The following is a 118,743-nucleotide window of genomic DNA, read 5'->3' as shown; positions in this document are numbered from 1 at the left end:
TGTAGTTTGAAACAATATGTCTTGATAAGTTGTGTGAACTTGGTGACGAAGCATGATTAAGGAGTGTATAACAACCCTTAAAAAAAAAAAAAAAAATTGTTTCTCTTAAGCTAGTCCTAAATTTGGGTTTAAGCAAATAGGAAAAAGACCTTTGAATAAAACTGGTGTGTGATTCAATTGCTGATAGATCATGCCTATCCTAAGGGTGTAGTTGAGGATATTCTAGTACAAGTTAATGACTTAGTTTTCCCTACTGATTTTTATGTGCTTGATATGGAAAATGGTGATCAAACTGCTTTATTTTGTTAGGAAGACCTTTCTTAAAAACATCCAAGACTAAGATAGATGTTCATAGCAGCATACTTACCATGGAATTTGATGGTCAAATCGTTAGTTTAAATTTATGATGCCATGAAATATCCTGATGATGATGATAATCCTGTTATGATATGATGTGATTGATTTTTAGCACAGAAGTTTTTGAACTTGATGGAGAAGATGGATTGGAAATGCCATTAGTAGCATCTTGAGAAGAGAATGAGGAGTTTGCCTTGAGTATTGATTTGTAGGAAAATGTTGCAGCATTGAATGATTCTCTAAAGTTAAACAGCAGTCATCGTTCTTTATATGGCATTACCAATTTCTAACGAGAGGCTTTTACCCTTTGTTTTACAGGCTTCCATTCCAGATTTGAAGCCTCTCCCTAATTACCTCAAGTATGTGTTCCTGGAGATAAAGGAACGTACCAGTGATCCATCCAGCAAACTTAGAGCATCACAAGAAGAAAAGTTGTGCAGGTCTTTAAGGAACAAAGAAGGCATAGGTAGGAAAATTGCAGATATTAAAGGAATTAGCCCGTCTACATGCATGCATCGTATCCTGCTTGAAGAAGCAGCAAAACCTTTCCGTCAACCACAAAGAAGATTGAACCCACCCATGATGGATGTTGTCAAAATGGAGATTCTCAAACTTCTTGAAGTTGGAGTGATTTATCCTATTTCAGATAGCAATTGGGTTGCCCTGTTCAAGTGGTTCCTAAAAGACCGGAATAACTGTTGTGAAAAAACAAAATGATGAGTTAGTTCCTACCCGTGTTCAGAATGGGCGACGGGTTTGTATAGATTATAGAAAATTAATGCTGTAACCGCAAGGACCCTTTCTTTTACCTTTTATTGATCAAATGCTTGAAAGGTTAGCGGTCATTCTTACTATGTTTCCTTGATGGTTATTCAGGTTATTTTAGATTGCGACTGCTCCGAAGGATCAAGAGAAGACGACTTTACATGCCCATTCGGAACTTTTGCATATCGCCGCATGCCCTTTGGCCTTTGCAATGCCCCAGCCACTTTCCAAAGGTGTATGGTTAGCATATTTTCAGATTATGTTGAGCATATCATAGAAGTTTTTATGGATGATTTCATAGTTTATGGAAACCTCTTTGATAATTGTTTGTTCTTCAAAGATGCATAGAAACAACCTTGTGTTAAATTTTGAACAATGTCATTTTATGGTTGACCAAGGTCTAGTTTTGGGTCATGTTGTTTCATCTAGGGGAATTGAGGTAGATAAAGCCAAAGTTGACAGGAGTATTACCACATGGAACGAGATGAAGATGTTGTTTTTGGAAAAATATTTCCTAGCTTCGAGGGCGGCCAACATTCAAAAAGAAATTTGTGGTATAGGGCAGCACAGCGGAGAGTCCTTACATGAATACTGGGAATGTTTTAAGAAATTATGTGCAAGCTGCCCCCATCATCAAATTAGTGAGCAGCTACTTATCCAGTATTTCTATGATGGCCTTTTATACACTGACAGGAGCATGATTGATGCTGCTAGTGGAGGAGCTTTGGTGCATAAAACTCCCGAGGCCGCGAGAAACTTGATTGCAAATATGGCAGCCAATTCTCAACAATTTGGCACTAGGCTTGACTTTCCATCTAAGCGTGATAACGAGGTAAATATTTCCTCCCTTGAACAAAAAATCTCGAGTCTAACTTCTCTTGTTCGTGAAATGGCTGTAGGTAATATGCAAACGATGAAGGCTTGCGGGATTTGTTTGGGCATCCAACTAATATATCCCCAACTCTTCAAGAGGAGCCTATTGAGCAAGTGAATGCAGCAGGTGGTTTGCTTGGACAACCGCAAAGGAAGTACGATCCCTATTCGAGCACATATAACTCGGGATGGAGGGATCACCCCAATCTTAGCTATGGGAATCCACAAGTGAATCAGCCTGTAACTCAAAACCACCCAAGTTACCAGCAATATAAGTAGCCATACCCTCCTAGACAACAACCGGGCCAAACTTCTAATTCTGGTATGTCTTTAGAAGATATTGTTAAGTCTCTTGCCACTAATACTTTGCAATTTCAATAGGAGACGAGGGCTAGTGTTAAAAGTTTGGAAAATCAGATGGGCCAGATGGCAACCACAATAAGTAAGTTGGAGGCGTAAAGTTCGGGGAAATTACCCTCTCAAATGGTGGTGATTCCAAGAGAAAATGTAAGTGCGATCGCCTTGAGGAGTGGTAAAGAGGTTAAGATTCCAATAAAGGCAGCCCTTGCATCGTCAAAGGAAGAAAAGGAGAAAAATGTCATTGTAGACAGGAACGTTCCCAATGACAATGGTGTTCCTAAGCGTAAGTTTTTGCCTCTATCCGATTATAAACCAATACCTTCTTTTCCTCAAGTTTTGGCAGAATCTAGAAAAGATGAGCAAAACAGAGATTTTTATGAGACTTTTCGTAGATGCGAGGTATATATCCCACTTTTAGTTGCTATTAAACAAGTACCTAGTTATGCTAAATTCTTGAAAGAACTATGTACAACTAAGAGGAAACAAAAACTTAAGCGGTGTGAAAAGGAGAGTAAGAGAGAATGTTTCTGCAGTGATTCAGAGAAAACTTCCAACGAAGTGCAAAGATTCATGTATGTTTACTATCCCTTGTAAGATAGGTAACACTATGTTTGAGAAGGCCATGATAGATTTAGGAGCTTCTATAAATGTCATGCCATATTCTATATATGCTTCTTTGAAACTTGAACTTATAAACTGGGTTTTGTGTTCACTTGGCTGATAGACAAATGCCTATCCAAGGTTGTAGTTGAGGAATTCTAGCGACAAGTTAATGTACTTATTTTCCCTATTTGATTTCTATGTGCTTGATATGGGAAAATGGTGATACAACTTGCCACCATCTTGTTAGGGACCCTTCCTAAAACATCCATAGACTAAGATCGATTCATATTGGCATACTTCCCATGGGATTTTTGATGTCAAATTGTTAAGTTTAATATTTATGATGCCATGAAATATCTTGATGATGATGATAATCTTGTTTATTTCATATTGATATGGATGTTGCTTTAGGCACAGGAATTTTTTAAACTTGATGAGAAATGGATTTGATGTGCCATTATAAGCATCTTGAGAAAAGAGAATGAGGAGTTTGCCTTGAGTACTGATTTATAGAGAATTGTTGCGCGTTTGACATGAAATTTTTCCAAAGTTACACCAGTCAGTAACGTTTTTATATGACATTACCAATTTTCTAATGAGGCCTTTACCCTCTGTTTTGTAGGCTCCCATCCAGATTTGAAGCCTCTCCCTGTTACCTTAGTACGCGTTCCTTGGAGACGAATAAACGAACCGATGATCATCTATAGCAAACTTAGTGCATTCACAAGAGAAACTTCTGCACAGTCCTTAAGTAGCTAAGAACGGCTATTGGTTGGAAAATTGCAACATTAAAGGAATTAGCCCGTCTACATGCATGCATCATATCTTGCTTGAAGAAGGAGCAAAACTTTTCCGTCAACCGCAAAAAAGATTGAACTCGGCCCATGAGTGTGTTTGAAAAAGGAGATCCTCAAACTTCGTGAAGTTGGAGTGATTTATCCTATTTTAGATAGCATTTGGGTTAGCCATGTTCAAGTGGTTCCTAAAAGACCAGAATAACCATTGTGAAAATCAGAATGAGTTAGTTTTCCTACTTGTGTTCAGAATGGTGGTGCGGGTTTGTATAGATTATAGAAAATTAAATGCTGTAACCTGCAAGACCACTTTCCTTTACCTTTTATTGATCAATGCTTGAAAGGTTAGCTGTCCATTCTTACTATTGTTTCCTGATGTTATTCAGGTTTTTCCAGATTGCAATTGCTCGAAGGATCAAGAGAAGACACTTTTACATGCCCATTCAGAACTTTTGCATATCGCCGCATGCCCTTTGGCCTTTGCATCAACGCCCCAGCTACTTTCCAAAGGTGTATATTAACATATTTTCAGATTATGGATCATATATTAGAAGTTTTTATGAATGATTTCACATTTTATGAAACTCTTTTGATAATGCTTGCATAACCTTACACTTGTTCTTAAAGATGCATATACACAACCTTGTGTTAAATTCGTGAAATGTCATTTGGTTGACCCAAGTTCTAGTTTTGGGTCATGTTTTTTCGCTAGGGGATTGAGGTAGATAACAGCCAAATTATGTTTATTCAATCTTTACCTTACCCCACTATGTGTCGGGAAGTTCGTTCTTTCTTGGACATGTAGGTTTTTACCACAGATCATCAAGGACTTCTCCAAAATGCATTACCCCTAGTAGTTACTGCAACGATATGGCTTTCGAGCTTGAATGAGCTTGTAAGACGTTTGAATAAGCTGAAGGAACTTTGACTTCTACCCACAATTTCTAGCCCTTGCCTGAACTCCTTCGAGATAATGTGCGACGCAAGTGAGTATGCAGTCGGTGCTGTTTTGGGTCAAAGGATTGGAAAAGCATCTCATGCCATTTATATGCTTCCAGATTTTGAATGATGCCCAGAGAATTATTCCATTTGAGAAAGAACTTTTAGCTGTTGTTTTTGCTTTAGAAAAGTTTCGATCTTATTTCCTTGGTACTAAAATCATTGTTTTTTCTGATCATGCAGCTTTGCATTATTTGATGACAAAGAAAGAGATAAAAACGAGATTAATAAATAGACTTCTCTTGAGTGAATTCGATTTGGAGATCAAGAGACAAGAGGATAGAAAATCATGTCGCAGATCATTTGAGTCTCTAGTTCATGTGGAGGATAAACTTCATTGCAAGAAATGTTCCCTGACGAGCATTGTTTTCCAATATTGACATTACCGTGGTATGCCAATCTTGTAAATTATTTGGTTACTAATATCTTACCTCCTGTTTGTCTGGCTCAAGAGATTAATCAGAGTGATGCCAAATACTATGTGTGGGATGACCCCTACTTGTGGAAGCATATGATCAAGTATAATAGGTGTGTTCATGAAAATATTATTTATATTCTCACCTTTTTTCATTCTTATGCAGGTGGAAGTCACTTTGGAGCTAAGAGGACACGAGAAAGTGCGAGAATTGTTTTTTCTATTGGCCTTCTTTATTTCAATATTCATATTCTTTTGTAAGTCATGCGATTGTCAAAGACAGTAATATATCCCAAAGGATAAGATGCCACAAACCCCCATACTAGTTTGCGAAATTTTTTATGTTTGGGGGCATCGATTTCATGGGACCGTTTCCTGTGTCTTTTGGTTATGTACCAGTATTTTGCTTGCTGTTATTATGTCTCGAATGGGGAAGCTAAAGCTACTATGACCGTGATTTCAAGTTGTTGCAGATTTTATCAAGTCCCAACATTTTTGCAGGTTTTGAATTCCAGAGCTCTAATAAGTGATCGAGGCACTCACTTTTGCAATCGACTATGGAGGCTTTGCTGAGAAAGTATCATTTGACCCACAAGGTGTCTATTGCCTATCTCCACAAACTATGGACAAGCGGAAGTTTCAAATCGAGAGATCAGTCCATCATTGAGAAGACGGTCATCCAAGTAGAAAATATTGAGTTTGCTTTGAATGAATGCCTTGTGGGCGTATAGGACTACATATAAGACACGAATTGGTATCACCTTTTCGGTTGGTGTTTGGAAACCATGCCATCTTCTAGTTGAGTTAGAACAAGCTTATTGGGCATCAGAGTTTCAACATGAAGATGGAAAGTGGAGAACACAGGAAGTTTGCAACTACAAAGTGTAGAGGAAATTCGCAATTGTAGAGTAATGCCCTCGAGCCAATCTTTGTAATATGACTCTTTGTAATAATTTCCATTAATCAATAATAAAAGGCTTTTAATCTATATCCGTAATCTTAATGCAATATTGTATTGTATATTGTCCTTAGATGGTAGAACCGTGACGGGGTATCAAGTGTTTCAAATCTTGATAGTAGAACCCTATGGAGCACATATGGTGGCCATTCTAAAACGTCCGTAGCCCATATTATTCTGAAGTAAGGCACAGATAATACGTAAGGCTATCATAGTGTTGAACGACCCTGTCGAAAGGCAGTGACTGATCTCACTTGTCAAGTTTTTTTGGTGACAACCTGGTGCGACTATGGGTGCTTGTTGTAGGCGGATACCCGCAGCAAGTTCACTGGACTGACCCACCAGAGGATCCATATGATGGTACCCCAGGGTCTATTAATAAATCCTCTAACAGATGGTGGGTGCATGTGATCCTTAGACTTGAGATCACGATGTCCTTGTGCACCGATTGGTACATTTGATACTAGCCTAACGTATTCTATTCAGAGCTGCAGTACGTGGTGATTGGCTATATCAAGAGTGTATCAAGACTATGTGGATTGACAAAGGATTCCTCACCCCGGTGCGGGAGAAGTTTCTCATGGCGCAATTCAGTATATGGCAATGACACTAAAACTGTGGCCACAGTGGGATAGTTGTTGCTCTATCCAGATTATAATACGGTCATTGTCAACGAATAATATAATATCGAGAGTAACCGAAGGTTGACACTATTTCTATGCCTTCGTCTCGTACGAGATAATGAATTGATGAAGGATTCGTTGTAGGTAACCATATCGTTGATAGGTAGCTACTCTTGGCTGAATCCAATCTATCGGGTGGCCATGAGTGCCTTGCTAGGGCAAATCTTTGGTCTGTGTTTTAGGTGAGACGATTATTGGTGGTTAATCGCGATACTGTACACTACCGGATGATGAGACCTATGGGTCCACACACATGAGATAATTTAGAGCCAAGAGAAAGAAGGCGTTTTCGTCTTTTTAGGCAAAGGGTATTTTGGTATTTCACAGTGCAATTAATTTGCTGAGGTCGTGCTTTTTATTTAATTGTTAAATAAATAAGTGAAATTACGGTTAAATGTGTGGTTCTCACATTTCAAATAATTATCATTATTGTTACATGTTAGATATATATATATAATATATATTAATGATTTTTAATTGAATATATGATAAATAAAATATCTATTTGGGAGTTTTTGGCACATGGGGTGGTTTTGTGTTGAGCCCAAGCCCATTCCATGTGGGGATAGGGCAACTTGGTTTGCCTATAAAAGATAGTGGTTGTTTTTTTTATATTAAAAAAATTGATTTTGCCTTTGATAAACAACACACACCCTGTAAACCCCGCGTTATTATTCCAATGCCTTAAGGTATGAAATTTACTTTTCAAGTAATTTTCTTTTTTTGAATGGAAGGGTAAAATGGTCAATTTACATGTATTTCGAGATGTGGCCGTTTAATTGTAAAAATGATGTCATTGAAGAGAAATGAGGGTAGAATGTTATAAGTTGATTGATAGTTAATGGCATAAACGGTAACCAGGGTATAATGGTCTTTCATAAAACCATATGATTCGTGTCCATAAAAGTGCACCAGGGTAAATTAGTCATTCACCTAATGGATTGCTTAATGTTTAAGTTTTTAAAGAAGTCAATGCATTAAATGAGTACTTATCTTTATGTTGAGGTAAAATGCACCAAAACGCCCTTATATAATTTTATGCCAAGTGACCTTTATATCTAACTTTTATTGACCAATCATATTTAGTATCAATGGAATGAATATTTACAAGTTTAAAAAAGAGAGTAGTCGGCTTGGGACCCCCAAATATATCATCTTCTTCTTCATCTCTCAAATCCACCATAAAAGCCCCTAATCCAAGCTTTTATTCTCAATTTTTCTTAGGATTCAATTTATTTTCAAGGAATCACCATCCACCCTTAAAGAACTTCATTCAGGTTTAAAGGTGAGTTTCAAAACCCAGTTTTTCTGAATTTTTTGGTTAAAAGAGAAATTCATAGGTGGTTATTGTGTAAGGTAAAGGTGAAACTTTGGAGCCAGAGTACCTTTGTGCTTTGAACTAAGGTAAGGAAAAAAATCTCCCTTATGACTATAATTATAACCACCTAGGTTTATGAAACTACATTTATTTATGTTAATATTGTGATGCTAGTTTTGGTTATTGGTTGGTTTAAATGGTGTGTTGATTGGTGTATGTGTGCAGGTGGAGGATGATTAGCCAATTGAGAATTTGTAGTTGGACGATGCTTTGGCATTTTTTTGGTTCTGTAAAAAGTAAGGTTTTTATGCCTTTTATACTAAGAAGATATGGCAAATGATATGAATGGCAAATGAAGGTGACTGGTTAAAATATAAATTCGGATTTGGCTGTTTTAAGACTATAACTGTACATGCTTCACTGAATCAGTCAACTGAAGTTATAGAAGTCCGAATGAGTTGATTCTTGAAGTGTTAAAAGTTGAGAATAGACCTAAAACTTTTGTGTTTTAGGCAAGAACCAGTTCGAATTGTAAGATAAGTAAAAATTGCTTGAAAAGTACGAACTGTATGGCATCCACCTTCTTAATGGAAATTCCCTTTTGTTTCTAATTCTAATAACCCCTGAATAATCTTACTACTGAATTCTTTGTATTGTTGAGAAATTGAATGAATTAAGTTAAGAAGTTAGTAGGAATATAGTTGATGAGCATGGAAATGTTAGTCCTATGTTTTCATTCATATTGAATGCATATAGCTTATTTAGTTGTCTTATGAAAAATTTATGAAATGTTAATGAATGAATCCATGAGTCTCTTGAGGTATAAACCAAGATCAGAGGAATGGAATCTTATGGAAACCATAGTCCTTTGAGTTGACGACCAAGAACAAGGTAATGGTTCAAATGATCCGATCGGATAACAAGACTAATGAAACCGTCAAGTATAAAGACAAAAAAATACATGCCATGTACATGAATTTCATAAGTCATATAGTTCTATGTTATATTATGTAGATTATGTTATGACTTATTTTTTAGAGAAAGTCCAAGTGTATGATATTTTTATGAACTTGTTATGTTAAAGAATGAGGTCATATTTTTGGTAGGTAAGGTCCTAAGTAATATACTTGTAAAAGATGTTTAAGGACCTATAGTTTAAAATGGCCATATCCTTACTGAGCGATTAGCTGCTCACCCTACGAAATGTTTTAAAATGTTTTGCATTACGGATAGGCATGAAGCTGGGAGAGAATTCCAGGGACGCTATGAGCATGAGGGATGCTTTAATGATGACTATTGAATGGTTTTGCTAATATTTAGTATAGTATTATGTTATATCTCATAATGTAGTAATTATGTCCATGTTCTATAATGGAGTAAATATGTTGTTTAAACAAGGAAATCAAATTCTAGTATTTTTAAAAGTGTGTATGTTCTAGTAGTATACTATGGATTTCATAATTCCTCCAAGAAGGAAATTATTTTTTGATTATACAATGAACTTATTATAGTATAAGAAAAAAATAAACACATATACTATATTATGTTTTAACCTACAATTTTTTCTTTAAATAGGATTTTAAAATAAACTTCTTTCCTAGGCGTGCGTTTTCTAGGTTCAATGGCCAAGGATACTTAGGAAATACCCGGCTAGGGAAGGGTTTTACATTTGTAGCAGAGCGTGATTTTGGGCGTTTGAAATGATGTTTTGATTAAAGTGTTATAGGATTTTATATTTAATTGATGCTGGAAATGGTGTTTAAGTAATGGAATCTTTTCCTCATGCGTCCCCAAGATACTCTCTCCAGCCGATTCTGTAAGTATTTTTTCTTTACTGTTTAGTGAATGACTTAGCTAATGTTATTGAAATTTTGTTGAGTAAGGGTATGGCACGAGGCGTCCACGAAGTATTAATAGGAGGGGCGAGGAGAATATTAATGGCAGGCACTAGTAGCCAGTGCACCGACTACCGTGTGCCCCTAATAGTGGACCACTACGTCTGCCCAAATGCTTCTTTGGATGAGGCTGCATCAACAGGATGTTCAGACAGCCATTACTGAGCCTTTAGGAGGGTGATGCTTGGAGGTATAAGTCAACCAAGTGAACACAAATCCTCACTCCAGTAGTTCAGCCACCTCCAAATACCAGTTCCCCTCCAGTAACTGGACCAGTTATGCCGATGGTTGCTACACCTTCTGGACAAGTGGAACCAATCTATAATCTTTCTCAAAGCACCAACCTCCAGAGTTTCATTGTTCAAACTGCCGGCGGTAACAGAGGAGTGGCTAGAGACTGTCAACGGGCATGGCCTTGTTTCCCATGATATCATCGAAAGTCTCCGCTATCTTCCTATTTGTTGAGAGAATGCTCGGGTATGGTGGACTACTATGGAGCATACCTATGTGACGAGTATCTTTCCTGGATGAATTAAAGGCTATTTGAAGCAGAATATCGGTCGGCAGACATGTTAATCCGTGAAGACTCAGGTTCACGGAATTGAAGCAGGGTAATAGACGTTAGAGAGTAGCTACATGTTCAATTCCTTAGCCCGTTTTGCTCCTACTATGGTGAGTACTCACCGTGCCGGTTAGAGAGTTTATTAATGGACTACACCCAAAAATGCCCAGAGTTGTGCGGTGTCGACCCACTCGACTTATAGTGAGGCCTTGAACGGGCATTGAGGGCAGAGATTTTGTGACAAGGAGAGGCGATGAGAAACCCCAAGTGGTGTGGGTAGTTCTAGTTCAGGCCAACAGCATTTCAAAAGTTGGTGAAGTGGAATTCCACTCAGGCCTTAAGGACAGTTAAAGAAGTTTCAACAAGGATTTCAAAAGAGGGTAGCAAGAATAGAGGACTCCTCAGCAACAACAGAGAGAGGATAATCTCCCCTTTGTCAAAATGTGGAGGCAGCATAAAGGAATTGTCTTTAGGAACCATGTGTGTTTTCAAATGTAAACACCGGACACATGGCAAAGGACTGTAAAGTTACTCAAGCTACTTCCTTCAAACTGTTGGAGGTTTCGACTGCCAGAGTTTACTCAGTAGCTCAGAAGAGCTGAGCCAATCCATCTGCAGTTACTGGTCAGTTACAATTCCACTCTACCTCTTATATGTACTGATTGATTCTGGGGCTACCATTCTTTTATCTCATATGGTATATAAAAGATTAGGTTAGAGCCTGTAACGTGGAACATGCTGTTAAAATTGAGATGCCTAATGGGAGATTATTTGCTGATAGTTGTTGATGGGGGAACTATATTGATTGATGAGCATGAGTTGAATGTTGATTTGATTGTTTTTGAAGGCCTGATTTGATATGATTTGGGAATGGACTTCATGAGCAAATATGAGTATTGATAGATTGTCGGAAGAAGAAGGCTAGGTTTTAACTTAGTGCTGGAGATAGTTTCACCTTTGGCAGATCTCTACACAGCCTGAGTATAGTGCAGTGAAGGCAATGAAGATGATAAGGAAGGGTTGTGCAGGTACATAGCTAATGTGGTGAATAAGAAAGTTTCCGACTTCAGTGTCGGTAGTACCATAGTATGAGAATTCGAAGAGGTTTTTCCAGAAGATTTGCCAGGACTTCCTCCAGAAAGGAAGTGGAATTTTGTATAGAATAGCTCCTGTTACGGCACAACATATCTATATGCCCCGTATAGAATGGCTCCAGCAAGTTACAAGAGTTGAAGACGCAGCTTCAGAGTTGTTAGATAAGGTTTCATTCGACCTAGTCATTCTCCATGGGACTTCTTATTTATTGTGAAGAAAAAGATGGTTTCGATAGAAATGTGATTGATTACAGGAGATCCTCAATAAGGTGACGGTGAAAACAAGTACCATTACCAAGAATGATGATTTGTTTGATCTTTAAAGGGAGCTTCGGTGTTTTCCAAGATTGATCTTCGTCACGAGGCTACCACAAGTGAGGGTCGCTGACAAAGATATTCCCAAGACTGCATTTCGAACCAGATATGGGCATTATGAATTTATAGTGATGCCATTTGGATTGACTATGCACCACCGATTCAGGATTTGACGAATAGGATTTCCATGATTGTCTAGATAAATTCTAGTAATTTTTAATAGATATATCCTGGTCTATTCCAAAACAAGGAAGATCATGAGAGCATTTGAGATTTGTGTTACAAAGACTAAGGAGAAAAAGTTATATGCTAAGTTCGCCCAATGTGAGTTTTGGTTGGATCAAGTAACATTCTTGGTGACTGTTGTTTCACAAAAGGGTATTTCAGTGGACCCTAGTAAGATTGAAGCATTGATTGATGGCCAGACCAAAGACTGTAAAGAAGTTAGAAGTTTTCTTGGTTTAGCAGGATATTACAGAAATTTGTGGAAGGTTTCCTAAATAGCTTCTCCACTCACACTCTGACCAAAAAGACTCCCCGTTCAGATGGACTGAAACCTGTGAGAAGAGTTTCCAAGAATTGAAAAGAGATTACTACGTGCTCCTATTTTAACACTTCCAGAGGATGGAGTAGTTAAATATTTATACTGATGCTTCTCAAACGTTTGGGGGCAGTATTGTGCAAAAGGCAAGTGATTGCTTATGCCTCTCGTCATTTAAAGACTATGAAACGAGGTATCCCACTCATGATCTTGAATTAGCGCGGTCTTTTTGCTTTGAAGATTTGGAGACATTATCTCTTTGGGGTGAAATTGATTATTACACAGATCACAAAGTCTAAAATACTTTTTCACCCAAAAGATGAATATGAGGCAGAGAAGATGGCTTGAGTTGGTGAAGACTATGAATGTGATATTTGTATCAGCACAGGGAAGCTAACGTAGTTGCAATCCCCTCAGCAGGAAAGTCTCCTTAGCTCAATTAACTTTTCAGAAGCACCTGAAAGGATAATGAAGGAGGGAGGAGTTGGAGTTTGGGAAATTGTCCAAAATTGAAGTTCGGTCTAGTTGTTAGGGAAATTAGAGAAAAACCAGCGATGACGGGTTTGTAAAGGAATTGAGCAGCAGTTGAAGAATGGTGAGAAATCAGAATTCAAAGGGTGATGGATCTTGAAATTTAGAGATAGAGTGTATGTTCCTCAGGATATTGAATTAAGAAAGAAGATTTAGAGGAAGCACATAGTACTCTTTACGCTGCTCATCCAGGGAGTGTAAAGATGTTCAAGATTTAGGAAGAGCTTTGTGGCCAAGGTTAGAAAAGATGTAGCTGAGTATGTTGCCAGATGCTTGGTGTGCCAACGGTTAAAGCAGAACATCAACGCCCTCGGTTGTTGCAGCCCCTTAGTATTCCTTCGTGAAATGGGAAGATATTTCTATGGATCATTTTAGGTCTTCCTAAGTGCAAAAGGGTTATAATGCCATTTGTGTATTGTAGATATTGACTAAATCTGCTCATTCATTCCAGTTACAGACAAGATCTCCTCATCAGCTAGGCCGATTATATGTTAAAGAATATGATTACATGGGTACCCATAGTATTTCTCGCAGACAGGATGGGAAATTTATGTCAATATTCTGGAGTAGCTGCGAAGGCATTGGGTACTACTTAATTTCAGCAGTAGCCTATCATCCTCAGACAGTGGACAGACAGAAAGACCGAATCAATATTGGAGGTATGTTACGGCCATCTGTATGATCATAAGTTGAATTGGTGTGACTTCTCCCTCTAGTTGAATTTGCTTATAACAATAGTTATCAAGCACCATTAAAATGCACCAATGAAGCGTTGTATGGAAGGAAATGTAGATCTCTATTACATTGGGACGAGATAGGAGAAAAGATGCATTGACTCAGCTCTTGGTCCAGAAATGACACAAAAAGATTAGAGAAGATGTAAAGTTAATTCGAGAGAGAATGAAGCAGCCCAAGACGACAGAGAGCTATGCAGACCCAAAAGAAAGGATAGAATTCCAAATAGGAACAAGGTGTTTGTGAAAATCTCTCCTTATAAAGGGTGATGAGGTTTGGAAGAAAGGGAAGCTCGCCCCTAGATATATCGTCCATATGAGGTATTAGAGAAAGTGGGCAAAGTAGCTTACAGACTTGCCTAACCAGCTAGTATGGACCGATATCATAATGTTTTCCATGTTCCCTATTGCGAAAGTATGTTAGTGATCCTTCGCATATATTACAAGCAAATGAGTGGAGTTAAAAGATGAACTAATTTATGAAGAACGTCCAGTTCAGATTCTGTAGACGAATAAAAGAGCTCCGAAATAAGAAAGTACCGCTTGTTAAAATACTGTGAGAATCATTGTAGAAGAAGCGACATGGGAGGTTGAGCAAGATTGAAGGAGAAGATCCAGACCTCTTCAACTGAATTTCGAGGACGAAATTCTTCTAAGGGGGGATGATTGTAAACCCCGCGTTATTATTCCAATGCCTTAGGTAGAAATTTCACTTTTCAAGTAATTTTCTTTTTTTGAATGGAAGGGTAAATTTCAATTTTACATGTATTTCGGTGTGGCCGTTATAAAGTGTAAAGGATGATGTCATTGAAGAGAATGAGGGTAGAATGGTTATAAGTTTATTTAGGTTAAATGGCATAACGGTAACCAAGGGTTATATGGTCTTTTCATACAAAACCATATGATTAAGTGTCCTAAAAGTGCACCAAGGGTAAATTATCATTCACCAATGGGATTGCTTAATGGTTAAGTGTTTTAAAGAAGTCAAATGGCATTAAATAATTTATCTTTATGTTGAGTAGAAATGACCAAACGCCCTTATATGAAAATTTTATGCCAAATGACCTTTATATCTAACTTTTATTGACCATCTATTTGAGTACAAGGAATGAATATTTACAAGGTTTAAAAGAGAGTAGTCGGCCTTGAGACCCCAAATATATCACTTCTTCTTCATCTCTCAAACCACCATAAAAGCCCCTAATCCAAGCTTTTATTCTCAAATTTTCTTAGGATTTCAGTTGTTTTCAAAGGAGATCACCATCCACCCTTAAAGAACTTCAATTCAGGGTTAAAGGTGAGTTTCAAAACCCTAGTTTTTCTGAATTTTTGGTTAAAAGAGAAATTCATAGGTGGTTGGTGTGTAAGGTAGAAAGGTGAAACTTTGGAGCCAAGGAGGAGTACCTTTGTGCTTTGAATACTAAGGTAAGGAAAAAAAACTCCCTTATGACTATAATGATAACACCTAGGGTTTATGAAACTACATTATTATGGTTAATATGATTGTGATGCTATGTTTGGTTATGGATTGTTTAAATGGGTGTGTTTATTGGTGTATGTGTGCATGTGGAGATGATTATGCCAATTAAGAGATTTGTAGTTGACGTGCTTTGGCCACTTTTTGGTTCTGTAAAGGGAGGTTTTTATGGCCTTTTTAACTAAGAATGATGGCAAATGATATGAATTGCAAATGAGTGACATGGTTAAATGAATAGAATTCGGATTTGGCTGTTTTAAGACTTATACTGTACATGCTTCACTGAATCAGTCATAACTGAAGTTAGAGAAGTCCGATGAGTTGATTCGAAGTGTTAAAAATAGAAATAGACCTAAAACTTTGTGTTTAGGCAAGAACCAGTTCGAATTGTAAGATAAGGTAAAAATTGCTTGAAAAGTAAAACTGTATGGCATCCACCTTCTTAATGGAAATTCCCCTTTTGTTTCTAATTCTTAAACCCCTGAATAATCTACTACTGAAATTCTTTGTATTGTAAGAATGAATATTAAGTTAGAAGTTTGTAGGGAATATAGTATGATTGAGCATGGAATATGTTGTCCATATGTTTCATTCATAATGGTAATGCATATAGCTTATTTAGTTGTCTTATGAAAAATTTATGAAATGTTATGAATGAATTCCTGAGTCTCTTGAGGTAAAACCAAGATCAGAGGAATGGAATTCTTATGGAACCATGAGTCCTTTGAGGTGACGACCAAGACAAGGTAATGGTTCAAATGAATCCGATCGGATAACAAAGACTAATGAAACCGTCAAGTATAAAGACAAAAGAAATAAGCATGCCATGTACATGAATATTTCATAAGTCATATATGTTCTATGTTATATTATGTATGATTATGTATGACTTATGTTTGAGAAAAGTCCAAAGTGTATGATATGTTTTATGAACTTGTTATGTTAAAGAATGAAGTCATATTTTGTAGGTAAGGTAAGGTCCTAAGTAATATACTTGTAAAGATGTTTAATGAACCTTAATTTTATAAATGGCCATATTCCTTACTGAGCGATTAGCGCTCACCCTACGAAATGTTTTAAATGTTTTGCAGGTTACGGATTAGGCATGAACTGGGAGAGAATTCCAGGGACGCTATGAGCATGAGGGGAGTGCTTTAATGATGACTATTGAATGGTTTTGCTAATATTTAGTATAGTAATTATGTTCATATCTCTAATGTAGTAATTATGTCCATGTTCTATAATGGAGTAAATATGTTGTATTAACAAAGGAAATCAAATTGCTAGTATTTTATAAAAGTGTGTAGTTCTAGTAAGTATACTATGGATTTCATAATTTACTCCAGAAAGGAAATTATATTTTTGATTATACAATGAACTTATTATAGTTAAAAAATAAACACATATATCTTATATATGTTTTAAACTACAAGTTTATTCTTTAAATAGGATTTTAAAATAAACTTCTTTCCTAGGCGTGCGTTTCTAGGTTCTCAATGGCCAGGGATACTTAGGAAAACCCGGCTAGGGAGGGGTTTTACAACCCTTTTACACTCACTCCACGCCACTTTCATCTTTTGATTGAAAAATCAAATTGATTTTTTCTCTTGATTCTTAAGGCCAAGGAGGATCTAGCAAATCCCTCCTTGGTTCTTGTGTTATTGTCTTCGTGTGGACCTCTACGGTTCGATCCTACACTTGGATCGGTAGCAAACACATTCAGGGACACATTGGTGGACCTCCAAACGTGGGTATGAATCTAAACATTTGGATTTATTTTTCTGCAGATTCTTATTAGCTAAACTGTAAAATCTGTGCCTTGATTTGGGTTCTAAGGAGCGATCCGTGGTTGTAAAATTTTTGTTTTCCGCTGCGCAACCGGTCGTTTACTAACAGTGGTATCAGAGCCTAGGGTACTAGATTTACAGTTATGAATGGTTGATACATGTATTTGTTGATAACATGCGCTTGATGAATCTGCCATGAAAAACTCAGATTTTGTTAAAACTGAAAATCTGTAAATCATGATTGAATGAATGATTCAAGTGATAAACAGGTTTAATAATGTGTTGATGAATGTTATAATGGTTGGTTATATCCTGGTTAAACGTATGTACGTTTGATTTGATTTGGATATTGTGTATACACAAAAAAAAAAAACTGCAAAAACGCGAATGTACGAATTGGGGATTTCAGGTTTCGCCGCGGCGAAGCTAGGAGCCTCTAGAAATTTCGCCGCGGCGAAGTCTGTGGCGGCTAGACCTAATTTAAATCCTCGCCGCGGCGAAGATAAAACCTTCGCCGCGCGAAGTATGCAGCAGGACTTGCATACTGTAAGTCCTCGCCGCGGCGAAGATGTATTTTTTCAATTCTGTATTTTGCAAGGGACTAATCTGCAGTTTTTAAATACCTATAAAGCCAATGTACATTCTGCACATTTAAGAGGTAATTAATTAATTACCCCACCCAATTCAAAAAAATTGATTTGTTTTTGAAATGTATGCTTTGTACTTGTTTGTATATTGCATGGTGCCGGGTACATGAGCCTTAAACCTAAGGGTGAATGTTTTAAATTATTTTGGGTATGTATGGCTGTAATATTTTAAATAGGGCCTGCGTGTCCTGCCTTCTCTCTCTTCTTCTTAATGCATTCTTTTCTCATCTCATTCCCTCGAATGTAAATCGAGGTTTCTAAATTTGTTGATGTAAAATTAGTTTAATATTAATTTTATTGTAAATTTAGAATGATCTTTTTGTATGGTACCTGGAGACGAACAAAGGTCGAGGCAACCATCTTGAAGACTCAAGATATTTGTTACAGGATCCCTAGGTGACCCACCGATCCCTAGGCTCGAGGAGATCGGTTTTAGTTAGGCCATGTACCGGCACGTTTAATATTGTTTAGAATGCATGCTAAGGTTGAATGTTGAATAACATGCCAAACAATGTCATTCTAACAAAGATAATAATCTGATGAGACCTAAATCAAACCCCTCAACAAAGAATATTAAGTCATGAATGCCTTCCATCACCATGGTTTTAATCAAACCACTGTTCGTCGAAACCTTGTTCGCCAAAGCGAAGGGTACACTTCTACCAGTGGGAGGTTAAAATTCATTGGAGTTTTCCTTAATGGTGATGGGTCGACTTAAAATGACCGTTTTGCTTTTCGCCAAAGCGAAGGTTGATAACGCGTCATAGGCATAGTAGAGCAGTACACTTATGTGTATGTGTGACATGTAGTGTCCCTCTACTGATACTGGAATCACACTTGGGACCATGGGTGAGCCATGAATTGTGTGATTGGCTTGTTGGCTTTTTCACATTTGAGGTTATAGTGGAGCTATCAATTGGTGTGGATTAAGTTTGTTGGCCTACCTAATCAACCCATTTTGGCTTGTTCGCCAAACGAAGGTTTGAAATGGGCAGGATGGATCTCGGTCCACTAGGAACCAACGGGCTTTCCCGAGTTAAAGTGAGGGCTATTGCTTGAGTAAAATAGTGGGAGCATCGTTAATAAAAGACCATATTAAATAATTGAACTTTATAATAACTTTATCTTTTCTGCAATTGTAGATTCACCGAAAATGAGTATTATGAACCTGCGACCGATAATCGAAAAAGAAAACAGGTTGGATGGATCCAATTTCTCAGACTGTATCGTAATCTACGGATCATACTTAAGTCAGAAAAAGAAATGTATATCCTTGAAAAGCCATACATGGCTGAGCCTGATCCTGATGCCCTCAGGAAGTTAAGGATACTTATCAAAAGTTCCTTGATGATGCTGATAGCTTACAATGCTTGATGTTAGCATCGATGACACCTATGCTACAAAAGCAGCATGAGAATAGGATGCTTCTTCCATAATTCTACACCTCAAGGAGCTTTATGAAACAAATGCTCGACATGAGAGGTACAAGGTGTCGAAAGCACTGTTTGGGAGTCGTCTGCTGAGGGTGCCCAAGTTGGTCCTCAGTGCTCAAGATGATCGAGCACATTGAGAGGCTTGAGCTTTGGGTGTGGCTTGGATGCAGAATTACAAATGGATTTAATTATGCAATCCTTGCCTGACTCATATGCTCCGTTCATAATGAATTTCAATATGAACACGATGGAGAAAACCCTGTCAGAACTTCTGAACATGCTGAGGACTGCAGAGCAGGACTTGAAAAAGTCCAAGCCTTTTTTACTGGTTGCTGCCGTAAAGCAAAGTGTACCGGCAAGGGTAAGGCCAGGCCAAACCCAAGCCAAGCCACAAAGGACGGTTCTCTTGGGCCTGAGAGTGGCATAGGAAAGGGCAAGGTAGTCTGCTTCTTTTGTGGCAAGCCTGGCCATGGAGGAAACACTGCAAGGCTTTCCTCGCAAGTAGAAGAAGTCAGAGGCTACGACTTCAGGTACTTTCATGATTGAGATTAACTTCTCTCCCTCAACATCTTGGGTCATGGACACAGGATGTGGTACTCACATTTGTACTGATGTCAGACTAAGGCAGTAGTTGCTCGCCAAGGGAGAGGTGGACCTACGAGTTGGAAATGGAGCACATGTGGCGCATTAGCTGTAGGGACTTATTGTTTATCTTTGCCTACGGGCTTATTGTTGGAACTACATAACTGTTATCACGTACCTTCTATTTCTAGAAATATTATTTCAGTATCTGTTTTGGATATATGGGGTATCATTTTGAGATATCTAGATTGTTGTCCTTTAGTTTGAATGGTATTCTATTTGGAATTGCAAGGTTTATAATGGATTATATGTTTCTGATTTAAACATAAAGAGATTCTCAATATTGAAACCAAGAAGCTAAACATAGCGATCAAAACCAACATATCTCTGGCATTGTAGATTTGTCTGTTAATAGACTCGCATTGCAAAACTTCAAAGGTGGAGTTTTGGCCCCTTTTGACTTTCAGTCATTTGAGGATGCGAGTCATGCCTTTTAGGCAAGATACCAAGTCTCCTTTCCACAGGACAAAGTGAAAGGGCACTGAACTGTTAGGCATCATCCATAGTGATGTATTGGTCCACTAACAGTTGAAGCCAGAGGTGGATATTCAACTTCATCACATTTACTGATGATTTCAGTAGATATGGTTATGTCTACTTCTATGAGACATAAATCTGAAGCCTTTGATAAATTCAAGGAATTCAGGAATGAAGTACATAATATGTTGGGCAAAGTATTAAGCTCTTCGGTCGGATCGAGGAGGTGAACTTAAGCTCGGGGTTTTCTAGTACCTGAAGGAATGTGGGATAGTATCACAACTCACCCCTCCTTAACACCCCAACACAAGGAGTGTCAGAAAGGAGGAATAGGACCTTACTTGACATGGTTAGGTCCATGTGAGTTTTTAGTGATTTACCTGCATCGTTCTGGGGTTATGCCCTAGAGACTGCGACTCCCTTTTAAACCGTGTGCCGTCAAAGTCTGTAGATAAGACTCCATATGAGCTATGGATTGGGCGGAAGCCCAACTTGTCTTATCTAAGGATTTGGGGTTCGAAGCTTATGTTAGAAATTGACTTCGAACAAGCTGGCCCAAAATCCTGTAAATGTATTGTAGGTATCCAAGGAGACCAAGGATACCATTTCTACCACCCAGAAGAGCGCAAAATCTTTGTTGCTCGATCTGGGGTCTTCCTAGAAAAGGAACATTTTCAAGAAGTACTAGTGGGAGAAAGTATAACTCGATGAAGTTCAGAACCACAAGATATACTAGACGAAGGACGGGATGATGTGCCCACAGGAGTGGTTGAGCATCATGAGAGTTACTCCACAAATTGTGGATCAAAGTGACCGCCTAGTAGCACAGGAGCACGTAGATCGGGGAGAGTACGCCATGAGCCCGAGAGATACGGTTATCTCGTGACTCAACATGGTGACGTACTAGTCTATCAAGACGATGACCCAGAACCACGAAGATGCTATATGGATCCAGATTCCGTTAAATGGCTTGAAGCCATGAAATCTGAGATGGACTCCATGTACCAGAACCAAGTGTGGTCTCTGGTGAACCACCTGAAGGGATAAAACCCATAGGGTGTAAATGGGTCTTCAAGAAGAAGACTGACATGGATGGCAACTGGATACTTATAAAGCACGGCTGGTTGCCAAAGGTTTCAAACAAATTCATGGCATTGACTATGAAGAAACCTTTTCGCCGTTGCCATGATTAATCCATCCGGATTATGCTTGCAATTGCTGCTATCATGACTATGAGATTTGCAAATGGATGTCAAAACTGCTTTCTTGAACGGAAACCTTGAGGAGGATGTGTATATGACACAACCTGATGGTTTCGTTCTTGATAGTCAAGCTAATAGATATGCAAGTTGCAGAGATCCTATAGGACTCAACAAGCTTCAGGAGCTGAACATTCGTTTGGATGAGGCCGTAAAAGATTCGGTTTTATCAAAACGAAGATGAGCCCTGTGTTTACAAGAAAGTGAGTGGGAGCGCAGTAGCATTCCTAGTGTTGTATGTCGATGACATACTCTGATCGGGAATGATATACCGAACTTGCAGTCGGTAAAGACTTGGTTATCCAGTGCTTCTCCATGAAGGACTTAGGGGAAGCAGCCTACATCCTTGGTATAAAGATTATCGTGATAGATCGCGTAGGTTGCTTGGCCAAGTCAGAGTGCATATATTGACAAAGTACTGAAACGATTCAGTATGGAAGAATCCAAGAAAGGATTTCTTCCGATGTCACATGGTGTTTACTCTCTAAGGAATTGTGTCCTAAAACACAGATGAGAGAGATAGTGAAGAGGATCCCATATGCATCAGCATTGGATCCATCATGTATGCCATGTTATGTACTCGATTGATGTCTCATGTGCTTTGACACTTGTAGTAGAATATCAATCGGATCCAGGTGCGTCACTGGATGGCTGTCAAGAACATTCTTAAGTACTTGAGGACTAAGGATATGTTCTGGTTTATGAGGGGAAGATGAGCTCACTGTAAGAGGATACAGTGATGCTAGTTTCCAAACGGATAAAGACGATTATCGACGCAATCAGGGTTTGTATTTTGTCTCAATGGCGGTGCAGTGAGCTGGAAGAGCTCCAAGCAAAGCACTGTAGCGGACTCTACAATGGAGGCTGAGTACATTGCATTGTCAGATGCGGCCAAGGAGCAGTCTGGATTAAGAAGTTCGTCACTGAACTTGGTGTGGTTCCTACGATTGTTGATCCTATAACTCATTTTGACAACAATGGGCAATTGCTCAAGCTAGGGAACCACGTCTCATCAAAGTCCAGACACATACTCAGACACCATCTCATCAGAGAATAGTTGAGAGGAAAGACGTGCAGATTAGTAAAGTGCATACTGACGACAATCTCGCAGATCCACTGACAAAGCCTCTGTCGCAGCAGAAGCATGAAAGCACTTGAAATCACTTGGTATTAATATATGAATGATTGGCTATGTGCAAGTGGGAGATTGTTAGAGTATGCCCTAGAGCCAATCAATTATTGTAGAATTGACTCTTTGTAATAATGTTCATTAATCATAATAAAGGTATTTTATTCTATATCGCGTAATCATATTATTGCATATGTATTGATATATGTCCTTAGATGGTAGAACCGTGACGAGGGTATCAAGTGTTTCAAATCTGATAGTGAGAACCCTATGAGCACATATGGTGGCCATTCTAGAAACGTCCGTAGCCCATTATATTCTGAAGTAAGGGCACAGTAATACGGTAAGGCTATCATAGTGTTGAACGACCCTGTCGAAAGGCATGACTGATCTCACTTGTCAAGGTTGTTTGGTGACAACCTGGTGCGACATATGGGTGCTTGTGTAGGCGATATACCGCAGCAAGTTCACTGGACTGACCCACCAGAGGATTCCATATGGATGTAACCCCAGTGTTCTATGGAATAAATCCTCTAACGATGGTGGTGCATGTGATCCTTAGACTTGAGTCATCGGAGCGCCTTGTGCACCGATTGGTACAGTTTGATACTAGCCTAACGTAGTTCTATTCAGAGCTTTCAGTACGGTGGTGATTGGCTATATCAAGGAGTGTATCAAGACTATGGTGGATTGACAAAGGATTCATCACTCCCGGTGCGGGAAGTTATCTCTCATGGCGCAATTCAGTATATGGCAATGACACTAAAACTGGGCCACATGGATTGAGTTGTTGCTCTATCCATTATAATACGTCATTGTCCAAACTGAATATATAATCGAGAGTAACCGAAGGTTGACACTATTTCTATGCCTGCTCGTCGAGATAATGAATATGAAAGGATCGTATTGTACGGTAACCATATCATTGACAGGTAGCTACTTTGCTGAATCCGAATCTATCGGTGGCCATGATGCCTTGCTAGGGGCCAATCTTGGTCGTGTAAGTGAGACGATTAATTGTGTTAATCGCGATACTTACACTACCGGTATGATGAGGAGCCTATGGGTCACACACATAGAAGATAATTTAAGAGCCAAGAAGAAGAAGGGCGTTTTCGTCTTTTTAGGCGAAAGGGTATTTTTGGTAATTCACAGTGCAATTAAATTTGCTGAGGTCGTAGCTTTTTTATTTAATTGTTAAAATAAATAAGTGAAATTACGGTTAAATGTGTGTTCGCACATATTCAAATAAATTATCATTATTGTTAATTTTAATATATTTAATTGATTTTTAATTGAAATAATGATGAAATAATAAATATCTATTGGGAGTGTTTGGCAACATGGGTGTTTGGGTTGGAGCCCAAGCCCATTCCATGTGGGATAGGGCAACGTGTTGCCTATAAAAGGAATAGTGTTTGTTGTTTTATATTAAAAATTGATTTTGCCTTTGAAATAAACAAACACAGCAGCCCCTTTACACTCACTCCACGCCACTTCATCTTTTGATTGAAAAATCAAATACTGATTTTTCTTTCTGATTTCTTAAGGCCAGGAGGATCTAGCAAATCCCTCCTTGGTTCTTGTTGATTGTCTTCGTGTGGACCTCTACGGTTCGATCCTACACTTGGATCGTAGCAAACACATTCAGGGACAACATTGGTGGAGCCTCCAAACGTGGGTATGAATCTAAACATTTGGATTTATTTTTCTGCAGATTCTTATTATGCATAAACTGTAAAATCTGTGCCTTGATTTTGGGTTCTAAGGAGCGATCCGTGGTTGTAAATTTTGTTTTCCGCTGCGCAACCGGGTCGTTTACTAACAGCAATGATGCTTATGAGAGTCAAGATTTACAAGGAAAAGATGAAGGCTTTTCATGACAAGATGATCCTAGAAGGAGTTTAAAGTTGGTCAAAAAGTCTTTCTATACCATTCACGTCTTCGTTGTTTCCGAGCAAGTTACGTTCTCGTTGGATTGGACCTTTTGTTGTTACTAATGTTTTCCTCATGGTGAAGTTGAAATTCAAAGTTTAATAGCTTCCAAAGTGTTCAAGGTGAATGGCCATATACTTAAGACTTTCTATGAAGTTTTCAAGAAAAAATATGGCAAGAGTTGGACCTTGGGATCCGATTTATACTGTTTGAGAGGACAGCCTTAATCGAGCCAACGACAATAAACAAAGGCGCTGCTTGGGAGCAACCCAAGGGAGTTTGTTTTCTTTTCTTGCATTTTAAATTTTGGTTAATTTTGCCTTTTCTTTGCATTTCATCTTACATTGGGGACAATGTCAGTTTTAAGTGTGGGAGAGGGGATTTAGGTTGTGTTTTAATCTGTTTAAAAATAATAAATAAAACAAATAGTTTTTGTTTTTAGGAAGGTTTATGCTTTAAGTCATGTCTTTGAACGTCAGTGATGCATGCAATATTAACTTGACTTTTGTTGAGCATATTCATTGACTTAGGATGTTAGAAATATTTCATAAAATAGAGTTAATCAGATTTGAATCTTTGCACTTTGAAACAATATGTCTTGATAAGTTGTGTGACTTGGTGATGAAGCATGATTGAGGATGCATAACAACACTTAAAAGCAAAAAAAAATTGTTTCTCTTAAGCTGGTCCTAGATTTGGTTTTAAACAAATAGGAAAAAGAAAAGAAAGGTATGTGGTGAGTCGAGATGGAGCGTAAAACGCACTCACTCATAAAACACAACCATGAAATGAGATGGAGCATAAAATGCACCATTCTTTTTCAAACAGATAAATATATATATATATATATTTCCCTAGTTTGCTACCCAGTTTGTAGAAGTAAAGTGGAACAGTTGAGAAAGTTGAGAGGTGAGTTGTACATGATTTGGTGTGTATTAGTTTCCTTGTTTGCATGATTGACTGAATTGAGTAATTGTGGAAAATGATAGAGAAAGAATGTCATTAACTCTACTTTATTCATTTTGTTGCTGCCTAATTAGGTATGAATATGCAGGATTTTATTGTTGCTTATGCATCATGATGGTTTTCTTGATATGACTTGAGTGTAGTATTTGTTTAAATTAGTTTGCCGCCAGGACGTCTAAAGCTAAGTGTGGGGGAATTTGATGAGAATGCAATATTCATTTTACCCCCCTTAATTTCTAGTCTTTTATACTTATGTTGCCTAAATGTACTCTTATTATTCTATTTTGATTTAGGATCAATGGAGGCGTTAATGCAAAACGAAACTTTAGATGAATTCACAGTTTTGACATTGCTTCGTAATCTGGTATAACTCTCTCATCCAATCTCTGATGGATTGATTCACTTCTGGGAAACCCTAAGATATCTACAACTTTCATTTTTTGAGTTTGAGAGATACTAGCTGTATCAAGGTTGCAATTGGGCTTGAATTTGACGCCCTGTACTGCTAACATTCTGGAACATTCTACCCTATCATGCAGTCAATTAGGCAGTTTATTATTGGAGATTGAGAGACCTATTGCATGCAAGTTACAGCTGGACACACCACTTTCCTATTTTATTTTAGGACTTTATTTTATTTTCAATTAATCACTCAGTTAGGATAATGTTATTTAAGATATTAGAATATTTTGAGGAGATTTAGTAGAGTTCAAATACTTGAATTGGTATTTTTAAGAGAGAGAGAGATCAGATTGGGGGGAACATCACACGCCTCTCTTTCCTCTCTTCTGGAATTTTTCTCTTTTGAGTTTTGATTATGGCCATGAGCGCTAAAACTTTTATGACTTGGTCGAAGGAAACGAAGCCTCGGAATCAATAAAACTGTGAATCTAATCTGTTTTAGTTTCAATATATGCTTTGAGTATAGGATGTTCTTATGTGCCTTTTTCATGATTTTTCATTTAATTACTAGGAGGCCTACAAGTTTATTATTTGTTGCAATCTATTGCTTAATTAGATATCAAATCCGTAATTGTTGATCCCCTAATTGTGAGTAAATAGAGTTAAGAATTTGTTGCTCAGGAATTGTTAAATCTTAAGGAAACATTCGACTGAATAAATACAACCGCTTGTGTTTGTGTTGTTCATCTTCATCGATCTCTCTAGTTTTGAAGCGGCCACAGATTAAACCTTTAGCACACTTGTCTGGGTTGTTTGTAGTAAGATTAGTTAGATGCTTGTTTCTTAATTAACTACAACTAAGGAGAGATAAGGAATAGTTCCAACGGTGAATATTCAAAGTATGAATTGATTTATTTTGCATCGTGATCTTTGTAAAATTCCATGGTGGATGTTGACTTAGACCAAGGTTTGTTATTTTGATTGTAATTTAATTTGAATTGTTTTTTTCCTTCTTGAAATCGTTTCTGTTTTACTCAACCCCCCCCCCCCCCCCCCCCCCACCTTGTCCCGTAACATAAGACTCGGCTAGACACTATTCGTGGGAACGATCCTTACTCACACTACTACATGTGTTTTTAGGTTTTAATTTTGGTTGCTTGCAACAACACACCAATAAGCATTTCAAGATCAAATCTGAAGCAAAAGAGAAAGGATTTTGCTGGTCATGAGGCCTCTGGAGAACATGGTAGGCTAAGTGGAATTAGGTTTTATCTTTGTTATTACTTGTGTGTTTGTGTGTAATACAATCTATAGACATTTGCATGTTTGTGTTTCCCACTTTTACATTTTATTTTCTTACTCCTTTGGGTTAAATGGCAGTGCAAAGTAGTAATAAGATTTTCAAGGAGTCTAGAGCGCCACACAGTGTTGCTAATAAATGTAGTGATGACATTTACCTGAAGGGGAGGAACACATTTGCAATGCCAAGGAATGTCAGACCACATGGTGTGCCCTCGACGAATCCAAAATTCGGGGAAGTGGAAGATGAGAAGCTGAAGTCAAATAATGAGTTCAGAGAAATGTTCCTTAAGAAGTGAGGTTTTTTCTTGGGGTTACATGTTATCATATATCAATTATAAACATGTTAAATACTCATAAAATTTTGCGGAAGTAATTTACAAACCTTCAACCATAACAATTGTTGTTTTAGTCTTCTTGCTTCTATCACTTCATAATACAGAGTCTTCACTTACTGCAATTTTCCAAAGCAATGGTTTTTGGGAATCAAATGAATTAATTGCATCAAAATGGGGACCTGTAAACTCTCCCATTATAAATGTAGTTGTCTTTTCATCAAAGACAACTGCCCGGGAGAAACAACCACATGTAACTGCTCAGTAATTACCCATTTACTTTATATTAAAAGTGTAGGACCAGTCCAATTAAAGAATTCTAATATAATTAAAATTCTAACATTCTCTCACTTGGTCCAAACTTTTATTATATAATCCACAATATAGGAGTTGTATATTCTGTATGTTTAATCAGAAAAATAAAAATTACATGAATCATAGCGGTAAGTCCTTTTTAAACAAGTATTACCTTCCATGTATTACTATGCAATTTTTCTCTTTCTAAATAAACACTTAAATGTGGAATATTACTTTATAAACAAACCTTAAATCTTTGTTTCAAGTCCTCTAGAATGTTTGTTTGTCTCCAACCAAAATGTATACAACTTAAAAGAAAAAACAAACTAAATTACAAAGTTTCAAAGAATGAAAGTATTACCTCTCATAGTGACAAAGCTGGATGTAGTCTCATTTGAACTACATGATCCTTGAACATCTTTGGTGGCATGTCTTTTGTTAGAGCATCAGCAATCATTTGCTTGGTATGTATGTGTTCAATGAGCACTTCTTTAGCTTTAATGTGCTCCCTTATTGCTAAGTACTTAATGTCGATGTGTTGACTTCGACTTCCACTCTTATTATTAAAGAACATAGCAGCTGAATTGTCACAATACAACATTATTGGCCTAGAGATAGACTCAACAACTCCAAATACCCTGTGTAGTGGCCTCAAAACAGGAAACAAACTTAGCTTCCATGGTAGAAGTGGCAACCAAAGATTGTTTAGCACTTCTCCAAGATGTAGCACCTCCGGCTAGCATAAAAACATATCCAGATGTTGATTTTTGGGATTCAACACAGCCAGTGAAGTCTAAGCCTAAATATCTGACGACTTCTAAAATGTCGGACCGTCTATAAGTAAGCATGAAACCTTTAGTTCCTTGAAGATACTTCATGACCTTCTTTGCAGCTCTCTAATGATCCAAACCTATATTACTTTGATATCTTCCTAACATGCCAATTGCAAAAGTAATGTCAGGTCTAGTATAGACTTAAGCATACATTAGGCTTCCAACAGCTAAAGCATAATGAATAGTTTTCATTTGTTCCTTTTCAATCTCAAGTGTAGGACATTGGTTCAGATTGAACCTGTCACCCTTAACAATGGGTTCAACACTGGGTGAACAATCTTTCATCCTAAATCTCTTAAGAATTTTATTAATATAGGCTTCATGAGATAGTCTCAAAACATGTTGAGACCTATCCCTATGAATCTTAATACCAATGACATAAGACGCCTCACCTCTATCATTCATACTAAAATGTTGAGACATAAATTGTTTCACCTCATGTAGCAAACCCAAATCATTGGTTGCAAGTAGAATATCATCTACATATAACACAAGAAAGATTATTATACTCCTACTAACCTTCTTGTATATACACTGATCCATGACATTCTCTACAAAATCAAATGAAGAGATAACAGTGTGAAATCTTAAATGCCACTGTCGAGAGGCTCGTTTAAGTCCATAAATGGACTTCTTAAGCTTGCAAAACAAATGCTCACCATCACTTGAAATGAACCCATCAGGTTGTTTCATATAAACCTCTTCCTCCAAATCTCCATTGAGGAAAGCTGATTTCACATCCATTTGATGTAAATCTAAATCAAAATGGGCAACTAATGCCATTATGATATGAAAGGAATATTTTTTAGAAATTGGAGAAAACATTTCTTTATAATCTATCCCTTCATTTTGCATGAACCTTGGCAACAAGCCTAGCCTTGTATCTCTCAATGTTGCCTAATGAATCCCTTTTGGTTTTAAATATCCATTTACAACCAATAGGTTTCTTTCTAATAGGCAACTCAACAAGCTCCCAAACTTTATTATTCGCCATAGTATTCATCTTGTCAATCATGACATTATACCACAACTGAGATTTATTACTATCCATAACTTGTAAAAACGTGTCTGGGTCATCCTCAACACCTATGTCACATCAGACTCTTGCATATACACTACATAATCAGTAGGAATTGTTGATTTCTTTGCTCTAGTAGATCTCCTTAATGTTGTATCGACAGTCTCTTGTTGAGACTATTGCACAACTGGTTGCTCCTCCTGTAGCGAAGGTTGTTCAAAATGATATTCTAAAACAATCTCATCAGAACGTGGACTTAAGGCTGTGCAAAACCAGGTACCCGAACTGGTTTTACCATTTTAATCGGGTACCCAAAAACCGAACCGCTTTTTAGGGTACCCGAAAATTCGGATACCCGAATATTCGAGTTGATTTTCGGTTACCCGGTTTATAACCCAAATTTTAAATGTTTAAATACTTAATTAAACTTTTAAAGGGCAAAATTGTAAATTTCTGTTTTCCTTCTCCAATCTTCTGTTTCTTCTTCGTCTTATTCACCTCCATTTGACCATTTCTCTTTCATCATCTAATTTTTCCACCGGCCCTTGTCTTTCTCTTCTTCTTCTCCCTTTGCTTTTCTCATTCTTCCTAGTCTTCTTCATTTTTTCTTCTCCCTTTGCTTTTCTTATTCTTTCCAGTCTTCTCCATTTCTTCTCCTCCACTACTTTTCTCTTTCTTTTTCATCGTCTTCTCTTCCAGATCTTAATAATATTCAAGACCAAGAAACGTAATCTTAATATCCAGTAAGTAAACCCACATGCATGAGACAACATCACTAATTGAATTCATTTCTTTTTAACTCAACTTGACTTAACATAAAACAGAGTCACACTTTACAAAACACCAAAACCTTTACAAAAGCAGTGACAAGACTATTAGAAACAACAATATACAATATCTGCTGCCCACACAAAAGAGCAAAGACAGAACCTGCAGGAAGAATTGAAGAAGAAGACGCGAACTAGAGAGAAATTTGTGTTTTAGGGTTAAATTAATTTGGGGCTTTTGTTATGAGTCAAACAAAAAAGGACAAATAGTTTTACTTTTTATTTTTTATTTTTTTAATAAAATCGGGTATTGGGTACCCGATTGTATTTTTAATAAGACCCGATACCCAAACCAAAAATTCGGGTATCTTATGAATTACTATCCGAAATCAATCCGAATTTTCGGGTATCCAAAAAATTCGGTTCGGTTCGGTTCGGTTAGCATGTTTAGTTTGGATAGCGGATAATTTTGCACAGCCCTACATGGACTTTGATTGATTGGTTCCTCATTGTTCACCCTATTTGGATAAGCAACCAATCTTTTACTTGATGTAGGAGCATTAGCTGAAACATCAATTTTCTCAAAGACTAAGTCTCTGATTTGATCACTCCCACTGACCACGTCATTTTCAAGAAATTTGGCATTTCTTGATTCAACAATTCTGTTGGAATGGTTCGGACAGTAAAACTTATATCCCTTGGATTTTTATGCATATCCAATAAAATATGCACTAATAATCCTAGGATCTAACTTCCGTTCTTGTGGATTATAAACTCTAACTTCAATTGGGCAACCCTGGACACGTAAATGACTTAAATTTGGTTTCCAACCTTTCCATAACTCGAATGGTGTTTTGGGAACCGCCTTAGTTGGAACTCGGTTTAATATATACGCTATAGTTTTGAGAGCTTTAATCCACAAAGAATGAGGAAGTTTGGAGTTACTCAACATACTCCGTACCATATCCATTAATGTTCTATTTCTCCGTTCTGCTACACCATTATGAGATGGTGTGCCAGGCAAGGTGTATTGAGCCACAATACCTTGCTCTTGAAGAAATTTAGCAAATGGACCAAGTGCTTGTCCTGTACCAATGTATCTACCATAATATTCACCACCTCTATCAGATCTCACGATCTTAATTTGTTTTCCACATTGTTACTCTACTTCTACTTTATATTTTTTGAAAGCATCCAACGCTTCATCCTTGTGATAAAGCAAATAGAGATACATATATCGTGAGTGATCATCAATAAAGGTCATGAAGTATTTCTGACCACTAGAGCTCATGTCAGGGCAACAAATATCTGTGTGTATGATCTCTAAAAGTTCAGAACTCTTCCTAGCACCCTTCTTGGATTTGTTAGTTTGCTTTCCCTTAATGCAGTCTACACAAGTATCAAAGTCAGTAAAGTCAAGAGTTTCAAGAGCTCCAACATTTACCAACCTTTTAATCCTATCAATGGAGATGTGTTCTAATCTCCTATGCCACAAAAAAGAAGAGTTTTCATTCATAAAAATACGTTTAATACCAGTACTAGCATGTGAAGTCATAAGACTATAAGGAAAATATATTTTTAATATCATTCTAAATTAAATCCAAACTTCAATAGAATGTTTATTGAAATCTTATAATTTATAAATAAAAAGGTAAAAAAAATTCCAATTGATGGATTGCATTTTGTTTGATCGATTGGATAATTTTGGATTCAGTAGAAAACTAGCTCAAAACTCAAACCGAAAAGCACCTGAAGACTGAAGTGGGATTTACATTTTTAACCTTCAGGGTGCTAATTGAACAGTTTTCGAAATCATGAAGGTTCTTTATGAAATTTGTCAAAACATTTCTCTTTAATCAGTTAATGCATTTGCATTTTGCAACAAAAATGCAATTACACAACCTCAAAACCGACCCTAAAATAACACTCTTCATACATGGCTTTGAGATCCCTATTTTGTTTGTCTTCAATCTCTCAAAACCCATCTTTAAAAGTTAATGTTTTATTTTTGTTAGCTCAATTACACAACCTCACGTCTTCAAGCTCCAAAAATGAAGTTTTGCATTCTTTGGAAAATCCCCTGGAACGATCCTCACTTGCTAAATTCCTCAAAGAAAATTGTCGATCAGGTAACTTTACTCTGAATGAAACATTGTACTTTTTTTATTACATGATTAATATGAAACCCATTTCTCCAATTTCATCATTCACTACACTAGCTAAGAAGAAGCATTATTATGAAGTGATTTCGCTTTACAAGCTGTTGAATTCAACTGGGTTGTCTCCGGATTTTATATCTTTGAATATTTTGATGAATTGCTTCTGTAATATTGAAAGGGTTTCTGATGGTTATGCGGTTTTTGGGGCGATTATGAAGTTGGGTTTTAGCCCAAATACCATGAAATTTACTTGTTTGATTAATGGACTGTGTGTAGAGAGAAAGATTATGGAATCATATGATTATGGAGGCCAAATGTTGTTACTTATAATACTATAATTGATGGTCTTTGTAAGGCTGGATTGGTTGAAAAGGCTAGACAACTATTGTTGAAACATATGATTCAGAGAGGTGTGGTTCTTGACTTTCTGCCATAACTTGTTGTACAACCGATACTGGGGGAGTACCGGTTGTTCTCTTTCTATATTAGTGGTTGATGGTACCTGTACGGGGGTCCCAACTCTCCCTTGGCTTTCTGCCATAACTTGTTGTACATTTCCCCAAATTCTAGCTTCATCCAAGGGAGAGGCGTAGCTTTTGGTGGGTTAAAAGGTTCTCCCTCATTCATCACACTTTTACCACACTTTCGGCACTATGCCTCATTTACAAAACAACCACATTTAATCAATTTGAGAAACACTCATAGTAAGGAAAGAATTAACTCACACAGCGATTATCGGACGTCGGGGCGATAAGCATAGCACACTGTCAAATCCCAAAATCTTGGCTCTGATACCAAAATGTAATAACTGCTTCATACTAGGATACTCATAGAAATATATCAAGTAAAACACATTTATATTAGCAAAAGTAAATGGGCCCGAAATTTTTTTTATTTACATATAATCATTCTTTATACAAAATAAGGTATCATTTGTAAAAGTTATCAAAAATAGTGGACAGTGTAGCTATTGCTCCTCGCTTGCCGTCCCCCATCTGGCCACGTCCTCACCTAGATCCTGCAAGAACAAAGAGAAACAACAGGGTGAGCACAAAAATAATGCTCAGTAAGTAAATCCTCTACTCGTCTATCCCCATAACTCTTTCTCTTAATTCTTTCCTTACATTTTTTGTCATCTCATTTATTTTCTCTTACTGTTTCTCTTTCACATAGCTCTTTTATTAACTTTCTATTGTATGTCATGACCTCATCTTACCGGAGGCACGGCCGGGTGGAGTCCATAAAGCACCAACTCACTCTTCGTGACTTCTACTCATTCTCTGTCTCTATTCTTTCTCATGTAAATGTCACGACCTCATCTTACCGGAGGCACGGCTGAGTGGAGTTCACAAAGCACCAACCCACTCTTCGTGACTTCCGGGTGGAGTTCACAAAGCACCAACCCATTCTTCATAACTTCAAGGTGGAGTTCACAAAGCACCAAACCATTCTTAGATTTTTCTCATTCTCTTTACTTTTAGAGTGGCTCATTCACAAATTTCTCTACTCTTTCTCAAACTACTTCTCAATGCACAATTAATGTATAAAGATGGTTCATTTTAAAATTTCTTACTTAATGCACTTATGAAATGCACAAATGCAATATTGCATCAAGATAGTCATTCTGCATAGCTCACATTCAAAAAAGTATAACTTGAGTTATACACATCATATTGCTACAATTTTGATCTTTTTTAAAGCTTGGAGAAAAAGCTACAACTTTTATGTTTTGGTCTCAGCCTAGTTAAATTGGTAAAATGCCCAACAATCACTCAGAAAGTCACGGCTATGACAGAGCAGTTTTCACTTAGGCATTTCATCAAACATTAGTTGTGCATAAACAAACCCTAATTCAATTATCATTCTATTTATTTATCAAACCATCCAAAATGAGAGAAAAACTCTCTTGTAGCATCACATACCTACATGGCAAACACACTCCAAAAAAATTTCTCCAATTCTTCCAATTTCAACCCATCATCAAATCATTACATATACTTCTCATATTCAAATATATTCAACAATAAGCATAATTTATCATACATCTCATCTCAATTTCTCAATAATCACAACATATGCATATTTAAAAGAAATCTCTACTCACTTGAATTCTTAAATTTTAGCTTGAGTTGAATTTTGAGTGGAATTTACTTACCTTGTGCTTGAGTAGTCTCTCCTAAACTCTCCACTCTTGTTGGATTCCAATCTTCTCTTAACCCTAAGCATAAACTTCATAAGAACTCAACCTTTATACAAATAAATCATAGATAAAGAGCATGAATCCTTACCTTTTAATACCTAGAATCAAAATCCTATGAAAAACCACTTAAAAGCCCTCAAAATCCTTGGAGGATTGAATGAATATTTGAGAGAAAATGGGGGAGGAGTGTGGTGGTGGAATGAAGAAAATAAGGGTTTCAAACCCTTAACACTTTAGTTTATAACCACACTTTCCCATTATGCCCTTATTCTTTCTTAGAAATTCCATCTATGTCCCTTAGTCAATGACCATAATGCCCTCATTTTTAATGCATTCTCTATGAAATTCTATCTCTTTTCACTCCCCACAATTTCAACTAATTTTGAGTGAAAAGACCATTTTACCCCTAATGAAAGTTTAACGGATTTTCTTCACATTTTTCTCAAAATAACTTTAACAAAAATTCAACTAAGGGCCAACCAACCAATATTAACAATATATCAACCCAAATAAAAGCAAAACAATAAACATTCAAGCAATACACCATAACTTAGCTACGTACCTCAAGTGGGGCGTTACACTTTGCAAGAACGGATGTGTTTTGGAAGCATTGGAAATGTTTAATGCTCTAGTAAATAATAAGATTGCAGTTAGCATTGAAGGTTTGAATTCCCTCATTGATGGCTAATGTAAAACAGAGAGATTAGGAACTGAATTTTCCATTGATAAGGCAAACCTTTTAAGTTTGCATAAGTATACTGTTCATTTTTCCTTGGTAAAACTGTTTTTACTCACTGTCAAAACTTGAAGCTTCTTAAGACATTTGTAGATGCTCTATTCATGGTGAATTTTGGATGAAGAAAATGTGGACCTTGTAGCTAGTCTACTCTTTCAGGGTCCAGGCATAGATCTCTTACGAATGTGTATCAAGTGCTTCTACCCTTAGACTTTGAAGAAAAGTCTATTAATTTACTTCATTTAGTGTGCTGTTATAGTACCATTATGACCACTTTATGTATAAATTACAGTGCATAACTCTCGGTACTCCAAGATGACTTTTGCTAATTGCTAGATTGTTACCTTTGTTAATTGTTTTCTCATGGAATAATGTCCTTTTCTTAAAAAAATTCTCAGTCAGCATTGGAGTTGCATACACGGAAGATATCTTTATGGATCTATGAATTTATAAAATCGGCATGTTATTTTCAACTGGTACATTGTTGTTGTGTAATGGTTGTCTTCAATATTTGTGTTTATAAACAATTAGCTTGATGTCTCTTTAGTGTACCATCATAATTGCAGGCTCTGTATGATTGGATGTATTATATATACTTGAATTCTTAACTATGCAGTTTCTTCCTTTCAGCGCGCATCAGATTACTTATCTCAGCAGATGAAGAATACAGATGGTTTGCTGCATTTGTATGCTTATTGGGCTCGTTTGGAGCTAAATTTGGCTACAGCTCTGGGTGTTTGGGAGAGCCTAGTTAAGATCTGGTTTGGCCCATTCATCCTTTTCTCTTTCTTATCCTGTATAGTTCAATATGATTGATTTATGATTCATCTTTGTATTTTTTCCGTATAACTTGCTTTTTGTCTGTGCAGCGGGTCAATGTTGGAAGCCTGGCAAGGTTATATAGCTATGGAAATTGAATTGGGACATTTAAATGAAGCTAGGTCCATCTACAAGAGATGCTACAGTAAAAGATTTAGTGGGACAGCTTCAGAGGTATAATTCTTTTACATTACTTGCTTTCTATTATACTGGATTGATTTATGGACATAATTTGAATTTGAATGTTTCTAAACTGGTTTTTTCCTAATTTTTCTTTTTGAAAATTGTTGCTTTTAGTAGTATATGATGCAGCTTTATTTAATCAATTGATATTTGTCATCTACAATGCAAACATTTCTTTCTTTATTCGCTTTTTGCAGCTGATGGAAGTTGAAACCAGACAAATGGCTTAAGTCAAGGTTGTTAAATGTTGTTTATCAAGTAGGGCAATTCAAGGAGATCTTTTGAACTCTTAATATAGAATCATGCTCTGCAGTTGAGAATATTTTTAGAGAGTAGCCTTGCAATAGGTCAACCTATTACTCGGGCACCAAATTCACAATGGTTTAATATGTCATTTTGAATAATTTTTCCAAATCATACGTAAATGATATATGATAGTATCTATGGGGGTCATGCTAGTCGAAAATCCATGACGTTTATTTTTTTAACTTTCAACTTTGGAGTTACTGATACTCTGATGAAATTATGGCATATATGAAGCAATCACATTTAAATCATAGGTAGTGGAGTATGTTTTGAAACCCAATAGGCTGATATAAGGGTAGACCAGGACACCCTGGCTTTCCTCATTTACGAAATTTGTACCCATTGTTATTCAGAAATAAAAGTTTATTTTCTTTTAAGTGTGAAACTTGTCAACTTGCAAAATACACCAAGTCTATTTATCTAGCTCATAAATATAAGAGTTCTAGGCTTTTTTAATAATTCATAGTGATATTTGGGGGTCATCTAGAGTTACAAATATTTTAGGGTCTAAGTGGTTCATTACGTTTATTGATGATCACCCTAGAGTTTGTTGGGTATACTTGATGAAAAGCAAGTTTGAAGCAGGTTAATTGTTCAAAAGGACTGCCTAGATAGTTGTTTGTTAATCTAGTTTCCAAGCTGGGAATGATAAATATCTATTCACCAGCTTGAGGGGGAGTGTAGGATTTCTAGATTAGAATATGATCAATTTAAGAGTTATCTAAGTCTTATCTAGTTTAAGAGATTGAAATAAAAGGATTATCAGGATTTGTTTTCTCCTGATTTCATGTTTAAATCTCTTTATATGAGATTTGGGCCAGTTTGGTTTGTAATTCAAAAAGAATTTTGAAAAACTAAGTTACAATTAAAATTTTTAAAGTTTTATCTCTAAATTTTAAATATTCGAAAATATATTTTGTATTTTAAATCTTTTTATGAGATTTGGGCCAGTTTGGTTTGTGATTCAAAAATAATTTTAAAAAACTAAGTTACAATTAAAAATTTTAAAAGCTTTATCTCAATATTTTAAATATTTGAAAATATATCTAGTATTAAAAATTGTTTTTGAAATTAAAAACTATAAAAAGACTGAGAAATGATATTTTTCTTGTTTTCTAATTTTACACTAATTTTTAGGATTATATGCAAAAACATTGTTTTTTTTTTAACATTTCAACTTATTTTAATAAAAACTATTTTCATAAAATTCCTTATATTCCTTGTTTTCGAAAATAAAACACTATTTAAAATTTATAACAAATAGGCTCTTATTTAGATTATAAACTTTTATATGTATTTATGTTATATTTATGGTTGAGATTGTGGTTTTTCATCTCATGAGATTGTGTTAAATTTTAAGTATGGTTGTTGAACGCTTAACTATCAATTTAAGCTTTTAAGTCAAGTTGTTACATAACATTGTTAAAGATGTTACTGAATTATGATACATTTGCTTGGTATTTGTTGAATGTATGCAATCCTTGCTATTTTGACTCAATGCGCAAAGATGCTTGTCTTTGTTCCCTTTCTCAGATTACACCCTGCTTGGAAGAGCTGCAACTATTTAGGTTACAGTAGGAAGCCAAATCTGTTCCTGAGCTAATAGATCAGAAAGAGAAGTCACATAAGAAAAGTATTAGTGGAAAGAGTAAAACAGATTCAAACATGACTGACGAACAGTCTCCAGCTAAGCGGCAGAACAATACTGGCCAAAACCCAAACAAAGTGCATGGGAAAGAAAAGGGACGAGCACAGAACTTAGCTAAAGAAAACAAAGTAGAAGAAGAAAAACCCAAGTTCGAAGAGCATCCAAATGACCAGCACATCAAAGACTCCACCACTGGAAGAGCCCAAGTAGACACTGACGAGTGTACTGCATTTTTATCAAACCTTAACTTCATGACAAGTAGAGATTTTCTCGCACTTTAGAGAGAGATTGCTTTTTATTCTTTTTTAATGCTGGACAGGCAAATACAGAGAGATAATTCTGATGGTTTTAAATTTTTTTTAGGCAACTTCTGAAGATCTAAAAAAATTCTTTAGCGATGTTGGTAGGGTTGAATTTGTTTGAATTATGTAGGACAAGTTCACTAGAAAGTCAAGGGTATGACTCTCTTTCTCTCACTCATTATTTGTCAATGTTCTTTGTGCTTTATGCTTCAAATGAAAAAGGGGAAGCTATCTACTGGACCTTCCATGTGCACGTCAGTCTTACAGTCTAATCCTTATTTAACATTGTCGGACCTTTAAACTTCAACATATGTATACATAATGTGGACTGTACCACCGAAATTAGCCCTAAGAAACTAATTTTAATGCTTCAGGGAGATCAACATGGCTGATGCCTTAGGGAGATAGAAAGTGCTAATTGCAATCCATTGTCTTTGATCAAATTTCTCTAGGGTGCTCACTGAAACTTCATTTTGATTTCTTCCTTTCATGCAATCAATAAATCATTTAGTTCTTTCGCTTTTGGTTTTAAGATGAATGTCCTATCCAGAGACGATTATGCAGTCTCAAATAAACCTGTAGAAGTGTTGAATTCCATAATTATGGTAAAATTGCTTAATTTTCTAAGTATAAAGAGTCTAACTGTCTAAAAGCATATTTTTTCATTTTGCTAGCAAGTGATATGCTTAGGAGACTCAACCATAGTCACATATAGATTTGCCCATATTCCAGCTTGCCTTTAAACTGTAGAGCATCTGTATGGGACCGTTGCATACTAATTTATAATATCCTCTGATCAATTTTTGAAGGGCCTCGCATATGTGGATTTTGCCGATGATGCACAGCTTGCTGCAGCTGTAGGAAAGAACAAAAAATGTTTCTTGGGAAGAAGATACACATTGCAAGATCAAATCCGAAGCAAAAGAGAAAGGATTTTGCTAGTCATGGGGCCTCTGGAGAACATGGTAGGCTAAGTGGAATTATGTTTTAACTTTGTTATTAATTGTGTGTGTGTGTGTTTGTTTGTGCGCAGTGCAATGTAGTGCAGTCTACAGACGTTTGCATGTTTGTGTTTCCCACTTCTACCATTTATTTTCTTACTCCTTTAGGTTAAATGGGAACACAAAGTAGTAATCAGACTCTTAGGGTGTCTAGAGTGCCACACTGTGCTGCTAATAAACGTAGTGATAGCAATCAGCTGAAGGGGAGGAACACATTTGCAATGCCAAGGAACATCAGATCACTTTGTGTACCCTCGACAAATCCAAAAGCCGAGGAAGTGGAAGATAAGAAGCCAAAGTCAAATAATGAGTTAAGAGAAATGTTCCTTAAGAAGTGAGGTTTGTTCCTATGGTTACATGTTACATGTTAACTAGAATAGCATAGTAATTGAAAAACTTCTCTTTCTTATAAAAAATGTAAGGTTTTGCCTGCATGCACCCAGCAAAGCTCTCCATGTCACAACATCTGGTTCATATTCCATCTTATGTATTAACTTGACTACTTGATCGAGCTTCCCAGCCCTTCCAAGAAGATCAATTACGCAGCCAAAATGCTTCTTTTCTTGTTCAATCCCATAAAGCTTCTTCATAGATTGGAAATAATACAATCCATCTTCTACAAGCCTTGCATGGCTACAAGCAAATAGAACACCAAGAATTGTAATATAATTTGGTTCTAACCCTGAGGCTTTCATCAACTCAAACAATTTCAGTGCCTTTCAGCTATATCCATTTTGTGCCAACCCTGGAATCATGGTGCTCCAAGAAATCACATCCCTCTCTACCATCCGATCAAAAATAGACTTTGCATCTTCCAAGCTACCACACTTGCAATACATATCCAAAAGCGCATTGTTAAATATCAAATCTTGGTCATACTTCAATACATGAACATGGACTTGTGTCCCTAATTCTAACAGCACTAATCCAGTACACACCCTCAAAACACTCGTTAGCGTAGCCTGATTTGCCACAAAACCAGCCCTCTTCATTCTCTTGAAAAGATTCAAAGCCTCATCACCATCACTATTCTGAGCAAACCCTCCAATGATTGAGTTCCAAACAACTAAATCTCTAGTCACCATCTCATTAAAACACACAGTGCATTCTTTAACTCACCCATTTGGCATAAACATCAATCAAAGCACTCCTAACAAACACATCAAAATCCAAACCAACTTTAATTATTCCACAATGAAGCTACCTAAGATTGAGTAAACAAACACAAGATCTCAAAATGGAAGAGTAGGTGTACATATTTGGTCTAACACCTTCTCTGACCATCAAAATAAAGAACTCAAACACCTTGTCATTCATCTTAGCATTACAATAAGCCCATATCATTGTTGTCCAAGAAACAACGGTTCTCTTAGGCATTTTATCGAACAATGTTTTAGCATCCTCCAAGAGATTAAACTTCCCATACATATTAATCATATTAATCAAAATGTTGATTAAAAATGTTTTGGGTTCATAACCTTTTTAGAAGACGTGGTTGTGAACAAGTTTGCCTTCTCGAACAGCACCATGGGCCAAGCAACACTTGATGAGCTCAGAGTAGGTGATGGAATCAGCATGAAGGCTGTGGATTTGCATGGCATCCATAGCTTTGATAGCTCTTGGGAGGTCTCTTTGGTAGCAGAATCTGGTGAAATCATCAATCAAAGCTGATGGGTTGAGCACTTTACTAGAAGAATCATTCGGTGTGGAAGTATAACATCTAGAAAGTGAAGTTCTTATGCATTTCAGCTTTGAAATGGCTTTCATGGCATTTCCTAGTTAAAGAACCTATATTTTCTTTTCCTTTTGCCGATTATAATTGAAACTTGGAACAACTGAACTGTCCATTTATGTTCAACAGAAAACTCAAGTGGGTATGTATATATATGATTCTCAAATTCTTTGCCTAATGAGAAAGGGGTTTTTTTTAAAGCCCCCATGTGTTTGGTTATTTTTGTGAGTGTCCGTTGGTTTTGGAAATGAGACCATAACCCCTGTATGTTTGGTCTTTTTTTAGTGAGCAGCCGCTGGTTTAAGATATACACCTTTAACCCCGTGTGTTGGACTTTTTTTGTAGTGACTACCTTTTGCTTTATGTGCTGTTAAACATGACATAGCCAACAAACCTATTTTTTGGGTGTGATAAATCTTAAGCCTAATATGCATGCCAAATGCTTGTGATCTGATGGCCTTATTTTCACCTTGTTGCAGTTTCTAAACCAAGCTAAAAACCTGAAAGAGATTGACATTTACGAATCCATAATTAAAGCTTATGGATCTTATGTTCATCACACAAAGGAAGAAGTCTCAAGAGATGAGTTGTAATAAGCAACCAACACAGTGCATTCCTAATTCTCTCAAGTTGTCATGATCTCAGTTTCGGCCTCGTTGTAACAGATGGGAGTTGAGGTCAATAGATGTCCCTCTGATGTATCAATAAATAAGGAAGCAATATGGTATGAGGACTAGTTATATGTGTTACTTGCTGAATGAAATGGTGAAGGATTTTGCTTTTGCAACAGCATACTAGTAATTGTTATATCTTTTCTCATTCTAATCTGCATATAATATTCATTTGATGACCGAAACATGGTAGCGTCAGGAAACAATTACATATTATTTATCATTTCTTTAGTACATGTGATTTATTGGCCACAGTGTCAACTTCTTCGGTGGCTCATAGCCCTACCTAGATTCAAATTGGTATGAGCAGTGATCATGCCCACCATCAACCTCATCAACCCTTCTTAATTTGAATGATCACTATGAAATAATTCTTAATGATCTTTTGTTTCTTGCTTTACGCTTCAAAATTGCTTGAAACCACATGACTATCTGATTAACGCAGAAGCACTTTACGATCTGCTACACTTGGCTTTTTTTTTTTTTTTTTCACTCCTGTTCGATGCTGAGTTAGTAGTAGTATGCACATAGATAAACATCAAAGAAGAAACTATTAGGAATTACATATTATTTAGTAGCAGTAGCAGTATGGTCATGCCATCGATTTCTTTGGTGGCTCATAGCGACTTAGATTCAAATTGTTATGAGCAGTGATCATGTCCATCAACCTCATTGACCATTCTTAAGTAAAATGATCACTAAGAAGTAATACTTACGATTTATTTTTTCTGGCTTTCAGCTTCAAAATGGCTTGAATCTACATGACTATCTCAATAATGCAGAAGCTTTGTTTCAAGCATTTCTTTAACATCTGCGACCAATAATCTCCACAGGAGCAAATTCCATCTTGAAAATGATGATACCGGATAGGGTCTCTGATCACAACAGTTCGATGCTATATCTTTGCTGTGAGTTTTGCAAAGATACGATGGTCCCCGTATATCCTAATGTATTTCCTGATCCTGATGGTCTTACCCCTCGACAAGCTCATCAAACCAAAAATAATTGCCAGTTTTTCACTGTGGTATCGAATTGAGTCTTCCTTCTGCTCTCATTCAAGATCGTGCAAAACAAAATTTGTGTCTGGCACACATCCCATTGCTACTAATTTCTAAATTAACTAGTTGAGCTCTCTATTGATTTCAACTATCTTTGGATGTGAGCGATCTCCAAAAATGAAAGCATGAATCTGCTTATTTACTTCAATCCAGCTGCACCCTAGTTCTTTCCTTACTCCTTTGTCTCTCATGGTCTTCCTAACTTCTGCTGCATCGTCCCATCTTTGCAAATTTGCATAAATGTTAGATAGCAGTATGTAGGTTCCTGCATCTTGGGGATCTAGATTTAGAATCTGTTTGGCAGCATATATAGCAAGATCGGTGTTCCGGTGAACCCTGCATGCACCCAGCAAAGCTCTCCATGTCACAGCAATGATAGCAAGATCGGTGTTCATATTCCATCTCATGTATTAACTTAACTGCTTGGTCGAGCTTCCCAGCCCTTCCAAGAAGGTTCTGTCTCATATTTCATTAATTCTCTTGTAGAATATGATGCGTTGAAAAATTAGAATAGAAAAGTCTTATAACTATAAAATTTTTCTCTCTTCTAATTGATTCCATCTATTATTGGAAGTATAGTCTCTAATGAACTTCAAATCCGACTTCGCTGCCTCGTGGCGTAGGGATTGTGCAAATATTAATTCGTTCTTATCCCTCCCGAGATGTTCGAGATAAGGCTTATCCTTAGTCCATCGAATAGCTGTATTGGATGGTATCAACGAGGTTATGTTGAGTCGAACTTCAAGATTCCATGACCTTGAGATCATGTCACAACCCGTTCACACAGCGGGCTTAGGCCCGATCACAAAGCAGGCCCAGGCCAGACCACACAGCAGGCCCGTGACTCACTAGGAATATCTCCCCCCCCCCACCCCCCCCCCCCTTTAAGGGATTTCTTTCGCTCCCCCACCACTCGAACCAAGACCAAGGGGCTATAGTGTATTGCTTAAATGTTATTGTTTTGTTTATTTGGGTCGATATATTGTAATATTGGTTGGTTGGCCCTTAGTTGAATTTTTGTTAAAGGTATTTTGCGAAAAATGTAGAGAAAATCCCTACACTTTCATTAGGGGTAAAATGGTCTTTTCACTCAAATTAGTGAAATTGTGGGGAGTGAAAAGAGATAGAATTTCATAGAGAATTATTAAAATGAGGGCATTATGGTCATTGACTAAGGGACATAGATGGAATTTCAAAGAAAGAATAAGGGCATTGGGAAAGTGTGGTTATAAAAATAAAGTGTAAGGGTTTGAAACCCTTATTTCTTCATTCCACAGCCACACTCCTCCCCCTTTTCTCTCAATTTTTCATTCAATCCTCCAAGGATTTTGAGGGTTTTAAGTGGGTTTATAGGGCTTTGATTCTAGGTATCAAAAGGTAAGGATTCATACTCTTTATCTATGATTTATTTGTGTAAAGATTGAGTTCTATAAAGTTTATGCTTAGGGTTAAGAGAAGATTGGAATCCAAAAGAGTAGAGAGTTTAGGAGAGACTACTCAAGCACAAGGTAAGTAAATTCCACTCAAAATCCAACTCAAGCTAAAAATTAAGAATTAAGTGAGTAGAGATTATTTAAATATGCATATGTTGTGATTATTGAGAAATTGAGATGAGGTATGATGTATTATGCTTATTGTTGGATATTATTGAATATGAGAAGTACATGTGATGATTTGATGATGGGTTGAAATTGGAAGAATTGGAGAAATTTTTTTGGAAGTGTGTTTGCCATGTAGGTATGTGATGCTACAAGAGAGTTTTTCTCTCATTTTGGATGGTTTGAGAACTAAATAGAATGATAATTGAATTAGGGTTTGTTTATGCACAATTAATGTTGTGAAATGTCTAAGTGAAAACTACCCTGTCACTACCGTGACTTTATAAGTGATTTTGGGCACCTTAATGATTGAACTGGGCTAAGACCAAAACATAAAAGTTGTAGCCCTGTCTCTAAGCTTAAAACGAGACCAAAAACCGTAGCAATCCGAGATGTATAACTCGAGTATGCCTTCTTGAGTGGACCTGCGCAGAATGGCAGTTTTGATGCAATATTGCATTTGTGCATTTCAAAAGTGCATTAAGTAAGAAACTTAAGCATGAACCATCCCTATGCATGAATTGGGTATTGAGAAGTAGTGTGAGAAAGAGTAGAGAACTTTGTGAATGGGCTACTCTAAAAGTAAAGAGAATGAGAAAATCTAAGAATGGGTTGGTGCTTTGTGAACTCCAACCAGAAGTTACGAAGATTGGGTTGGTGCTTTGTGAACTCCAACCGGAAGTTACGAAGAGTGGGTTGGTGCTTGTGAACTCCACCGGAAGTCACGAATAGTGGGTTGGTGCTTGTGAACTCCACCGGCCGTGCCTCGGTAAGATGAGGCCGTGACATTCCATTGAGAAAGAATGAGAAAATATGAGAAAGAATAGAGGAAGAGAATGAGTAGAAGTCACGAAGAGTGGGTGGGTGCTTTGTGATCTCCACTCAGCCGTGCCTCCGGTAAGATGAGGCCGTGACATACAATAGAAAGTGTAATAGAAAAGAGCTATGTGAAAGAGAAACAGAAAGAGAAAATAAATGAGATGAGAAGAGGTAAGGAAAGAATTAAGAGAAAGAGTTACGGGGAGACGAGTAGAGGATTTACTTACTGAGCATTATTTGTGCTCACCCGTTGTTTTTCTTGTGTTTGCAGGATCTAGGTGAGGACGCGGTCGGATGGGCATCGGCAAGCGAGGAGTAATAGCTACACTGTCCACTGTTTTTGATAACTTTTACAAATGATACCTTACTTTGTATAAAGAATGATTATATGTATTAAAATAAAATTTCGGGCCCATTTACTTTTGCTAATATAAATGCATTTTACTTTATGTATTTCTATGAGTAACCTAGTATGAAGCAGTTATTACAGATCATGTCGATCTACTGATTTTCAGGCTACCGAGACTTTCGAGCTTACGACAAAAATCACACACAACAGAATTTCTTGTGGTCTTTCTTACTTTTAACATAAGTTTATGCATGTTTAAAGTTAAATGTTTTGCACTAGAATAATATTTTTATAAAGGAGATTAAATTAATAGTAATCATTTTGATTAAGCATTATTGAAGTTATAAAAGTAATGTTCTCGATTCACGTAAAAAAATTTTAATCAATAAGCAAACATTGATTATAAATGTTTAACATTAAAATTCATGGATTCCCTTGAAATTAAATTGGCTTCTATGAGTATCATGATTAAACATTATTAAAATTATCTCATAAAATTTGTGGTTCATAGGATTAACATAAAAACAAAGAGGAGAAGATGGAAAATTTAACCAATAAAAAACAAACGAATGTTAAATAAATACATAATGATCCATCCACTACCATTGGATAAGAGAAATTAATTGAAAGAATTAGCAGGTCAAAACATTGAGAGAAAAGTTCAAGATTCTGTCTCATATTTCATTAATTCTCTCGCATAATATGATGCGTTGAAAAATTAGAATAGCAAAGTCTTATAGCTATAATTTTTTTCTCTCTTCTAATTGATTCCATCTATTATTGGAAGTATAGTCTCTAATGAACTTCAAATCCGACTTCACTGCCTCGTGGCGTACCTCTAATAATAGTTTCTAATAAACAACATAAAAATTGATCTTATAAATGAAGAAGTTTTAACTAGAAATGGATATGGACCAAATGTTGTTTGCTACAATACTTTAATCAGATGGCGTTGCAAGAATAAAGAAGTCAACAAAGTTCTTAATCTTTATGAAGAGAAGATTTTAGAAGGAATTAGGCCTAATGTGATTATAAATGACAATCTGTTAACTTGCATTTTCATTGATAGACTTTGCAAGAATTGATGTGTTTCGGAAGAAGTGGAAATGTTTCATACTTTAGTAAATAATATCGATTTTGGTATACTTAAAAGTTTGAAGAACAAATAGAAAATAAAAAAAAAATATTATATATCATTGTAAATTAAATACAAAGTTCAATAGCATGATTTATTTAAATCTTATAATTTTATTAAAAAAAAGGTAAAATTGAATACTTATATAAATTCGTTTGTTTGATCAACTGGATAATTTTGGATTTAGTAGAAAACCACCTCAAACCGAAAAACACCTAAACGTGGATTTACATTTTTAACCTTCAATTATCAAAATCATAAAGGTGGTTTGAATAGGAAAGATCGATACTTGACATAAGTTTGCAATTTTAAAAACCTTAAAGGTTGTTTGTGAAATTTGTCAAAACATTTCTCTTTAATGCATTTGCCTTTTGCAATGACCTTACTTCGGAAAAATGACCCACAAAAACACTCTTCAATTCATACATGGCTTTGAGATTCAGATCCCCATTTCGTTCGTCTTCAATCTCTCAAAACCCATCTTCGAAAGTTAATGTTTTATTTTTGTTAGCTCACTTACACAACCTCACATCTTCAAGCTCCAAAAATGAAGTTTCGTATTCTTTCAAAAAAAACCATGAAAGATCCTCACTTGCTAAATTCCTCGAAGAAAATTGTCGATCAGGTAGCTTTACTCTGAATGAAGCATTGAACTTTTTTTATTACATGATTAATTCGAAACCCATTTCTCCAATTTCATCATTCACTACTTTGTTTAGTGCACTAGCTAAGAAGAAGCATTATTATGAAGTGATTTCGCTATATAAGCTGTTGAATTCAACTGGGTTGTCTCCAGATTTTATATCTTTGAATTTTTTGATGAATTGCTTTTGTAATATCAATAGGGTTTCTGATGGTTATGCAATTTTCGGGGCGATTTTGAAATTGGGTTTTAGCCCAAATACCGTGACATTTACTTGTTTGATTAAAGGTCTGTGTGTAGAGAGAAAGATTATGGAATCAATGGAATTGTTTAAGAAAATGATTGCTGTTGGTTGTAGGGCTGATGTGATCACTTGCAACACTTTGATTGGTGGATTGTGTAAAACAGGGAAAACAAGTGTTGCCATTAAGTTTCATGAAGAGATGGTTAATAGGAATAAAGAATTCGGTGTTATTTGTAGGCCAAATGTTGTTACTTATAATGCTATAATTGATGGTCTTTGTAAGGCTGGATTGGTTGAGAAGGCTAGACAACTATTGTTGGAATATATGATTTGGAGAGGTGTGGTTCCTAACATTCGTACTTACAACATTTTGATAAACGGTTATTGCTTGGCAGATAGAATTGGTGATGCAAGGGAGTTTTTTGATTCTATAACTAGAAATGGGTATAGGCCTATATTGGTTACGGTAAGCAGAAGGTTCAGTAAACACTTTTATCTGTTTGAATTTGATAGGGATGGTGATAGGGATGATTGAGAATGATAGCTTTCCTGATCAGACATATGATACGTAATCTCTCTGTTGTAAGTACATATATTGGAGGTGGCGGCATTGTAGGTTATGTTTAGATTTGCACATGTAGTAGATCTTAAGGGTTTGAGGATTATTTTTGGTGTAAATTTCAGTAAGCAAACGTTGTATATGAAGAATTGTGGAATGGTTCTTACTTCAACTACGACAATAATGGTAGCCACTCGAGTTCATCTATTCAGGCTGATCAATTTACTAGACGATGGTATGTTGCAACTAATTAACTTCATTCATTTATATTCTCAAATATCCAGGCCTAATAAATCTTGATACATTTATAGTGTTTCACATGTTTCTGTTGTTCAATATGTATTCTTTTTTAGTTCAAATCTGATAAGACTAGAACTTAGCAGGTGTCTCTAGTGTAGTTAATCTATTTTCTTAAGTGGCAATACATTTTGGAAGTTTTAATTGCATGTTGTCATCTTTTTCCCTACTTTTTGTGGAAAATTAAGTTCTTGCTACTTTCAGTCAGATTTTGCATATATGTGGAATCAAGGGATAAAAACATTAAATTCGTTCTTTGGAGTTCCTTTATCTAAGTAATTTTGTAAAATTGAATGACTAGAATTTGTTTTGATGCAGTCTGCCTCACTTTGGTTTGACTACTTGAGATTTGTGCAAGAATATGATCCATCTGTACATGAATTTTCACCTGATGGTATTGCAAAGGCATGAAATCTCTTCAAGCGTGCTATAACTGTTGCTGGTTTGCATGTTGCTGAAGGCAGTATAATATGGGAAGCATACTGATGCGAACCTACCTAGATTCTTTTACTCAACCACACACAAAATGTTAATCACCAGAATATACTCAAACAATTCAAGGAAAACATCAAGAATCCAAATCTATATAACTACATTGAGATGTTAAGAATTACACTCATTTAGATTGATTATATCCCAATACCAGAATAATAAGAAATTAATCAAACAAAACAATGGAATACTAATATGTTGGACTTTGAGGGCCAACTATCTCCCCTTCACTATATTCTCTTTAGATACCCCTCTCCATCTTCTGTGGCTCTTTTTATTCACTCATTTCTCCTAACAGAATTCAGCCATCCACCATTCTCCTTTCGCCACTTGTCCAGTCCACCTTTTTCTTCTCTTCACACGTTAGTTGCCTTTTTATCACAATTAATCTGCTACTGCTCCTTCCTACGCTTCTTATTATATACCAACACTTCACATGTTGTATCAATACCCTCCTAAAGAAGAGCCACCTTGTCCTCAAGGTGGAATGAAGGGAACTACAGGTTCAGGGCTGTATATTCTTCCCAAGTATTCTCATGGTGAGGCAACCCCTTCCACTTAACGAGGACTTCCCGTTGACCATTGAGTAACCTTCTGATCTTAAGCACTTCCTCAGGCTCGACTATTAAAACTAGGTCCTCATTTAATGAATCTGGAAGAGGCTGAATGTTTGGTGGTGGAAAAATAGTTTTCTTGAGTTGGGACACATGAAACACATTATGGATAAGGGCATTTTCCAACAGTTAGCTTTGTGCAAATTGTCTTTTAGTTCAAGTAAGATACTGTTACAGGTCTGAATTTGCTGATTGACTTCATCCACTAGGGAAATGTGGTCTGTGTACTTCAATAAGGCTGGAGGATCCCTTCCGTATAAGGCTTTGAAAGGACTCATACCCGTTGAGCTGCTGTATGTAGTATTGAATAGAATTCAGCCCATGGAATCCAGTGAGGTCACTGCCGAGGCTGATTCCCTACAAAACAACGGAGGTAAGTTTCTAAACACCTATTGACAACCTCAGTTTGTCCATCCGTTTTTGGATGGTAGGTTGAACTCATATGAAGCTTAGTTCCGGCCTGCTTGAACAATTCCCCCAAAAAATGACTCATGAACACTTGATTCCAATCGGAAACAATAGTCCGTGGAAACCCGTGGAGCCTTACTATTTCTTTAATGAATGCTGCTGCCACTTTTTTTGTTGTATAAGGGTGCCTCAGCGTAAGAAAATGGCTTTACTTAGTAAACTAGTCAACTACAACCAAGATGGTATCCACATTGTGTACTTTTGGAAGTCCCATTATGAAATCTATGGATATGTCTTCCCAAACATGAACTGGAATAGGAAGAGGTTGCAATAAGCCCGTTGGCCTCAACCACACACAAAATGTTAATCACCAGAATATACTCAAACAATTCAAGGAAAACATCAAGAATCCAAATCTATATAACTGCATTGAGATGTTAAGAATTACACTCATTAAGATTGATTATATCCCAATACTAGAATAACAAGAAATTAATCAAACAAAACAATGGAATACTAATATGCTGGACTTCGAGGGCCAACTACCTCCTCTTCACAATATTCTCTTCAGATACCCCTCTCCATCTTTTGCTGCTCTTTTTATTCACTCCTTTCTCCTAACAGAATTCAACCATCCACCATTCTCCTTTCGCCACCTGTCCACTCCACCTTTTTCTTCTCTTCACACGTTAATTGCCTTTTTATCACAATTAATCTTCTACTGCTCCTTCCTATGCTTCTTATTATATACCAGCACTTAACGTGTTGCATCACATACAGTGAATTTGAGCAAGCCATTCTCCATACCATAGATGAGATCAGCATTAAGGTGAAAATTTATAATATATATATATTAGCAACTTTTTAGAAAATGTGCCTGAAGGGGATGCATTCTATTAATCAATTTACTTGATTTTTTAAAGTCTTATTCCATCCTACTGGTTTGGTATTATGGTTAATGATTCCTTATAATTTCCTAGAACCATGGCTCAAGTTGCATGCCCTGTTAATTTTAGAAACTTTTTTTCTTCTTTTTGTCATCTATGTATAGTTCATAAATTTTGTTCTTTCATTTCCCTATGAAGTGTTATGTACCAAGAAAAAGTATCTATTTTCAAAATTTACATTTGGAAAATTACTGCTCTTTTGTAGGAAAAAGAAAAATAGGTTCAGCGCATCCGAAGTATATTTCACCGTCAATTGTCTGCTCCCTTTGCTAACTTACGGTCAATCTTTCTTGCCTACAAGTCTTGGGAGGTGGAACTGAGGACTGCTCTAGATATTGAATCAGGTGATTTAGATGGGATTCCTTCTACTGTTGCCTCAGTGTACCAAAAGGCATTGAAGATGTATAATGCTCGAGCTGATTTTGAAGAACAGATTGCAAGGTAGGATAAATCTGACACTGAAAAATTTGAACAATTCACAGTATATGGCATTTACTATCAAATATTGTTTTAGACAACTATATGATAATGTTGGGTTCTTATGTGATATCTTAAGAATTTAGGTTAAATGGTAACTTGATATGATATTAAAGTGTAGAGGTCATGATTTGAATCTCCCATCTATTACATCTTGCTATATTTAGGTTGGTCTTTTTGTTTGAATTTGGGCTTGGTTTATTTAACATGTGAAGTTGCTTGTTACAAAGTTGAATATCATAGTTGTGCCCTTACCTTTTCAAGCTTAAGCTTTTAGGTCAAGTTGTTTATCAATAAAGTTGCTGTTGAAATTTCATTATAATTTCAATTTCTTATGGTCTTTCTTGCTTCTAATATAAGTAATTAGTTTATGTAAACTTTAGATCTTCTCTTCTTCTTCTTCTTTTCCTGAGGGTGCGGGGGGCTATAAGAACTTGCAATGCGGCAATAGGTTCCCTTTTTTTTCCCTTCGTTAAAGTGTTAATGCTATTATTTTAATTTGAAATTTTTGCAGATCTACTTGAAGTTTGAACAGTCTTCTGGAGATCTAGCCCGTGTTCAACTTCTCTATGAACGTGCTATTACTGAGTTTCTTGTATCAAGTGATCTCTGGCTTGGTTATACTCGCTATTTGGATAAAATGTTGAAGGTTTCACTCATATTTTATCTTTTCAATTCTTTATGTTCCAGGTATTTGTAATTTTAGCAATTTATCATCTCTTTTTCCTTCAGGTAGGAAATATTGTGCAGGATGTTCATTCTAGGGCTAGGAAAAATTGTCCTTGGGTTGGTGATCTTTGGGTTTGATCTTTGCTTGCTTTCGAACGTTGCCGTGCACTTGAGAAAGAGATCTCTATTGTAAGTTTCAGTTGTTACCTTTCATCTCTTGAGAACTATGAGAGATTGTTATAAGTAGCTTAAGAGCAATGAAGTTTCACAAACTTTAGTGTTGGAATTTCATTTTGCTCCTATTACAAATATAGAGGTTTACTCTTGTTTAAAAAGATTTTTATATCATATTCAGGTCTTTGAGAAGTCCCTTCTATGCACTTTTTCGACCGTTGAGGAGGTAAAGATATATTTTCTCTAATTTGCAAGCTTGACTTATTACTCTTTGTAACTTGTTATTGTTTTATCTACGTTTTATGCATTAAAGATATTTGTTAATTGCATCCTCTCTGTTTTAGTACCTAAACTTATTCCTCACGTGAGTGGATGGTTTGAGACGAAGAATCCTTTTGCCTGGAGCAGAGGAGGATGCACTGAATTTTTCATTGATAAGGGAAACCTTTCAGGTTTGCATATGTATACTGTTCATTTTTCCTTGTTAAAATTGTTTTTACTCGATGTCAAGAACTTGAAGCTTCTCAAAGACATTTATAGATGCTTTATTCATGGTGAATTTTAGATGAAGAAAATGTGGACCTTGTAGCTAGTCTACTCTTTCAGGGTCCAGGCATAGATCTCTTATGAATGTGTGTCAAGTGCTTCTGCCCTTAGACTCTGAAGAAAAGTCTTTTAATTTACTTCATTTAGTGTGCTGCTATAGTACCATTATGACCACTTTATGTAGAAGTTACAGTGCATAACTCTCGATACTCCAAGATGGCTTTTGTTAATTGCTAGATTGTTACCTTTGTTAATTGTTTTGTCATGGAATAGTGTCCTTTACTAAAAAAATTCTCATAAAGCATTGGAGTTGCATGCATGGAAGATATCTTTATGGATCTGTGAATTTATAAAATTTGCATGTCATATTAAACTGGTACATTGTTGTTGTATAATGGCTGTTTTCAATATTTGTGTTTATAAACAATTAGCCTGATGTCTCTTTAGTGTACCATCGAAATTGCAGGCCTTGTATGATTGGATGTATTATATATACTTGAATACTTAACTATGAAGTTTCTTCCTTTCAGCGGGCGTCTGATTACTTATCTCAACAGATGAAGAATACATATGGTTTGTTGCATTTGTACGCTTATTGGGCTCATTTGGAGCTAAATTTGGGAACAGATCAAGCTGTAGCTCAGGGCTTTTGGGGGAGCCTGGTTTGGCCCATTCATCTTTTTCTCCTTCATATCCTATATAGTTCAAGATGATTGATTTATGATTCATCTTTGTATTTTTTCCGTATAACTTGTTTTTTGTCTGCGGGTCAATGTTGGAAGCCTAGCAAGGTTATATAGCTATGGAAATTGAATTGGGACATTTAAATGAAGCTAGGTCCATTTACAGGAGATGCTACAGTAAAAGATTTAGTGGGACAGGTTCAGAGGTATAATTCTTTTACATTACTTGCTTTCAATTATTCTAGATTGATTTATGGACAAGATTTGAATTTGAAAGTTTTTAAACTGGTTTTGTCCTCCTCCTCATTTTTTATTTTTTTTGGAAAATTGTTGCTTTTAGTAGTATACGATGCAGCTTTATTTAATCAATTGATATTTGTCATCTTCAATGCAAACATTTCTATCTTTATTCTCTTTTTGTTGCTGATGGAAGTTGAAACCAGACAAATGGATTAAGTCAAGGTTGTTAAAATGTTGTTTATCAAGGAGGGCAATTTATGGAGATCTTTTGAACTCTTAACATAGAATCATGCTCTGCAGCTAAGAATATTTTTAGAGAGTATCCTTGCAATAGGTCAACCTGTTACTCGGGCACCAGAATCACAATGGTTTAATATGTCATTTTGAATAATTTTTCCAAATCATACATAAATGATATATGACAGTATCTCTGGGATCGTGCTAGTTGAAAATCCATGACGTTTATTTTTTTAACTTCAAACTTTGGAGTTACTGATACTCTGATGAAATTGTGGCATATATGAATCAATCACATTTAAACCATAGGTAGTAGAGTAGTTTTTGAAACACAATAGGCTGATATTTTTTTCCACTTGGCTTATTTTTTCCAATATGTTTGAAGAAAAGTTTCTTAATTCAAGCTTTACTTTCCGAGTTTCATGTCAAAATCTGCTATAGGTTAAATAAAACTTATTGATGTAAATAATTTATATGACCTATCATAAAGTCATCTAAGTTCTCTCTTTTCTATGATCAATTTAAGGTTTAGTTTGATAAAGTTAACCTTGTTATTTCATCTTATCTTGATTGGCCTTACTATATTTAATCGGATTGTTTCCCAACTCTCTGCTTCTGCTCCTACTCCCATTCATATTATATGATCTCATTGATGATCTCACTACATCTTCTAAAGTTACTGGCAATTCTTGCTTCTTGATTTTATGATATTGAAAATATTGTTTTGGGTCCACAACTCCAAGGTGACTTTCTTCAATTGTTATGTACTGCCTTTTGGATTTGTTGATATATTATTTTCCTAAAAAATAGAGTTATTCAGGACATATGCCACAACTGGTTGCATTTTGAGAGGAAATACGAGACACTTGAAGATTTTGACCACACTGCACAGAAGGTACACATTCCTGTTGTAGTTTTAATTTATTTGTTTTAAGTGCCAATTAATCACGTATTTCTTTTTTTAGTCTAATGTGTATGATGCATTTGCATTGCTATTGAGAATTAGTATGTATAGATTTATTAAAAAACAATTGAAGTGTTTAACTAATGATATTTTAGCTGGATGCGATGTCCACCTTATCTAGTAAGCATATGTGTTTGACTAAAATGTGCCACATTAGCAGTTGTCTTTGATGACCTCAAATGATGTGCTTGTAAATGGGTTGTGTTTATGTGCCTCTGTACATATTATGAACTCTTTGCTTCTCTCTTGTCAGAGCTTAAATACTACTGGTGGATCATTGCCGATCTATTTAAATTTTTAGTTTAAGTGATAACTTAATAGAGTATTGTAGCAAGGTGGTCCACACAGTCTTGTGTTTAAATCTCTCTATGAGATTTGGGACAGTTTGGTTTGTGATTCAAAACTAATTTTGAAAAACTAAGTTACAATTAAAAATTTTAAAAGTTTTATCTCAATATTTTAAATATTTGAAAATATATTTGGTATTCAAAAATTGTTTTTGAAGTTAAAAACTATATAAAGACTGAGAAATGATATTTTTCTTATTTTCTAATTTTACACTAATTTTTAGGATTATATGCAAAAACATTGTTTTGAAAACATTTCAACTTATTTTAATAAAAACGTATTTTCATAAAATTCCTTATAGTCCTTGTTTTCGAAAATAAAACACTATTTAAAATTTATATCAAATAGGCTCTTATTTAGGCAAAAACAGAGAGATAATTCTGATGGTTTTAAATTTTTTTCGGGCAACTTCTGAAGATCTGAAAAAAATTCTTTCGCGATGTTGGTGGGGTTGAATCTGTTCAAATTCTACAGGACAAGTTCACCGGAAAGTCAAGGGTATGACTCTGTTTCTCTCATTCATTATTGGTCAATGTTCTTTGTGCTTTATGCTTCAAATGAAAAAGGGGAAGCTATCCACTGGACCTTCCATGTGCACATCAGCCTTATAGTCAAATCCTTATTTAACATTGTCTGACCTTTAAACTTCAACATATGTATGCATAATGTGGACTGTACCATAGAAATTAGCCCTAAGAAACTAATTTTAATGAGACTAGGAGATCAGCATGACTGATGCTTCAGGGAGATTGAAACTGCTAAATGCAGTGTATTCTCTTTGATCAAATTTCTCAAGGGTGCTCACTGAAACTTCAATTTGATTTCTTCCTTTCATGCTGTCAATCAATCATTTAGTTCTTATGCTTTTGGTTTTAAGATGAATGTCCTTTCCAAAAACGATTATGCAGTCTCAAATAAACCTACAGAAGGGTGAATTCCATAATTATGGTAAAATTGCTTAATTTTCTAAGTATAAAGAGTCTAATTGTCTAAGAGCATATTTTTTCATTTTGATGGCAAGTGATATGCCTAGGAGACTCAAGCATAGTCCCATACAGATTTATCCATATTCCAGCTTGCCCTATGTCTGGAACCGTTGCATACTAATTTATAATATCCTTTGGTCGATTTTTGAAGGGCCTGGCATATGTGGATTTTGCCGATGATGCACACCTTACTGTAGCTATAGGAAAAAACAAAGAAATGTTTGTTGGGAAGAAGATAAGCATTGCAAGATCAAATCCGAATCAAAAGAGAAAGGATTCTGCTGGTCATGGGGCCTCTAGAGAACATGGTAGGCTAAGTGGAATTAGGTTTTATCTTTGTTATTACTTGTGTGTGTGTGTGTGTTTGTGTGCAATGCAGTCTATAGATGTTTGCATGTTTGTGTTTACCACTTCTACATTTTATTTTCTTACTCCTTTGGGTTAAATGGCAGCGCAAAATAGTAATCAGTCTTTCAGGAAGTCTAAAGTGCCACACTGTGCTGCTAATAAACGTAGTGATAACATTTAGCTGAAGGGGAGGAACACATTTGCAATGCCAAGGAATGTCAGACCACTTGGTGTGCCCTCGACAAATCCAAAATCCGGGGAAGTGGAAGATAAGAAGTTGAAGTCAAATAATGAGTTCAGAGAAATGTTCCTTAAGAAGTGAGGTTTGTTCCTGGGGTTACATGGTACATGTTAACTAAAATAGCACAGTAATTGACAAACTTCTCTTTCTTATAAAAAACATAAGGTTTTGCCTTAATATGTTTCTATAAACACAATTGTGACCTATGTTGACCTTTGACTTTGACCGAGTTAGTTTGACGCGTTTATCCTTGACCATGTCTATTTGACATGTTGATCCGGTTTGACCGGATCTTCTTTACCTAGTTTCTGCAACTTTTAAAACCATTTTCTGCAGTTTTGAATAGCCTGATTCTGGCCATTTTTTTGACGTTTTAGAGGGGAAACTTGAATGTGGACGTATGACATTTTCGTCCCAAATCGGTGTCGTAAATGGCTACCGAAAACACCCAAATGATAATTTTAACCGAAACTTTAAACTAGCATAACTTTGCAACCGTAACTCTGGTTTTGACAAATAATATATCGTTTGAAAGCTTTTTCAAAAAGGATTCCAATGAAACCAAAATAGAAAACAGATTCTATTTATAATAAAAGTTATGCTTGATTTACAGTATGGGTTTTAATTGGAAAAATCCCAATTTTATGCAATATTCTCTAAATTTGCAACAAACAATTTAATGCTAGGCAAAAATTCAAATAAACGTTCTGATACTAAATGTAAAACATTTATATTCGAACATTCATATAAAATTTCATAATATAATCAATTACAAATATGTTAAATACTCATGAAATATTGCGGAAGTAATTTACAAACCTCCAACCATAGCAATTGTTGTTTTAGTCTTCTTGCTTCTGTCACTTCATAATACAGAGTCTTCACTGACTGCAATTTTCTAGAGCGATGGTTTTTGGGAATCAAATGAATTAAATGCATCAAAATGGGGACCTGTAAACTCTCCGATTATAAATGCAATTATCTTTCCATCAAAGACAACTGCCTAGGAGAAACAACCACATGTAACTACTCAGTAGTTACCCATTTACTTTATATTAAAAGTGTAGGACCAATCCAATTAAAGAATTCTAATATAATTAAAATTCTAACATTCTCCCACTTGGTCCAAACTTTAATTATATAATCCACAACATAGGAGTTGTATATTCTGTATGTTTAATCAGAAAAATAAAAATTACATGAATCATAGCGGTAAGTCCCTTTTAAACAAGTATTACCTTCCATGTATTACTATGCAATTTTTCTCTTTCTAAATAAACGCTTAAATGTGGAATATTATTTTATGAACAAACCTCAAATGTTTGTTCCAGGTCCTCCAGAATGTTTGTTTGTCTCCAACCAAAATATATACAACTTAAAAGAGAAAACAAACTAAATTACAAAGTTTCAGAGAATGAAAGTATTACCTCTCATAGTGACAAAGCGGGACATAGTCCCATTTGAACTACATGATCATTGAACGTCTTTGGTGGCATGCCTTTTGTTAGAGGATCAGCAATCATATACTCGGTATGTATGTGTTCAATGAGCAGTTCTTTGGCTTTAATGTGCTCCCTTATTGCTAAGTACTTAATGTCAATTATATTTTGTATGTAAAGAAAATTTGGGCCCAACTATTTTCATATGCTAATTATGTATGTTTCATAGTATATGCTATAAATATACTATTAGAAAGAAGTCATTACATTTATATGTGCCCCTCTACATATTATGAACTCTTTGCTTCTCTCTTGTCAGAGCTTAATACTACTGGTGGATCATTCCATCTTTTAAATTTTAGTTTAAGTGATAATTAATAGAGTATTGTAGCAAGTGTTCCACAGATCTGTGTTTAAATCTTTCTATGAATTTGGGCAGTTTGGTTTGTGATTCAAAATAATTTTGAAAAACTAAGTTACATTAAAAATTTTAAAAGTTTTCTCAATATTTTAAAATTTGGTATTCAAAAATTGTTTTTGAAGTTAAAAACTATATAAAGACTGAGAAATATATTTTTCTTGTTTTCAATTTTACACTAATTTTTAGAATTATTGCAAAAAATTGTTTAGAACATTTCAACTTATTTTAATAAAAACGTATTTTCATAAAATTCCTTATAGTCCTGTGTTTTCGAAATACCACTATTTAAAATTTATATCAAATAGGCTCTTATTTAGATTATAAATTTGTATTTGTATTATGGTTGTGATTTGGGTGTTCAGTCTCACGAGATTGTGTTAAATTTTAAGTATGGTTGTTGATGCTAACTATCAATTTAAGCTTTTAAGTCAAGTTGTTATTAAACTGTTAAAGATGTACGAATTATGATACATTTGCTTGTATTTGTTGATGTATGCAATCCTTGCTATTTTAACTCAATGCGTAAAGATGCTTCTTTGTTCCCTTTCTGAGTTACACCCTGCTTGGAAGAGCTGCAACTATTTAGGTTACAGCAGGAAGCCAAATCTGTTCCTAACTAATAGATCAGAAAGGAAGTCACATAAGAAAAGTATTAATGAGAGAAAAACAGATTAACATGACTGACGAACAGTCTCCACTAAGCGGAGAACAATACTCCAAAACCCAAAAAAAGTATGGGAAGAAAAGGGACGAGCACAAAACTAGCTAAAGAAAACGAAGTAGAAGCAAACCCCAGTTAAGAGATCCAAATGACAGCACATCAAAGACTCCACCATGGAAAGCCAAAGATACACTGAATAGTGTACTGCATTTTTATCAAACCTTAACTTCAGGCAAGTAGAGATTCTCTCGCCTTCAGAGAGAGATTCTTTTTATTTCTTTTTAATGCTGGACAGGCAAATACAGAGAGATATTCTGATGGTTTTAAATTTTTTTAGGCAACTTCTGAAGATCTGAAAAAAATCTTTAGCGATGTGGTGGGGTTGAATTCTGTTTGAATTTGTAGGACAAGTTCACAGAAAGTCAGGTATGACTCTGTTTCTCTCATTCATTATTTGTCAATGTTCTTTGTGCTTTATGCTTCAAATGAAAGGGGAAGCTATCCCTGACCTCCAGTGCACATCAGTCTTAAGTCAACCCTTATTAACATTGCGTGACCTTTAAACTAACATATGTATCATAATGTGGACTGTACCCAGAAATTAGCCCTAAGAAACTATTTTAATGACTGTGAGATCAGCATGGCTGATGCTTCAGGGAGATGAAACGTTTTCCGAGTTTCATGTCAAAATATGCTATAGGTTAAATAAAACTTATTGATGTAAATAATTTATATTACTTATCATAAAGTCATCTAAGTTCTCTCCTTTCTATGATCAATTTAGGGTTTAGTTTGATAAAGTTAACCTTGTTATTTTCATCTTATCTTGATTGGCCTTACTATGTTTAATCGAATTGTTTCTCAACTCTCTGCACTTGCTCTCGCTCCCATTCATATTACATGATCTCATTGATGATCTCACTACAGCATCTAAAGTTATTGACAATTCTTGCTTCTTGATTTTATGATATTGAAAATATTGTTTTGGGTCAACAACTCTAGGGTGACTTTCTTCAGTTGTTATGTACTGCCTTTTGAATTTGTTGATATATTCTTTTCCTAAAAAACAGAGTTATTCAAGACATATGCCACAACTAGTTGTGTTTTGAGAGGGAATACAGGACACTTGAAGATTTTGACCACGCTGCACAGAAGGTACACATTCCTGCTGTAGTTTTAATTTATTTGTTTTAAGTGCCAATTAATCACGTATTTCTTTTTTCAGTCTAATGTGTATGATGCATTTGCATTGCTATTGAGAATTAGTATGTATAGATTCGTTAAAAAACAATTGAAGTGTTTAACTAATGGTGTTTTAGCTGGTTGCGATGTCCACCTTATCTAGTAACCATATTTGTTTGACTAAAATGTGCCACATTAGCAGTTGTCTTTGATGACCTCAAATGATGTGCTTGTAAATGAGTTGTGTTTATGTAACACCCAACATGAAGGTACATGATTTAATTTATGCTTTTATAGCCCTTAGTTAATTTTGGTTAAAGTGATTTTAAGAGAATATGAAGAAAATGCCTTAAACTTGCATTAAGGGTAAAATGGTCTTTTCACTCAAAATTAGTTGAAAAAGTAAGGAGTGAAAAGAGATAGAATTTCATAGAGAATGCATTAAAAATGAGGGCATTATGGTAATCAACTAAGGGACATAGATGGAATTTTCAAGAAAGAGTAAGGGCAAAATGGGAAAGTATGTTTATAAACTAAAGTGTTAAGGGTTTGAAACCCTTATTTTCTTCATTCCACTTCCACACTCCTCCCCCATTTTCTCGTAAATTTTCATTCAATCCTGCAAGGATTTTGAGGGCTTTTGAGTGGTTTTTCATAGGGTTTTGATTTTAGGCTTCAAAAGGTAAGAATTCATGCTCTTTATCTATGATTTATTTGTGTAAAAGTTGAGTTCTTATAAGGTTTATGCTTACGGTTAAGAGATGATTTGAATCCAACAAGAGTAGAGAGCTTAGGAGAGACTACTCAAGCATAAGGTAAGTAAATTCCACTCAAAATCCAACTCAAGTTAAAGTTTAAGAAAATCAAGTGAGTAGAGATTTCTTTTAAATATGCATATGTTATGATTATTAAGAAATTGAGATGAGATGGATGATTAGTTATGCTTGTTGTTGGATATAGTTGAATATGAGGAGTGTATGTGATGGTTTGATGATGGGTTGAAATTTGAAGAATTGGAGAAACTTTTGGGATTGTTTTTGCCGTGTAGGTATGGTGATGTTACAAGAGAGTTTTTCTCTCAATTTGGATGGTTTAAGAAACATATAGAATGATAATTACATTAGGGTTTGTTTATGCACAAGTATTGTTTAATGAAATGCCTAAGAGAAGTATGAGTTGAGTAGAAACCTTAATTTTATGCAACATTGTATATGTGCATTTCATAAGTGCATTTAAGTAAGAAATTTTAAGCATGAGCCATCCATATGCATATAATTGTGTATGTGTAGAAACTTAAGGAAGAATAAAGAATAAAAAATAAAGAAAGAAAGAATAAAATATTCTAAGAATAAAGAGAAAGAAAAAGTGTTAAAGAAGGGAAAAGAATAGGTCGGTCTGATGGGGAACCATGAGTGTTAAGAAGAAATTCCCTCATACACGTCACCTTAATTGAGTGGCATAAGAAGAAGAAGAATTGTAAAGAAAAGAATAGGTCGGTGTGATGGGGAACGGTGAGTCTTAAGAAGAAATTCCCACATACAAGTCACCTTAATTGAGTGGCATAAGAAGAAGAAGAATTGTAAAGAAAAGAATAGGTCGGTGTGATGGGGAACGGTGAGTGTTAAGAAGAAATTCCCACATACAAGTCACCTTAATTGAGTGGCATAAGAAGAAGAAAAATTGTACGATCCGTAAGAGTGTATGTGGATGAGGGTTGTACCAAGAAGAATTCCTATATGCATGTCACCTTAATTGAGTAGCCTAAGAAGAAAGAAAAATTTTTACGGTCCGCAAGAGTGCATGTAGATGAGGACTGTACTCACTCACATTTTTTATGCTCACTCCGTTATTTTTCCATGTTTTTGCAGGAAATAGGTGAGTAGCGGTTGAAAGGGCGTCGACAAGCAGAGAGAATTGGCATTACTATCCACCGTTGCTAAGTTTTTGTACTTGTTATTTTGATATATGTAAAGAATTATATTTTGTATGTAAAGAAAAATTTGGGCCCAACTATTTTCATATGCTAATTATGTATGTTTTCATAGTATATGCTATAAAATATACTATTAGAAAGAAGTCATTACAGTTTATGTGCCCCTCTACATATTATGAACTCTTTGCTTCTCTCTTGTCAGAGCTTAAGTACTACTGGTGGATCATTGCCTATCTGTTTAAATTTTTAGTTTAAGTGATAAGTTAATAGAGTATTGTAGCAAGGTGGTTCACAGAGTCTTGTGTTTAAATCTTTCTATGAGATTTGGGCTAGTTTGGTTTGTGATTCAAAAATAATTTTGAAAAACTAAGTTACAAATAAAAATTTTAAAAGTTTTGTCTCAATATTTTAAACATTTGGTATTCAAAAATTGTTTTTGAAGTTAAAAACTATATAAAGACTGAGAAATGATATTTTTCTTGTTTTCCAATTTTACACTAATTTTTAGGATTATATGCAAAAAATTGTTTAGAAAACATTTCAACTTATTTTAATAAAAACGTATTTTCATAAAATTCCTTATAGTCCTTGTTTTCAAAAATAAAACACTATTTAAAATTTATATCAAATAGGCTCTTATTTAGATTATAAATTTGTATTTGTATTTATGGTTGTGATTATGGGTGTTCAGTGCACGAGATTGTGTTAAATTTTAAGTATGGTTGTTGGATGCTTAACTATCAATTTAAGCTTTTAAGTCAAGTTGTTATGTAACTGTTAAAGATGTCACTGAATTATGATACATTTGCTTAGTATTTATTGAATGTATGCAATCCTTGCTATTTTAACTCAATGCGTAAAGATGCTTATCTTTGTTCCCTTTTTGAGGTTACACCCTGCTTGGAAGAGCAGCAACTATTTAGGTTACAGCAGGAAGCCAAATCTGTTCCTAAACTAATAGATCAGAAAGAGAAGTCACATAAGAAAAGTATTAATGGAAGAGAAAAACAGATTTGAACATGACTGACGAACAGTATCCAGCTAAGTGGTAGAAAAATACTACCCAAAACCCAAAAAAAGTGTATGGGAAAGAAAAGGGACGAGCACAAAACTTAGCTAAAGAAAACGAAGTAGAAGCAAACCCCAAGTTTGAAGAGTATCCAAATGACGAGCACATCAAAGACTCCACCACTGGAATAGCCAAAGGATACACTGAATAGTGTACTGCATTTTTATCAAACCTTAACTTCAGGACAAGTAGAGATTCTCTCGCGCTTCAGAGAGAGATTACTTTTTATTCGTTTTTAATGCTGGACAGGCAAATACAGAGAGATGATTCTGATGGTTTTAAATTTTTTTAAGGCAACTTCTGAAGATCTGAAAAAAATCTTTAGCGATGCTGGTGGGGTTGAATCTGTTTGAATTCTGTAGGACAAGTTCACCAGAAAGTCTAGGGTATGACTCTGTTTCTCTCATTCATTATTTGTCAATGTTCTTTGTGCTTTATGCTTCAAATGAAAAAGGGGAAGCTATCCACTGGACCTTCCATGTGCACATCAGTCTTATAGTCAAATCCTTATTTAACATTGCTTGACCTTTAAACTTGAACATATGTATGCATAATGTGGACTGTACCACAGAAATTAGCCCTAAGAAACTAATTTTAATGAGACTGTGAGATCAGCATGGCTGATGCTTCAGGGAGATTGAAACTGGTAAATGTAGTGTATTCTCTTTGATCAAATTTCTCAAGGGTGCTCACTGAAACTTCAATTTGATTTCTTCCTTTCATGCTGTCGATCAATCATTTAGTTCTTACGCTTTTGGTTTTAAGATGAATGTCTTTTCCAAAGACAAGTACACAGTCTCAAATAAACCTGCAGAAGGGTTGAATTCCATAATTATGATAAAATTGCAAAATTTTCTAAGTATTGAATTCCATAATTATTGTAAAATTGCTTAATTTTCTAAGTATAAAGAGTCTAACTGTCTAAGAGCATATTTTTTCATTTTGATGGCAAGTAATATGCTTAGGAGACTCAACCATAGTCCCATACAGATTTACCCATATTCCAGCTTGCCCTATGTCTGGAACCATTGCATACTAATTTATAATATCCTCTGGTTGATTTTTGAAGGGCCTAACATATGTGGATTTTGTTGATGATGCACACCTTACTGCAGCTGTTGAAAAGAATAAAGAAATGTTTGTTGGGATGAAGATAAGCATTGCAAGATCAAATCTGAAGCAAAAGAGAAAGGATTCTGCTGGTCATGGGGTCTCTGGAGAACATGGTAGGCTAAGTGGAATAAGATTTTTTCTTTGTTATTACTTTTGTGTGTGTGTGTGTGTGTGTGTGTGTGCAATGCAGGCTATAGACTTTTGCATCTTTGTGTTTCCCACTTCTACATTTTATTTTCTTACTCCTTTTGGTTAAATGGCAGCGCAAAGTAGTAATCAGATTTTCAGGGAGTCTAGAGCGCCACACTGTGTTGCTAATGAACGTAATGATAGCATTTAGTTGAAGGGGAGGAACACATTTGCAATGCCAAGGAATTTCAGACCACTTGGTGTGCCCTCGACAAATCCAAAATCCGGGGAAGTGGAAGATGAGAAGCTAAAGTCAAATAATGAGTTCAGAGAAATGTTCCTTAAGAAGTGAGGTTTGTTCTTGGGGTTACATGTTAACTAGAATAGCACAGTAATTGACAAAATTCTCTTTCTTATAAAAAACATAAGGTTATGTTTTTGTAAACACAATTATGACCCATGTTGACCTTTGACTTTCATCGGGTTAGTTTGACGCGTTTTATCCTAGATCGGTTTGATTTGACCTGTTATTCCGGTTTGACCGGGTCTTCTTTACCCGATTTCTGTAACTTTTAAACCCGTTTTCTATAGTTTTGAATAGGCTGATTCTGGCCATTTTTTCAACTTTTTGGAGGGGAAACTTGAATGTGGACATATGACCTATGTCGGTGGCACCCCAGATGATATTTTCGTCCCAAATCGGTGTCGTAAATGGTTACCAAAAACACCCGAATGATAATTTTAACCGAAACTTTAAACTAGCATAGCTTTGCAACCGTAACTCCGTTTTTGAGAAATAATATATCGTTGGAAAAAATTTTCAACAAGGATTCCAATGACACCAAAATCGAAAATAAATTCTATTTATAATAAAAGTTATGCTTGATTTATAGTACGGGTTTTAATTGGAAAAATTCTAATTTTATGCAATATTCTCCAAATTTGCCACAAACAATTTCATGCTAGGTAGAGATTCAAATAAACGCTCTGATACCAAATGTAAAACATTTATATTCCAACATTCATATAAAAGTTCATAATATAATTAATTATAAACACGTTAAATACTCATAAAATATTGCGAAAGTAATTTACAAACCTTCAACCATAACAATTGTTGTTTTAGTCTTCTTGCTTCTATCACTTCATAATACAGTCTTCACTTACTGCAATTTTCCAGAGCAATGGTTTTTGGGAATCAAATGAATTAATTACATCAAAATGGGGACCTGTAAACTCTCCCATTATAAATGCAGTTTTCTTTCCATCAAAGACAACTGGCCAGGAGAAACAACCACATGTAACTGCTCAGCAATTACCCATTTACTTTATATTAAAAGTGTAGGACCAATCCAATTAAAGAATTCTAATATAATTAAAATTCTAACATTCTCCCACTTAAAATTCTAATATTCTCTCTCTTGGTCCAAACTTTTATTATATAATCCACAACATAGGAGTTGTATATTCTATGTTTTTAATCTGAAAAATAAAAATTACATGAATCGTACAGTAAGTCCTTTTTAAACAAGTATTACCTTTCATGTATTACTATGGAATTTTTCTCTTTCTAAATAAATACTTAAATGTGGAATATTACTTTATAAACAAACCTCAAATGTTTGTTCCAGGTCCTCTAAAATGTTTGTTTGTCTCCAACCAAAATGTATTTAACTTAAAAGAGAAAACAAACTAAATTACAAAGATTCAGAGAATGAAAGTATTACCTCTCATAGTGAAAAAGCGGGACGTAGTCCCATTTGAACTACATGATCCTTGAACGTCTTTGGTGGCATGCCTTTTGTTAGAGGATCAGCAATCATCAGCTCGGTATGTATGTGTTCAATGAGCAATTCTTTGGCTTTAATGTGCTCCCTTATTGCCAAGTACTTAATGTTGATGTGTTTACTTCAACTTCCACTCTTATTATTCTTAGCAAAGAATATAGTAGCTGAATTGTCACAATACAACCTTATTGGCCTAGAGATAGACTCAACAACTTCAAGCCCATAAATGAAACTTCTAAACCAAATACCCTATGTAATGGCCTCAAAACAGGAAACAAACTTAGCTCCCATGGTAGAAGTGGCAACCAAAGATTGTTTGGCATTTCTCCCAGATATAACACCTCCGGCTAGCATAAAAACATATCCAGATGTTGATTTTCGGGAATCAACACAACCAATGAAGTCTAAGCTTGAATATCCGACGACTTCTAAAATGTCAGACCGTCTATAAGTAAGCATGAAACCTTTAGTTCCATGAAGATACCTCATGATCTTCTTTGTAGCTCTCTAATAATCCAAACCTAGATTACTTTGATATCTTCCTAACATGCCAACTACAAAAGCAATGTCAAGTCTAGTACAGACTTGAGCATGCATTAGGCTTCCATCAGCTAAAGCATAAGGAATAGTTTTCATTTGTTCCTTTTCAATCTCAAGTGTAGGACATTGGTTCAGATTGAACATGTCACCCTTAACAATGGGTTCAACACTGGGTGAACAATCCTTCATCCTAAATCTCTCAAGAATTTTATTAATGTAGGCTTCCTGAGATAGTCACAAAACATGTTGAGATCTATCCCTATGAATCTTAATACCAATGACATAAGACGCCTCACCTCTATCCTTCATACTAAAATGTTGAGAGAGAAACTGTTTCACCTCATGCAACAAACCGAAATCATTGGTTGCAAGTAGAATATCATCTGCATATAACACAAGAAAGATGATTATACTCCCACTGACCTTGTGGTATATACACTAATCCATGATATTCTCTACAAAATCAAATGAAGAAATAACAGTGTGAAATCTTAAATGCCACTATCGGGAGGCTTGTATAAGTCCATAAATGGACTTCTTAAGCTTGCAAAACAAATGCTCACCATCACTTGAAATGAACCCATCAGGTTGTTTCATATAAACCTCTTCCTCCAAATCTCCATTGAGGAAAGCTGTTTTCACATCCATTTGATGTAATCTAAATTGAAATGGGCAACTAATGTCATTATGATGCGGAAGGAATCCTTTTTAGAAACTGCAGAAAACGTTTCTTTATAATCTATCCCTTCCCTTTGCATGAACCTTGGCAACAAGCCTAGCCTTGTATCTCTCAATGTTGCCTAATGAATCCCTTTTGGTTTTAAATACCCATTTACAACCAATAGGTTTCTTTCAAGTACGCAACTCAACAAGGTCCCAAACTTTATAATTCGCCATAGAATTCATCTCGTCAATCATGGCATTATACCACAGCTGAGATTTATTACTGTCCATAACTTGTAAAAACGTGTCTGGGTCATCCCCAACACCTATGTCACAGTCAGACTCTTGCATATACACTACATAATCAGTAGGAATTGTTGATTTCTTTGTCCTAGTAGATCACCTTAATGTTGTATCAACAGTCTCTTGTTGAGACTGTTGCACAACTGGTTGTTCCTCTTGTAGTGGAGGTTGTTCAAAATGATCTTCTAAAACAATCTCATCAGAATGTGAAAATAGGGCTGTGCAAAACAGAGTACTCGAACTGGTTTTTCCATTTTAATCGGGTACCCGAAAACCAAACAGCTTTTTAGGGTGCCTGAAAATCCGGATACCTGAATATTCGGTTTGATTTTCGATTACCCAGTTTTTAACCCGAATTTTAAATGTTTAAATACTTAATTAAATTTTAAAGGGCAAAATCATAAATTTCTTTTTTCCTTCTACAATCTTCTGTTTCTTCTTCGTCTAATTTTTCCACCGACCCTTGTCTTTCTCTTCTTTTTCTCCCTTTGCTTTTCTCATTCTTTTTTGTCTTTTCCATTTCTTCTTCTCCCTTTGCTTTTCTCTTTCTTCCTAGTCTTCTCCATTTTTTCCTCTCCCTTTGCTTTTCTTATTCTTTCCAATCTTCTCCATTTCTTCTCCTTCACTACTTTTCTCTTTCTTTTTCATCGTCTTCTCTTCCTGATCTTAATAATATTCAAGACCAAGAAATGTAATCTTAATATCCAGTATGTAAACCCACATGCATGAGACAACATCACTAATTGAATTCATTTCTTTTTAACTCAACTTGACTCAACATAACACAGAGTCACACTTTACAAAACAGAAAAACCTTTACAAAAGCAACGACAAGACTATTAGAAACAACAGTATACAATATCTTCTGCCCACACAAAAGAGCAAAGAAAGAGCCTACAGAAAGAATTGAAGAAGAAGATGCGAATTGGAGAGGAATTTGAGTTTTAGGGTTAAATTAATTTGGGGCTTTTGTTATGAGTCAAACAAAAAAGGAAAAATTGTTTTACTTTTTTTAATAAAACTGGGTACCAGGTACCCGATTGTATTTTTAATAAGACCTGATACCTGAACCGAAAATTGGAGTATCTCATGAATTACTATTCGAAATCGACCCGAATTTTCGGGTATCCGAAAAATTCGGTTCGGTTTGGTTCGGTTCGGCTAGCATGTTTGATTTGGATAGCGGATAATTTTGCACAGCCCTACGTGGACTTTGATTGATTGGTTCCTCATTGTTCACCCTGTTTGGATGAGCAACCAATCTTTTACTTGATGTAGGAGCATTAGTTGAAACATCAATTTTCTTAGGGACTAAGTCTCTGATTTGATCACTCCCACTGACCGCGTCATTTTCAAGAAATTTAGCATTTCATGATTCAACAATTCTATTGGAATGGTTCGGACAATAAAACTTATACCCCTTGGATTTTTCCGCATATCCAATAAAATATGCACTAATAGTCATAGGATCTAACTTCCGTTCTTGTGGATTATAAACTCAAACTTCAACTGGGCAACCCCAGACACGTAAATGACTTGAACTTAGTTTCCAACCTTTCCATAACTCGAATGGCATTTTGGGAACCGCTTTAGTTGGAACTCGGTTTAATATATACACTGTAGTTTTGAGAGCTTCAATCCACAAAGAATTTAAAGTTACTTAGCATACTTCGTACCATATCCATTAATGTTCTATTTCTTCGTTCTACTACACCATTCTGAGATGGTGTGCCAGGCAAGGTGTATTAAGCCACAATACCTTGCTCTTGAAGAAATTTAGCAAATAGACCAAGTGCTTGTCCTGTACCAGTGTATCTACCATAATATTCACCACCGTTATCAGATCTCATGATCTTAATTTGTTTTCCACATTGTTTCTCTACTTCTGCTTTATATTTTTTGAAAGCATCCAACACTATATCCTTGTGATAAAGCAAATAGAGATACATGTATCGTGTGTGATCATCAATAAATGTGATGAAGTATTTTTGACCACTAGAGCTCATGTCAGGGCAACAAATATCTGTGTGTATGATCTTTAAAAGTTCAGAACTCCTCCTAGAACCCTTCTTGGATTTGTTATTTTGCTTTCCCTTAATGCAGTCTACACAAGTATCAAAGTCTGTGTAGTAGGTCAGTGTTGGAAGCCTGGCAAGGTCATATAGCTATGGAAATTGAATTGGGACATTTAAATGAAGCTAGGTCCATCTACAGGAGATGCTATAGTAAAAGATTTAGTGGGACAGCTTCAAAGGTATAATTCTTTTACACTGCTTGCTTTCTATTATACTGGATTGATTTATGGACAGAATTTGAATTTGAATGTTTCTAAACTGGTTTTTTCCTAATTTTTCTTTTTGAAAATTGTTGCTTTTAGTAGTATATGATGCAGCTTTATTTAATCAATTGATATTTGTCATCTGCAATGCAAACATTTCTTTCTTTATTCGCTTTTTGCAGCTGATGGAAGTTGAAACCAGACAAATGGCTTAAGTCAAGGTTGTTAAATGTTGTTAGCAATGGGCCAATTATGGAGATCTTTTGAACTTAATATTGAATCATGCTTGCATTGAGAAAATTGGAGAGTAGCCTTGAATAGGTAAACTGTTACTCGGGCACCAGAATCCAATGGTTTAATATGTCATTGTGATAATTTTTCCAAATCATACGTAATGATATATAGAGTATCTGTAGGTTCGGGCTGTCGAAAATCCTGATGTTTATTTTTTTAACTTTCAACTTTGGAGTTACTATACTGTGTTGAATTATGGCATGTATGAAGCGATCACATTAAACCATAGGTAGTGGAGTATTTTTTGAAACCCAATAGGCTGATATAGGGTAGACCAGGACACCCTTGGCTTTCCTCATTTATGAAAATTGTATCCATTTTTATTCAAAATAAAAGTTTATTTTCTTTTAAGTGTGAAGCTTGTCAACTTGCAAAATACACAAGTCTATTTATCTAGCTCATATATAAAAGTTCTAGGCTTTTTAAATATTCATAGTGATATTTGGGGGTCTCTAGAGTTACAAATTTTGTAGGTCTAAGTGGTTCATTACGTTTATTGATGATCACACTAGAGTATGAAAAACAGTTTGAAGCAGTCAATTGTTCAAAAGGACTGCCCAGACAGTTGTTTATTAATCTAGTTTCCAAGCTGGGAAGGATATATTCACCGCTAAGGGAAGTGTAGGTTTTCTAGATTAGAATATGATCAAGTTAGAGTTTATCTAAGTCTTATCTAGTTTAGAGATTGAAATAAAAGATTATCAATTTATTTTCTCTTGATTTCATGTTTAAATCTCTCTATATGAGATTTTGGCCAGTTTGGTTTGTAATTCAAAAATATTTTGAAAAACTAGTTACAATTAAAAATTTTAAAGTTTTATCTCTAATTTTTATTTATATCTTTTATGAGATTTGGGCCAGTTTGGTTTGTGATTCAATTTTAAAAAAAAAAAAACTAAGTTACAATTAAAAGTTTTAAAAGCTTATCTCAATTTTTAAATATTTGAAAATATATTGTATTAAAATTGTTTTTGAAGTTAAAAAGTATATAAGACTAGAAATGATATTTCTTTTTTTCTATTTTTACACTAATTTTTAGGATTATATGCAAAAAATGTTTTTTTAAAACATTTCACTTATTTTAATAATTTTCATAAAATTCCTTATATTCCTGTTTTCGAAATAAAACCCTATTAAATTTATAAAAAATAGGCTCTTATTTAGATAAACTTTTATATGTATTTATGTTATATTTAGGGTTGTGATTGTATTGTTCACTCACGATTGTGTTAAATTTTAAGTGTTGTTGAAGCTTAACTATCAATTTAATGCTTTAAGTCAAGTTGTTACACCATTGTTAAATGATTACTGAATTATCTACATTTGCTGGGTATTATTGAATGAACAACCTTGCTATTTAACTCATGCGTAAAATGCTTTCTTTGTTCCTTTCTCAAATAACACCCCGCTTGGAAGAGCTGCAACTATTTAGGTTACAACGGAACCAAATTTGTTCCTGAGGTAATAGATCAGAAAGAGAAGTCACATAAGAAAAGTGTTAGTGGAAAGAGTAAAACAGATTTAAACTGCTCACTAATAGTCTCCATTTAATCGTATAACAATACTGCCCAAAACCCAAACAAAGTGCATGGGAAAGAAAAGGGATGAGCACAGAACTTAGCTAAAGAAAACGAAGTAGAAGAAGCAAAACCCAAGTTTGAAGAGCATCCAAATGACCAGCACATCAAAGACTCCACCACTGGAAGAGCCAAAGTAGACACTCACGAGTGTATTACAATTTTATCAAACCTTAACTTCAGGGCAAGTAGAGATTCTCTCGCACTTCAGAGAGAGTTTGCTTTTTATTCTTTTTTAACTCTGGACAGGCAAATACAGAGAGATAATTCTGATGGTTTTAAATTTTTTTCAGGCAACTTCTGAAGATCTGAAAAAAATTCTTTAGCGATGTTGGTGGGGTTGAATCTGTGTGAATTATGTAGGACAAGTTCACTGGAAAGTCAAGGGTATGACTCATTTTCTCTCACTAATTATTTGTCAATGTTCTTTGTGCTTTATGCTTCAAATGAAAAAGAGGAAGCTATCCACTAGACCTTCTATGTGCACATTAGTCTTATAGTCAAATCCATATTTAACATTGCTGGACCCTTAAACTTCAACATATGTATGCATAATATGGACTGTACCACAGAAATTAGCCCTAAGAAACTAATTTTAATGAGACTGGGAGATCAGCATGGCTGATGCTTCAGGGAGATAGAAACTGCTAATTGTTGTCCATTGTCTTTGATCAAATTTCTCAAGAATGCTCAATGAAACTTCAATTTGATTTCTTCCTTTCATGCAGTCAATAAATCATTTAGTTCTTACGCTTTTGGTTTTAAGATGAAAGTCCTTTCCAGAGATGATTATGCAGTCTCAAATAAACCTGCAGAAGTGTTGAATTCCATGATTATGGTAAAATTACTTAATTTTCTAAGTATAAAGAGTCCAATTGTCTAAGAGCATATTTTTTCATTTTGCTAGCAAGTGATATGCTTAGGAGACTCAACCATAGTCCCATATAGATTTACCCAAACAATACTGCCCAAAACCCAAACAAAGTGCATGGGAAAGAAAAGGGACGAGCACAGAACTTAGCTAAAGAAAACAAAGTAGAAGAAGCAAAACCCAAGTTTGAAGAGCATCCAAATGACCAGCACATCAAAGACTCCACCACTGGAAGAGCCAAAGTAGACACTCACGAGTGTACTGCATTTTTATCAAACCTGAACTTCAGGGCAAGTAGAGATTCTCTCGCACTTCAGAGAGAGTTTGCTTTCTATTCCTTTTTAACGCTGGACAAGCAAATACAAAGAGATAATTCTGATGGTTTTAACTTTTTTTCCGGCAACTTCTGAAAATCTGAAAAAAATCCTTTAGTGATGTTGGTGGGGTTGAATCTGTTTGAATTCTGTAGGACAAGTTCATTGGAAAGTCAAGGGTATGACTCTCTTTCTCTCACTCATTATTTGTCAATGTTCTTTGTGCTTTATGCTTCAAATGAAAAAGAGGAAGCTATCCACTAGACCTTCCATGTGCATTTTAGTCTTATAGTCAAATCCATATTTAACATTGCCGGACCTTTAAACTTCAACATATGTATGCATAATATGGACTGTACCACATAAATTAGCCCTAAGAAACTAATTTTAATGCTTCAGGGAGATNTTAAATAAGTGAAATTACGTTTAAATGTGTGTTCGAACATATTTAAATATATTATCATTATTGTTAAATTTTAATATATATTAATTGATTTTAATTGAGATAATGATGGAAAATAAAATAAATCAAATTGGGAGTGTTTGGCAACATGGGGCGTTTGGGTTGGAGCCCAAGCCTATTCCATATTCGATTAGGGCAACTTAATTAACTATAAAAGGAAAAAGTGTGTGTTAATTAATTTAATGAATTGATTTCTCTTGAAATTAAAAACACACACAGCAGCCCCATCTCCTCCCACGCCAGTTTTGGGTTTTAGCCTAAAATCAATTTCAATTGATTTGCTTTCTTCTTAATCTTGAAGCCAAAGAGGATCTAGCAAATCCCTCTTTGGTTCTTTTGAGATTGTCTTCGTGTGGACTACGTGGGTTCGATCCTACACTTGGATCGGTAGCAAAACATTCGTTGACAAATTTGGAGGAGCCTCCAACATGCGTATGTTTCTTTAAACTCAGATTATTTTTCTGCAGATTTTATTTTAATATGAATTGTAAAATTTGACCCTTGATCTTGGCTCATGTAAACGATCTCTATATTAATTTTTGTTTTGTTTTCGCTGCGTATATGGGACCGTTTACTTACAAGATATCTTTATGGATTTGTGAATTTATAAAATCGGCATGTATTTTCAACTAGTACATCGTTGTTGTGTAATGGTTGTCTTCAATATTTCTGTTTATAAACAATTAGCTTGATGTCTTGTTAGTGTACCATCGAAATTGCAGGCTCTGTATGATTGGATGTATTATATATACTTGAATACTTAGCTGTGCAGTTTCTTCCTTTCAACGCTCAAAAGATTACTTATCTCAGCAGATGAAGAATACAGATGGTTTGCTGCGTTTGTATGCTTATTGGGCTCATTTGGAGCTAAATTTGGCTGCAGCTCTAGGTGTTTGGGAGAGCCTGGTAAAGATCTGGTTTGGCCTATTCATCTTTTTCTCTTTCTTATCCTGTATGGTTCAATATGATTGATTTATGATTCATCTTTGTATTTTTTCCGTATAACTTGCTTTTTGTCTATGCTACAGGTCAATGTTGGTAGCCTGGCAAGGTTATATAGCTATGGAAATTGAATTGGGACATTTAAATGAAGCTAGGTCCATCTACAGGAGATGCTACAGTAAAAGATTTAGTGGGATAGCTTTAGAGGTATAATTCTTTTACACTACTTGCTTTCTATTATACTAGACTGATTTATAGACAGAATTTGAATTTGAATTTGAATGTTTTTAAACTAGTTTTTTCCTAATTTTTCTTTTTGAAAATTGTTGCTTTTAGTAGTATACGATGCAGCTTTATTTAATCAATTGATATTTGTCATCTGCAATGCAGACATTTGTTTCTTTATTCAAATTTTGCAACTGATGGAAGTTGAAACTAGACAAATGGCTTAAGTCCAAGCTATTAAATGTTGTTTATCAAGTAGGGCAATTTATGGAGATCTTTTGAACTCTTAATATAGAACCATGCTCTACAGCTGAGAATATATTTAGAGAGTAGCCTTGCAATAGGTCAACTGGTTACTCGGGCACCAGAATCACAATGGTTTAATATGTCATTATGAATAATTTTTCCAAATCATACGTAAATGATATATGACAGTATCTGTAAGGGTCATGCTAGTTGAAAATCCATGACGTTTATTTTTTTAACTTTCAACTTTGGAGTTACTGATACTCTGATGAAATTATGGCATACATGAAGCAATCGCATTTAAACCATAGGTAGTGGAGTATTTTTTGATACCCAGTAGGCTACTATAAGGGTAGACTAGGACACCCTAGCTTTCCTTATTTGCAAAAATTGTACCCATTTTTGTTCAAAAATAAAAATTTATTTTCTTTGAAGTGTGAAACTTGTCAACTTGCCAAATACACCAAGTCTATTTATATAGCTCATAAATATAAGAGTTCTAGGCCTTTTTAATAATTCATAGTGATATTTGGGGGTCATCTAGAGTTACAAATATTATAGGGTCTAAGTGGTTCATTACGTTTATTGATGATCACACTATAGTACAATGGGCATACTTGATGAAAAACAAGTTTGAAGCAAGTCAATTGTTCAAAAGGACTGCCTAGACAATTGTTTGTCAATCAAGTTTCCAAGTTGGGAATGATAAATATCTATTCACCAACTTGAGGGGGAGTGTAGAATTTCTAGATTAGAATACGATAAATTTAAGAGTTATCTAAGTCTTATCTAGTTTAAGAGATTGAAATAAAAAGATTATCAGGATTTGTTTTCTCCTGATTTCATATTTAAATCTATCTATATGAGATTTGGGCCAGTTTGGTTTGTAATTCAAAAATAATTTTGAAAAACTAAGTTATAATTAAAAATTTTAAAGTTTTATCTCTAAATTTTAAATATTTGAAAATATATTTTGTATTTTAAATCTCTTTATGAGATTTGGGCCAGTTTGGTTTGTGATTCAAAAATAATTTTAAAAAAACTAAGTTACAATTGAAAATTTTAAAAGCTTTATCTCAGTATTTTAAATATTTGAAAATATATCTGGTATTAAAAATTGTTTTTGAAGTTAAAAACTATATAAAGACTGAGTATTTTTCTTGTTTTCTAATTTTACACTAATTTTTAGGATTATATGCAAAAACATTGTTTTTTAAAACATTTCAACTTATTTTAATAAAAACTATTTTCATAAAATTCCTTATATTCCTTGTTTTCGAAAACAAAACACAATTTAAAATTTATAACAAATAGGCTTTTATTTAGATTATAAACTTTTATATGCATTTATGTTATATTTATGGTTGTGATTGTGGCTGTTCAGCTCACGAGATTGCGTTAAATTTTAAGTATTGTTGTTGAACGCTTAACTATCAATTTAAGCTTTTAAGTCAAGTTGTTACGTAACATTGTTAAAGGTGCTACTGAGTTATGATACATCTGCTTGGTATTTATTGAATGTATGCAATCCTTGCTATTTTAACTCAATGTGTAAAGATGCTTGTCTTTGTTCCCTTTCTCAGATTACACCCTGCTTAGAAGAGCTGCAACTATTTAGGTTACAACAGGAAGCCAAATCTGTTCCTAAACTAATAGATCAAAAAGAGAAGTCGCATAAGAAAAGTGTTAATGGAAAGAGTAACACAGATTAAAACATGACTGACTAACAGTCTCTAGTTAAGCGGCAAAAAAATATTGCCCAAAACCAAAACAAAGTGCATGGGAAAGAAAAGGGACGAGCACAGAACTTAGCTGAAGAAAACAAAGTAGAAGATGCAAAACCCAAGTTTGAAGAGCATCCAAATGACCAGCACATCAAAGACTCCACCACTGGAAGAGCTAAAGTATACATTGACTAGTGTACTGCATTTTTATCAAACCTTAACTTCAGGGCAAGTAGAGATTCTCTCGCACTTCAGAGAGAGATTGCTTTTTATTCTTTTTTTAACGCTGGATAGGCAAATACAGAAAGATAATTCAGATGGTTTTAAATTTTTTTCAGGCAACTTCTAAAGATCTAAAAAAATTCTTTAACGATGTTGGTAGGGTTAAATCTGTTCAAATTATGTAGGACAAGTTCATCGGAAAGTCAAGGGCATGACTCTCTTTCTCTCACTCATTATTTGTCAATGTTCTTTGTGCTTTATGCTTCAAATAAAAAAGGGGAAGCTATCCACTCGACCTTCCATGTGCATATCAGTCTTACAGTCAAATCCTTATTTAACGTTGCCTGACCTTTAAACTTCAACATATGTATGCATAATGTGGACTGTACCATAGAAATTAGCCCTAAGAAACTAATTTTAATGCTTCAGGGGATCTGCATGGCTAATGCTTCAGGGAGATAGAAACTACTAATTGCAGTCCATTGTCTTTGATCAAATTTCTCAAGGGTGCTCACTGAAACTTCAATTTGATTTCTTCCTTTCATGTAGTCAATAAATCATTTAGTTCTTATGCTTTTGGTTTTAAGATGAATGTCCTTTCTAGAGACGATTATGCAGTCTCAAATAAACCTGCAGAAGTGTTCAATTCCATAATTATGGTAAAATTGCTTAGTTTTCTAAGTATAAAGAGTCTAACTATCTAAGAGCATATTTTTTCATTTTGCTAGCAAGTGATATGCTTAGGAGACTCAACCATAGTCCTATACAGATTTACCCATATTCCAGCTTGCCTTTAAACTGTATGTATGGGACTACTAATTTATAATATCCTCTGATCGATTTTTGAAGTGCCTTGCATATGTGGATTTTGCCGATGATGCACACCTTGCTGTAGTTGTAGGAAAGAACAAAAAATGTTTCTTGGGAAGAAGATAAGCATTGCAAGATCAAATCCTAAGCAAAAGAGAAAGGATTCTGCTGGTCATAGGGCCTCTGGAGAACAAGGTAGGCTAAGTGGAATTATGTTTTATCTTCGTTATTACTTGTGTGTGTTTGTTTGTGTGCAGTGTAGTCTATAGATGTTTGCATGTTTGTGTTTCCCACTTCTACCTTTTATTTTCTTACTCCTTTGGGTTAAATGGCAGCGTAAAGTAGTAATCAGACTTTAAGGGGTCTAAAGCACCACACTGTGTTGCTAACAAACATAGTGATAGCATTTAGCTGAAGGGGAGGAACACATTTGCAACGCCAAGGAATGTCAGACCACTTTGTGTTCCCTCGACAAATCCAAAAGCCAGGGAAGTGGAAGATGAGAAGCTGAGGTCAAATAATGAGTCCAGAGAAATGTTCCTTAAGAAGTGAGGTTTGTTCCTGAGGTTCCATGTTACATGTTAACTAGAATAGCACAGTAATTGACAAACTTCTCTTTCTTATAAAAAACATAAGGTTTTGCCTGCAGGCACCGAACAAAGCTCTCCATGTCACAGCATCTGGTTCATATTCCATATCAATTATTAACTTGACTGCTTGATCGAGCTTCCCAGCCCTTCCAAGAAGATCAATTATGCAGCCATAATGCTCATCTTCTAGTTCAATCCCATAAAGCTTCTTCATAGATTGGAAATAATACAACCCACCTTCTACAAGCCTTGCATGGAAACAAGCAAATAGAACACCAAGAATTGTAATATAATTTGGTACTAACCTTGAGGCTTTCATCAACTCAAACAATTTTAGTGCCTTTCGACTGTATTCGTTCTGTGCCAACCCTGCAATCATGGTGCTCCAAGAAATCACATCCCTCTCTACCATCCTATCAAAAACAAAGCTTGCATCTTCCAAGCTACCACACTTGCAATACATATCCAAAAGCGCATTGTTAAGTATCAAATCTTGGTCATACTTCAATACATGAACATGGACTTGTGTCCCCAATTCTAACAACGCTAATCCAGCACACACCTTCAAAATACTTGTTAGCGTGGCTTGATCCGCCACAAAACTCGTCATTCTCTTGAAAAGATTCAAAGCCTCATCACCATCACTATTTTGAGCAAACACTCCAATGATTGAGTTCCAAACAACCAAATCTCCAGTCACCATCTCATTAAAAACACACAGTGCATTCTTCAACTCACCCCATTTGGCATAAACATCAATCAAAGCACTCTTAACAAACACATAAGAATCCAAACCAACTTTAATTATTACACAATAGTAAACAAACACAAGATCTCAAAATGGAAGAGTAGGTGTACATATTTGGTCTAACACCTTCTTTGAGCATCAAAATAAAGAACTCAAACACCTTGTCATTCATCTTAGCATTACAATAAGCCCATGTCATTGTTGTCCAAGAAACAACGGTTCTCTCAGGCATTTTATCGAACAATGTTTTAGTGTCCTTCGAGAGATTAAACTTCATGTACATATTAAAATGTTGATTAAAAATGTTTTGGGTTCATACCCTTTTGGGAAGACGTGGTTGTGAACGGGTTTACCTTCTTGAACAGCGCCACGGGCCAAGCAACACTTGATGAGCTAAGAGTAGGTGATGGAATCAGCATGAAGGCCATAGATTTGCATGGCATCCATAGCTTTGATGGCTATTGGGAGGTCTCTTTGGTAGCAGAATCTGGTGAAACCATCAATCAAAGCTGACGGGTTGAGCGCTTTACTAGAAGAATCATTCGGTGTGGAAGTATAACATCTAGAAAGTGAAGTTCTTATGCATTTCAGCTTTGAAATGGCTCTCATGGCATTTCCCCGTTAAAGAACTGATATTTTCTTTTCCTTTTGCCGATTATAATTGAAACTTGGAACAACTGAACTGTCCATTTATGTTCAACAGAAAACTCAAAGTCGGTATGTATATATATAATTCTTAAATTATTTGCCTAATGAGAAGGGTTTTTTTTTTTTTTAAAGCCCCCATGTGTTTGGTTATTTTTGTGATGGTGTGCCTTGGGGCATCTTTTGCTCTACAGCGTTTACAAATTCAATCTCTCTCTTTTCTTTTCTTGCTAACTAGCTTTACGTGCTACTAAACATGACATAGCCAACAAACCTATTTTTTGGGTGCGATAAATCTTAAGCCCAATATGCAGCCAAATGCTTGTGATCTGACGGCCTTATTTTCACCTTGTTGTAGTTTCTAAACCAAGCTAAAAACCTGAAAGAGATTGAAATTTACGAATCCATAATTAAAGCTTATAGATCTTATGTTCATCACACAAAAGAAGAAGTCTCAAGCGATGAGTTGTAATAAGCAACCAGCACAGTGCATTCCTAATTCTCTCAAGTTGTCATGATCTCAGTTTCGGCCTCGTTGTAACAGATGGGAGTTGAGGTCAATAGATGTCCCTCTGATGTATCAATAAATAAGGAAGCAATATGGTATGAGGACCCGTTATATGTGTTATTTGCTTAATGAAATGGTGAAGGATTTTTCTTTTGTAGCAGCATACTAGTAATTGTTATATCATTTCTCATTCCAATCTGCATATAATATTCATTTGATGACTGAAACATGGTAGCATCAGGAAACAATTACATATTATTTATCATTTCTTCAGTACATGTGATTTATTGGCCACATTTCATCTTCTTCATTGGCTTATAGCCCTACCTAGATTCAAATTGGTATGAGCAGTGATCATGCCCACCATCAACCTCATCAACCCTACTTAATACGAATGATCACTAAGAAATAATTCTTAACGATCTTTTGTTTCTTGCTTTAAGCTTCAAAATTTCTTGAAACCACATGCCTCTCTGATTAATGCAGAAGCACTTTGCGATCTGCTATACTTGGCTTTTTTTTTTTTTTTCCAACACCTGTTCGATGCTGAATGAGTAGCAATGCACATAGATAAACGTCAAAGAAGAAACTATTAGGAAATTCTAACACAACATAATCAAACATGAGACGAATATAAGATAGCGGTGTAACTTCAAATATTCATTCATCAGCATCCCCTAGTACACACAATATTATCTAGAAATGCTTGCTAAATAAAAATAAAGAAACAAGGCCTCTTAGCATTAATAGCTGAAAAGCCATAATTACCTTAATTTAGTCGAATCAAAGACGGCACCACTTCTGTTAGCACGCTCAATTGAGAATTTCTCAACTGCAAATGGCATGAACAAGCAAGAAATTGATCATGTGCTGATGTGGCATTGATTTAAGCTTATGTGGTGTCAAAGTTTTTAAACTTTGGTCAAAGGCAATTTGGAAGAAAGAAAGGGACAGCTTTGTAATTTCATTCTTTGGGATATTTGTTGTGCCTTTCATGCCACTTTCTTTTCTCTCTGGATTGTTCTCTTCTTGTTACAAAGAGAGGAAGTTGTTGAGGGAAAACGTCAAGGTGGAGTCTTGGTATTCACAGGATGAGATCAACGATGGTGATGAGCTCTATTTGTAACTGATTTTTATTCTTTTTCCTCTTGTATAAATTCTGATTTATTCTATGTATTTTTTGTGTGTGTGTGAGAGGTGTGAGACACATGGGAGCAATCTAGGGTGGTTTACAGAGGGGAGTTGATACTGGGTTCTTGGTGTAAATCTGACTCACAAACTCTGTAAGATTTCTCTTCATAGTGTATATTTTCCTACTGCTCTGAAGAGTGGATGTAGGTAATCAATCTGATTACCGAACCACTATAAATCTGTGTGTATGCTCTTTATTGTTTATGCTCTTATTTTAGTTATATCTCTATTTGCTGTGAATGTGTTGGGTTACTCTAAAACTTAGATTTCCTTATTGAACAATCAGTTTGATCAACAAGAGTGGTATCAGAGCCAAGTTAGTTCTGGAATTAGAGATTTTTCGAATTTTGGGTTTGTCTAGGGTTAGATCTAATTTTCTTTACTGTTCTTGATTTAGGGTTTATTCTAGATCTTGAATTTTTGGGGGTTTTCGCATCTCCTGGTGACTGAGGAGGTAGTAAACCTAGATATGTCTAAGTTTGAAATGGAGAAGTTCACAGGTGACAATGATTATCGGTTGTGGAAGATGAAAATGAGGGTTGTTTTAGTTAAGGATGGGTTATCAGCGAGCTTAGAGGGTGAGGATAACTTACCAAAGTCTTTAACTGAAAAAGAGAAGAAAGACCTTTTAGATAAGGCTCACAATACCTTGATTCTAGGATTAGGAGACAAAGTTTTGAGAGAGGTAAAGAAAATGACCCACCAGCAGGGGTTTGGGAAAAACTAGACTCTTTATACCTATGTAAGTCTTCCCCTAATAGATTAGTTTTAAAACAGAAATTCTTTGGTTTTAAGATGGATGAGGGAAAGTCATTAGGTGATAATATTAATGACTTTATGAAATTAGTGCAAGACTTAGAAGGTCTAAGTGTTAAAGTAGAAGATGAGGACCAAGCTGTTATCCTCATAAACTCCCTACCCAAAATGTACTCTAACTTTGTTGATACCCTAAAATATGGTAGGCAAAGTATTAAACTAGATGAGGTTGTGGTTGTAATTACTGCAAAAGATGCTGAATTTAGGAAAGACGGTAAACTAGATGGTGAGGGGTTATATGTGAGAGGAAGATCTGATAAGAAATGTCATAAGAAAGGGAGTTTCAAGAGTAGATCAAAGTCTAAATCAAAATTTGTTAGAAAATGCTTCCACTGTCATAAGGAAGGTCACTTTAAGGGGGGTTGTCCTGATAGGAAGAAAAAATTAGGGGAAAAGGATGCTAGTGGGAGTGTAGATGTAGCTTCCGATGGGTATGAGAGTTCTGATGTATTGGTAGCCTTTGAAAATGAAATTGATGCTGAATGGATACTTGATTCTAGTTGTTCTTTCCACATGACTCCAAATAGGAGTTTTCTTTCAAACTTTAGAAAACTAGAGTCTGGAAAAGTTTTGATGGGCAACAATGTAGTTGTAGAGTCTTGGGAATAGGAGATGTAAGGCTGAATTTGCATGATGGTAGTTCAAAATGGCTCACAGATGTTAGATACATACCAGAGCTGAAAAGAAATTTAATTTCTCTAGGAAGTCTAGACTCAATTGGCTATAGCTATAAGGCTCAAGGTGGAGTCCTTAAAGTCACTAAAGGATCCTTAGTTGTAATGAAGGGTGAGAAGAAGAATGGATTGTATGTTCTAAATGGTTCATCCATCACTGGAACAGTAGCTGTATCTTTATCTAAGAAGTCCAATAGGACAGCTTTGTGGCATAGGAGGTTAGGGCATGTTAGTGAAAAAGGACTAGTTGAGCTGAGTAAGCAAAAGGTTCTAGGAGGGGATAAAATAGAGAAGCTAGATTTCTGTGATCATTGCATCTATGGGAAGATGAGTAGAATTAGATTTAGTGTGGGAAAACACTGTTCTAAGGCTATCTTAGATTATATCCATTCTGATGTGTTGGGGCCAACTAAATATCCATCTTTGGGAGATTGTAAATATTTCATTAGCATCATAGATGATTACTCTAGGAGAGTATGGATCTATTTCTTGAAAAATAAGGGAGAAGCTTTTGGTAAGTTTAGGGAATGGAAAGTCATGATTAAGAACCAAACAGGAAAGAAAATTAGGAAATTGAGCACTGATAATGGTTTAGAATTCATAAATGAGGAGTTTGATAAACTGTGCAAGGATAGTGGAATCTTAAGACATAGGACAGTTAGATATACTCCACGACAAAATGGGTTAGCTGAGAGGATGAATAGAACTATATTGGAGAAGGTTAGAAGCTTGTTGTCTTGTGCCAAACTTCCCACTAAGTTCTAGGCTGAAGCTACTCATACAGCAGTATTTCTGATCAATAGAATTCCTTCCTCAGCTATAGAGTTTAAAACACGCATTGAGAGATTGACTGGCTATCCAGTTGATTATGGTAGCTTGAGAGTTTTTGGTTGCAATGTTTTTGTGCATGAAAAATCTGATAAGTTACAACCTAGAGCCATTAGGTGTATTTTCATAGGGTATCCTGATGGGGTAAAAGGGTATAAGTGCTGGGATGTTGCTAGAAAAAAATGCATAATCAGTAGGGATGTCAAATTTAATAAAGAAGAATTGAGTGGCTTGAATGAAAAGACTGATAAGATGAATTCTGAAATTATTAGGTTTGAAATGAATAGAGAAGTTTTTTCTAACAATTCTGGCAATCTGAAACCAGAATATCAGCAAGGAGATTTACAAACTCAAAAGGAAGAATCTGTGTTAGAGGAGAATGAAAATGATTCAGTTTATGATGAAGAAACTGAATTAGAGAATTACTAGTTAGCTAGAGATAGGCAAAGGAGAGAAATTAGGTTGCCTAGGAGGTTTTCACAAGCTGACATGGTTACCGTTGCATTTCAAGTTGCTGAAGAAATAAAAGATGAACATAAAACTGTTAGGGAAGCTATGGAAAGCAGAGAATCTAAGCAGTGGAGGTTAGCTATGCAAGAGGAATATGAATCTTTGATGAAGAATAAGACTTGGGTTCTTATTAGGAAACCTGAAGGGAGTAGAGTTGTTAAGTGCAAATGGGTTTTCAAAAGGAAGGAAGGAATTCCAAGGGTAGAAGCTCCTAGATTTAAAGCTAGGTTGGTTGCTAAAGGCTTTACACAAGTTGAAAGGGTAGATTATACTGAAATTTTTTCACCTGTGGTAAGGCACACTACCATTAGGATTCTACTGTCCTTATAGCTCAATTTGAACTTGAATTAGAGCAACTTGATGTCAAAACAGCATTCTTGAATGGTGATCTAGAAGAAAAGATCCTAATGGAGCAACCTGAAATGTTTGAAAGAGGTAAAGAAAATCAGGTATGTTTGTTAAAGAAGTCCTTGTATGGACTAAAACAGTCCCCTAGGCAATGGTATAAAAAATTTGACAATTTCATGATTCTTTGTGGTTTCAAAAGAAGTAAGTTTGATAGTTGCCTTTATTTCAAATGTTTATATGATGATTGCTATCTTTACTTAGCACTTTATGTTGATGACATGTTGTTGGCTTGTAAAGATGTTGCTGAAATTGCTAAGTTTAAGGTAGAAATGAACAAACAATTTGAAATGAAAGATTTGGGGTAGGCTAAGAAAATCTTAGGAATGAACATTGTGAGAGATAGGAAAACAGGGAGGATTATTCTATCACAAAAGGAGTATGCTAAGAAGGTTATTAGAAGATTTAATATGCTTGGGTGTAAATCTATCAAAACACCAATGAGGCAACATATTAAATTAAGCTTGAATCAGTGTCCTAGTTCAGAAGATGAGAGAAAGGAAATGATTGATATCCCTTATGCTAATGCAATAGGAAGTCTAATGTACCTTATGGTTTGTACAAGGTTTGATTTAGCCTTTGCAGTGAGCTATGTTAGTAGATTCATGAGTAATCCTGGAAAACCTCATTGGGAAGCAGTGAAATGGATCCTAAGGTATATTAGGGGAACAATGTCAACAGGAATTGTGTATAGTAAAGAGAAAAACATGCTGGATTTCATTGTGGGGTGTGTAGATGCTGATTATGCTAGAAATCTTGATAATAGGAAATCCATGACAGGCTTTGTTTTCTCTTTATGGAATAATCTGGTTTGTTGGAAAGCTAATTTGCAGGCTATTGTGACTCTATCAACTACAAAAGCTGAGTATGTGGTGATTATAGAAGCTGCCAAGGAAGCAATTTGGCTAAAGGGAATGCTTAGTGAGTTGGGATTTAATCAGGCTCAAGTTCCAATCAAGAGTGATAGCCAAAGTGCTATATTCCTATGCAAAAACCAAACCTTTCATGAAAGGTCCAAACACATTGATGTGAGGCTGCACTTCATCAGAGATATGGTTGAAAAAAAAATTATTAAGGTGGAGAAAATTCTTGGGAAAGAGAATCCAGCAAATATGTTTACCAAAGTTGTTACTTTGGATAAACTAAGGCTCTTCAAGAGCCTGCTCTAGATTGAGTAAGAATGGAGGAAATTTCCAAGGTAGTAGGGGATGAAGAAATCAGATGCCAAGGTGGAGATTTGCGCTGATGTAGCATTGATTTAAGCTTATATGGAGTCAAAGTTTTTAAACTTTGGTCAAAGGCAATTTGGAAGAAAGAAAGGGACAGCTTTGTAATTTCATTCTTAGGGATATTTGTTGTGCCTTTCACGCCACTTTCTTTTCTTTCTGGATTGTTCTCTTCTTGTTACAAAGAGAGGAAGTTGTTGAGGGAAAACGTCAAGGTGGAGCCTTGGTATTCACAGGATGAGATCAACGATGGTGATGAGCTCTCTTTGTAACTGATTTTTATTCTTTTTCTTCTTGTATAAATTCTAATTTATTCTATGTATTTTGTGTGTGTGAGAGAGGTGTGAGACACATGGGAGCAATCTAGGGTGGTTTACAGAGGGGAGTTGATACTGGGTTCTTGGTGTAAATCTGACTCACAAACTCTATAAGATTTCTCTTCATAATGTATATTTTCCTACTGCTTTGAAGAGTGGATGTAAGTAATCAATCTAATTACAGAACCACTATAAATCTGTGTGTATGCTCTTTATTGTTTATGCTCTTATTTTCATTATATCTCTATTTGCTGTGAATGTGTTGGGTTACTTTAAAACTTAGATTTCCTTATTGAACAATCAGTTTGATCAACAGATCAGAAATAGAAGTCGTTGACTCTCCAATTAATGTGTTGTTTGCTGAGTGTTATGGTAAAGGATTTTTGCTTTTGCAACGGCATACTAGTAGTTTTTATATCATTTCTCATTACAAATTGCATATAGTGTTCATCTGCATTTAATATCCATCTGAGGACCGAAAAATGGTAGCATTATGGAAGAATTACATATTATTTGTCATTTCTTTAATACATGTGATATATTGGTCATGCCATCAATTTCTTTGGTGGCTCATAGCCGACTTAGATTCAAATTGTTATGAGCAGTGATCATGTCCATCAACCTCGTTGACCCTTCTTAAGTAAAATGATCACTAAGAAGTAATACTTACGATTTATATTTTTTGGCTTTAAGCTTCAAAATGGCTTGAATCTACATGACTATCTCGCAGAAGCTTTGTGTTCCTGTTCGATATTGAGAGAGTAACAGTGAGGTTTTCAAGCATTTCTTTAACATCTGCTACCAAAAATCTCCACAGGAGAAAATTCCATCTTGAAAATGATGATAACAGATAGGGTCTCTGATCACTACAGTTCGATCCTTTATCTTTGCTATGAGTTTTGCAAAGATAAGACAGTCCCCGCATATTCTAATGTTTTTCCTGATCCTGATGATCTTACCCCTCAACAAGCTCATCAAACCGAAAATAATTGCCAGTTTTTCACTATGGTATCGAATTGAGTCTTCTTTCTGCTCTCCTTCAAGATCGTGCAAAACAAAATTTGTGTCTGGCACATATCCCACCGCTACTAATTTGTAAATTAACTGGTTGAGCTCCCTATTGATTTCAACTATCTTTAGATGTGAGCGATCTCCGAAAATGAAAGCATGAATGTGCTTATTTACTTCAATCCAACTGCACCCTGGTTCTTTCCTTACTCCCCTGTCTCTCATGGTCTTCATAACTTTTGCTGCATCGTCCCATCTTTGCAAATTTGCATAAATGTTAGATAATAGAATGTAGGTTCCTGCATCTTGGGGATCTAGATTTAGAATCGGTTTGGGAGCATATATAGCAAGATCAGTGTTCCGGTGAACCCTGCATGCACCCGGCAAAGCTCTCCATGTCACAGCATCTAGTTCATATTCCATGTCATGTATTAACTTGACTGCTTGATCGAGCTTCTCGGCCCTTCCAAGAAGATCAATTACGCAGCCATAATGCTCATTTTCTAGTTCAATCCCATAAAGCTTCTTCATAGATTGGAAATAATACAACGTATCTTTTACAAGCCCTGCATGGCTACAAGCAAATAGAACACCAAGAATTGTAATATAATTTGGTTCTAACCTTGAGGCTTTCATCAACTCTGTTGAAGGTTGATGCTGTGCTGGAAGTTAGTTGCCGAATGTATGTGAAACCTGGAAGAGTTTTTGCTCTGCATGGACTGCGTGGGAGTGCTTCTCCTTTGAGTAACTTTAGATGTATTGTAGTTTAATGTTAATCCTTTGTTTAATGGCTCAGTTTTTGTAATGAAGTAGTTAGCCTTTTATGTGGCTTAGCTGAGATTAAGGAAAAGTGGTCTGCTGGTTATTGAAACAGTAATTGAAGTATGTTATATGCAGTTTTTGTCTAATGAAAAAGAGTGTCCAGTTTTTAGTTTTCATCTCTCTTCTTCTTTGAATAACCAGCATCACAAAAACGAACATGGTATCAGAGCTTCATCAATCAACTAACGTCTAAAAGATCACCAAAAAACTCGTCCAAAATCACCATCAAACTTCACTCTTATGTAAGAAAAACCAAAGCTTTTCAAAACCTGCAACCAGCTCACGCATGGCCTCCCAATCTGCGTCTCTCTCACCTTGGTGTGCCTTGGGCATCTTTTGCTCTACAGCGTTTACAAATTCAATCTCTCTCTTTTCTTTTCTTGCTACTAGCTTTACTTGCTACTAAACTGACATAGCCAACAAACCTATTTTTTGGGTGCGATAAATCTTAGCCCATATGCAGCCAAATGCTTGTGATCTGACGCCTTATTTTCACCTTGTTGTAGTTTCTAAACCAAGCTAAAAACCTGAAAGAGATTGAATTTACGAATCCATAATTAAAGCTTATGATCTTATGTTCATCACACAAAAGAAGTCCAAGCGATGAGTTGTAATAAGCAACCAGCCAGTGCATTCCTAATTCTCTCAAGTTGTCATGATCTCAGTTTCGGCCTCGTTGTAACAGATGGGAGTTGAGGTCAATAGATGTCCCTCTGATGTATCATAAATAAGGAAGCAATCTGGTATGTGGACCTTTATGTGTTATTTGCTGAATGAAATGGTGAAGGATTTTCTTTTACAGCTACTAGTAATTGTTATATCATTTCTCATTCCAATCTGCATATAATATTCATTGATGACGAACATGGTAGCATCAGGAAACAATTACATATATTTTACATTTCTTCAGTACATGTGATTTATTGGCCACATTTCATCTTCTTCATTGGCTTATAGCCCTACCTAGATTCAAATTGGTATGAGCAGTGATCTTCCCACCATCAACCTCATCAACCCTACTTAATACGAATGATCTCTAAGAAATAATTCTTAACGATCTTTTGTTTCTTGCTTTAAGCTCTCAAATTTCTTGAAACCACATGCCTCTCTGATTAATGCAGAAGCACTTTGCGATCTGCTATACTTGGCTTTTTTTTTTTTTTCTCCAACACCTGTTCGATGCTGAATGAGTAGCAATGCACATAGATAAACGTCAAAAGAAACTATTAGGAAATTCTAACACAACATATCAAACATAGACAATATAGATAGCGGTGTAACTTCAATATTCATTCATCAGCATCCCCTAGATACACACAATATATCTAGAAATGCTTGCTAAAAAAAATAAAGAAACAAGGCCTCTTAGCATTAATAGCTGAAAAGCCATAATTACCTTAATTTAGTCGAATCAAAGACGGCACCACTTCTGTTAGCACGCTCAATTGAGAATTTCTCAACTGCAAATGGCATGAACAACAAGAAATTGATCATGTGCTGATGTGGCATTGATTTAGGCTTATGTGGTGTCAAAGTTTTTAAACTTTGGTCAAGGCAATTTGGAAGAAAGAAAGGACGCTTTGTAATTTCATTCTTTGGGATATTTGTTGTGCCTTTCATGCCACTTTCTTTTCCTCTGGATTGTTCTCTTCTTGTTACAAAGAGAGGAAGTTGTTGAGGGAAAACGTCAAGGTGGAGTCTTGGTATTCACAGGATGAGATCAACGATGGTGATGACCTCTTTTTGTAACTGATTTTTATTCTTTTTCCTCTTTGATAAATTCTGATTTATTCTATGTATTTTGTGTGGTGTGAGAGTTGTGAGACACAATGGAAGCAATCTAGGGTAGTTTACAGGGGAGTTGATACTGGGTTCGTGGTGTAAATCTGCCTCCACAACTCTGTAAATTTCTCTTCATAGTGTATATTTTCCTACTGCTCTGAAGAGTGGATTAGGTAATCAATCTGATTACCGAACCACTATAATCTGTGTGTATGCTCTTTATTGTTTATGCTCTTATTTTAGTTATATCTCTATTTGCTGTGAATGTGTTGGGTTACTCTAAAACTTAGATTTCCTTATTGAACAATCAGTTTGATCAACAGAGTGGTATCAGAGCCAAGTTAGTTCTGGAATTAGAGATTTTTCGAATTTTGGGTTTGTCTAGGGTTAGATCTAATTTTCTTTACTGTTCTTGATTTGGGTTTATTCTAGATCTTGAATTTTTGGGGTTTTCGCATCTCCTGGTGACTGAGGAGGTAGTAAACCTAGATATGTCTAAGTTTGAAATGGAGAAGTTCACAGGTGACATGATTATCGGTTGTGGAAGATGAAAATGAGGTTTTTTAGTTAGTAGGGGTTATCAGCGAGCTTAGGGGTGAGGATAACTTACCAAAGTCTTTAACTGAAAAAAGAAGAAAGACCTTTTAGATAGGCTCACAATACCTTGATTCTAGGATTAGGAGACAAAGTTTTGAGAGAGGTAAAGAAATGACCCACCAGCAGGGTTTGAAAACTAGACTTTTATACCTATGTAAGTCTTCCCCTAATAGATTAGTTTTAAAACAGAAATTCTTTGGTTTTAAGATGGATAGGGAAAGTCATTAGGTGATATATTAATGACTTTATGAATTAGTGCAAGACTTAGAAGGTCTAAGTGTTAAAGTAGAAGATGAGGACCAACTGTTATCCTCATAAACTCCCTACCCAAAATGTACTCTAACTTTGTTGATACCCTAAAATAGGGTAGGCAAAGTATTAAACTAGATAGGTTGTGGTTGTATTACTGCAAAGATGCGGAATTTAGGAAAGACGGTAAACTAGATGGTGAGGGGTTTATGTGAGAGGAAGATCTGATAAGAAATGTCATAAGAAGGAGTTTCAAGAGTAGATCAAAGTCTAAATCAAAATTTGTTAGAAAATGCTTCCACTGTCATAAGGAAGGTCACTTTAAGGGGGTTGTCCTGATAGAAAAAAATTAGGGGAAAGGATGCTAGTGGGAGTGTAGATGTAGCTTCCGATGGGTATGAGAGTTCTGATGTATTGGTCCCTTGAAAATGAAATTGATGCTGAATGGATACTTGATTCTGTTGTTCTTTCCACATGACTCCAAATAGGAGTTTTCTTTCAAACTTTAGAAAACTAGGGTCTGGAAAAGTTTTGATGGCAAGAATGCAGTTTGTAGAGTCTTAGAAATAGAGATGTAAGGCTGAATTTGCATGATGGATTTCAAAATGGCTCACAGATGTTAGATACATACCAGAGCTGAAAAGAAATTTAATTTCTCTAGGAAGTCTAGACTCAATTGGCTAAGCTATAAGGCTCAAGGTGGATTCCTTAAAGTCACTAAAGGATCCTTAGTTGTAATGAAGGGTGAGAAGAAGAATGGATTGTATGTTCTAAATGGTTCTCCATCCACGGAACAGTAGCTGTATCTTTCTCTTAGAAGTCCAATAGGACAGCTTTGTGGCATAGGAGGTTACATGTTAGTGAAAAAGGACTAGTTGAGCTGAGTAAGCAAAAGGTTCTAGGAGGGGATAAATAAGAAGCTGATTTCTGTGATCATTGCATCTATGGGAAGATGAGTAGAATTAGATTTAGTGTGGGAAAACACTGTTCTAAGCTACTTCTTTATTCCATTCTGATTGTTTGGGGCCACTAAATATCCATCTTTGGGAGATTGTAAATATTTCATTAGCATCATAGATGATTACTCTAAGTATGGATCTATTTCTTGAAAATAAGGGAGAAGCTTTGGTAAGTTTAGGGAAGGGAAAGTCATGATTAAGAACCAAACAGGAAAGAAAATTAGGAAATTAGACACTGATAATGGTTTAGAATTCATAAATGAGAGTTTGATAAACTGTGCAAGGATAGTGGAATCTTAAACATAGACAGTGATATACTCCACGACAAAATGGGTTAGCTGAGAGATGAATAGATTATTGGAGAAGGTTAGAAGCTTGTTGTCTTGTGCCAAACTTCCCACTAAGTTCTAGGCTGAAGCTACTCATACAGCAGTATTTCTGATCAATAGAATTCCTTCCTCAGCTATAGAGTTTAAAACACGCATTGAGAGATTGACTGGCTATCCAGTTGATTATGGTAGCTTGAGAGTTTTTGGTTGCAATGTTTTTGTGCAGAAAAATCTGATAAGTTACAACCTAGAGCCTTAGGTGTATTTTCATAGGGTATCCTGATGGGGTAAAGGGTATAAGTGCTGGGATGTTGCTAGAAAAAGATGCATAATCAGTAGGATGTCAATTTTATAAAGAAGAATTGAGTGGCTTGAATGAAAAGACTGATAAGATGAATTCTGAAATTATTAGGTTTGAAATGAATAGAGAAGTTTTTTCTAACAATTCTGGCAATCTGAAACCAAATATCAGCAAGGAATTCAAACTCAAAGAAGAACTGTGTTAGAGGAGAATGAAAATGATTCAGTTTATGATGAAAAACTGAATTAGAGAATTACTAGTTAGCTAGAGATAGGCAAAGGAGAGAAATTAGGTTGCCTAGGAGGTTTTCACAAGCTGACATGTTACCGTTGCATTTCAAGTTGCTGAGAAATAAAAGATGACATAAAAACTGTTAGGGAAGCTATGGAAAGCAGAGAATCTAAGCAGTGGAGGTTAGCTATGCAAGAGGAATATGAATCTTTGATGAAGAATAAGACTTGGGTTCTTATTAGAAACCTGAAGGGGTAGAGTTGTTAAGTGCAATTGGTTTTCAAAAGGAAGGAAGGAATTCCAAGGGTAGAAGCTCCTAGATTTAAAGCTAGGTGGTTGCTAAAGGCTTTACACAAGTTGAAAGGGTAGATTATACTGAAATTTTTTCACCTGTGGTAAGGCACACTACCATTAGGATTCTACTGTCTTATAGCTCAATTTGAACTTGAATTAGAGCAACTTGATGCAAAACAGCATTCTTGAATGGTGATCTAGAAAAAGATCCTAATGGGCAACCTGAAATGTTTGAAAGAGGTAAAAAAATCAGGTATGTTTGTTAAAGAAGTCTTGTATGGACTAAAACAGTCCCCTAGCAATGGTATAAAAATTTGACAATTTCATGATTCTTTGTGGTTTCAAAGAAGTAAGTTTGATAGTTGCCTTTATTTCAAATGTTTATATGATGATTGCTACTTTACTTAGCACTTTATGTTGATGACATGTGTTGGCTTGTAAAGAGGTTGCTGAATTTGCTAAGTTTAAGGTAAAATGAACAAACAATTTGAAATGAAAGATTTGGGGTAGCTAAGAAAATCTTAGGAATGAACATTGTGAAGATAGGAAAACAGGGAGGATTATTCTATCACAAAAGATATGCTAAGAAGGTATTTAGAAGATTTAATATGCTTGGTGTAAATCTATCAAACACACTGAGGCAACATATTAAATTATACTTGAATCAGTGTCCTAGTTCAGAAGATAGAGAAAGGAAATGATTGATATCCCTATGCTAATGCAATAGGAAGTCTAATGTACCTTATGGTTTGTACAAGGTTTGATTTAGCCTTTGCAGTGAGCTATGTTAGTAATTCATGAGTAATCCTGGAAAACCTCATTGAAGCAGTGAAATGGATCCTAAGGTATATTAGGGGAACAATGTCAACAGGAATTGTGTATAGTAAAGAGAAAAACATGCTGGATTTCATTGGGGGTGTGTAAATGCTGATTATGCTAGAAATCTGATAATAGGAAATCCATGACAGCTTTGTTTTCTCTTTATGGATAATCTGGTTTGTTGGAAAGCTAATTTGCAGGCTATTGTGACTCTATCAACTACAAAAGCTGAGTATGTGGTGATTATAGAAGCGGCCAAGGAAGCAATTTGGCTAAAGGGAATGCTTAGTGAGTTGGGATTTAATCAGGCTCAAGTTCCAATCAAGAGGGATAGCCAAAGTGCTATATTCCTATGCAAAAACCAAACCTTTCATGAAAGGTCCAAACACATTGATGTAGGCTGCACTTCATCAGAGATATGGCTGATCAAAAGATTATTAAGGTGGAGAAAATTCTTGGGAAAGAGAATCCAGCAAATATGTTTACCAAATTTGTTCTTGGATAACTAAGGCTCTTCAAGAGCCTGCTCTAGATTGAGTAAGAATGGAGGAAATTTCCAAGGTAGTAGGGGATGAAGAATCGTTTGTGTGCAGTGCAGTCTATAGACGTTTGTATGTTTGTGTTTCCCATTTCTACCTTTTATTTTCTTACTCCTTTGGGTTAAATGGCAGCGCAAAGTAGTAATCAGACTTTCAGGGGGTCTACAGCACCACACTGTGCTGCTAATAAACATAGTGATAGCATTCAGTTGAAGGGGAGGAACACATTTGCAATGCCAAAGAACGGCAGACCACTTTGTGTCCCCCAAAAAATCCAAGAGCCAGGGAAGTGGAAGATGAGAAGCCAAAGTCAAATAATGAGTTCAGAGAAATGTTCCTTAAGAAGTGAGCTTTATTTCTGGGGTTACATGTTACATGTTAACTAGAATAGCACAATAATTGACAAACTTCTCTTTCTTATGAAAAACGTAAGGTTTTGCCTGCATGCACCCAGCAAAGCTCTCCATGTCACAGCATCTGGTTCATATTCCATCTCATGTATTAACTTGACTGCTTGATCGATCTTCCCAGCCGTTCCAAGAAGATCAATTACGCAGCCATAATGCTCCTTTTCTAGTTCAATCCCATAAAGCTTCTTCATAGATTGGAAGTAATACAGCCCATCTTCTACAAGCCCTGCATGGCTACAAGCAAATAGAACACCAAGAATTGTAATATAATTTGGTTCTAACCCTGAGGCTTTCATCAACTCAAACAATTTCAGTGCCTTTCGGTTGTCTTGTTCTGTGCCAACCCTGCAATCATGGAGCTCCAATAAATCACATCCCTCTCTACCATCCTATCAAAAACAGACTTTGCATCTTCCAAGCTACCACACTTGCAATACATACCCAAAAGCGCATTGTTAAGTATCAAATCTTGGTCATACTTCAATACATGAACATGGACTTGAGTCCCCAATTCTAACAGCGCTAATCCAGTACACGCCCTCAAAACACTCGTTAGCGTGGCCTGATCCGCCACAAAACCAGCCCTCTTCATTCTCTTGAAAAGATTCAAAGCCTCATCACCATAACTATTCTGAGCAAACCCTCCAATGATTGAGTTCCAAACAACCAAATCTCCAGTCACCATCTCATTAAAAACACAGTGCATTCTTCAATTCACCCCATTTGGCATAAACATCAATCAAAGCACTCCTAACAAACACATCAGAATCCAAACCAACTTTAACTATTCCATAATGAAGCTACCTAAGATTGAGTAAACAAACACAAGATCTCAAAATGGAAGAGTGGGTGTACATATTTGGTCTAACACCTTCTCTGAGCATCAAAATAAAGAACTCTAACACTTTGTCATTCATCTTAGCATTACAATAAGCCCATATCATTGTTGTCCAAGAAACAACGGTTCTCTCAGGCATTTTATCGAAAAAAGTTTTAGCGTCCTCCAAGAGATTAAACTTCAAGTACATATTAATCAAAATGTTGATTAAAAACGTTTTGGGTTCATACCCTTTTGAGAAGACGTGGTTGTGAACGAGTTTGCCTTCTCGAACAGCGCCACGGGCCAAGCAACACTTGATGAGCCCAGAGTAGGTGATGGAATCAGCATGAAGGCCGTGGATTTGCATGGCATCCATAGCTTTGATGGCTCTTAGGAGGTCTCTTTGGTAGCAGAATCTGGTGAAATCATCAATCAAAGCTGATGCGTTGAGTGCTTTACTAGAAGAATCATTCGGTGTGGAAGTATAACATCTAGAAAGTGAAGTTCTTATGCATTTCAGCTTTGAAATGGCTCTCATGGCATTTCCCAGTTAAAGACCTATATTTTCTTTTCCTTTTGCTGATTATAATTGAAACTTGGAACAGCTGAACTGTCCATTTATGTTCAACAGAAAACTCAAAGTGGGTATGTATATATATGATTCTTAAATTCTTTGCCTAATGAGAAGGGGTTTTTTTTAAAGCCCCCATGTGTTTGGTTATTTTTGTGAGTGTCCGTTGTGTTTGGTTATTTTTGTGAGTGTCCGTTGGTTTTGGAAATGAGACCATAACTCCTGTATGTTTGGTCTATCTTTAGTGAGCAACCGCTGGTTTAAGATATACACCTTTAACCCCGTGTGTTTGACTTTTTTTGCAGTGACCACCTTTTGGTTTCGAAAATGTCATCAATTCAACCTAACACTTTATCAACAATTTCACTATAATTTGACCCCGATTCTGCTTCATGACCATAATGAGGTGAATGTATATCCATTGTTTTGAGTTTTAACATTCAGTTGATTTTATAGTTTCTCTGTGTCTGTCTATGGGTTTTATTCATGAAAATGAAAAACCTTGTTTGGAATTGGGATCCCCTGCTTGAGTTTCGTCGGACAGTGATATGGATAATTAATAGTATGTCTCTTGCTGCCCTAATTTTGGACAAACTAAATTCAAGTAATACTTTACTACCATAGAATGTAAATTCTACCAATCGCGTCCTTGCTTGACTGTGATGGTGTGCCTTGGGGCATCTTTTGCTCTGCGGCGTTTGCAAATTCAATCTCTCTCTTTTCTTTTCTTTTCTTTTCTTCCTGACTAGCTTTACGTACTGCTAAACATGGCATAGCCAACAAACCTATTTTTTGGTGTGATAAATCTTAAGCCCAATATGCATGCCAAATGCTTGTGATCTGACGGCCTTATTTTCACCTTGTTGCAGTTCCTAAACCAAGCTAAAAACCTGAAAGAGATTGACATTTACGAATCCATAATTAAAGCTTATGGATCTTATGTTCATCACACAAAGGAAGAAGTCTCAAGAGATGAGTTGTAATAAGCAACCAGCACAGTGCATTCCTAATTCTCTCAAGTCGTCATGATCTCAGTTTCGGCCTCGTTGTAACAGATGGGAGTTGAGGTCAATAGATGTCCCTCTGATGTATCAATAAATAAGGAAGCAATCTGGTATGTGGACCGGTTATATGTGTTATTTGCTGAATGAAATGGTGAAGGATTTTGTTTTTGCAACAGCATTCTTGTAATTGTTATATCATTTCTTATTCCAATCTGCATATAGTATTCATTTGATGACCGAAACATGGTAGCATCAGGAAACAATTACATATTATTTATCATTTCTTTAATACAGGTGATATATTGGTCATGCCATCAATTTCTTTGGTGGCTCATAGCCGACTTAGATTCAAATTGTTATGAGCAGTGATCATGTCCATCAACCTCATTGACCCTTCTTAAGTAAAATGATCACTAAGAAGTAATACTTAAGATTTATTTTTTCTGGCTTTCAGCTTGAAAATGGCTTGAATCTACATGACTATCTCAATAATGCAGAAGCTTTGCGTTCCTGTTCGACACTGAGAGAGTAACAGTGAGGTTTCAAGCATTTCTTTAACATCTGCTACCGATAATCTCCACAGGAGCAAATTCCATCTTGAAAATGATGATACCGGATAGGGTCTCTGATCACAACAGTTCGATGCTCTAACTTTGCTGTGAGTTTTGCAAAGATATGACAGTCCCCGCATATCCTAACGTTTTTCCTGATCCTGATGGTCTTACCCCTCAACAAGCTCATCAAACCGAAAATGATTGCCAGTGTTTCACTGTGGTATCGAATTGATCTTCTTTCTGCTCTCCTTCAAGATTGTGCAAAACAAAATTTGTGTCTGGCACATATCCCACTGCTACTAATTTGTAAATTAACTGGTTGAGCTCCCTATTGATTTCAACTATCTTTGGATGTGAGCGATCTCCAAAAATGAAAGCATGAATCTGTTTATTTACTTCAATCCAGCTGCGCCCTGTTTCTTTCCTTACTCCCCTGTCTATCATGGTCTTCCTAACTTCTGCTGCATCGTCCCATCTTTGCAAATTTGCATAAATGTTAGATAACAGTATGTAGGTTCCTGCATCTTGGGGATCTAGATTTAGAATCTGTTTGGTAGCATATATAGCAAGATCGGTGTTCCGGTGAACCCTGCATGCATCTAGCAAAGTTCTCCATGTCACAGCATCTGGTCCATATTCCATCTCATGTACTAACTTAACTTCTTGATCGAGCTTCGCAGCCCTTCCAAGAAGATCAATTACGCAGCCATAATGCTCCTTTTCTGGTTCAATCCCATAAAGCTTCTTCATAGATTGGAAATAATACAACCCATCTTCTACAAGCCCCGCATGGCTACAAGCAATAATAGAACACCAAGAATTGTAATATAATTTGGTTCTAACCGTAAGGCAATGTTGGATCGCTTAAGCAATGAAGTCCAAGGCAGAGTCAAGATCAGTTAAGCGATTTTTTACTTTTAGTCAAGGCCATTTTGCTTCTTATCTCCTAAATCTTTTGATATAGTGCACGTTTGACTGAGAAATTATATTCGTATTGTGGGTCAGCTCTATATTCAATCATAACCATCCATATTTTTGAAATTAGGTACGTTTCTACTAACGTGTCACACTCATGACTAATTCAGTAAATTGATTGATTGATTGACTTGACACAACAATTATGTTGATAATATTTATTTTGCCTGTGTTAATTCTTTGGGTAGCAGTCAATGATTATAGAAGTAATAAGAGAAATTTTACTTACTTAAATCCTTTTTAAAATGGTTGAAAATGAAAAATAATTAATTTTATTTAATACGATATAAAGGATGATTTATTCAAGGTAACAATTAAATTGAAAACAACAAGTCTTCAACAGTTGGCCTTGGCAACTCTTTCGATTTCATCAATTTTCTTAATGACATAGTTGGAAATACAAGGATATAAAATTAGTTTAATGCATCACAAAAGAGAAACATAATAACTTCATCAAATCGCTTAAGCAATCTTCTTGTTAGATCTACAGATAAAAGTAGATCGTTTAAGAGAATTTCTGTCGCTTAAGTGGTCTGGTGTTAACTAGATCAGATCTGAGCAGTAGATCGTTTAAGCAATCTTAGGTCAATTAAGCAATCTGTTGTTCAGAGCTCCTGATAAGAGCAAATCGCTTAAGTGACCTTATCAGCAAATTGCTTAAGCGACTAAAAGCGCTTAAACGATCTATTGTTCAGATCTGCAAATAACAATCGATCGCTTAAGCAATCTTTTGTCGCTTAAGTGATCTGCTCTTATCTATAGATTTTACGACAGGTTGCTTGCTTCCTTGCTTCTGATCTATTTGAACCTAATTTTCTGGATATGCATGTGATCGATTCTGGTAACTGCTTCTCTTGTGGGCAAGTTGCTTTGTTTGCAAGAATTTTGGCTTTTTGGGGACATACTATAATTTTTAAAAGATTGTACAATACTTCATTACTCATAATTAACCACTAATCATGTTTAATTAACCTTAATCAATAATAAGGCTATTTACTTAACACTTTAAAATTACGTGGCCTTTTAATTAAATTTGAACTTCAATTGATCTTTTAATAAAATGCCCCCTGGAAGTGGGTGTTTCAATATATATATATATATATATATATAGAGCAATACTAGTTTTACAAAGACATATACAAAGGGAGCATACAAAGACAATCCCCACCCTTGATGTTCATGATTTCTCTCTCTCTCTCTCTCTCCGTTTTTTCTTTGTTTTTTTCTTCTTGCTGATGTCACTTTGTAGTCTTCTTTATATGGGTCTTTGTAAGGATAGCATTTTTCATATATATAAAACAAAATCCAACGGTAAATACCAATACATGGACTGATTATTTTAACCATTTTCATGCCTTCAACATTATTAGAGTTTGAACACTTTTTGGTAGTCGATGCCGTAGTGAAGAAACAGAAGCAAGCAGACCACTAGGTCGTTGCGGCAATAGAAAAGCTCGCCACGACGTGCTCTGGCCCATTCCCTTTCGATGACTTTCGCGGTTGGTATGTTTTTCGCAAGTATACGAAATCGTGCAAGTAGTAAAGNTTTAAGTTTTAAATGTGTGTTGTGATTCTCAAACATTATTCCATTTCCAGGCTGAGATTGCTCGACAAGAAGCAAGGTTGAAGATGGAGAAAGAAAACCTAGAGAAAGAGAAAAGTGTCCTTGTGGGAACTCAAATCAAGATAACCAAGATGGAGCTCTTGAGATTACTGTAAGGGGGCATTTGATTCAGGAATGTTAGATTATTAGGAATGTTGGATTACTGGAAAGATAGATTACCTTGAAAGATTATTGGGAATCTTTAGAAAAATGTGTTTGGTTAGTTGGTGGGTATTTTATATTAATATGTTTAGTTATGGGGAATAAATTGGTGGGTATGTTATTTAAATTACCAAATTGTCCCCTTTTCAAATATTAATATAATATTATTTTTATTATTAATTTTTGAATAATTTCATTTAACCCCCAATATTTCAGATTTAGTTAAAACACCCCCGCTCATATAAAACTTTAATTTATTACGAAATCACCCCCCATCACATGCCGCCACAGTAAACCATCACTGGAAGTCTCTAAAAGTCCCCATCAGTAGCTGATCGTGACTAAGAGGCTTCGCTATGACTGTTTTCGGCCATATTGATGGCCGAAAATGGCCATATCAGGCTAGATCTGGCCGTAAATGGCCAGATCTATTCTAGCCATTTCCAACAAGATCCTTGGCCATTATTGGCCAGATCTGGATGAGATATGGCCGTTAACGGCCATGGACCGGGCCGTTAGCGGTCAGATCTCGTCCAGATCTAGCCGCTAATGGCCAGAGATCTGGCCGTTAGCAACCAGATTCGGCCTGATATGGCCGGAAATGGCCATATCGAAGCCTCTCGGAGTCTCCCACCAAGTCTCATTCTTTTTTAGGGACTCTGGTGATTTTCCGGCAGCGGCCCATGGTGGTTGGCCCGCTGTCGGCGGTGGTGGCTGGGTGGCAGTGATGCTCTATAAATTATTTTAAATATAAGGGCATTATTGTCCAAAATTTTAATTAATCAAGGTAAAATTGAAATAGAATATTAATGTAAATTTGTTTTAAAGTAAGGGTATTATTGTCCAAAATTTTTATTAATAAGGGATAAAATTGTAACAAAAAAAAAAAAATAACCCTGATAATCTCAGAATACCTAAGAAAATGGAGGTAATCAGATTACCTCCAATATTACCAATAGTAACTACTATTGGTATTTGAAGATTACCGGTATTTTATATTACTTGACAACCAAATATGGTAATCAAGTAATATAAGATGATATTACCCTAGTAATCCCATATAACCCCCAACCAAACGCCCCCTAAGTGGAGAAAAGTATCGATGCCTCAGGTTTGCAAAGGCGAAGAAATGAGGCTTTACTGCAAAGGGAGTAGAACAAGGATAGATTTCATGATTCTCTGCTATAATGTATTTTTCTTAATTTTCCTCTCCCACTTTTATATTCATTCAGTTGCATAAATATGTAAATTTAGGTATGCATTTCAATTAAACTAGAATTGATGATGTCCTTGAGTATGAATTGATTCAATCAAGAAAGAAGGCATATGGTTAATGAAATTGAATGGAGTATTATGATCCATCTTTTTATCGTCTGCTCATACAAGTTAAGTATCCGGATGGGCCTCACTCTTACTTGTTTGCACATGACAAGGTTTTACTTTGTTTTTTAAAATATATATGTATCACTTTTCTTTAAAAGAGAAATTATATTAGTCATATACTGGAACAACCTTTGCTACAAGGTTTACTTGTGTTATAGGCATTCATTCATCGGATAGTGAGAATTTCTAGCTAATGATCTGTTAGATATATCTGTGCTGGGTTCAGATTCTGAGGAATACTGTGGCTTGACATGGATTCTGGAGATTGTATAACACATATCTAGATTATTTGATTGAAGTGATGTGTATACACATATCTAGATTATTTGATTAAGGCGATGTTTAGAGTGTGCTGTAACTCTAGTAGGACTACTTTGTTATTATTTCTGATTCAACATTCTTGTGATAGTGTGAACTCCTTGTGTTACATTGTAGAGGTTAACATGACTCTTCTGTGCCCACCTAATTCTCTAAAAACAGGACAGGGAAAAGAGGACAATAGCCAACCAGGCCGAATCATTTATAATTTTTTTTGTTTTTTGCACATTGGAATTGCAGGTCTCTGGTTTATCACCACTCAGTCCAGAGCATGAATTCGGGAACACATCTCCCTGTTTTTTCCTTCATTACCAGCTGAGAAATTGTGCTAACATAAATTATAACTTTTGGCATGATTTTAGAGGGTGAGGTTAAATATACCCACAAAATTGTTCTTTTCAGCCAACTTGTTAATAATCCCACTATAGTTAAAAACATATGATTTTTCAATCTGTTCACCCTCAAAATCCAACTATAATTATCGTTTTCCTCCAATGTAGTCTAAGGCAGAATTAGCAAACCAGAAATAGAATTGGACTAGTAACATCCTATATGGACTAAAGAAGACAATTCTGGAAAAAACTGCAAATACATAACAGGATTCATATCTGTCAATGTAACTGAAAAGACTGCCTAAAAGACAATTCTGGCAACACGCTTGTCTTTGCTAAACTAAAAGATTCAAAGGACGTAAATGAACATATTGAAAATAGAAGGTAACTGAAAGATTTGTATTACTACATTAATATTTTAGTAATAAAAATATTTGCTAAATGAAAGTAAATTTGACAGTTATTTAGCATTGATGTACTGGGAAGGGAGGGAAGGGAATTATGGACAGTTATGGTAACTTCTTGCTCTTTCAGTTACCCCTTAAAAATTCAAATCACTGCAAATTTGTACCCTTTCTTTGCTCAACTTACCAGTTATCAAACCTTAAGTCACTCTAAAAACAAATAGCCACTATCACAACTGTAGATTTTTACAACACAGAGATAATAAACTAGTACTAGTCTTACAACCCGGCGTGGCAGTTGAGTTGGCACTGTTACGTCAGTTCCACCATGCCCAAGGTGCAAAATGATTTTGACTAGACCAAAGAAATGATTGTTCTTTCATAGGGCACGATCGTTCCTTATGAAAGGATGGTCGTTTCTCACGGAAAAAATGGTCATTCCTTACGAAGGAACAACCATTACTTATATAAGGAACAACGTTGTTTCAAGAAGAAGAAGAAGAATAGGAGGAGGTTGTTCCAAAGCAAAAAAGAAAAAGAAGAAGAACCTCAAGGAACAAGGTTGTTCCAAGAAGAACAAGGTTGAGTCACTCTATAAACAAAAAGCCACAATCACAACTGCAGATTTTTACAACACAGATAATAAATCAGTAATAGTAATAAAATGAACCCTGACCTTCATGCTAAATGAGTAATGCAATGCCAACAAAACATTCTTACAAACTTTTCTTGCAACCCCGACGTAGCAGTTGAGTTGGCACTGTCACGTCAGTTCCACCACACTCAAAACGCAAAGGAGGAGGAGGAGGAGGAGGTTGTTCCAGAGCAAAAAAGAAGAAGAACCTCAAGGAACAAGGTTGTTCATTTAAGAACAAGGTTGTTCATTTAAGAACAAGGTTGTTCCAAGAAGAAGAACAAGAAGAAGAAAAAGGTTGAGTCACTCAATAAACAAATAGCCATTATCACAACTACAGATTTTTACAACACATAGATAATAAATCAGTAATAGTAATAACATGAACCCTGACTTTCATGTTAAATGAGTAATGCTACACCAACAAAACATTCTCACAAACTTCTCTTGTAACCCTGATGTGGCAGCTGAGTTGGCATTGTCAGGTTAGTTCCATCACACCCAAAGCGCAAAAGGTTGTTCCTAGAAGAAGAAGAAGAACCTCAAGTAACAAGGTTGTTCCAAGAAGAAGAAGAAGATGAAGAAGGTTGAGTCACTCTATAAACAAATAGCCATTATTATAACTGCAGATTTTTACAACACAGAGATAATAAATTAGGAATAGTAATAACATGAACCCTGGCCTTCATGCTAAATGAGTAATGCTACGCCAACAAAACATTCTCACAAACTTCTTTTGCAACCCCAATGTGGCAGCTGAGTTGGCACTGTCACATCAGTTCCACCACACCCAAGGCGCAAAATGATTTTGACTAGACCATAGAAACAGTCGTTCCTTCATAGGGAACAACCATTCCTTATGAAAAAATGGTCGTTTCTCACGGAAGGAATGATTGTTCCTTACGAAGAAATAGTGGTCGTTTCTCACGGAAGGAATGATTGTTCCTTACGAAGAAATAGTCATTCCTTATGTAAAGAACAAGGTTGTTCCAAGAAGAAGACGAAGAAGAAAAAGAACACATTTGAAGAAAAAGAAGAAGAAACACATTTGCAGAGGAAGAAGAAGATTACATAATTTTATTTGGCCCCTTAGATATAAATAAAAAAAAAAAATGGTGTTTGGGTGGGGTTGGGGGGAGGAAGGAGGGGAATTTTCTTGGCCCATAGGATCGGTCCTAGGGACGGGTTTAGGGTTTAAGGTCTGGGTCTTCATATTTTTCATGGACCTAAGACCGGTCTCAAGCCCATGAGTGATTGGTCCTAATCAAGCCTAGACCTAGACCTGGACTCGGTTGGGACTAGTCCCTGCCCAGGTCTAGTATATATATAGAAAAAAATTTGGTAAGTACAATTTGTCTATTAAAAGCGTAACTGAATGTTAATATCCGACTTAACTTCTAGGTTGGAGCAACAAAAGATAATGTTATAAAGACTATTCTTGCAAGAAAAAATAATGATAAACGATTCACAAGAAGCTTCAAAAAAATTAAGTTATTAGGTTAATGTGATATTTATGGCCAATTCTATATGAATAATATGAAAGAGAGAATTGATCTCTATATGGTTTATGACTTCAAAATTCCTTTGTTTTAAATGAAAAGATAATGATATAAAGACTATTCTTGCAAGAAAAAACAATGATAAATGGTTCACAAGAAGTTTCAAAAAAATTAAGTTATTAGGTTAATGTGATCTTTATGGCCAATTCTATATGAATAATATGAAAGAGAGAATTGATCTTTATATGGTTTATGGCTTCAAAATTCCTTTATTTTACATTTAAAACATATTTGTTATTCGTTATTTATACAAATTGACAATTTTTTATTATTGCAACTAATATGACATAAAACACAAAGTTGTTACCCGTTACAATTGAATGATATTTTCATATAATAAAGAAAAAATAAGTTGTTTATTCAAAATAAAGAAAGTGGTTTACTCAACTATGGTTTTTATCAACTATCAAATTACGAAAAAATGTGTACTCTCGATTCTGTCCATCGTTTTGGAATAAATATTATTAAATTATTTTATAAATGAAATTGATGATTTATAAATCAATGGAAAATGCTACATCTACATCCTCTTCTCACAACCCTAACTTGATAGCTCGTTGTTGGTAAGCTTGCAAAATGGGTCATTCCCATTTGCGAGCTAACCAATGACGAGTGGCCACATTAGGGTTTTTCCTCTTCATCTTTGTCTTCGTCTTCGTCTTCGTCTTTGTCTTCCTTTTCCTCTTCCTCTTTCTTCTTCAAGGAAGAGGAAGAGAAAGAAAAAGAAGAAGAAAAAAAAGAAAAAGAAGGAGACGGAGATGGAGATGGAGATGGAGATGAAGAGGAAAAATAAGGAGGAGAGAAACAAAGTACTTGTTATGCCTAAAAAATCAGGGCTAGCGTAAGCTCATATCAGCAAGCACCAATTAGAGTTCAAGAAGGCTTTGCGTCGTCCAAGTGCTGCCATATTGACCCAAGACATAAAGAATACAGTTATCATCAACTTATCAAATTCAGGTTTTATCTATGAGTGACTAAGGACTGCACACCTGTCCAAGCCCCAGATAATTTTAGGATATTTCCTAAGTTATCAGCCAATGGGAGGTAAGGAAGGACTTGCATGGCACCTACCCAATTGCATATTTGTAATCATTACTTTGAATTCCTTTACTATAAATAGAGGACTCCCCCTCTCATTTAGGGATTCTGATATTGAACCCTCATTTTGATTATAATCTTTACTTTCAGAGCAAAGATAACCTACGAGAAAAAGACTGACTTGATATTCTCTCTGAATACTCAGTTATTGTACCTCTACTCATTGTTCGTTATACGCAACTGACAGGTTATTCGCAATTATATGAAATCGCATAAATAGTAAAGCTCTAGTAAAAGAGTGTCAAATCCCAAGAGAACTACCTACCAAGTACCAAACTAGTCTATTTTATTGCTATTTGATGAAACAAAATTTTAAGAATGAATTTAATGAAAAATAAAACAAACTAAAATCTAAACAAAAGCAGAATTTTATTAATACTTTGGTAAAAAAATCAATATGACTAAACCTAGGGCACAGATTTCACACCAATTTAATCCTATGCATTGCCAATTATTACTAACCTAATTAAGCTTATTCTAAAGGCCAAACTCCCTAATATTCCACTAACTTTCTCTCAAACAATTAGTGAATTAACCCTTAAGCAACAACTCAAAATATCTCTAAGTTGGCTTTAGAAGCTAAGAGATCATTAAGTTCTATGAAATTTACCAGAGCCTCAAAGATCGCGGTAACCTATCTCTAGTGTTCGTTCAATCTATGGTTTTATTACCTTAGACTAATCAGGTTTCATCTCTCGATCTCAACCCAACCCATAAAATCATTCAATTCTCGGGCCCTTAAGAATTGAAAGCATTACACATAATAATAAAACTTAGAATTAATGCTCAATTTAAAATCAATAACAATAACATCAACACATATTCATAAATTGGCCTACATATTTAGCCCTAGAAAAGGGATTTAGTTCATAATTGCAGTAATAAAAACAACCATTGTATTAACAAACATGAGTTCAAGAAAAAAAAATAGAAAAATTTCTCTAATTGGTGAACGAGAACTGCAGGAATTTCGATCTCCAAAATAGTAGCCGCCTTTCTCCTTCTCTAGTCACTCTAAAAACTAATTAAAGACCCTTATTTATGGTGCTAGGGTTTGAAGGTTAATTAGAAAAGAATTAAATGTCTTAAACCATTCAGATTCAGATTAGGAGAATACAATAACCCAAACAGGCCTGTGATCCATCGCTGCGGCGATAAGAAATGATCGCTACAATGATCGTTCTTTCTATCTCACGAGTCTGGTATATTCAAAATTTGGCAAAGTCATAAGACAAACTTTGTAGCTCTATGAATAAGCTTTCCAACACCATAAGAATAATCGAATTCCGATTTCTACAGCTAAAGTTATGATCAAAACATCAAAGCATGCTCATCTTGAACGATTTCCAGGTTTTACGTCGTATCTTCAACGCTTCACAACTTTCTCGTTTCAACTCCGATTCTTGCACCGTTCATTCCTACTTATCATGAATTCCATCGACATCATTATTCTTCATTCAAATATCATTTTTAACCTGAAAATACTCAAAATACACCCGTGATCCCATAAAAGGAATTTATGGAATAATTAACTCAAAGTTCACATTAAAAACACATTTTTCCGCAAATAATCCAATTGAATCACTAACAAAATATGTATTTTCAAGCTCTTATCAGCGACCTATTGTAATCTTTCATTATAAAAGAAACAATGGATGTAGGATTCACTTCAAGCATCTGAACTACTTTAAAAACCATTTCTCATTTATTATTTAGTCTTTGTATTTGATTATATTGATCAGCTCTCTCATAATCATTCACGTTTAATTTCTAAGAACAGCGTAGCATTTTTCATGTGCGAGTCGTTGGTGTCAAAATCATGTATCAATAGTTTGGCGCTAGAATGGGGCATGATTTTATATCTGCTCTTCATTCAAAATCTCTGATCGCTTAGTTCTACTTGTGAACAAATGACTTGTGGTCTTGAAACCAGGCGAACTAGCACCAACAACAAGGAGATCCCTCGGGTATAGGATGTTACTTCTCTCGAAGTACCTCCAGTTCCTCAAGATACCGCGGTGGATATCCCTACGACCTCTCAGCTCAATCCAGCTGTGATGAATTACTTGGAGAGGTTCAATAATAATCTCCAAATGGTTAGCCGAAGGTTAGATCGTTCGGATCAGTTGTACCACCCAATTCTAAAAAGGCGGTGCCACCTCCAAAAACACATGTAGTTCACACTAAAGCATGGAAATAGGTGAAAGCTCATACCACACGCACTACAAGGCGTAAGAATAAAGGAAAGCAAGTCGCTGACAATAGGCCAAAAGGCTTGAATGCTCCAATGAATACTAGTCTGAAGTAGGTAGAATACATGTAGCTTTGCGACTTAGCGGTATGTCACAACATAAGCCATCTCACACCACATCGCATAGGCACCCCCACAAGAGTGCACGGCATGGAGATTTCCATTATCGTCGGAACGATGGTTCTGACCATAACCACGAGGGAAACACCCACCATAGTAGGTGGTTATGACCACCGCAGAGGTAGGGATAACTCCCCAAGCCATTCAGTGCCTTCACATGGCTCCAACCAGCATGTGCCAAGTGTGCCAAGGTATGTCGAAGGCTCCAGCCAAGGCTTAGAAGAGTCTGATGTACAGTCTTTCCTTAATTGCAATCGTGGGGAGCAAACCCACATTGTAGAAAGTGATCCTCAGGTGGCCCTGCTTCCTTAGATTGAGAAGTTATAGCGAGCTCTGGATCAACTTAGAGCTCAGTAGAATGAGCGAGCGCAGGTCACTAAGGCGTCTCCCTTTTCTCCAGCAATTTTGACTGCTCCTCTCCTGTCAAGATTTAGAATGCCAGATATGAGCATTCGATGGGAATTTTGTTCCACGGGATCATCTTTATGGATTTAACGATCTCATGGAGCTTCACCAAGTTTTCAACTTAGCAAAATGTTGCTACTTAGCAATGACTTTGACTATCCATGGTAAGCACTGGTTTAGATCGCTTCCACCAGGATCTATCAACTCATGGCAACAAATGAGTTCGTTATTTTTTAGACGCTTCTAGGCTAATAGGAAGTTCTCAATGTCGTTGAGCTATCTCAACAACATACATCAGAAGAGGAATGAATCTTTTCAGCCCTATATTGATAGGTTCCATAGGGAGTTGAATAAGGTGGCTAATATACTCGAAGATTCAGTTTGAACTCTTATTATTGCGGGAGTTCACCCGCAAACTGACCTGTGGAAGAAACTGCAATTCGAGGATGATATTTCCCTCACTTGCTTCTACAAACTCACTGAGAAATATCTCAGAATTGAAAATTCAGTGGCTGTTTTGAATCGCCATGACCCCAGTCCTTCGACCAGTGCTCCCAGTCAGAGGGAGGAAAACTAGGGAGAGAATAGTAGAAGACCTAATCACAAATGGGCTAATGACAATCAGAGAAAGGGAAAGAAACAACACTTTGAGCCTAAGAAATCTTATGCCCAAGTTCCTTATCGCAATCATGACAAGAATAAGTATACTCCATTGAATGCATCGGTATCAACTATTCTGAATAAATCAGAAGAAGCTAATCTGCTCAGAGAGGCAGAGCCCATGAAAAATCCCCTTTCTATAAGAAACAGCAAGAAATATTGATGTTATCATCGGGATAACATGCACCATACCGATAAATGCCGAGCTTTTAAGTAGGCTATTGAAGACCTCATTAAAAATGGCACTTCAAGGAGTATGTTGATGGTCCAACTCCCATTTGGAAGAAGGATCAAAAGGACGATGGGAAGAAGTGACATGGTAGGTCTCCATTTCATGGGGATTATATTTGGAGAACCACACCTCACAGGGAATTCTCGACGTGCTTAGGAGAAGTATGGTTGAGAAGCTCATCATGATCTCGTGAGTGTATTAAACATAGCGCTGCAACCTACTAAGGTGTGCATAGAAGAGGAGATTACCTTCTCAGAGAAAAATGCAGTGCGATTGCATCACCCTCATGAAGATGCACTCTTCATCACGACTAAAATAGGTCAGTGCGAGGTCCACATAATTTTGGTGGATAATAAGAGTGCCATAAACATCCTATTTCAGTGAGCATTAGAGGAAATGCAATTGGAAGAGGCAGATCCTAAGCCTGCCTCTATCCCTCTATATGGCTTTACTGGGGATCATCTGATTCCCAAGGGAACGATTGCACTTCCTGTCACTTTGGGTGAGACCCACGAAGCAATCAAGCTGACAGAATTTCTTGCAGTAGATTGTCTGTCCACTTTTAATGGCATATTGGCATGACCTCTACTCTAGAACTTCAAAGCTGTCACCTTCATCTATCATCTGAAGGTCTCAACGTGAATCTCATGACTACTATGTAAGACTAGTGCAGATGAAATGCAAAGGGAATGAGAAGCCAGTGGGCATTCCTAAGCAGGCTATGGTGATTAGCAGGATCGAACCACAACCAAGTCTATAGGAAGTAGCATAAATCCTCGTGTTCAAAAGGAGTATTCCCACAGTGGGCCTATTGAAGCTCTATCTGAGATTTCCATCGACCAGAATGAGCCAACTCGTGTGTTGAGAATCGGAAGCAATCTCAACCCTCAGCTCGCACTGATTTAACGAGCTTCCTCATATAGAATATAGATGTTTTTGCATAGACTCATGTTGACATGGTTGGGATTAGCTTGAATGTATTATGTCATGCCCTCAACATCAATAGTGAGGTCAGGCTAGTTTGCCAGAAAAGAAGAGCCATTGACCTAGAGCGTTATACTGTCTTAAGGTTGAGGTGGATATGCTCTTCTTAATCGGGTTCATTTGGGGAGGCTCATTACTTGAGTTGGGTCGTCAATCCTATTTTAGTGAAGAAACCCAACGGAAGTGGAAAACATGTGTTGATTTCACATATCTCAATAAAGCTTATCCGAAGGACAATTTCCCTTTGCCCAGAATCGATCAACTCATTAATGTCACTTCCGGGCACATGCTAGGGTGACCTACCGACGTTTGGTTAACTGTATGTTTTCCAAGCAGATCAAGAAATCAATGGAGGTCTATGTCGATGACACGCTAGTCAAGTCACATGTTGCTTCATATTACATAGCTAACCTCGTGGAAATGTTTGATATACTCCAAAGGTATAGAATATAACTTAATCCTCTTAAGTGTTCATTCGAAGTATCCTCAGGGAAATTCCTATGGTATATGGTTAACCATCGAGGAATTGAAGTCAACCCCGAGAAGATCCAAGCTCTTTTAGATATGAAAAGTCATGCCAATCAAAAGCAAGTTCAAAACTTGAATGGAAGAATAACGGCTCTCAATCACTTCATATCGAGAGCAACAGATCGTTGTTTGCTGTTCTTTATTATACTCAAGGCCAACAAGAGATTTGAATGGACTCTAGAGTGTGAGCTAGCCTTCTAGAGCATAAAAGAGCATCTCAGAAAACCACTTCTTCTGTCCAAGCCTCTTCCCAAGGAAATATTATTTCTCTCCAACTCTCAGTATGCGGTCAGCGTAGCTCTTATTTGGGAAGAAGGTAGAATTCAGTGGCCAGTGTATTACACGAGCAAACAATTATTGGATGCTGAAACACAGTATCTAGAGATGGAATGATTAGCAAAGCTACGACCTTACTTCTATGCCCACACCATTCATGTATTAATCAACTACCCACTCAAGCAGGTCCTTCAGAAACCAAAGGCTTTGGATAAGTTGCTCAAGTGGGCTATGGAACTATGCCAGTTCAATCTGCATTAAAGACCAAAAACAGCAATCAAAGGGCAGGCTATTGCTAATTTTATTTCGGAGTTTTTTATCAGCCTGATCGAGAATCCGAACAGTTAGCTAGTAAAGTTGTCCAGAAAATTGTTCGAAACTTGTCAATCTAAAGTTTTCCTGTTCGAAACTTGTCAACCTAGAGTCTCTACGTTGATAGGTCTTTGAACAGAAGAAAAATTGAGCTGGTCTTCTGCTTATTAGCCTTGAGGGGACTCGCATTTATGGACCCCTTAGTTTTGGGTTCAAAGCTATGAATAATGAGTCCGAATATGAAGTGCTATTTGTCGGTCTGTGACTAGCAAGAGAAATAGGGTCAGATATGATCGACATCAATAGTGACTCTCAACTAGTTGTCAACCAGATTTTAGAAGAGTATCAACCCAAAGAAGAGAATATGATCAGTTACTTGAAGAAAGCTAAGGCCGCACTCGAGCCTTTCAAGCATTATAAGATCAGGCAAATCCCGAGAGATAGTATTTCTATCGCGGATGCTTTAGCAAAGATAGCCTCATCGCTGGACTCCGATGCTCCAGATACTATTCCAATCAAGTACATCGAAGTTTCTAACATCAGCTCATCTGATAGGTCATAGTCGCAACTGAATTTGTTTCCTGGATGACTCCGATTATTTAGTATCTCAGAGATGGGGTTCTTCCTAACAGCAAGACTAAGGCAAGACTCCTACAAACTAGAGCTGCTCGCTACACTCTCATCAGAGATCAGTTGTATAAACGAGGGTTTAGCACTCTCCTCTTCTAATGTGTAACGAATAATGAAGCTAACTATATCATGAGAGAGATACATGAAGGGATCTATGATAATCACACTGCCTCACGATCTCTCTCCAATAAGATTATCCGCTAAAGATATTATTGGCCTCTACTTCATGAAGATACCTTTAATTTTGTGAAGAAGTGTGATAAGTGCTAGAGATTTACGAACATCCCGCGAGCTCTTTCCCACTAGTTAACGATGATGACCAGTCCTTGGCCATTCTCTATGTGGGGAATTGATCTCATCAGACCTATGCCAACTAGTAAAGGTAGTGTCAAATATGTAGTGGTCACAGTGGATTATTTCACTAAGTGAGTCGAAGCAGAACCTTTGGTCGCGATCACTACAAAGAAGCTCAAAGACTTCCTCTTCAAGAATATAGTGTGTAACTATGGGATTCGTCATACACTCATCTCTGATAACGGGAAATAGTTCGATAATGAGGAATTCAAGCAGTTTTGCAAAGAGATGGGGATTCATAAGAAATTCGCCTCAATAGCAAGACCACAAGATAATGGTCAAGTTGAAGCTGTCAACAAGACTATCAAGCACACATTAAAGGCTAAGCTTGGCACAGCCAAAGGCAATTAGGTCAATGATCTCCTAAAGTTCTATGGCATATAGAACAACTTTGAGAACCTCTACTTCAGAAACACCCTTCTCGCTGGCATATGGCTGTGAGGCAATGGTTCCACTAAAAGTAGGAGCTGGTTCACTTTGGAGAGAATTCTACAATGAAATAGACAATGAAGCACTCTTGCATGCAAGTCTGTACTTAGTTGAAGAACACCACAACGAGGCTTGGTTAGGGATAGCTTTCTATCAATTGTGGGCAAAAAAATTCTTCGACTCCAAAGTCAAGAGATGAGACTTTCGGGTTGGTGACCTGGTGTTAAAAGAAGTCTTTCTCAGTATGAAGGAACCAAGTGTGAGGGTATTGGGACCTAACTGGGAAGGCCCATATTGTGTTGTTAAGGTGATACGACGTGGAACGTATCACCTCAAAAGGCTTAATGGTTCTAAAGTACCGTGAGCTTGGAATGTTGAACATATTTGCCCTTATTATCAGTAATTTTGAACTCATTTATAGCTTGATCAGTTTTTTACTTGTAAATTTTTCATTGTTGTAAATGCTATGAATAAGATTATCCCAATTCTTCTCAAAGAATCACTTGTGTCATAATCTCAAGTTTTGCATAATCTTATTGTTTACAATGTTTTACAAGTTTTATGATCAGATATGCTATATTTGTTTTCTGAAGTACTTAAGCTATGAAAGTGTTATCACAAGTGGTCAAAAATTCTTTTATATATTTCAAAGATATTTACAAAGGACGACCTGAAACTACATCAAAAAGTTAGTACAAAAGACTTTATTGGAGCAGAGGAGAGAACGATCATTAGTCTTGATTACTAGGATCCCTGAGTTCAATCACCATGACCTTTAGGTCGTTCGGTTGATCACTAACCTCTAGGTCATTCGCTTGGTTTTCGGGGACCTCTATTTCTTATTGATCGTCCTCTAGGGCAGACTCTTGTTCTTCTTGCTCTTTGGCCGCAACTGTAGAAGCAAGAGCAACTTGGTATTCCTCAAGGAGGTCAGAGATATTCATGTTAGGATTGTTCGGCCGCAAGTTATAAATAGCTTGCAAAGCCTAGTGAGCAACCTTCCTTTCAATTTTGAGGTTTTGTTGCTTCATCTGTTCAATAAGCAAAGTGATTCACCTGTGAACAAGTTTGAGATCTGTCTGCAATGCCCTATTCTCTTTCTCTAACCTTTCCCATAACTCAGCTTGAGTATTTGTTGCTGCTTTTTCACGCTCTGAGCTTGCTTGCAACCAACTCTTTAGTGAGCCTCACTACTATTTGTTAGAGCTCCTTATTGTTGTTATCCTTTTTCTCGAGCTCGGTCTTTTGAAAGTCTACTGCTCATAGAGTAGAATTCCTTTTAGTCAGATATACATTCGTCTGAATGTAGGCAGCCTTTGCCTCTTCGTCTGAAGCTACAAGATCTTGTTTCAGACTAGCAATCTCCTCCATCTCGTGGAGCTTGTTGGAAGAGCTGATTTTCATCTTGTTATGGGCCACATTTAGGGCAAGCAAAGATTGCATGGTAGGGAATAAAGAGTTAGTTTTTTACTTAGAAAGCTAAAAGATCAACTTGTATGAAAAAGTTCTCGAAGAGAACAAGTCATTTTACTTGATTTTGCATCTGAAGTGTCATGGTCACCAGGTCGGTAGGTCGAGAGGCCACGTACCTGTCAAGGGTTGTGGCAAGTTGGCATTCCAAAAAGGTGTAAACCACCGGCTGTAAATGGTCTGGTAGTTGCCCTAAAAGATCCAACACGGATTGGTCGAGCCTCGTTGTGGTAGGGACCCCTTTAACCTATTCCTCTCTTGCTTCCCCCTGAGCAGTCGTGGTCGCTCCTTCTTTCCCTTGCAAGCTCATAGAGGTAGTTGAGGTCCTGGGAGCGTCCCTCGAGGTCGTCATCACAGAGAAGAGTTGATAGGGTTGTAGCCTATCTAGCAATATACTAAAGCCTTCTGATTCATATTTACTTTCATCTTCGGTAGTTATTGTTTTTCTCTTATTTGTCTTCATAGTTGTGGTCTTCTTCCTCGATGTAGAAATAGCAGTAGGCTGGGGAGCTTCTTCACATCGCTTAGCGGGTGGTTACCTTTTGGCACCAATTTGTATGCCCCTTACAAGAATATCGCTGGAGGTTGCTCCAACTGGTTCAGTTGGATTAATCTCGGGAATGTGAGCCCCCTAGGCTTTTTTGTTGTCTTTGCAACCTTCGATGGCATAGTTGCTGCATAGCATACAGACACATCAGCAAAAAGAGTCTTCTTTTGCTAAAAAAGACTTAAGAGTTTTTCTATGTAAGAAATATTTACGAGCTAAACCATCCAAATATGCGGGACTAAAAAACCCGTATTTCTGAAGGTTGGCAGTAGTCACAAGCAGCCTTGCATCGCAACTCTGGTCAGGCAATCGATCAAATACTTCAATGCTACTGTAATCAACTAACTTCGACAATTTGGTCGTTTTGTTTCCTACAAGAAAGCAAAAGGTTCGCTAACCTAATATGCTTAGGAAGAGTTAAAGTTAAAAAGATAAGCGATTTGGAAATTAAAAGGAAAATTAACTCGGTTCCTTAAATTTACAGACTCCATCGTACTCAAAGAAAAAATATTTACTTTCATAAGCCCCTACGTTGTTGGGGTAACCAAATATCCCTCCCTCAATCGTTGGTCACTTGGAGAGCTAGTACAAATCCTTGTCTTTACTCTTCTTTAAGTAATAAGCGTAGCCAAGTTCCTCTATTGTTGGCTCACCAAGGTTGTGTTTGCCAAATGTAATATACATAGCAACTGCCATCATATATGCATTTTGCGTAAATTGAAATGGCACTACCTAGAAGTGGTCGAGAATCGACCTGATGTAGGGGTGAAGCGGTATCCTCATTCCACATTTGAAAATCGCTTTCAAGATCGTTGTCATTCCCTATGGAGGATTCTGAGCAATGTGTGACCTATGTTAGAGCACGTTTTTGTTGGTTGCATACTGATCTATTGCTTTTTGAACTTCATCCTTCGTAACTGTTAATTGTGACACCTTTTTGGGACTCGTCGAGGTGCCCGATGGCTGCGAACTTCCAGGACCCGCCAAGGTGCCCAGTTGTTGCGAGCTTCCCTCTCCAGCTATACTTGCCTCAAGGGTGCCCATTTCCCTTAGAGTCTATAAAGGTGAGACATGTAGGGGTGACTCAAACTCTACATACGTGACCTCGTACGATGACTCAGAAGAGTAAAAGAACCCTAGTTTCTCTTCCATAGCCCCCAAAGCCCTAAAAACCCTAAAAATTCTTAAGAATGATCTATACCCTAGGTTTTGACTCTTAAAATTGTTTCTTTTCAAACACTACCCAAAAATGTTCATCATTTAAGCCTATCAGACGTCCATACCTGCCATTATTATAAAAACTAAGTTTTTTATAGAAATGAAAAAGAGAAAAAAGGAAGAAATTTCTTGATCTCTTGATTGTTGGGAACAGATGCTATGTTGTAGCATTGAGTGAACATTAACTGAGAACAGGATGAACAGATTTTTTGAGTGCAAAAACGCTATTTTTCTCTCAAAAAACTTGAGTTTTGTGAAAAACTTAAAATGGGCTTTGGGGTTTATAAGGTGGAAGACAACACTTGGTTTCTTTTATAAGCGACATTTGGGCGAGAACGCATTTCCAGCCATTGATTGTGACCACGTCTCACCAATATGCGCGAAGAGTGACCATCACGCTTCATGAAGATCAACCGGCATTTCTCTTTATTGAAATTGTCAAGCATTGGCGTGATAATCTCCTCCACATTAAATGCGCCCTTATCCATATTTGATGCTTCAAAAGGAAATGTCGTTTCAGCATAGTTTGCATTTAGTACTCATGGTTGACACTTACTGCGCGAGACGCGTCTGTCAAATAAAGCTTATTTTATTTACCAAGATAGCTGTCAAACGCAATGGATAACACCTGAAGAGGTCGTTCGAATAAGGCATTTTTTCCACATGTCAAGCTCGAACACCGAACGAGATGATTCTCAGTTTTCGATGGCAAAATGTTCTAAATGTTTTCAAGTCATGAATGATAGGTAAAGTTCAAAACACATTTTCATAACACTAATAAAGATCTAGCTCAAGTCGTTAGACTTTGAAAACGATCACGTCAGGCCACTTATGTAATTCTCGAGACCCATGTCACGATCTAAACTTAGTTCGCTGGTCAGATCAAGCCATCAGCCTCATGTCATTCGTAACAATGTGGCTATTCTCAATTGTTAGTTCAAGCATGCATTCCCCAAGAAAAATCAGATCACGGCATAATCATGAAGTTTTCAAGATTCAATTCTTGAACCTTAATAACTAGGGAGCTTTTGTTATGCCTAAAAAATCAGGACTGGCGTAAGATTACATCAGCAAGCACCAATCAGAGTTTAAAAAGGCTTTGCGCCATCCAGTTGCTACTACGTTGACCCAAGACATAAAGAATACAGTTGTTATCAACTTATCATATTCAAGTTTTGTCTATGAGTGACTAAGGACCGCATACATGTCCAAGCCTGAAATTATATGAGGAGATTTCCACTTGCACAGCACCTACCCACTCGCAGATTTGTAATCATTACCTTGAATTCCTCTGCTATAAATAGAGGACTCTCCCTCTCATTTTCAGGATTATGATACTGAACCCTCATTTTGACTAGAATTAATCTTTATATGGTTTATGACTTCAAAATTCCTTTATTTTACATTTAAAACATATTTGTTACTCGTTATTCATACAAATTGACAATTTTTTTATCAATGCAACTAATATAACATAAAACACAACATACATGTTAGTTGTTACCCATTACAATTGAATGATATCTTCATATAATAAACAAAAAATAAGTTTTTTATTCAAAATAAAGAAAGT

General features: G+C 36.0%; 1 protein-coding gene and 3 pseudogenes across 1 annotated transcript; 1 reads left to right on the top strand and 3 right to left on the bottom strand.

Moving 5' to 3' along the window:
* Positions 1-40,225: 40,225 nt before the first annotated feature.
* Positions 40,226-41,689, bottom strand: LOC116117018 (annotated as a pseudogene).
* Positions 41,690-48,179: 6,490 nt separating this feature from the next.
* On the top strand, positions 48,180-78,801 carry LOC116117017 (annotated as a pseudogene).
* A 145-nt stretch (positions 78,802-78,946) lies between these two features.
* LOC116117016 (pentatricopeptide repeat-containing protein At2g03880, mitochondrial-like) lies at positions 78,947-80,305 on the bottom strand. Its single transcript, XM_031403051.1, has 4 exons — positions 80,231-80,305; positions 80,038-80,148; positions 79,183-79,898; positions 78,947-79,100 (listed from the first exon to the last, which is right to left on the bottom strand). The coding sequence occupies exons 1-4, from the start codon at positions 80,303-80,305 to the stop codon at positions 78,947-78,949; spliced, it is 1,056 nt and encodes a 351-aa protein (XP_031258911.1).
* Positions 80,306-87,795: 7,490 nt separating this feature from the next.
* On the bottom strand, positions 87,796-96,805 carry LOC116117030 (annotated as a pseudogene).
* Positions 96,806-118,743: the final 21,938 nt, after the last annotated feature.

Source organism: Pistacia vera, unplaced genomic scaffold, assembly GCF_008641045.1.
Source record: "Pistacia vera cultivar Batoury unplaced genomic scaffold, PisVer_v2 Contig796, whole genome shotgun sequence".
NCBI lineage: Eukaryota > Viridiplantae > Streptophyta > Magnoliopsida > Sapindales > Anacardiaceae > Pistacia > Pistacia vera.
The sequence above is the reverse complement of the archived record's forward strand: the minus strand, read 5'-3'. Positions and strand labels throughout refer to the sequence as shown.

Excerpts from the sequence above, each read along its gene's own strand:
- LOC116117016 (XM_031403051.1), bottom strand. The coding sequence starts at position 80,305 with ATGGCCTTCATGCTGATTCCATCACCTACTCTTAGCTCATCAAGTGTT. Across the intron at positions 80,149-80,230 it reads CCGTGGCGCTGTTCAAGAAG|TTTAATCTCTCGAAGGACAC; the intron begins GTAAACCCGTTC and ends ATGTACATGAAG. Across the intron at positions 79,101-79,182 it reads GCTTTGTTCGGTGCCTGCAG|GAACAAACCTCACTTCTTAA; the intron begins GCAAAACCTTAT and ends ATGGAACCTCAG.